At 42.2% G+C, this 142994-nt stretch overlaps 1 protein-coding gene across 4 annotated transcripts; it reads left to right on the top strand.

Moving 5' to 3' along the window:
- The first annotated feature begins 67581 nt into the window (after positions 1-67581).
- On the top strand, positions 67582-134789 carry TNC (tenascin C). Of its 4 annotated transcripts, XM_082067502.1 has the most exons (24): positions 67582-67750; positions 91274-91866; positions 93335-94555; positions 96317-96580; positions 97440-97555; positions 97652-97808; positions 98323-98592; positions 99321-99506; positions 100233-100322; positions 100802-101065; positions 110986-111258; positions 113260-113532; positions 121050-121322; positions 124931-125053; positions 126218-126361; positions 127518-127637; positions 128069-128212; positions 128973-129103; positions 130046-130178; positions 131089-131240; positions 132167-132263; positions 132923-133084; positions 133762-133925; positions 134626-134789. In XM_082067502.1, the coding sequence occupies exons 2-24, from the start codon at positions 91404-91406 to the stop codon at positions 134734-134736; spliced, it is 5331 nt and encodes a 1776-aa protein (XP_081923628.1). In that variant the 5' UTR covers positions 67582-67750; positions 91274-91403; the 3' UTR covers positions 134737-134789. The 4 variants fall into 4 exon arrangements, with proteins under 4 accessions (XP_081923628.1, XP_081923629.1, XP_081923630.1 ...); XM_082067503.1 differs by lacking the exon at positions 121050-121322; XM_082067504.1 differs by lacking the exons at positions 110986-111258; positions 113260-113532.
- The last annotated feature ends 8205 nt before the right edge of the window (positions 134790-142994 follow it).

Raw genomic sequence — 142994 nt, 5'->3', positions numbered from 1 at the left:
AAATGGTGCGGTGTCCACCCTGGGCAATCCTGCTCCGTGTGGGGATGTGAGTGCCCATGCTGGGAGCAGGGTTGTGATACGGGAAAGGTGAGACCGCTAGCAAAAGCTGCTTGGTGCCTTGTTGACAGAAGTTTTTACATTGTTCAGCACTGTTCAAGGACATGAAGAGTATGAAATGTTTGGATGGTCTCCTATCAACAACTTTGAGCATGTGACTGATTCTAGGCACCTGGGTAGCATTAAAGGATTCAATATGGTAATGTGAACTTGGAGAAAATGTGACTGTTGCATGGGATTTAAATGACTTCAGTCTTGTATTTCCCATGAGATTGTGGGTATGCAGCTTATTCTATGCCTCAGTTTTCTGCTGGTAGAACTGGCAAGAGCATTTAACAGTTGCAACACATCAAATACTGTACATTGTAAGCCCAGCATTAGTGAGGGCTGTGTAAAGAATTAACACAAATGGAACTGTGGGTAATCCCTGTTGTGTTGAGTCAAATTTGGTTCAGGTCTAGTAGTAAGAAAGTGAAGTTGATATGTGAGATGCAATGTTTGGGCTAACTGACAGCCTTGCCAGGGATCATTGAACATACTGTGGACACAATGCTGTGGTTCTCTGGACTCTCACATGAAAGGAAGGCAATCATAGACTAGGAATTCAAGCTGGCAAACTGCTTTCCTTTAAGTAAGGTAGGAGTAAAGTAAGGTGGGAGTAGGAAAGAAGGTGCATTTACCAGCAGTGCACTTCAGCACTCTCTTGGAGATGAGTAGGTAAAGAAGTTCCTTCTATATATGGCTAGAATTTGGGAGTGTTTTCTCCTGTTTGCAGAACACTGTAAAAACAGCCTCATCACCAACTCTCTTCTCGATGACTTGTTACCCATGCCGTTCCTCAAGGCTAGAGTTTCCATAAAGACAATTCAGAAACTTCTGAGCGCAATTAATCTATTCCATTTAACAACTGTTTTCTTCTTCTTTCCTTTACCTTACAAGGCAAACAGGGCTAAGCAGTATTGGAGAGAGATGTTTTTATGGACTGATCAGCTCTAAAACTGCCATCTACCTAGGAGACATGCTCAAATATCCAAGAAGGCTGATGTTAATATTGCATACTTGGTAGACCCAGGAGTCGCTTGACAAAGTCTGCTTTTCTGTAATCCTTCACTCTCCCTGTGGTGGTCTTGCTGTTCCCAGGATAACAGACTCTTCTTACCTTTCATCATATTTGTGAGGCATTTTGCCTGTTCTGCCTGCCTGGTTTGTTGGGACTCACTGACATCTCCGCTTGTGCCTCAGGCAGCGTTTGCTGGTTTGTGATCTCTGGTTTAGTGCTGTGTGAGTGTAGTTGTACAGGTTTGGCTGGGAGGAAGATGGCTCACTGAGCTTGAACACAGAGCCATGTTGTTGGACACCAGGGACAGTATTTAAAGTTATGCAGGAGGTCCCTTCCATTAGCTGGGTATAAGTATTTGTAGGAGTTAGTATACTGAGATAAAACAATGTAAGTAGTTGTCTTTATATCACATATTGGGTCAGTGGCAGAGTTAGGGAAGAGAGGACATCTGGGCTCTCCCCTGTGTTTCTGCTCTTTTCCCATCAATGCTGAACTGCTGATGACCCTGCTGCCCCCCAGCTAGATGTCTGCTCATCTGACCTTGGCTGCAAAAACAGCAAAGACTTGTAGGATGGAGCCCAAGCTAATCAGCTCTGTGAGCAGTGCTGCCTTGGGTTCTTCCTCTCTGAATTTCACTGGCAAATACCCTATGCCTTTCAGCTGGGGTGCTAAAGGCCCAGTGAAGGCATTTTCTCAGCTGCATCATTTTGTCTTAAAACATTCCAAAGCCTCACGTTTTTGAAGGCTACAGTCTGCCTGAAGAATGGCAAGGTTCCACTTGTGAACCTGCAGCAATGTTTTATAGTAGTTCTGTGTTGCTGTCCCAGCCACCAGGCCAGGTAATGCCTATGTCTGGTGCCAGCGCTCCTGGCTATAATTTATCCGTACTTCTACCTCCTCCCTTCTTTGCTTCCTCCTTTTTAAGACCAGCAATATTTGGATGGTAATTCTAGCCTTAAGGCTTGTATAAATTCATTAAAGGGCTTGCCTTTTGAAGTGGAATTAGTACTTTGTTAAAGCTGTTTGTGTTCTGGGTCATGAACCATCTAATCAGAGGCCTGTGTGCATCTGGGCTGTGCTAATTAAAGCTGCCAGCCCTGGAGCACAGAGGCATCAGCTCAGTGCACAGAGCAGCTCCTCAGAACCCAGTTGCAGAACAACCTTTGGCTTCTGTGTTGGGTGCTGTTCGGTGTCAGCCAAACCTCCAGAGTGTGAGCACGTGTCTGCTTGTGTAGTAATTTCCCATATCCCAGTATCCTCAGTGTTAAAGCTCTTTGAAGATTTTTCCTTAAGGCTTTTTTCTCCTTAAGAGGGAAGTTAGATATGGTCTCTAGTTCCTTGCCAGAAGCCTGTGTTATAAATCCTCCATCTAGGGATGGTAACTGTGCATCTTCTAGTCCTATAGAACTTTGCTAGTTCCTTCAAATGCTGTGTCCCTGGCTCCTGATTGCATTCAGTAGGGGCTGTAGCACAGGATTTCTGCTACTTAAGTGCATGCTTACGCTTTCCAAGTTGCTTGTCTGGAGCTCTGGTTCTGTGCTTTCCATTGAATCATGATCGGAAGTGAAGTGGGGGCAAGACAGCTAGGAATAATGGAGTTGCTGAAGGTGCATCAGTTTGTTGTTTCCACTGTTGACATCTGCTCTTAAGCTCTTCAGAATCTTGTCAAGAAGCTCACTGTTAACATGGGCTCCTTAAAAGGGTTTGGCATCCAAGGATGAGGTTTGTCAAAATTGCTCAGCTTGTTATAGACCCACAAATGGTTAGAGTTTCCAAAATTATTCTGAATGCTATGGAATATGTACTGAATGCTCAAAAAGAGGCTCTGGATGGCTTTCTGAAAATACACTTGAGACGCTTTTGTATGGGCCACTCTGGAGTGCAGACAAGACATACCTCAATGATTAGGCATGGATCCTTGTTTATTGCCAGCACCTATTATTTGTGTGCTACAGGTAAGAACTTGCTGTAATGCAAGACTGGAGTAAAACTGGTTAAATTACACTCCAGTTATGCTAACTTGAGCTAAACAGTTGTTTCAAAAGAAAATGTATCTTCATTTTTTAGAGTCTGAAGTTTGTGAAGTATGATTATACTACTCTAGGGCAAGATCTTTCTGTGCCAGCTACTTTGGAGATGCTCACTGGCTGTGGCAGTAATTCCCAGTCTGCAATAGGCTTTTATGTATGAGCTATGTAGGAAACAGTGTCTGGCATTTTGGCAGTGTTTGTATATCCCCTTGAAATAGCCTAATCAATCTGTTATTCTAGGGGAATGATTTATAGATTTCATTCTTGTGGTAGAGTAGCTTACACAAGGCAGAAAATGTCTTACAGTCCACAAAGGTTTTGATGAAGTCCATCCGAGCTTTTGTCCATAGCAGTGCAGTTGTTAGCGTGATGCTAGCAGCTGATTTATGTGACTTATGTGAGAAATGTGGAATTTCTGGAGAGAATAGAGACCACTCAAGAGGAGGAAGGTATCTTTTAGGGATGTTGCTCGGATATGAGAGAAGTAAAGTAGCTGGGTGTTTAGGCAAATCTGTTTTCCCTTGGCTCTTGATGCCTTGGTGAAGTGTTTGAGTTGTGCAAATCACTTAATCTGTTTTATGGTGTACTCCTGAAATAAAATGGAAATCATCTGGGATCAAACTGTTCTTGATAAACATCTCAGGCTTTTAAGAAATACTTCTGGAATTATTGCCCTTTAAATTTTAGGCAACCTGACTTTAGTGTACTGCCTTGTTTGGCTTCAGCTCTCAAAAACAGTAGGATGGATTGATGCTTTGAAGAAAAAATAGAATTGTCCACAGACACTCCTGCAGCTTGGCATTAATTTAGAGATGGTTCTGGTTGGCTTGGGCTGCCTTTCTTTTTGCATGGAAAAAAATAATCCAGGTCTAGTTATCAACAGTAAAACAGAGGCATCTGAAGTCCCTGTATGGTGTGCATCCTGGCAATAGCTTACTTTGATTAAATACAAATCAACCAAGAGGGTTTTTTTCCCCTGTCTCAGCATCTCTCTTGGCAGATCCTCCATCTGTGGTTAGTGTTGGAGAGCCTGCCTGCTGTTTCAAGCTGAAAAGAATGCCCACTGTGGGATATGGTGAATAGCTCTATTCATAAGTCATCTCGCCCTCCCCCTCCCTCCAGCAATGCAGAGTCTCCAGGATACTTGTGCAACCTCTGGTATAACGTGCTGAGTGGTGTGGAGAAGAGCACGGTACAGTCTGTCCCCAGGGATGGGAGCCACACGTCGCTGCTGCTCGTGAAGCACATCAGGAGTCCATACATCTCATTCTTTACTTCCTTCTTGAGCCTAACCCTGCTGCTCACCTTCTCCAAGGTCCGGTTCTTTCCATTTATGGGGTCTCTTGGCTCAATTTTCTGCCCTGGGAGACTCGTATGTGTGAGGACAAGCTGTATCCCCTTCTTTGGACCCAGAGCCAACAATACAGGGGGCTGAGGGAAGTACCTGCTGTGTGCTGCTTGCTGCTGTGCTTGGCACCCTAAGAACTGCTGATCCTGGACTTGGGAAAGGCCTTAGCTCAGGATTTTTATAATGAAAAAGATTTTCTTTTTATGCTGTCATGAGACTTAAGTGTTGGAAAGCTTGGTAAACTTGTCAGCTACTCTCTTGTTTATTTTGCTAGCAGAGAAGAAAATGTAGAGTTGTAGGAGGGAAAGCAAACAGAAGGTGGAGGAAGAGGATATACAGGGGTATAAAAAAAAATTTAAGAGGTAAAAATGGAAGTGAAAGTTCCTGAAACTAACTTTTATAGAATTATGAAAGTAAATGTCAGTGCCAAAAAAGAAAAACTTTCATGGCTTTCGTTTTCTGACCAACTTATTTGCCACTGGTGGCACATCATTATTTGACCATGATGGAAGCCTTGTCCAGTCAGCTGCTTCTCTCTATTCATGCTGTTCTCCTGTGTCCTTGTCCTGATTCACTTAGCTTTGTTAATTTGTATTTTGTTCATGCAAAAATTCTGATACTAAACTTGAAACTGGTGCCAAGGATTACTTACATCTGCAATGAACTGTAGTCACTGTTCCTATGTTTTTACCCTTTTCCTAGAAGTTCCTGGAAATGGGAAGTGAGTGACATGACAGATTCCAGTTGTTCCTCTGCATGCACACTGGGCTGGTCTAATAAGGGACATATTTTTTTCCTATTCCTTTCAGTCCTCTGGAAGGCCATGTTCTTCTGGTGGAAACTGTTAAGTCTTAGAGCCTTAAGCCTGGTCTGCAAAATGTTGCTGAACTCTCCTGCAACTGGCAGCTGGGCATGTTCGCCTGATGGGCGGAATCTGTGCTGAACAGCCAACATTACTGGAGGAAATAATTCCCTACATCACCTTGAGGTGTCACTTTCTACCACGTGGGCTGGGTGCTGGCTGCTTCTCTCTGGGCTTTCCGAAGGACTGGGAGCCCATGGCCTTATTCTCTGAGCAGGTTCAGTGAGGATCTCAGTCACTTTGCAGTGTCATCCACCCTTTGCTCCTTCCACTATTATTTCTTAGGAGAACAGAGAATGGCTGTGTGTTTTTGCTGATTATGGGACTTGCTGGACATGAAACACAGAAATCTTGAAATGGGAGAGGAACCCTGTTGCTACATAAGCCTAAAGCTGGAAGAAAAAACAGTAGAGATGATAAAAATTAGTGTGGTCCAGAGATTAAACTGGTCAGTGGGGGAGTTGTAAGGCAAGGCTTGGGTGAGCTCACATGGTCAAAGCTGGCAGAAGCAGTTGGTGCTGTTGAAAGAAATGTTGTTCTAGTTAACACAGTGAAAGCTTCCGAAGTTACAAGTCACTAAGGAAATAAGAAGCCCTGGCTCCAGTGGGGAAGGCAGTAAGTATGTGAGGGTGCCTTTGTTCAATTCCAATTTGTTTTCACTTGAGTTACTGTTTCATCAGTGCTGTGCTTGAAACCTTGGCTGTTATCCAGGGAGGAAAGTTAAAAGTGATGGGCAATAGAGAGCCCTTCTGAAAAGCTTTGAAACTAAACTGTTGGTAACCTGGTGTTATCACAGAGGTACCAGGTTAATTTAAGCAAATTTTCAGGTGTGTCTGTGTGCAAGGGCCTTTTTTGTATGGATTTCTAAGTTTGCTTTGAGACATCTTGAATCCTTAGTGTGTGGTGTGATCCCTTCTGGGCTGTACAGGAGTGTAATGGTACTCAGCAGATTTATGGCCAGTTATAAATCTTAGTGATTGTTGCTCCTCCTGGAGCTGTAAAAGGAGAATAGAGATATATGGCTGCCCTTCTACAAAAGATCTTTGCCAAAATTCCTGCTGTCTACCTAGTCACCTTCTTATTTTGGAAAAATTACTTATCTTCATTGCAGGAGCTTCCCATATATAGAGCTATTCTTCACCCTTGCTCTTATAATCTATGCATTAGCTGTAGTTTAGCTTAACATACCTGTAGTAAAAAAATCTGCTTCCTAGAGGCTTTAAGTGCCCATTTATCTGTGGATGCAATGTACTTGACACTCTTAATTCCCTTACAGACTATACCCATGTAGCTTGAGCCTGTACCTGCTCATTCTGTAAGTGCAGGTTTGGACCACTTACTTATTCCATGTTGGGGTTCAACTACAGTAAGAAAAAGGGTTATTTTTAAAAAAAATAAAACAAAATCTAAGATTTCTTCTGTGTGCCAGCAGTACTAAGCCTGACAGAGTTCAAGGAGTGTCTGTATGTTGCTCTTAGTTGTATGTTTTAGTTTTAGGTAATCCTATGAGCAGCAGGGAGCTGGACTTGATCCTTATGGTTCCCTTCCAACTCGAGATATTATTTGATTCTATTCTGTGATGATGTCTTCCTTCAGCCAAAGGAGGTCTCTGCAGCTACCAATGATAAAGGGTACAGCATGGTCTAATGTAGAAGGTGTGTAGTAGCTCCAGGTACTGGAATCAGCTGGGCTTTGATGCTCTGTCCAAGATAACTGCCTCACGAGACAGCTCACTAACTGCTCTTATCTTGTATGGGTATAATTGATGTAAGAATCTGAGTTGTTTCAATCAAGCTTGTGGAAGCTGTCTCTTCAGCTGTGCTTTGTTCTGCAGTATGTGTTTAGGCCACAGAGGGTAGCCCTTGTCTCTGGAATTCTGATTTTTCTTGCAGCAGGTACAGCACAAACATGTGTGCTATTCTGAAACGTAAAAGCCGTGCAGTTCTGAGAAAACAAGTAACATTGCCCGCCTTGAGTGAATGAAGTAACATCTTGTTTATGGGCTGAAAGTGATAAGGGACAAAAGGAAGGAACGAAGCAATCAAGCAGGTGAATATTAACTACTGAGTAACTTTAAAATGCACACAGAACAACTGTAACTAGGATGGTCTGGCTACTCAGGGTTCAAGTGTGGCAGCTCCTTTTCTGAATCAGGTTGAACATGGAGGTAACTCAACTTGTATTGACAAGTTCTGCCTTTTGTTAATCCAGGATTTCTCACCATTTACGAAGCTGCAAGAGGTCAAACCAGGTGTCCTTTTTAATTCTTGTTATCTCAGAGTGAGCAGAACTTAGGCCTGTGTTTGTCATACAGTGAAGTGCAACGCAGAGATTGATGGTTTAAGTACCTTGTGTGGGGCTCTGGAACTGGTGCCAATAAAACTTCGGTGTATGAAAGCTGTGTTGTGTTCCAGAGGGCTACAGCTGGTGTTTCTTTGTTACCCTAGGATGCTTGCTCAAAACAACTCAAGATAATTTTAGCATCTGATGTCATGTTTAGGGAGCCATGTCTCTATAATGTCTAAATTTCACCCAGGGAACTGTTATCTCTTTTTATTTATAGGGTTTTAGGAGGCCAGACAAAAGAATTCTACATAAATGAACAAACTGTACTATTGTTACTCAGCTTTATTGCTACTCTTCAACTTCAAAGCTGAGCAGTGAACGTCATTCCTGTCCTCATTTCCCTGGAAACACACTTGCCAGTTGTGGGTGTGCTGGAAACAGTGTGTGGGTATGGACTTGTGAACCAAATGCATGTGCAGCAAGTGTACAGAACTGTACAGCTGCACATCTGGCCAGCAAGGTGAATAGAAGAATTGCTGATTGCTGTTGAAATGGAAGTGCCAATGAGAAGGCACTTAAAGAAGCATCAGTTGGCTAGGAAAGCCTGAGGAGGTGGAGTAATGCACAGCCTGGCCTTCCAAAGCTAACCAAACCCTCAGGGAAACCAAAATTGCCACTGGGTCCCAAGGGGTAGTTTTTTCTTTTAGCCAGATTCATGTTTGTTCAAATTAGCAAAGTTATGACTCTTCAGTGAGTTGACTCTACACTGTTCTTGTCAGGGCTTTTCTTTCCAATAGCAGATGCCTGAGCTTGAAAGGAAGACAGGAGAAAGACTCCACAAAGTTTAAGCTACAGCTCTTGGATGAGATCGGAGATGATATGTGTTGCAGGCTGTACATTGCTGTGCTACTCCTGCATGGAACCTCATAACTTCTTTCATTAAAGCATTTCTTCTGAAGGCACCCAATCTCTGCATCTTGAGGGAGAGATGCTGAGCCTTGAGTGATCCTTCCACTTGTTTGGGTGTTGGGTTCTAAAGTTTATTCACCATTTAGGCTAAGAAATTGTGCCTCCTTAACTTCTATTTTTCTAGCTTAGCTGTCAGTTCTTAAGAAACCATTTAACATCTGGTACCACTGAGATCCCTTTTTTCCTGCTTTGCCCCCTTTTCAGACCCAGGCAACTTATCCTAAGAGCTGAGAGGGCAGCTGAATGGGATGTCTTTGTCCTTGCTTTTACAATTAATAGATCAGCATCTTGCTAGCTGATCTTCTGTAGGCTCAAAACTCTTCAAATCCCCTCCTGCTAAACAAGCTGTGGATCTCCTCTGTTTTCACCTGTGTCTGTGCTGAAGCTTTAGTGCTCAGCATCACCTGAAGCATTAGTGCTAACCTGAGTGAAAGGCACTCCCTTGTTTATTAGAACTGGAGTTTCAGCCTGATGAAAGCTTTATTTCCTAGATTGGAAAAAATTAAACTCATGGGGTTTTCAGCCACAGCCTGTACTATATTTAGAGTGTCCTAAATCACTCTAAGCTCTAGATTTGAAGGGGTTATTATAGACTGTGTGTATGTATTTATATGTGTGTGTGTTTGTTTTTTATGGTGGGAGACTAGTCAACAGGGTTTTTGTGGTTCTGTCTGGCAATGATGAAGTAATTACAATGCGTTTTGATGAATGGTGGGGAAGAAATGATGGGAGCCAAGAGGGGAGAAATGGAGGACGTTAGGGAGTTACTGAGAATAACTTACTAATCCTCGTTCCCTTGCTGCTTTTGCGAACCTCAGTCTTTACCTCACAAAGGTGGAAGTCTGCCAAGGGAAAAGGAATCATTAAGATTACACCAAACCCTACACTCCTTACTGAAATACATTAAAAGCCAGAAGAAAACCCAGACCGCCCTGAAAGGTTCGAAGCAGCTCCTGTAGTGACTCATCCACAAAGATTCCCCTATTGTCCCATATTTTCCAGCCTGCCAGACAAATAAATACTTTGCAGGATATACGTGTGTATACCTATGTATATATGTCTACCATAGCAACAAAATTTGTAATGGCTTAAGGGTTTCCATGTCAGGCATCTAGATTAAGTGCAGTACTCCATAGCAACAAAGAAATACCAGAGATATTAGTACTGTCAGCTCTCAATACTCAGTTTTAAGTCCCACAGTTCTGGAAACTTGGTTTCCTTTTCTGAAGCCTTGGATTTAGCTTCATATAATTATGTGAGATGGTGAGAATTTATTTTTCCTTCTAGTCTTATGATTTTTTTTTTTTTTTGAGCCAGGTTCCCTCCTTTGGGGATAAGGAGCATGAAGTGACTTCTTTTGCCAATCTGAGTGTATAATTCTAAATTAGTGTATGCTTGGATGTTTTTATGTGGATCAGCTCGTTAACTGGGGGTAAACACACTGCTAATGCACATGTGTAGGCAAGTGTGTGGTGTCTCTTGGAAGCCCTGCCAAGGGGAGGGTGGAACATCAGGTCACTAAAGTAGAACATGTGCTGCTACAAAGAGCCGCAGTTGCTGGACACAGCGGAGCAGCACGTAGGTGTTCGGGGAAACATGATTTTCCAGCAATAGAGAGGGTTGTGGGAAAACGGAGTGGAGTTCAAAAGTCGGTTTGGATTTAAGTCTGTTCCAATGTGGTTTATTTACTATAAAAGTCACTGCTGGGGGTAGAGAGGGTGGAGGAATTCTGTGCCAAGCTGTTCCTTTTGCATTTCCATCAGGGAACTGATTTAATTTCAAAGTACATCTTTGCTTTGTCACCAGCCCAGAGCCAGGTCAGGACAGCCAGTTTTGAAGAACACCTTCTGTCAGTCGTGCTTGAGCAATAAAGGCATTTCATGCACTGCTGTGTGCAGAAATCCTGCAAAAAATTGCGGACTGCTCACTATTGAGCTTAAGCTTTGAGTGTACTGCATTAAATATGACTGGAGAGAAGAAAGAGTATGTAATTAGAGGAAAACTCTTTTGATGTATGGTGGGTGAATCCTATGTCCAAATCACACAGAAATGTTTTAGTTTTTGAATTTTTGTGTTCTTGCATGCAAGTTTTGCTGTAATACACCAGATATTTCATGTGTATTGCAACTGAGCTTGGCTTCTTGCATGGAAAACTGTGACAAACTCCTGCCACAGACGTACATAGTTAGACAATTAGTAGAAAGAAAGAGGGAGGGGAAGGTGGGAAAGAAATAGGTGTGCTGAGCGCTGGAAGTTTTCCATACTGCATATATCATGTCGTTTATCCTTAGTAACGGGGGAATTTATGTACACACATCCTTCTGAAATCTTGTATGTGTTAAGGTATCACCTCTGGCGAAGGGTTGTTTTTTAAATCAATAATTTGCCGCTTTCTGTTTGTTCTGTGCATGCCAAGGGTCTGAGTCAGAGCTGTGCAGTCAGGTTCCCCTTGACTGGTTCTGATTAGGGGCTGAGTGATGGAGCAGAGGGGCTGGAATGGCTCCAACTGGATTCCATGATGTCTCGACTTTAATGTTGTTAAAAATCCCAGACCTGGTGCTGGGGTTTATTGCTGTGGACTTTCACCTTGTCTTTGGTGCTGTAGAAAGCACAGCTTTCTGTGTGCTTTTGCTACTACATAATTAAGGTAGAAGGTAAAATTAATTTTCTTTCTTTCTATGGGACCTAATTGTATTATTTATCAGGAATACTATTACTAATTAGAGTAGCCCCACAGCAGTAGCAGACAACTTGTATTCATAAAGTCATGATTTGTATTAGCTCATTAATAGAGATTGTCTACCCTTTCATCTTCAAGATTTACCTTTCCTCTAGGGTGGCAAGTTTCATATTGGGCTTAAGCTTTGAAGGCCTGTAAAAAAAGTATGTAGTATCAAGCTGATCGTAGTTTTAACAGACAATGTTGTTTGGCTATTTTATAGCCCTTTTGGCAAATGGAGACTTTTTGCAGCATATTTATTGCCGGAGTAACGAGTTGGACTGAGGACAGTTACTTAAAGGAAGCCATGAGAGCTTGTATATGTGGGGTACTCGAGTGTGTGGTTATGATCACAAATGTTACCTTTAAAAAATTTTCTCAGTGAAAACTAATTTGGAATGAAGTAAATAAAGTGATTTGCCATAGTGTAGATAAAGCCCCATAGAACTCCTCACTTCTGGGTGAGAAGCTACTGATGCTTATCAGAAAATAATTGGCTTGGTTTTCAGTTGTTATCTTTCCTGCAGAAAAACAATTGTTATTGTTGGCTTTTCTGCTTCTCTCTTGCTGTGGGGTAACACACCCAGGATATAGTCTAGGAATATGTTTGCCAAATTAGCTGAGTAATTACAGTATTGTGGAAAAATGAAACAAGAAGATAAAGAAATTAAATATTTGTGTTTAGGAACAAGGTAACACCTGAGGGGCATTGAAAAGCCTAATAAAAAAAAAAGTGTATAGAAACTATTTAGGTTGTGTACAGGGAGGCAGCTACTCCTGGTGTTATGAAGGGAAGTAAAGACACACAGGAAAACAGTTCTGAAAGTGTAGGATTTCTTTGTGGAAGAGACTCATAGGGATAATTCTTCAAAATCCCATCCCAGGGTCAGCCAGTAGCAACAGGTGCCTCTAGTGACCTTTTTAGAGGGCAAAATGCTGATTTGAGTATCAATGAGGTCTCAAATTGTTCTCCAGTAAATGTTCAGGAGCACAGTCAGATGTCCTGCTAAGATGATTTAAAGTAACTTGATTAACCCATTGGAAGCAGCCCGTTAGATTTCAGGTGTCTTACTGGTATGTATGGTCAAATGAGAGAAAATAAAATGCAGTCAGGGACAAGAACTTAAGATTACAGCAAAATCTGTAGGTATCCAGACTATATTTTTAATGAAATGCCTCACTTCTATTTTACAAATGGGAGACTAGAGCACAGAAATTAAAAAACTTGCTATGAAATGTCAGTGAAGTCAGTGACACACTGGGACAAAAATCATCCTCTTGACTCCATGTAGCACAGCATCTTCAATGGCGCTTTTTTTGTCTTCACAGCATCTGCAGTTCTGATGTCCAAACCTGAAAAGAAATTGTTGCCTAACACTATCTAAAGCTCTTTGTATACTTTGTGAGGATTTTCAACCATTCAGTGTGTCTGGGATTGTTTAGGGTGGAGTGAATTTGATTCCTTCTCTCAAGAACTATCTTCCTAATTGCTGATGCTAGTCCTAAGGTTCATATAAAAAATAATTATTAAATCTTAAAGAATATCACTACCATGTCAGATACACGCCACAGTAATTACTTGGCTTTTATCTTTACATCAAAATACTGGTTTAAGCCTGACAAGCTCTTGCTTTACAGAGCAGTGTATTCTTGGAGAGGAAGAATCTGTTTCAGTGGCATTTTTGTTTCCTTGAAATGCTTCTGGAATGCTCTGCATGATACTGGGGAATTTTGTTACTGTCTTTTTATTTTTTCATGGCATTGGGAGGACTAATTATGTGGAGACAGGTGTTCAGGTAGTAATGACAGAAAAAATTGCTGAAGCAAGAATATAATAAAAGTAGATGTGAATGTAGTCTGTCAGATAACAAATGTCTCCATTGCTGTTCTTAGCATGTGGTTACCACAGCAGGAGATCAAGCTCTGTTCTATTTGTAGAGAAAAAAAAAAATTAATTAGAATCCCTATTCTGGTTCTTCAGAGATGCTAATTTCAGTGGCTTAAGTCTCTTGAGGAGTTTCTGTCTTTCAAGATCTACTTATTGTCCTTAAAGCTCCTGGAATTGGTGCCAAGGAACCACAAGGAACAGGAAAAAGAAAAGGGAATCCTGTTCTGCTAAGTTGAAGGCACTACGTGTTGATGTCATGGTTAAATCTCTTCTCAGCAGAAGAGCCCACAAGCAAGAGAAACTTATGGGCGTTGTGCATAGGCTGGTATATTTAGACAGCTGGTTAAGTTAAATCCCATTGAAAACAGGCTTTTAGTCCTTGTGATGTAAGAATATATAGAATCCAGCTGAAAAGCAGAGTTCAGAGAAGTTATTTGAACTACAGAGGGTTTTTTGCTGGCAAACAGTGAAAGAATTAAGAACAAGCTGTTTCTTGCCTTTCTATTTTTATCACTGTTAGCAGATGTGGATTTTTCATCAACAGTTTTAGTGGATCTTGTTCTTAAACCACAGTTACTGCAGTGTCAAGGTGTTTGTGCTTGGTCAGCCTCTTGATTCTTTCACTGTAGTGAATACAAGCAGTGTATTCCTTTGCTGGTGCTCATATGGCCATTAAAGTTTCATCTCAAGCTGCTTCCCAGGGACAGAGCCTGGAACAGGCTGCCCAGGGGGGTTGTGGAGTCTCCTTCTCTGCAGACATTCCAACCCGCCTGGACACCTTCCTGTGTAACCTCATGTGGGTGTTCCTGCTCCATGGGGGGATTGCACTGGATGAGCTTTCCAGGGCCCTTCAACCCCTGACACTCTGTGATTCTGTGAGTAATCTGGACACCAGGCTCTAGTACCTCAGGAGGTCGGTGTGTGGTGCAGGGGAAGCCACCGCTCCCTACTGCCAAGGAAGGGGTTGGTGTTTCCCGGCTGCTGCTCGTGGCCCCGTTCGGTTCCTGGTTTCAGCACCGCGCTGGGGGACAGCGCCCGCGGGCAGCGCAGGGACCGGGACCCGCGGGGCTCCCAGGGCTGCCGCGGCCTCTGCTCTGTGCAGGTCCCGCCGGTCCTGAGCTCCTGGAGAGACCTGTGGGTGCTGTAGCCTCTGCGTGAAGATCTTGAACGGCTGGTGAAACCCAGTATAGTAGGTAAAGGTGGAGCATCTCCCATATGAGGAAAGGCTGAGGGAGCTGGCTGTCTTTAGCTTGGGGGAGACTGAAGGGTGACCTCTTTAATGTTTATAAATACACAAAAGGTGAGTGTCATGTGGATGGAGCCAGGCTCTTCTTGGTGACAATGAATGATGAGGCAAGGGGCAATGGGTATAAATGGGAAGTCAGGAGGTTTCATGTAAATTTGAGAAGAAACTCCTTCACGGTGAGGGTGACAGACACTGCAACAGACTACTCAGGGGGATTGTGGAGTCTCCTTCTCTGCAGACATTCAAACGCATCTGGACACCTTCCTGTGTAACCTCATCCGGGTGTTCCTGCTCCGGCGGGGGGATTGCACTGGATGAGCTTTTGAGGTTCCTTCCAATCCCTGACATTCTGTGATTCTGTGAATGATGTGCTGATATTTATACAGGTGAGGAGGAGGGCAGGCATTGATCTCTTCTGTCTGGTGTAATTTGAGGTTGTTCCTTAACTCTGTATTCACTGGCTCATTTCTTAATTGGCCCATAGAAAATTGAAACTCCTTGCTTAAAAAAATACCAGCCCTATGGCAAACCCCCTCACTATAGTTCTGAATATTCTTTGTATCCATGGCTCCCACACTTTCTTTGAAGCTTTTGCTTTAAAAGGACTTTTGTAGGAAAGGACTGGCATATGTAAAACTGTTTTGGCTGGGGGTGGAGGCACTTCAGCTTGATCTCAAGGTAAATCCTTGCAGCATTTTGTGGTAACATTCTACTGCTCAGTGGCCTTGGGTAAACAGTGACCACCTGGGTTGAAATGCAGACAGGTCTGAGGGCTGAGGAAACAGTGTCTTCCACTAAGCAAGGCAGTTAGCTAGAGTCTGTCACAACTGTTAATTACACTAGTTATTCATTACCTTTATGTGCTTTCCAATTTATTAAGGGCCATTACCACACACAGGACCATATATTGTTATGTTTTGGACTTCACCGGGTCCAGCTGCAGGGGCAGGTTGGTAATTCAGTGTTTTAGACTTGATAACAAGTTCCAGCCTTTCTCCACGTCTCACCCTTTCAATGCATCCCCTGACTGCAGCACTGCAGGCCCAGCTTTCCTGTGGTTGCTTCACATGTGGCCTCTTTGCCATAACAGCTTAGCCAAAAGGTTGGGATTTACTTTTAGGTATCATCTGTGTTCCTCTTTTTGTACAGAAATGGTGGGCTTTGGCTTATTTTTCATTAAATCTATTTTCTTTTCATGGTCTTTGGCAGAAAATTGAAATACTTGCTGTGAAAATAAATCTGGAATTTAGGTCTAAATTTTCTCTTGCATTCCAGGACACTCTGTTCTAAAGTTATGAGGTTTTGGTTCTTTTTCATTAATGTTAATCCCCAACACATGTCATTTTTCATAAAATTACAAAAAAAACCCCATTGTAATGAGATGGTTTTCCCATTTGATTGGGAAAGAAACTTAACATGATTGTTAGTTTCAACCGGCAACTTATTGAAAGACAGATACTACATTTCTGTTGACTGTTCCCTGTTACTGTAGTATCTGTAAACCTCTTTGTTCTTAATTTTATAGATAAGCTAATGAAGCACACCTCCTAACAAGTATAGGAATAGCCTGTAACTGTGTAAATATGTCTCTCTGAGAGCTTTTTCTGAGCATTGCCCTTTGGTTTGCCTCCTAAAGGTTAGGAAGCTGTATGTGAAAAAACAGAACATGACATCTTTCTCTGCTTCTTTTAAGAGATACTCATGGCTGTTAGTGTATTCTGTGCAGAGACGTTTTTATACTGAGTTCTGAAAATACTGTAACTGCTCAAACAGGAGGTAACACGGAACTGGGGTCTCATCGGAGAACAGGTGGTCAGCAACTCGGTACCAAGACTGGAATGTTTTGGTAGTGCACAGAAGTGCAGGTAAAGCTAAAGTACGTCTAGAATTTTGAAGTGGTAAACTGAGGCATTGATCGGGAATTTCAACAACAGCCTATGGCAGTGTTCAATGCTACAGTTATTACAAAGAACATTACATTTTGAATGTGGTTTTGTGTCATGTAGGGTTTTAGTTTTCTTAAATTTCTTTATGTAAATGTCTGGATTCCCATTCCTTTCTGCATTTTGTAGAATCATCTTGGTTGGAAAAGACCTTTAAGATCGAGTCCAACCATTAACCCAGCCTTGGCACTGCCTCATGTCCCTGAGAACCTCATCTCTGCATCTGTCCAACCCCTCCAGGGATGGTGACTCCAGCACTGCCCTGGGCAGCCTGTTCCAATGCCCCACAGCCCTTTGGGGAAGAAATTGTTCCTGAGACCCAACCTCAACTTCCCCTGGTGAAGGGGATTCAATAGTGCTGAAATGCTTTGACACTGGAGAATACAACCTAAATTTTCTCTCTGCTTTGACCTGAGTCTCAGCAGCAGCCATCTTTCTTGCCCTTTCTAGTTTGGCATGTTCCTGTGGTTTGTGTCTGTAGTTCTTGGCTCTACAAGTGTGTAATAGGTCAGTGCTAATGCAACCTAGCTGTAGAAGTGAAGCTTAAATTAAAAAGCCTGAAGCAAAAATTCTTTGCTCGTGGAGACTGGTGAGTGGGAAGGGAAATGAAGTTTAGCTTGGGTTCTGTGTGGTTTCTTGTTTTCCCTATATGAAGATACATTCAGGCCACTGAGTGGTGTCCTGGCCTGGGGATTTGCTGCCAGGTGAGCAGACCTGTGTCTGTTGGGCTGTGTGCTAAGGAAGCTGATTTGGCCACAGTAGCAGAAAATACAATGTGCTCAAGGAAAGAGGAAAAAAAAAAAAAGGCTGACCAAGCATCTTTCACTGTAACCTGATGGAAATCACGGGCATTGGGCACAGAATGAACTTGAGGCAAATTTAGAATATGTATTTATTTGAGCTTGAACTTTTTGAACGTTGTGCAAATGTTAACGTGTCAGCCCAATTCCCTCTTATGGTAGGCAAGCATTATTTACTGTCTTCATTTCACTGACTGGAAAATTGAAATTTCAAGGGCTTCAGCCTCAGTAATCTTGATATAAACTGGAACTAATTCTTTTTTTGTGGTGTTACTCCCCATTGGTGCTGATGTAGGTGAAATTTGAAAGCAGCTTTTCCTTTTTGCCAGAGAGAACTGGGACAGCTTACACAAGCAGATGAATCTCTAAGAAACAATAGTGTGGTACCTGTTGATATTGGCAAATGTGCTCCAGTTTCATTTAGAATACGGAGTCTTATTCCTCACTGTTTTGTGATTCTGCTGATGCAACCTCTGCCTGGGCGATTACTGTTTGCTGGCTTCAGAATTTAGCAGGTCTGTAAAAGCATCTGTCAGCAAATAACAAGTTGGGCTCTGAGGAAAGTGTTTTAAAACTGCATCTGAAGTCTGGAATCTGCATTAGGTTCTTTTTTAGTTGCATCAGCTGGGACTCTATTGTGACTGTTTGACACTTGCCATTTGCTAATGCTGAATGGAATACTAATTGAGAGAGGTTTTAATAGAGATGTCAACTGTTCAAAAGACAGCATTTGACAAATGCTGGCAAGTATTTTTAGAACAATTATTTTATATGAAGCTTTTAATGTAGATAAATCCCAAGGTGATTTACATTAATCTTTTTTGGGGGAGGCAGAAAGCTATGATTTGTTCGTTAATCATTTGAAACCCTCTGTTCTTCCTGCCATGCTGAAAGTCCAGTTCTGAGGCCTGTCAGGAAAGAAAAGCTCATCTTCTATGTGCAGGGTGTTCCATAGTGCAGCAGTTAGTTTGTGTTGGGTTCTTTTGCCTCTGGTGTTGATTAATGTATTCTGCTTGTGTTTGGAATTACAAGTGGATAGGGGATATGTGAATTTCTTCCAGAAGGGCGTTATATGAAATGACATCTAAGCTACAACACATACTGTCCTGCTTAAATACAGAACACATCAAACATAGAAGTCAATTTAACAAACAGCTAATTGGAAATTATTATAAAAATAAAATGGGAAACAAAACATCATCATCCACTGCCCCCTGAAATTCAAATGTCACTTCTAATGAGAAACATACATAGAGCCTTGTAAGATTATGCTATTCAAGAACAATATATTGGCAAGTTTTTCTATATATAGCCGTGACTTGAACCATAAAAGCTCCAGTTAGCCTGGAGGGAATAGTGGACTCTCTGAATGCAGGTCCAGGGCCCTGAAGAGACTTAGGGGCTTAATTTGTTCCTTTGAATGGTAAAAAGGTGTTTGGAAGAAACTCAGATTATGTACATTATTTTTTTTACTAGTATTAACAGGAAGCTGATTGTGTGTCTCTCCTGTGTGCAAAGGGTTAACACACTGATACACAGGGGGTTTTGTATCATTTATGCCATTATATGTAGACAAAGCTTCATTTTGTAAGGGGCTGTTTACTCAATATGCTCTAAGACATCAAATCATGCCAGTTTATTGGAGATAATTACTTTAAGCAGCAACAACTCCCCTATGTGGTGAAATTTCCTTTCCTGTAGTGATAATCCAAAGCTTTTCCTGCAGAGAAGAATTGCTCTCTCAACATCTTCTGTGTCTTGCCAGCCGAATACTTCAGTTTTAATTTGTTTCAATTGGTCTCGATTTTAGGATAAGGTTTTTATTCCCAGGGGTACCAAGGAAGTTTGGAAGATGAGTTTCTAAAACTTGCATTTTGTGTTTAAATTGGTATTCCAGTGCTTTAAAATGAAATAATTTATTTTGAAGTGGCTGTATCTACAGCTGGTCTGGGCTTACATTTGATGTTTGAACAATCCTTATTTTCCCAACCTGTTTAGAGCGAGTTGTTGTTAAATCAATCCAAAATCAGCTTAACTGACATGACCTTGCAAGATTTGCTGAGAAGTTGTGACTCCATCTTATGATTTCAGTAAGAACATGATCTAATGAGAGTGGTTGGAGAGCTGATATAATAAACTACTAGAAAACTGTTGCTTCATTAATATATTTTACTGCATAGCACCTCCTCCAGTTTTGGATTGGAACATACACTAAGGGTACTAATAAGGCCCCTGCCCATGATCTGATGAAGCTGGTGGGTCTGCTGGCCTCAAACACGGAAAAAAAAAGACAATGGGAGAAATTCCTGATTATTGTGTCACTTAAAAGGAAACACTGTTAAAATAGTAGAAGAGACATAGTAGAGTTGTGTCCTCTGGCAGGGAGAGAAGGTCAAGCAAATCTTCTGTCATTTGCATTTGATTCTATAAATATTTAAATATCAGCCCCCTGGGAGGAAAGCAGTACTACTTTCTGAAATGACATTATACTAGAAGATGCTATTTAAATTTTTGCTAATGCTGTACTGCAACTTGATGTTTTTATGCCTCACTGATTAAGTTGACTTTCTGTAAGAAAAATAAAAATTCATCTTGCAGCTCCTGAAGATCAAGATTTTATGACAGCATGTAGAAAGTTTTTTAACCTAAACTAAGTACTAGTGATTGAAAGCTGTGGGTTTTTTTCAGTAATGAAAATCCATCAGCTTTTCAGCTACAGAAATTTCTTTAGTGTATGGAAAACGTTTTCTGATCATCCTGGCTCTTCATTTCAATGCTGAGCTGTATTGAGAACAGAATCTTATTTCACAGAATCACAGAATGTTGGGGATTGGAAGGGACCTTGAAAGATCATCCAGTGCAATCCCCCCATGGAGCAGGAACATCTCCTGTGTGAGGAAAGGCTGAGGGAGCTGGGGCTCTGGAGCTGGACAAGAGGAGACTGAGGGGTGACCTCATTAATGTTTACAGATATATAAAGGGTGAGTGTCAGGAGGATGGAGCCAGGCTCTTCTCGGTGACAACCAATGATAGGACAAGGGGCAATGGGTTCAAACTGGAACACAAGAGGTTCCACTTAAATTTGAGAAGAAACTTCTTCTCAGTGAGGGTGACAGACACTGGAACAGGCTGCCTGGGGGGATGGTGGAGTCTCCTACTCTGGAGACATTCAAAACCTGTCTGGACACTTATCTGTTCACATGGGGAGAGCCGAAGATATTAATGTAACTCCTGTTAAACAAAACACTTGTTACTTTCAAAACAATGTTTTGAGACTTCATTTATTATCAAAGTTTCAAATACAAAACTACACGTTCTGAAGGAGTTTACAAGTTACTGATGAAACAGAGTCTCTGAGGTTAAGTGAAGTATTTGGATTTAAAATGCTCTTTGCATTTCGACTGCACTGAAAGTCTGTCCTCAAGAAAGCTTCAATTGAGAAGATTTTTTTCCCCTGTTTTTTTCTCTCTGAAAGTTCAGAGGATCAAATAAAAAGTTTACTGAAGTCTGGTTCTTAGGAAGTTGATCGGTATTTTGTTTCTTCAACTTCAGTTCTTTGGCAATTATTGTTACTATTTCTTCTCTCTCTAGAAATGCAGGGGATACAGTTGTGCTGAAGTAGCATCACAATAAAATAAAAGTTGTCTTTGACAGCTCTCTCTTTACATGGTCAAAAGGCCTTTTCCTCCTTTCCCTATGGCCGTATTTGACCTGGCAGAACACAATTACTTCTTGTTTTGCTGACTTGGGGGTTTTCTTGAATGTGTTTTGACCCTGTTTACTCAGAAAGAGGAAGAAATCCTCAAACTCTCCTCTACTTGTTTCAGATAGACAATTGCTTCTGTGTGTCAGGAATTCCAGCTGAGGAGGTCTGGCTGCCTCACTGACCTTCATACCCTGCTGTAATTTTGTGAATTACTGCCCCTACAGTGTTTGAAGCAACAGGGCTTTTCTTATTCCATTGTTTGAATTAGGGAATGGAGGACTTAAAGGCTTTTGTGCATTCTGCAGTAAAGTTTCCAACCAATTTCATTTTCTCATTGGCTTGGGATATATTGTGAGAAGCAAAAGAAAGTCTGAGTTGGTTTTAAAAGGGCAGAGATGGACACACTGAGGGAAGTGGGGATGAAGTCGTGTGGCTGAGGAGTGCAAGGACTCGGCTGTGGAAGAGCCTGGGAATTTATTAATGGTCAACGTTACAACTGTCAGGAGTGCATATCCTCATCAACAGGCTCCCTGGGCAGCCTGGTCCAGTGTCTGTCACCCTCACTGAGAAGAAGATTCTTCTCCAATTTAAATGGAACCTTTTGTGTTCCAGTTTAAACCTATTACTCCTTGTCCTATCATTGGTTGTCACCGAGAAGAGCCTGGCTCCATCCTCCTGACACTCCCCCTTTCCATATTGATCCCCATGAATGCGCCACCCCTCAGTCTCCTCTTCTCCAGCTCCAGAGCCCCAGCTCCCTCAGCCTTTCCTCACACGGGAGATGCTCCACTCCCCTTGTCTTTGTGGTCACTTCAATGTGTTTAAAAGCTCTTGAGAGGGATCTGTCATTTCAATGGTACTTTTGCAGGAGATGCTGAAAGCCACTAGCTTTGTGTGTTGTCTTAAAAAACCAAAAATCTTATTTTCTTTTGTACCTCTTCATTTTGCCTTCATATTTAAGGAAACACATCTGTCTTCCCCGGACCTGTTGTGCCTGGCAGGTATGAAGCAATTTTAGCAGCCATAAGCTGTTTCTCTGAAATGGATTTCCTTGGCTTTGCTGCATTCATCTGTTTGTCACCTCTGCTTTTTTTTAGTGTTTTCATAGGAAAACTGCCTTTCCTACTGTGATTGACATCTTTGTGTTTTGGGACATCTTTTATGTCAATTTTCATGAACTTTGATTATGGCAGGGGTTTTTGAGGTGGTACCGGCTTTTGACAGTTTTTACATCAATTTGCAACATTATTTTAGAGGCTTACTCTAACAGCTCCAGACTGAGATTCTGATCCAGGCTTTTTTTTCATCAGTATCTTCACCAAAATAGTCACAATTGTGTTAACCAAGTTTAATTCTCCATTGTAAGCACAGGCAAATGTTCTTTGCTTGTCTTCTACCTGAATTTCACTTGGCTGGAAGCCATTCAGCCTTTTTAATGGCAAACAGCTTTAAATTGAGTAAGCTGTAATGTGTATTTGAAATACAAAAACTGCAAAGCCGCTGTACTGAAAAGGTTATCCAGAAGTGTCAGTATTTTACGTAGTGTTCATGACCAGGCACTACACTGAAAATGCTGTGTGTTTCAAGTAAAGAGATTCTCTAGCAGTATGTCACATTTCTTCTAAGAGCTGTGGAGGTCCTTTTTCCATTACAGCCCCAACGCGAGGGGAACAGATTACACAAGACCTCTAATTACCTTTCCTTAAGCTTCAGAAGGACCTGTAACATGCTGCCCTGTGGCAAACAGCTTTCTCTTGCTCAGACTCAATGGGTTATTGTGCTTTTTTCCCTCCAGCTGCTTGTCATTCCAGAGAAGTGCTGACTGGGAGGCAGTGGGTTTGCATTTGATAACTGACACTTATTGCTTGAGACAGACAAGGGTTTCAACTCTCTCTCCCTTGGGAAAGGTGATGCTGGTGAAAAAACCCAGGCCAAGCTCCTGTCTGTCACTGAAAGATGAGCTAATCTTTTCCCTTAACATGGTGCGAAGCGGTGGCATAACACCCCCCTGTTCTCTTGGCACCCCAAGCTGGACAAGAACAACTGCACAGATTTGCTTTGGCAGCCATTCCTCCCTTCGTTTGCACTAATTTGCTCTGGTTCTTAGAGCCTTTGGGCTGGTTTCTGCAGCGATGCTCGGTATCGCTCTCTGGTCTCACGGTTCTGAGCTGATGGGACAAGCTGGGGACAAGGGAATGTTTTTCACTAACCTCCCGGCTGCTGGAAATGAGATGAAATCAGTGCTGAAATTCTTGATGTTCTGCTCACCAGCCTCACCTTTCCATAGATCTGAAGCAAGCTAAATAGTTGCATTAAGTTTTTTCAAAACAAAACAAACCCCCAACTTAACTCCTGCTGTTTGATTAGTTGTTTAGCCTGTCTTTTTGGAGCAAGGTTCCTGGCTTCTGATCTAAAACTTGTTACTCAGCTGTTGCTGTACAATGGATATCAATTTATTGTGATACAGGATAACAGGTTTGGGTGTTTTAAGCTTTATTTTACTTCAGATGAAATCAACTAAAGATATGAATGGTAAAGGTAAAATTAGGTGTTGTCTTAAGTCCATAATATGGCTGGCTGGCAGGTGCTCCCTTGAGTTCTTGTGATACTTTTTTTTTCAAATTTTGAATAGGAAATAAGTCAAGTAAAAACTTATTTTTTGGTGTGTACCCCTAACAAATCTGTTCATGGAATGATGTGGGTAGACAATGAAGAAGTGTCTACAAAAACCTCTTGATGAAGGTAAAAAGGGTCTTCAGTGATAGTTCTTCCTGTGCATCATCAGCATAGTAGCAAGTGTTGTTGTTAGATCTCTTGATCTAGCTAATGATGGTATTGGTTTTGCGTGCTGTGGGGGTTTTTGGGTGTTGTGTGTTTTGTTTTTAATGTCCACATACATTGCTACCGTATCTGTCACAATGACTTTTTTCCTAAACAGAAACAAGATCATGGCGGATGTGGCATTTTTCTAATGAGAGATTGTGTAATTACTGGCACTAGTCAGATATTTTTTCCACTGAAACTATTTTCTCAAATAATTGAAAAGCACTTGAAAATGCCTGTTGGAAGGCCTGTACATTTTGAAGTAGAACTTGACAATTTCAGCTGAAAGCTTTCACCTCTCTAATTGAAGTTTCAGCTTTTCTGAGAAAAGCAGACATGTTATTTTTAGGGGAAACTATGAACATGTTGTACTCTGAGGTTGGGTTCATTGTTGCAGTTCTCAAACTGTTTCTGTTAAACAGTCAAAGCGTAAGTACTCATTCTTATTTCTGTGCCTTCTTAATGAGGAATAGGTTATTATTTTGTGTGCCCCCAGCCCAGGACATAGTACATCCAGACAAAACCTGTCAAAGGGACTCAGAATGTAAAGATAATTTCGAATTAATGATGTGTTGTTAAGATTCTTCTCATAGGAAACCTCATGATAAAAAGAGTTCCCAGCTCCACACATTGCATCCTGCTACATTTGTCCTCACTTGTACTGAATAACTTTTTTGGAGCAGAGGTTTTCTAAATTAGGCCAGCAAGACAATGCAGGGATGTTGTGTGTGGGGAGGGAATTAGAAAGAAAAGTGGTATAGATTTATGTACTGCTACATATATTAAGTTAGTTAATTGCAGATCACTTCACAGACCTAGTTTAAAGTGCAGTCTAATCAATAATTGCATTGCTACAACTGAAGGTAAAAAACCCCAGGACATGAGAAACAATTTATTGAGGTGGGGAGTGCGTTATCTCAAACTAGATTTGCCACTGAAGAAATTGAATGCGGAATTGCTCTCAAGGACTGACTTCTGCTGATGAAAATAAGATGGCCCATGAGGAAAGTGTGTTAGAACAAAATGAGGCATAAGGACTGTACAGTTTCTGATGTGATGGTGCTGTGGTGGAGCAGAGACATCACAGAATGTTCCCTGCTGGGAGAATGGTGGAAATCTGGTTTAGTTCCCAGTGGGGGGAAAAATGGCCCATGAGAAAATGTAGTCCATATGGATCTCATACTGAGATTATTCTTACAAAATGGGAGAACTGGCTCGTGCAGTGTGTTTTCTGTATTCCACAGTAAAGTTGGAACTAACAAGTTCTTTCAGGCCGGAGCTTACAGGCATATTTTTCCTGTAAAATATGGGACAAAACTTTAGAAAGCCCTCATCTCCTGTTAGCCATGTCTTTGTGCAGCACTCCTCACTGTAGCTCTTGAAAGAGGTCAGAATGTCTATCCACACTTTGGGTGGGAGACACTGAGATGCCCACAGGCCCCTTGATTTTCCTGTTCCACTTAACAGGCTGCTGCAAAGCTGGGGCTTGGAGGGCACAGGGAGCTCAGGTGGACACGCAAGGTTTAATGAGAAGAATTAGAACCATCTAACTTCTTGAGAGTGACTTTGACCTTAGCTATGAGTGAAAATGTAGTTTTTAGGGCAATTTGACAGTCTCTCTTTTCAACTGGAGTGACTGGGGTTGAGGAGAAAAAGCCTTTTTATGTAGCACATGGATTAGGCCAACTTGAAGATCTAATTACAAAGCAAAGGAAACAGTTTTTGCTGTTCCCAGAGTGCAAATATTGTCTTTCCAATTGCCACATGTACAAGCTGACATCAATCCCTTTTAAAAAATACTGTGATGTCTAGTGAAATAGGAGGCTTCTGCTGTTTAAATTCTTATTGCTTCAAGGAAGCAGCAGGTCAGGGTCTTGCCTGAGTTCAGGAGATCCATGAGGGCACCTGAGCTGTTAATGGGACAGCAAGTGGCATCAGAATGGGGATGTGTCCTGTCACTGCCATGGCCTGGCACAGCTCCCTGGGGAGGAAACGTGAAAGAATGAGAGGAAATCAGGAGGGAACTGGGAGAAGGGTGTGGAAAAAGAAACTGGATTGGAAGTAAAAGAAAAAAACAAGGCACTTTAATTGGGAACAGGATGGATTAAACAGATGGATCATCTGAGCAATTGTTTGCCTATTTATTCTTGGCCCAGACTTGGATACCTAGTTGGATACAAGCTAAAGAGCGCCAGCTCCCTCAGCCTTTCCTCACACGGGAGATGCTCCACTCCATCATCTTTGTTGCCCTGCACTGGACTCTCTCCAGCAGTTCCCTGTTCTGCTGGAACTGAGGGGCCCAGAACTGGACACAATATTCCCTATGTGGTCTCCCCAGGGCAGAGCAGAGGGGCAGGAGAAACTCTCTTGACCTACCAACCACCCCCCTTCTAACCCACCCCAGGTACCATTGGCCTTCCTGGCCACAAGCGCCCACTGCTGGCTCATGGTCATCCTGCTGTCCCCAGGACCCCCAGGTCCCTTTCCCCTACGCTGCTCTTTAATAGGTCACTCCCCAACTTATACTGGAACCTGGGATTGTTCCTACCCAGATAAGGATGCAAGCCCAGCTACAACCACATTCCCCTTGGAGAATTTGGTGAAGCTGATTAAATCTTAGGATCATAAGACTGAAGTTCTTGGTAGATCTGATGTTCATTAGGAATGCAGCTTGCCATTTTTTACTTGCAGAAAGGAAAGAATAATTGAAGGCATGTGGTGTTCAAATAGGATGGGGTTGAAGAAGGTCTTCATGTAAGAATTCAGGACTCAGCATGAAAGGATGGGACTCTGGCTCTAGCGAACTGGCTCCCTACTTCAGAACTTGAGACTCTGCTGTTGGCCTGGTGCTGGATACACCTGATAATTTCAAAATTTTCTTCTTTCAGGTGTTCTGAATGTGTTTTATTTAGAGATGGTAATCTGGGAGAAGGCACCAGAGAACACAGATGCTTTAAAGGGAGCAAGAAATGGAGTTTAGCTGTTACTGTCAAAATGTCTTACAGAATTTATCAAGGATAAAAGTAAGGGGGTCTGAACAGTTGTAAAACCTAAACACAGTAAGGAGGTGTGTGTGTGGTTTCTTGAACGAGCTCTCAGAGGTCTGTAGCAGGATTATCCATTTCCATCAAGTTCTCCTTGAAGGTGAACACATGCAATAGAGCCTTTAGGCCTCTGTTATTCTTCTATTTCACTGAAATAAGATCTGAAAAAGATGAAAGGAATTGAACAAGTGTAGAAGTGCAGCTATGTTGGGGAAGCTGGGCTCTGGATGCTAGGAGAGAGAAAGCATTTTCTTAGAAGAGGTTGGCAGTGTGGTTTACCTGTCCACAGCCATCCTCGGAGCAGAGGTAACAGCGGACGGGGAAATAAATGAAGTTTAGTGTCCTGCCTGTCAGCACGAAAGGATGGAGGGGTGCTCAGGGTAGGGGTTATCTGGGTCCATTTACAGCTACAACTGGAGTGTAAACAGTTTGAGCTCCTAAAAGAAAATGTTATTTTGCCTTGAATTTAAATTCTCCATTTCAACTTTTCAAGCCCTCAAACCTCTTTGTTTTTTGCCACTGCAGCCCATGGTGAAATCCCTATTTTGCTGTTATTCCATCTCAGCCCTCTGAAATGTCTCTCCCATCTTTGTCTGCTTCCCTTCCAGCCTCCACAAGCAGGGAAGAACAGAAGACTGTTAAAGAACCCACCACAAAGAGCTCACTGTGCAAACCCCCTGCAACCTCCCTTACAAACCACAGCCCTGTGTCTGCACAACGAGAACTGCTGCATCTGTTCTGCAGAGCTCTGCCGAGGGTCAGATTCCAACAGGAGTGATCTGTTCTTCCCTTTTCTTTCCTTTCTGTGGTTCTAGTTTCCTTCTGTCACTGTTACCCAACACCTTTTCTTCCACTTCCCATACCACACACCATAATGTTCACCTGTGTGCAGTTCCCATTCATTCATCTCCCTGTATGGAACACAATGCCCCATGGATTCTCTGGAAATCTGTAGTAGCGCTTTGCCATCTTTAAAACACTTTTTGTTTTTCCTTCCTCACCTCTTTATCCTGAGAGCCCATTGAACATATAAATGTATATTTTCAATATTGGAAATTGAAAAATATATATTATGTATAACACATATATATGCTTTCTAGCTGTTTGAATTGAATGTATGGCACAGTTTTTACTTAATCTAGAATTTAATAAGTCATTCACTGGACCTTTTGTTTTTTTTGGAAACTGCTTTTACATTGAAAACCAAGAAAAAAGGCAGAGGAGGGGATCTAAAGGGCTTCCAAGGGAACAAGTTCTCTCTTGTTGCTGTGGGTCTCTGCTGGGATGTCAACTGGTCCTTGCAGAGGTTTTGCAGTACTTTCAAGCCTGATAACCAGATGTGGGGCTGTGACAGGAAGGGTCTGTGGTGGGCAGGGGATGATGCAAGAGAAGGGTGGGCAGCAGTGAAGAGGAGACAGCTTAAACTTCTGCATTTCTCAAAATAATGTTGACCTTGGCTTTGAAATTAGTCTTTCATCTGCCCAGCTTGCATTTATACTAGAGGACTCAAAGTGAAGAGATTAATTTGTTTTATCTGTCTTTTTAAAGGAGCCATTATGCAGGGTCAGATGAGTTCAGTGGAAAATAAAAAACATGTAGTTTGATTGTTCTTCAAATAATAAACAGGAATTTTGTGTTTTGACAACAAGGAAAGGACTTAAATGGGCATACTTGGCCAAAAAGCCATAAAGCATGTTTGTACACGTGGGAATAATGTATTTTCTGTCTGTCCTCAAGGATTTGTGAACTGAATTTGAATATGCTGTAGCAAAGCTCTGTTTGTTGGGTATATTATAGCCTGTTGAGCATGGCAGAGTAGCCTTGTCCCCACAGATTAAACTCCACATATCAAACAGCAGGTGTTAACTTTAACCTACTATAAAGTTCAAGTTCAATTACACTAATGTTGGCTCTTCTCTAGCTACAATAAGGCTCAGAGTTTGATGTGTTGACACAATTCAACCTTTTAGTTTAGTATAGTGAGAGATGTGTCACGGGGACAAAACAGAAATAGGGTTGTAGGGACAAAACTGAAACTGAGTTGGGTTGTTCATACAGCTAATGGCCTGGTTTAGTCTCTCTAGTCTTCCATATAAAAACATCAGCTGAATAATATTCTTGCAAATAAAATATATTTGTAATGTCTGGTTATTTAGAGCTTTCCTGGGGTATTTATGTCCCTGTGGGAGGGGGTTGAAAAAAGGTTATGTCCCTGCAATGGGGAGGGGGTTGAAAAAAGGTTTTCTTGTTGTTTCAGACTGAACTTTCTGACATATTTAAACACTTAGGAGAACACAAAGCTGCCTTTCCATTTTAGTGAGCCCAGCACAAAGGGGAAACCCCTTTCTTTTTAGTGTTAGCCAAATATTTTGGTGACACTTTACTCACCAGGAAACAAACTTCTTCATCAAAACTTGTTTTGAATGTGATTGTATTTATGCATTGTATTTGCAGGCTGGAAACAAAATCCAAACAAGTTTGGAATTTAATCAGTTATGAAGAGCATAACTGAAACCGTGTGCTTGGGGTGAGCTCAGAGACACCCAAGTGGCAGCTTCTGTCTTTATTCAAATCTGGTGTATTCTGCCTCATGGAGGGAGGGGGAATGGCACCTTGTTAAGGTTAATTAGCATGGAAAGCCCAGCTGCAGATGGATTGGTAGAGACATGGATGTTTCTGGTGAGATGTGATCTTGCGAACGCCAACATGGTAATTCTTTTAGAAGCTGTCAAAAAAGCCATTTTTTCATCATTTTTACTGCTGCCTTTAGCAATAAATTCACCCGTATTGACTTTGTTAGCCATGCTTTGAGTTTTGTCCATACACAGACTTATGCCCTTTTGTTAAATCCTTAGAGAACTCTTGCTGAACTCCGTTGTGGCCGTGCCCGAAATGCAGTGATTTACTGATGCTGAGGATGACCATGGATGGTTACAGTGCAGCTCTGAGATTTCTTTTTTCAGTGCATACTTTGGCTTAATTCACAGTGAATGTCTTGGGGAACATTTTGATTTCCACTGAATAGGAGGCATTCTTTCAAAGCCTTTCACTATGTTAAAAATCCTCTAGCTTTAATATTATGTTTAGCTTCTGCTGTTAACACTAAACAATATTTTGATTTGAGGAAACTAGTTGTTTGTCTCTAACCACTGATTGTAAGCTGAGGGACAATGTGCAATTGTGGAATTCAGCCACGTCTGCTGAATGCTCTCAAATGATATGTGGGGTTGTATAGTCTCTGTAGAGAAAAATTGCAGGGGTTTGTAAGGGTTATTTCCTTTCTACCCCTTGGTGAGATTTTGGAACAGAGAAGTAGATCTGTCTGAAGCAATGCTGAATGGCAAATATCAGCCCCTGCTGTAAAGAGATGGGATATTGTTTGCACTTTTCCATCCATAGCCCTGTGAGATAAGGTCCCTGGTTCCCATATAGAAAGCTCAAGCAGAAATGCCCCTGATTAACAGATGACTAATATTTGGCTGATAAAATCATTTTAACATAATCCCAAACAGTGATGCTTATAAATTATGGGTTTGTGTTTTAGACTCAAGTGTAAGGAGGGAGGCGGAAGGGGAGTTGTTGTTTTGATTCCATTCTTCTCCTTTGCTTTTAACCTCAAAAGCAGTTGGCATAGAAAAAGAATTCTCCAAAGACTCTGAAAATAGCAAATCTGAATAAGCAGAATATTTTGCAAATGAGATAGCACAAGGACACACAGTATCCCAGCTATAGCGTTTGGAGAGGAGGAATATTAGCAGTCACCTCCAAGGAATGCAGGCATTAATCTCAGGAGCGGAAAACAAAGAAGAAACATCGAAGCAGACACCTAAACATGACTCATTACACCATTTGTCTCAATTAACATGCTGAGACAATGGACTGATTATCTCAGTAGCACTGGGTCATGTTATACCCAACAGCATGTGGCAAGGAGTAATTAGCCTCTCATGGTGAAGCAGTATATAATGCCCTCTTTAGACAGTAACTGAGTCATAAGTTATGAAAGAGGAAATAAATCATGAAAAGGAAAATGGTTAATTGATTAGAGTAAAGGAGCAAGAGCTTGGGGCTCCTCTGTCCAACTTCTGGCTTGAGGATGTCTCATTGAAGCCCTGGGCAAGTTGTCTAACCCCCATGTGCCCCTGTTTCCACAAAATGAGATAAATTATATCCATCTCACAAGAAAGGCTGCCTCCTGACTGTTTTGTTATTGAACGCAGTGTCTCACAGTCATTACTGGGTATGCATCTGCTCATTCCTATGAGGATCCAAATTTCTGCCTTAAAGCTGTAAAACTGACAGAAGCTAGATGATGGCCCTAAGGTGCAAGTAGGGGAGATGGAAAGAAGGCACAAATGATGTGAACATGAGAGAGGGGAAGGAGTACTAAATACAAGGAGGTAATGAGAGTTTGACCATTAGGGGTGATTTTTTTGCAATGATAGTTACCAAGGATGTTAACTGTGCTCTGTGCAAGAATAAGTGTTTCTTTTAATCAATGAGCCATTGATGTTGCAACACAGTAATTCATGTTGTTGACCTGTGATTTTTATAAGACACTTTTTCATTTCCAATTCCTGTTCTGTCTCCTAGAAACTGTAGGTCCAGGGATTTATGAGCTTTACTGTTTTTCTCTTCACCAGAGATCAATTTTCCTTGGCAGAGGAGATTGAAAAAGTGACTTGTCCTTCTTAAGCTGAGAAGTCAGATGCTGCTTCTCTAACTTCTTAATTGTGTATAGCTAGGGAAAAAAAAATAGGTGAACATATATCAGCTGAGGCTGACACTGCTTTGGGAAGGGTTTTTATTAGAGAAACACATTTGCAGAGACAGCAAGGTGGCAGAAGCAATCTTCAGCACTTCACGAAGGTGGGGCAGCTGTTTGCAGTGTTTTCTTTAATGCAGACTTTGAAAGGTCTGGTTTATCCTCTGTATCTGTCCTCAGACTGCTCTGGAGCGTGATGTCTTCAAAAGCTGGCACAGCCTCGCAGACTGACTTATTTTAAAGTAGATGGGATGAAGTGTTTTAAATTACAAGTTAATTACTTGCATTGGCATCAAAGTGATTTATCCACAAAAGCTTACGTTTGCTTGCCAGGTGCTGGTGCAGTTACAGATGGAGCAGGGAGTTGCAGTGAAGAAGGGGACAAGCTGTTCAGAAACCCAGTCCCACCAACATGTGTTAAAAGGTGAATGCAGCATTCCGCTTCACATTGCAGATTTAAGAGTAAAGCTTTGCTGTTGGCCTTTATTCTACTTCTGTACCTCACCTCTTGAATCCTTTAACTTCTGTCTTCAGTGAGCAATGGTGACTCTGCCCCTCAGACTCTGTTACACTCTTACTGATGTCTCTTTATCACACCTCGGCTCTCACTTTTGAATTTCTCCTCTTTCCATCTACGGTCTAGAAAGTTCCGTCTTCCCTAAGAGACTCTCCAGAAACCCTCTGTGTCTGCTTGGTTACCTGAGCCTCTGACAGATGTCCCTTCAAGTTGCCAGCCTGTCCATTAAGGTGCCACCATCTAGAATCAGGCTTGTTAGAAAAAGCTCTCCAGTTATATTTTCAGAATATACATGGTCTTAGTGAGCCTTTCATTAGGCCCAGATCTCAGTCTCCTTGTGTATTTTACTTCTCTATAAAACTTGTCTCCTCTGTTTCTTCCCTGTCTTTGCCAGAGTCTCTTCCTTCCTCCTTCTCCTCTTCTTGTCTTGCCCTCCTTACACCTGAGTGCTTCTCCTTTACAAAGGGGTAATAGTTTGTCACAGCCTAAACAGCATAGAGTTAAAAGATTCTCTACAAGCAGTGTGGAGTCAAGGGCATGTTTTAGTAACAGTGCAGATAGACTTGAGTTGCTCTTTGTGTGCTTCAACCCAGCCTGACCTGAGCCAGTTCAGATCCACATCAACAGAGACAGTGCAGAGTGACCTGTGCTCCATGTCCTGTTAAAACAGTTGCTACATGTCTGATCCCCGCAGAATGAGTCAGAAAGCACCTCAGTCCAGGTAGATATGGTGTAGTTGCACTATAAGGCAGGACTTCAAAATGAGGTTTGCTATGTGTATATTGTAAGAATGGTAATGTAGCTGTACTCTCCATTTCTGTGATGGAAATAGGTGAAAGCAAAAAAGCCCTGAGTCATCTGCCATCTTATTTCTTGCAAAAATAGTAAAGTTGGCATATACTGACAAGTGCATTTGACAAAATAAATGGTGTTTACTCATCTGGATAAATGAACATTCATAGTTTTTTGATCAATGTCTGCAGTTTAGTCTGGTTTTGTAGAATCTCTCCTGCCTTGTGCTGTGTAGGAAAGAGTCAGTTACAGGCTGTGATACTGTTATTGATGTGGAGCTGGCATCTTGCTCTGAACATGTTCTCCAATGCTCCCCTGCCAAAAAGCAACATGGGTAGAAGGAGGAGCAGTAAAATAATCTGTGTTAGTACCAACTGGCTCCACAGGGAATGTATGTGAAACGTGTGGCTGCAATGCCATCCAGGGCTCCGTATGTGCTTGCAGGCTTCCTTTGTGCCTTACTTTGGATAATCTCTGGATACCACTATTTCCTTTTCCTGCTGGGAAGGAGGGAATTTCATTTCTTACTGCACAAACCCAAGGCAGCTTTCTGCATGAAATGGAGATGTTAGCAGGTAATCCGGAGGAGTGGGTCACAAAATGCTCTGATTTCCTAAGTAGTTGCCCGAGAAGAAGGAGCCCTTTATTCAATTCTATTTTTAAAAGAAACAAGGCAGCTGTAGTCTGTTTGCCTTTTCCAGCCTATGCCAAAGGGGGGTGTTTCTGTGTGGTCAGTCCATGAATAGGGTATCTTGCCTATACAAACAGGTAATGATCATCCTATTTTAGGCATAAACTTGAATTTTGCTTCTGATACCAATGTGACTGAAACGTATGAGGTGGGTAGTATATGCTTGGAAGGTAAAGATTTCCTGCAAGACAGTAATGTCTTTAACAGAAAAATAATTCAGGAGGGAACAGGATCACTGCAGATAGTTGATCACTTTTGCAGGAGTTAGTGTTGTTAAAGCAAACACCTCAAGTGTTCCTTGGAAAAGTAACTTCACAGATGAACTTGTGCATTGTGTACAAATTAATTACAGGTATGTTAATGCTGAGCACTTCCAGGAACTCTGGACTAATTTTTCCTTAAGTAGTGGGGAATTGCTTAATATCCGGGTAAGATTAAAGTTAGAAAAGCCTGAACACAATTGAGAATGTAATTGTAGCAAAAAGTCTGTGTGGCACAGCAAAGTTGAAGAGAAACCTTATGGTTCCTGAGTTTCAGGCCATTGCTCTGGAAAGTAGGTGACAGTGACACCCTGGTCTCCCTGGCTGGATTTCTTGGCTCTTCTTGGATTATTTAAACCCAAGCACAGCAGGCAGGACGAGGCAATGGGGACCTGCTGCCTGCCCATCGTTTTGTCACCAAACATAGTTATGGAGCAAGCTGAAAACCAGACAACTCAAAGGTTTCACCATCTGTTGTGAGCAGGTGGAAGACTCTCAGAAGAAGTTAATTACCCTTTCAGTTTCTTAGGAAAAAAATCTCTCCTATTTAGCAACACTTAGGTTTTTGGGTTTGGCAGGAAAGTTGTGGCTTCTTGCCTGTCTGCTCGGAGGGCAAATGAGCTGTAGGGGAAGAGCTGCTTTCCTTGAAAAGCTGCCTTTGCGTGCCGGGGTTGATTGCTGCTTTCTTATTCTAAGCGTTCACCTACAGAGCAGACTGTGCTGAAGACTCTGAGTTCTCGTGTTCTCTGTTCCTCCAGTTCATCCCCACCCAAACCCTGAGGTACAGCCAGTTCTCCCCAAATCAGTTGCTACTTGTAACATCACCTGCCTCAGAGCCTGTTCCCCAGAGTCCTTGATTAACTGTAATGGGGAAATAGCTGAAAAGTAAGAAAATTACTTTGTGGTGATGGAGTTCCCCTCTTTTCCTCACAAGTCTGTGAAAAGTAGCTGCTGTGGCCTTTTGAGAAAGGCAAGGAGCCTGTGGTTTGCCCAGCGGCCAAGCAAAGTTGTGTGTGTGTTTGTCACTGCAGGTTGTCTTTACAAGAAGTTGCAGAAAACCAGCAACATTAATGATGAGTGAGATTTGGAAAGAGAGAATGCTCTACCATCTGCCAGCATATTTTGCAGCTTAGTACGCTGAAGCTGTGGATCTTCTAGATAAGTCTTCTGGTAAAGGCATCTACATAGGGCTTAGTTGGGTTGTGATAGGGATCAAAGCCTAAAATGTGAACCTGGACTGATAACGTCTGCCTACAAGTGTTTGCTGACAGAGAGCTGAGATTTGCTGAGCTCCCTTGTTCTTGTTGTTTATCTGGTGAAGCCTAAAGAGTGAATATAGATCTGTTTATATGTTCAGCAGTTTGTTTTGCAGCGGATGATGCATTGAAGCACTCATTTCTTCTATACTGCAATCAACTACAGTCTGAACTTGTTTGTTTACAATTCTCTCCTGGAGAGACACTTGAAATCCAGAGAGTGAAAAATATTGTGGTTTCAAGTTACCTCTTTTAATGGAAAATTAAGAAAATAAACCACATCACATTGCTTTGTGTCAGAGCTTGTAGTTGGTTTAGACATTTGGATCAACTTTGCTCTTGAATACAAGATGAGACTCTTATTGCTTTTTCTGCTTGTGAAGAAAAACAATGTTCAATATAAAATGGCAATTAGGAGCATGAAATTCCCAGGGGAAGATGCTGTACAAATGGCATTTGATTGCTTGTTGATGTTTTTTTTTAAATTGTTTTGGTAATGAACTGTTTTACAAAGACTTTAATCAATTTTATATATTATTTAACAAATAGGGCTTTGTTCTTTTACACACTAAAATAAACCTGAAATCATAATAAAAGCAGCCTGATAGTCTTCAGATGCGAAGCTTGCAACAATTACTTTTTGGCGTCCTCAAATAGATTTCTGATCTGCGTTATTGGTGTGACAGCTGCCCTTGGTGCGGGCGCACGGTGAGGAAGGAGGAAAGAACAACTGTATTCCAGCAGCTGGCTCTTGATTCTTACGGAAGTATTTTAAAAACAAACACAAACCCCAAACAAACAAACAAAAAATCCCCAAATACCAAACCACCTCCAAAAAACAAATTATGAGGAAAAATAGGGCTTCTGTTAATCTTCAGATGTGAAAATGGCCAGGGTTGTTCTTTGGTCTCCTGAAACGGGATTTTCCGAGTGGTTTGTTTAGCTTGCTTGTTTCTTCCTATTGGCAGCGACATCTTAAATTCCCGCTCATCCCCGGCTGATGGTGTTTGTGGGAAGCACCCCTGCTCAGGTTCTACATTACTACTCTTAGGAATGCAACAGCCACTAATTTCTTAGCTATTTCTTGGGGTTTATATTTCATTTTCTGAATAGAATGAGAACGTTTATATTCATCCTGTTACGGCATGAAAAGAATCCATTTCAAGTTTTACCTTTTTTATAAAATGGACTTTTTTTTGTCAGCTTTTCTTATGAAATGCTCTGATGTTGCTGCAAGTTCCAGAACACGTTACAGAACACATGAGGTATTATGAATATTGTGACTAGTGCTTTTTCATCTGTATTGAGATTTCCCCAAGTTATTGGCTTGAAAGTGGATGGCAGACATGAGTTACCCTCCTTCCAACATTCCCCTTGTGCTCCCAGAGAGGTTTAGGTGTTGGTGACATTTGTGTCCTCGCTGCTGTCCTACGCAGATCCACACTGACTTGGTTTAGCCCCGATGCTCTCATGTGTTAAGCATCTTCTTGTTGGCCGGACTTTAGAACTGAGTCGGACTCTGGGAAATTTGCAGTGACGTATATTGCCACTGCAAATCATTTCTGTCTGCCTCATATGGAAGAATGGGCCGGACTCTGCTACAAATCAGCAGAACATTTCGGAGAATTACATTGGGCTGATTTCTTTTAAATAGCTGTAAGTTTTTAGGTATTTTGCAGAATAATTTTTGAGTGTTGCAACAGTATTGTTAGTTTTATCACCGTTATTATGAAACAGGAAAAACTTTCAAGTATCTCACAGAATCGTTGTTGAAATTAATTGAGGTTTTCTTCTTGGAGTTTTGCTTATAGAATGCAAGCTTTAAAAGAAGTGAGTGAACAAGGGGAAAATAGACTGTAAGGAGAAGAAAACTCATAAGGAGCAGGATTTTTTCTAGAAGTAAAAAAAAAAATCATGTCAGAAGCATGGTTTGGGGTGCAAGATGCTCTTTTTGAATATATGGATCCAATTAAAATTGGGATTGATTGTGTATCCCTTGTTGGAAAGTTGCGTGTACAAAAATGACTAACAATGGAAATGTGGGTGAATGATAAAGGCAAGAATTTTCTTGCTTTAATAACCAAGAGCATCCCATTTAGGAGAAGAGACTGTAATGTGTAGGCATGCCAGAGCATCCCTGTGCTTTTGTTCTTGTGTAAAAGCAAGATTTGGAGAAGGATTAGAAACCAGAAGGGAAAATATGGGGAAAGATGAACTAACAGAATCCCTTCTAAAAATCTGTGGATTTAAAAGAAAGAAAATAACTTATTTGAGAAAAGTCTTAGGTTTGGCCCCTTCATACCAAAACAATTGCATTGTTACAGTCACTATAAATGTAAATGGTCTGTGAGCTCTTGAATGGTAGCAGCAATAAGATGAGTCCTGCTTTTCTGGGTTCGAATGGAGCCATGGTATGGGTATGAACCAACACCAGAGAGACCTCGGGCAGCTAAAAAACTGCACTGCAAGTCACGGTACAGGCAGCTTTTGCTTAATCTTCCACTAAGTGACTTTGATAAGTAGCCCTTTTAGAGTAAAACTTTACTGGAAGTAATTTTTTTCCATTTTTGTGAGAATAGAAATCTGGCTTAATGTGCATGCTGCTGTACCACTCGGGCTCAGAGTTTAATTTATGAGTGATAAAGGTCACTTTGTCTTTCTGTTCCCTGAAATGCATGTTTTCCTACATGTCTTTTCTCCATTTCCTCCATTAACTTATTCTGACTAATTACACCAAGTGTTGCAGCATGAGCAGGTGGTAAGTGCTGTGCGGATCTGTTCTATCCATTTTCCCAACCTCCAGTGTCACTAAGGTCTCCATAAGGCTTGTTTTGCAACTTGTTCTGTTTTGCAGAGCCAACATTTTCTCCAGAATACACCCATTTTTCTTTTTGTCAGCTTTTCAGTTCAACTATAATAGAAGCTGACAAGAAACTCAACTAGTTTTCACTGTCCCTCAAGATGTTTTGCTGAGCCCTGTTACACGATTTGCAGATTCTTGTGCTTTATATTATAAATGATGTGGTCCACTGCATCTAACTGCTGGAGGCAGATAGCTGTACATGTCCCATTATAAACTTTCATGGTATGGAGAGAAAAAACAGTAGCAGGTTCTGAGTAAATTATAGTATTGCTATGAATACTTGAAGCATAATGCTGTCTTATCAATTAAATAAGGATGGGTGGCTGACACTAGGGAAAGTGCCTGTTCTTAGTTTCTATTCATTTTTCTTCTCTGTGGAAGCAAACATCAGTCTCTGCAGCTTTTTTTTAGTAGAATTTGTGGTTGCCAAGTGTGGGACTAGTTTGAGTGACATCATTAGTTGAAAAATAATCACTTTATAGTTGTCCGAAATTCAAATTAAATCTTGGCTTTTTATTTCTCTGAAGTACATATTGTGTGTATTTTATTTGTATGTTCTTGGCACACTTGTATGCTGGGATACGGCAAGAACTAACCCTTAGACAAAACAACTTTCTTCTAAATTAAAGAGGATCTCCTCTTCTTGGTAGGCAAGCCACTATTTCATTTTCTGCATTTGATGTTTGAGTGGGCTGTAAAAGGAGATTGCACAACGAACCATGGTTTTAATTTACAGAGGAATCAACATCTTATTAAGAAATAAACTTTGTAAAAATCCAACTAGCGTATTGATATGTGCCAGCTTTTAGTGTTGCTTTGTTGCTTCTGAGGAGGCACCCAGACAAAAACTTCAGAAGTTCACTATACTTTTCTAGTTACGAGGAGTGACGCTCTTTTGTGTCACCATACGGCTTTAGGATAGGACTTGTCTGTTCCCTCTTTATCTGCTGTGTCTTGAATGGCATCAAGGATGCATTTTTCACACTTGCATTCTCATGTGAAATAACTAAAAATGTCTACTAGATGGATATTTCTTAGGATCTGGATATGGTTAAATTATGTTAATCCATGACAACACTAATGAAGCTGGCAGCTCTTTCACAGCTAAGCTCTATTAATTTGCACAGTGTAGATGTTGCCTTCTCTGGCTTGTGTGTCAGGATGGTTTGACCTGTTGGGAAAAAAATTTAGGTAGAAGTGGTCCCTGTTCTCTCTGGTAGCTTTCCAGTAAATTGTCCTGCCTGCCTCAAAGACTTGGATACAGTCTTCTCCAGCAGCTCATCTGGGGTGATTTGCTCTCCCATTCCAAATGCTCCACTTGATATGGGAAATGAAACAAATTATGGGAACAGCTTCCTGTCCTTGATCCAAGAAATATTTAGCTAGTGACACAGAGTCAGTTCATGAGGAGAAGCTGAGAGCCTGCCAGCTGGTAATTAGTGACTGCTGTGGGAGCTTTGACTCAAGGGTTCCCATCTTTGCTCCAGATCCAACAAAGGGGGGTTCTTGGTCCTAAGTCCCCTTCACTTTAAATGGCTTTGGCTGTTGACTTTGAGTTGAAGAAGGTAGTGCTGCCTGTTCTGGATTTTTTTCTCAGATGGGATTCACCTGTGTTGGTTTCTCTAGGAGAGTGTTCTGTAAATAAGCATCTTCTTTCAGTCCAGAACTAAACACTGGATTTTCTTCAGACTCTGCCTCTCTCCTAGCGTTTTTTGATATCTTACTGATGTTCAAGATACTGGTTTCTCCCTGCAAAACCTTATGAGAGACATCCTTGTTACTGTGATAACTAAAGAAGTGTTTGCACTTCTCACTAATCCCAAATGGCTGGGTATAGGGTCAAGAACCTGTCTTTATTTACCTAGTTTTTTGAAGATTTTTACTCTTAACTGTGAAGATGCTCACCCTAGCTGCAGCTAGAGAGGTGAATATGTTAGAGGTAAATGAAGTTTTGACATAAATAGAATTGAGAAAGTATAAGTGAGACACAAGTGGCATTTAAAGTGACATTTTCCAGCTTGCTTAGAAGTTTGCCTGCTTTTCATGTTCTGAAATCAAGGTTTAAATCTTACTGGGTCTGATGATCTCTAAGCAGCACCTCCTGATCTTGAGAACACTTTGCTTTGTGGCACCTCTCCTCTGTAAGGTAAGATTGGTGTTGGTGTTTTCCAGGGCAGGAGGAATGACCTGGAAGGACTGAGCACCACCTGAAATCACGCAGGTTTTCTGGTGGGTGGAAGAAACGCTGAGTACACTTTTGGAGCTAGTACCTTAATCTCCAACCTCTTAGTTTCTGAAGTCTTTCTATATGGGAGAAGAGTAATAAACAAAGGTTAAGCAAATCTGAATCCTGTACTGTTTATGTCTTTCTCAGCTAAAGTATTCCACTGTTCCTATAGTCATTTTAAAGTATTTCAAGTTATTGTTTGGTTGGTTTTGCACAACAACTGAGGTAAGACTGAACTGCTGACAAAGTGTGCTCAGCAAGAAAGATGGGACTAAGGCTGACGTTAAAATTCCATCTACCTCTACCCTTGTAAAAGAAGGGTGGGAAATGTCCCCCCATGTGTTTCATTGCAATGCAGTGAGGTATTCTTATTTGATCTTGAGGGAAACCTTGATCATGAGCATCCGGACAGTATCCCTGGGTCAGAACTAGTGTATTTGCCCAGGCGGGATTACTCAGAAATTCTGTGTGGTTTATGGAGGCACAAGAGATTGCGCTATTCTGAGAAGCATGTGCTGCAAGCTTATTACCGGATGCACAATCACATGAAAACAATTGTTTAAATGCTAAATGTAATCTCATAACAAGGCCCAAAGCTCCCCATTTATGGTCTGACTGGAGCCCCAGCTGTGTTTGTGAGTGATTTCCCTGACTTCACAGCCCAGGAAGCGAAGCTCCAGCTGCACTTGTGAGGGAAAGATGTCCCGTGTTGTCCCAGGATCCCAGTGCGGAGGTGGCGGAGGAGGATGGAGCCACCTCAGCCTGGGGATGTGCGGAGGAAGAGACCGCGGATGCGTTTGAGGAGAAAACTTAACAGAGGAGGAGTTGGCGAAATCCCTGCGAACATGATTTGGCCAAGGGCCATGCAGAAGCTAGAAATGACCTTAAATAGTAGCGTAACTTGTGTTAGCATGTGCTGCTTGAACGGCAGCTGGGGACGTCCCGGGCTGCTGACTCACCGGCTGCTGCAGCTTGCTCGGTGTGGGAGATGAACGCTGCGTTATTCATCGCATTCATTGCTGTTCAGGGTGTTGTAAGGTATCCATAGATTCTTGCAGGAAATGGCACGTCCTAATTTCCTCTGTGTCAGAGCAGACAGTTGGTGTTTCTGTGTAACAGAGGATGCTGGCTACAAACTTTGGCAAAAGCCAAATTCAGCAGAAAATTACATCAGGCTTTGGATGTTCTGCCTTTTTAATGAGGAAGTTTTGTGGGCATTTGCATTTGTACAGAATGGTTGTGCTTCAGGGGCAAACACTAATCTATTTTTAAAAGAAAAGCCTCACATCTTCATTGAAGTTTGTAGAAGCGTGTACTGGTGTAAGTGGCAAGGAAGGTTTTGGTAGCATGGAGGCTGCAGGGGCCTCTGTGTGGAGAGGACAGGGCTGCCCATGCTGGACACGGTTCCAGCCTCACTGCAAGCACAGCATCCCTGTGAAAAGTGTATTTTAAAAAGAGGGAAAAACACCACACAGGCAGTGATGATGAGGAAGAAAGTGTGAGCAAACAGCCCTGTGAACACATTCAGTGAATGAATAATACATTAAATTTATCTTAAAAAAAAAAAAAAATTATATATATATATATCTATATATACACATTTATATTTTGCCTAGTTGGTAAGTGATCTTCCTGTTTTTTAATCTCAGCCCACAATTTTTTTCCGTCTTGTTCTCTTTCCCTGCCCCGTTGAAGATGGGAAGTGTTCTTAGTTTTCTAATATTTAACCAAAATCTGTTCAGGAAGAAGCAAATCCTCAGCATCAGCAGCTCCATCAGAACAGCCCCCGCTGCCCATGGCCTTGGCAGACGCTGCATCTCCCCGAGAGCCTGGGAGGTCTGGGAGAAGTGCAGGCAGTACCTTAGAGCTTGGTAAGCACAATGTACAGACACTTACTAATTCTAGATGGGAATATAATGTTGCCTTGGGCTAATAGTTTTAAGATAAATCAGCTGAATCAGACACCTGCCTAGGTAATCACCATAGCAATTTCAAAACAAACAATAGTAACTTAAAATTATCAAGAGAGCCTAAGGGAAATGAGGACCTGGGTTGCAGTTTTGGAGAGCATTTAAGATGGTGCCTACACGGTCATTTGCAGGCAAGCATGAGCTTGTTTACTGTATGCACCACACTGACCGAAAGACACAGGACTCTGTGCCTGAGCTAGTAAATGCCACATCTCTGCAGACCTTATTTACTTCTGCAAATGTATGTACCTGCTAAAGCTATACTATGCAAGGTTCAAAGGGGCTTGTGGCTGTCTGGACCTGAACAGAGGCAGAACAAACTCCTGCCTGTCTGCTGGACATCGTGTCAACATATCCAGAGTGAAGCAAGAGCTGAAGCTTGTGGCCTGTCAGTGGATCATCAGTCCCTGAGCCACCCTGGTCTCCACACCGTTCAGTGGGTGCTCAGCCCTCAGTCTGGTCTGGGAACATCTTCCTAACTGTGTGTAGACACAGCTTTCCTTCAAAAAGTCATGCATGCAGCTGACTGAGCTGCTTGAAATCAGTATTGGGATTAAAGAGAGAAACAGTAAGCATGATAAAATGGATATTTAAGCAGTCTGATGGAGGGAGAATGGCACAGGCACCAATATATCTCACTCTGGGGTATCTCTGTCAACAAAGATGGAAAAGCAGCTGTTGGGATTATTAGCAGAGAGCTCTTAAGTGCTGATGTCTTTACATGAAAATATGTAGCTAGCATCCTGCTGTTATAGTATCAGCAGCCGCTTCTAGCTTTGGTTGTTCTCGGGAGTTCAGGTTCCACATGGGAACCGGCTGAACTCTGTCTGTCCACGTGGGCACTGGGACTGGCTTCCCTGCTCCGGTCTGGAAGAATTGACGAGTCCACGGTTCAGGAATGCCCCTAAGAAACCACAACAAGGGAATATGACAGAGAAAAGAGAAAAACCTCTGCCATTGCAACTGCTGGATGTCAGTATAACATGGTTTTAATTGTATCTCTCCATCCTGCTTACAAAGCAGATGGTTGTTTTTTTGCCCATGACAAGATTATAAGCTAGGAAAGGCAATTAGAAGAGTGTCTCTGGTTTTACAGATCCTAGAAATGTGCAAGCTCTGCACTTGGTTTATGGTTTTTCACTTACTCCATTTTATTTTCCAAAATGGTTGGTGATTCTGAATAACCAAAACTGGGATGGCTGGCACATATGTGCAGGTATATATAGACAAAAAAACATGCTATAGATGTGTTTCAAAAAGAAAAAAGCCACAGATACATAATAGCACAGATACATAATAGCAATGCTGTAACTTCTCTGATATGTTAACAGATAAAGGACAGACCAAACAATAAAAGGACCACCATAAAAGGTTTTAAGAGATGTTTTTGTAGCATTAGCCTCACTTAGTCTTTCATATTTTTTTTGAGTCAGATGTTTCTAATGGAAAATTACAACATAGCACCAAACAACTCAGAGTTAGCGAATGTGAGCAGTAATTCTGATGTGACAAACATGTTTATAAAGCATGATAATTATTAACAATTGGAAAAATTATTGTGGAAATACCTTTTACTCTTTTCAGTAAAGCAGTGTAAGTACCTAAAGAGGCCAGAATCTTTCAGCTGTGCTATGGGGAAAACGTTTCACTTAGCACCAACTACTACTTTGGGTTCTAAAACAGCAAAACCTCATTTCACGGACTGTTGTGTTAGCATCATAGCTTTTGACAAGGGTTGTCTTGGCTTTGTCAACGTTCTTTTCGTAGCCCTCTTTCCCTGGCAGACCGACCAGCTCTTTGTGCTTCCCAGAGCAGCTCTGGATCTGCAAAACTTCTCAGAGACCGATAACCCCGCTGGCTCCCTGTCAACAACAGAAAACATGCAGGAGGTTGTTGCTCCTGCTAAGGAAGTCATGTTGTCTAGCTTAACAGTTTCACATGGCTGTATATCTAGTCACTGATGCCCTGAAAGCCTGATTCTTCTGAAGAAGTGCATACTGCACATACTTGATTGTCTGACTCATAACACTGGTGCCAGCTTTTCAATTCTATTTATTCACCACGGGATACCTAAAGTACAAATCCATTGGATGAAAGCCTGGCTCCGGTGAAGTCAAGGACAAAATTCTCATTGATTTCTGTGTGCAGAGAACTTCACTTCTGTGCTTTTGGTTGTACTTTACTGTTCCTGGCTTAGGGCTAAAGGGGCATTTGAAAAGGCTCTGTTACCCATAGTGATGATGAATTCCAGTGGCACTTCTAAACACAGCCCCTGTGTACAAGAAGCATCTGTTTCTATCCTGGAGAGCTTGTAGCTTAAGCCAGATTCGAAGGAGAGCACAGTAAAGACTTTTTTCACTGCAATGCATACTTAGTCTGTGAGTCTATTTGAAACTCCCTTATGCCAGGCCATGGCGGGGCAACTAGGGCTGACCTGGGTGTTGATTAGTTCTTATTAACAGCAGCACACAGAGGTTTGGTAACCAGGAGTCTGTGTGATGAAGCTGTCCCCCAAGACAGGCCATGTTCAAACAGATTTTGATGGTTTTTTTCAGTGCTAAAAGAGCCCCTTGGTGGTGTAAGCTGCCCAGTCTACATTGCGGCAGCACTACTGTTACTGCCATTTGTGCTGTGGGTACCTAGTTTTGCAGTTTCTCTACAGAAGTGAAAATAATTATTTTGGATGAGGGAGCTGGACTTGGCTGTAGCTTTCTTGTTAACATGTTGCAAGGGCTCACTGTCTTTTCATTTGCTTTGTCAAGTACGAATTCTGATAAAGAATCCTTAAAAAACAAACACCAGAACCAAAAAAACATGCACTTAGAAACATGAAGTCTAAAGAAAAACCCTCAAAAATCTTAAAGTGCTTAGTGTCTGAGTTGAGAGAAATCCATTGGTTAAAAAAAATAATACTGACAGCTCCCCAGTGCCCAATTAATCATTTGCTTTTAACAACAGAGACTCCCAGGCAGACATAGAAGTGGAACAGGAAAGCAGGAGAAATGAAACGCTCCTTTGTCCCGGGGCTGAACTCGCTGCCCTTGCCGGGACACAAACAGTTCATCTGGGCAGAGAAACCCACTGGCCCACTTGGCGTCCTGCAGCTCCTGGCAGGCGGTAAGAGGCCGGTAGGTGGTCTGGCACGGACCCCCGGGACAGGCTTTCTCACAAGGTTCCATCCTTTGCAGGGGGAAAAACAGTTCAAACAGTAAGATCTTATCCATAGGGTTTGTCAACTGTTTTATGGTGCTTAGAGTACTGTATTTAAAATGAAGCTTAACTTCTAAAATGTAGATAAATTCTGTAAGGCTATATAGTTATTGTTGCCCCATATAATTTCTATAGGAATCTATTTAATATTCATACAACCCTTTCAGTAGAGAGATTGTAGATAAAACAACTTGTCTGTTCAGAAATCAAATTAAAATTATCAGGTGAAATTATCCAGCTGAAACTTTCAGCTAGTTTAATTAAGAACCGCAGTGCTTCTCTCTGCCTTAATACCTGTCAGCATGTTTTGGCTCTGAAGGCTGTGACGCATTTCACTTGCTTCGCATCTACTAGGGAGCTGATTATGCTGGTAGTTAAAGTCTTTTACTGCTTTCTTGTTTTTATTATTATTGCAGGCACATATTAATCTTTATATAAAGTATGCCTTGCCTCACATTAAACTCTTGGAAGAACTTTCAGGTTCTAAGCAGGGAGTCAGATGGAAAAAGGAGGAAGGATGCTGGAAATTCAGAACATGCTGGCCCAATTTGACACACCTATTTTATATCAGTTTAGTGTTATCCCTTAGCGCTTTTTCAGAATTTGTCAGTGTAACAAGTGACTGTTACTGGACAGGAAACCATTTTCCTCTACAACCTTTCATTTATGTGGAGTGCTGGGGTGGCCAGGCCATGACTGCTAAGGTTGTGAGATGTTACTGAAGCTGATAGGGTATCTGCAGTGTCACTGCTTATCACCTGTCAGTGACCCAAGCGGAAGATCCCTTGTCTTCCACTGGTGTTTAATCTGGTATGCTTCTTCTTGCAGATGCTTAAATTGGTGCATTTTGCATGTAATGTAGAGAGATTATGTGTGTTGATGACCTTGTGAGTGGGTAACTCCTTCAGCTGATGTGCTTCTGTTTAATTTGATAGAATTGTCTGATTTTTTTTTTATTTTAAATATTTGAATCTACTTCAATTACTGTTTAATGTAAAGTACGTAAGCTAGATATACCCTTGCTCTGTCAGCTCTCTTCATAGTACCTAGACATTACTTTTTCTGCATATTGTATCTTTAGTGAAGGCAATAAGTTGCTTTCTTTCACAAGGAGCATTGAGTCTGCACTCTTGGAGGCTGTCAGGAAAGTGGGCAGAGTAGCAAAGGGATTCTTAAAATAGATATAAAAAACATGTTTTCAGAGTCTGTTTTTGTCTGAAATTGAATGTGCTACAGAGTAAGCTGAAAAAGTTCAACTGGATACTTCTTGTAATAGAAGGGTGTACAGAGAATCACTTCTGTGTCCCGCTATCCAGCATGAGGTCTGAAGGCCCAGATGTTCCCACAGCTATCTTTAAACCATTGGAGATTTCATGAGTTCCACCAGCAGACATGAAGTCAAGTCAGCAGAATGTTTTGGGGACATGTTCCCCCTTCTTTTCCAGCCAAATATACCCACTTGGTTGGTCTAGATTGGCCTCATCATAAAATGTTTGCATCTGCTTCCCATTACTACCTCCTTTATTGTGAATTTTGTAGTGTCAGTGACATTTCTGCTTGACTGGTTTTCGTACAAGTAGATAACACACTTTATTGCTTCAGAATCTGTTCCTAGGGAGAAAAAAGGTCACTCTTCTCCAAACAAGTGTCAAGAGCTCCTAAGCCTTCTAGAGCATCACACAAAAGCAACTTAATCCTGCTCTCTGCAAATGTCGTGTTGCCTTGAGCTCTCTTAACAGGAATTTGTGAAGTTGTTGCCTACAACATTTGCAACAATCATGCCCTGTGTCATTGCCACATGCCACAAATCACATGCTGAGAGCTGTCAGGAGCAACAATGACATATCAAGGATGAAGTAGCTTAAGTCCTGTGTGAAAGATACAGTGCCATAATTCTGGCTTGTTCATTGGTTTTTCTCTGTGTGCTTCTCCTGGATCCTTGGAGACTGAATTAGGTCATGGATCTGTAGGGGGGTTGGAATTTGCTGCGTGGATCAAAAAGAAAAGAAAAATGAAACCTTAGTGTAATTGGGGCTTGATGCCTTCATCAAGATTTACTGAGAGTATTTTTGTAGTGTGACTTGTCTATAGCTTCAGAGCCAGCACAAGGAAAAGGGAATTTGCTCCTGCCTTGTTAGGGCAGAGCAGAAAACAAAGCTCAAGCCTTGTCTGGCAGGGGATAACAACTGTTATTAAAGTTCATTCTCTTTACCCTTTTTGCAGTAAATCCTCCTATGGACATTCTTCTGAGCAGGAGCTCTAAGCTGGCAGATGTGCACCAGTTACTGAACTCTGCATCTGTGTTGAAATCCCAGGTGGTGCAGAGGAAGGTGCATCAGCTCGGGTTCAGGGCTGGGCTGTTACAGCTGTGGATTTGCTGGCTTGTGACCCACCAGCATAGGTTGCAGGTGGGGCAGACATGGAATTTGCTTGTATTGTGCCCTTGTATGTTAACTGTTAGTACAGTATAGGCATTCTGTGGGAGAGTAAAAGTAAATTAAGTAATTAACTGTAGGGTTTTTTTTTTTTCCAAAGTTTTCTTCCTTCAGGCCAGAGGCACCATCTCTTCTTTTGCTCAAGAAGGGTGGTAGCTTATTTCCAAACTCTCTGCAACCACAGAATTGACTGGGTTGGAAAAGACCTCAGAGATCATCCAGTCCAACCCTTGGTCCAACTCCAGTCCATTCACTAGATCATGGCACTAAGTGCCATGTCCAATCTCAGTTTAAAAACCTTCAGGGCTGGTGAGTCCAGCACCTCCCTGGGCAGCCATTCCAATGCCTGACCACTCTCTCTGCAAAGAATTGCTTTCTAATCTCCAGCCTCAATTTCCCCTGACAGAGTTGAAGCCCATGCCCCCTTGTCCTATTGCTGAAGAAAACACATGCTTATTTTTATTACATTGTTGTGATGAGGTGAGAGGAGATCAGTTTCTAACAGGGCTTGAAAAAAATTTGTCAAAATGGTTGCTCTGCCCATCCTGCCTGTTGAGGACCTCTGGGATTTGCAGACATCCCGAGCCTTCTGTCAGAAGGGTCTGCACTATTGCAGAGAATTAATGTTACTGATTTCCAGATGCACCTGCTAGATGCAGCAGCCCACCGTCACTGTGAGGAAAAATAAGATTAACTTGTTTCTAGAGAGGATTAAAGAAAAGCAGTTTCTCTTTTCTCTTATAGAGTAACTGCAGATAAACACTTTAAAGAGAGCTTTGTGGAGAAGGAATTCCCCATCTGGAAGAAAGATGTGGTGTGTGGATTCAGGGTTTTCTGACAAATAACAGAGCTGTATAGTCTTTGAGCTGTTTTTTGCAGCAGAGCCAACTGTTTTGAATGGGATCTGGGTGAGGGGAGGGCTGATCAAGAATGGTGCATAATGTTCCTACAGAATTTTCTCAAGGGCTTGCACTTAATGATTGTGTCATCACAGAGAAGGGGCAGCCTGGAGGTCATATCTGGTATGGGAAACCCCAGACAGGTCTTCTAAAATAGCAAGGGCAAATCAAAATGACTAACTAATGAGAGAAGGCCAGCTTGTTACTCAGTGTGACTTCACCAAAATCAGCCCTGCTGTATCAGACTAGAGATCTGGCCCCGAGTACAAATACCTTTGCAGTGTACTTGGACTACTGGATGTCATAGCCATATAAAGTATAAATCCAAGCAGGGATTTTTATTGTAGAGTTTCCTTAGATAAACAGTCTATAAACACATGACTTGTCAGTCTGATTATTCACCTAAGTAAAGATTAAGATCTGCCCCACAGTTTCATATCTATCTGTGCAGGGCTATGAGACACGAAGAGTAAATCTGCTCCTGTGTTTGGAGGTTGGAGCGTCTGTGGCTGAGACAGTAACAGATGTTTCTGTGTGGATACCCACACAGTTTGGGAGAACTGCCTATCTGCTTAATCTCTGTTCTGTGTACGATACCAAACTATGACATTAAAAAATGATTCCTTCATTCTCCAGGAGGACAGAATCTGCACCAAGTCAGCAGTGCTGGATGAGCAGCAGCTGGTACGCAGGGTGTGTGATGTCTCAAGAAAAGTAGGACAGAAGGACACTTCAAATCAAACAAAAGGTTGGAACAATCTGGCTCCAGGCAGCCAGACAAAGCAGGACTTGGGTTCAGGGTGTGGAAACTCAACCAACACATGCAGTGACCCCAGGCTGTGTGACGTTTCACAGCAGCGATGTAAACAAGAACTCTTTCACACTTCAATCCCCCTGTAGCTATGGGGTGTTGCACTAGGCAAAGTGTTACCTGACTTTGATGTTCTCCAGGCAGGCGCCATATTTGTTCATGTTTACACGTTTTGACAGGGAAGGAGCAGCTCTGCTTAACATCCCCTGGGTTTCCTTGCAGCGATTTTAAACACTGCAGTGCAAATAACCAACTCAGCAAGTCCTGCAACAACTGGGTTCCCACCAAGTAGCATATGTGTCTGGGCAAAAGCACAGATTGCTGACGTAGACGTTGGACCTGCAGCCTCTCCTGCCTGCAGATGTTTTGGAAAGCTCCTGTTCCCTCCAAATAGGGATAGGAAAGTGATGGAGAAGCTGTGGTAGGCTAACCAGTTACCTCCCTCCTCCTCCTCTCCTTTCTAATCCTTCTCAACGTGCTTCATAAATCCTTCTCACAGTAGCTGGACGTTGAGGAGCTTTCCCGACATACCAGTTGTGGGGATATACTGGAATCTCATGTTCAGTCAGTAGCATCCTGCCTTTAATATCATATGTGAATGTCACTGCATCCCAGGTTTGTGGAAAATTTGGTTTTATGTAGTTGATCCTTTTCGATGCTGAGCCTAATTTGAGCCTTTATATATGATAATTGGGATGGGGCAAATGTACGGAACAATCTTGGTCAAACTTTGTCCTCAGTTGCATTGCTTTTACTCAGTATTTGTCTCACTGCAGGCCCTGCTTTAATCTGTTGTGTTATGTGCAGAGGACCTGGAAAAATCAAGTAGTTTCTGCCCTGAGAAGTTGGAAGAAATAAAAGACTTAAAGGTATCACTGGATATCTGATGAGGGAACTGAGGAACAAAGCATATTAAATGATTTGTTTGTCTTTGAGGTTTTCAGGGCATTTACTGCAAGACTGTCTATCCTCATCCTTCTGAACTTTGATCATATTTAATATCTTCTTTTAAAATTATTTTTTGTTTTGAGTTAACAAGGAGAATCAACAAAGAAACCAAAAATGAACCTGAAATGTATAGTAAAGATATAGCGTGCCTTCCTCTGAAGGACCTTTTGTCTGAATCTTAGGAAGCTGTGTTATCACTACAGGGACTAACAAAGAATTACTGTTATCTGGAAGACAAGATAAGATGGGAAGGAAGGCAAGGAATATAAACACATGAACATGAGTGGCCTGTATTGGGGTGAGGTTTTCCTCTTTGCAAACAAGCATATTTGGTTCTGAGAATTCCAGCACTGGTCTTGATCTTTTTGGGAACTTGGAATTTGTTGGTTTTTCTTCCACCGCTTCTTGTGAGATAGAACGTTGTGTCACACTTACACTGAAGTCCAACAACTTGAAACATTATTTACATTCAAGATCAATGAGATTAAATGCAGTAAGCCAAAATTTTCATTAAAAGGCAATTTCAGTGTCTGTGCAGGAATGCAAAGCAGCAGCAACTAGATATAATGAATACACTGCAGAGATGTTGAAATTATGCAAGTCTATTTATATCTAATAGCTGTATTTATAAAAAAAAAGACAATCCAGTCTTACTGGTAATTAGAAATACAGGACAAAACTGAGAATATCTAAACAGATATTATAAGAAAACAAACTGGCCTGCTGCTACTGCATTAACTTGGCTCTAAGGCCTGGTTTTTTTTCTGTAAGGAAGATGAAATGAGAGTGGATTTGAAACCTTCCCATTCCAAAGTTTCCTCCAGTCTGTAAATAAAGTGTGGAAAAAACTCAAAGCCCTGGGCCAAAAATCCAATTCCAGTGCTTGTGGTGCTCTCTACTTGAACTGTGCATTTGGAGAAAGCACCGACCTACTCAAAGTCATACAAATGTAATGGATAATAAAGAGCTGTTAGACTGCTGAGACTCATCACAGTTCATTGCTGGGGTTGGATTTGACATGCACTGGGCTGGGAAAGAATGGACCAAAGATTGGACAATCAGTATCAACCCCTAACGAGGCACAGAAAGCTTAGAGAGGGTGAGGAGGGGCTGGGAAGCTGCTCAAGTTCAGGAGGGACTTTTCAACTAAACCCTGAGAAACTGTAGGAGCCGGAGTAGACAAAACAGGTAGTCTGGATCTCTCATAGTATACTAAGTAAGAAGTGGTGTTATGAGGTCCTAAATGTAAACTATATACAAATCTAGATCTGCAGCTGATGAAAATTGGCTGAGCTCTACTTAAGCAAAGTTGAACTGTATTGCTTTGTATTTCATGAAGTTCTCTGTATTTGGCAGCGTAACAGTTTAGGCTTTCTGACACACTTAAGTATAGATGGGTGGATGGAACAAAGTATGATTTCATTCAGTCAGTCGTTGTAAATATTTATGAACATGGCCATCATTGGTAGGGAATGCGTCGTTATGGCATTAGTAAGAATGAAAAGGGCAAATATGACTGAGGCTTATGAAGGCAGAACTGCGGCTGGTAAAATTTATATAAGGATCTGTTCTTTGCCAGGTTTTGGGTATCCCTCTGAAGCTCTAGGCAGGTAGGTAAATAGCTATGCAGAGATGTAGTTACCTGTTTCAAGCTAAGTATTATTTCTGTATTGATATTGAAGTACTGAAATATTAGAGGAAGTCTTTTGGTTTGTTAAGGACAGAAGTTTGGTTTCAGTGATGTTTGTTCCCTGCTGGCTCTAATTATCCATCATCTTCATTCTCCCTTGTGCTCGGGGTCCCAGTGAGCCAGTATGACACTGACAGAATTAGTGATGTGGGTTGCAGTCAGCTGAATGCGTGTCTGCAGGTTCAGGATCTGACAGTTATCATGAGTCATTAGGAAAAAGTATCCTTTAACTGAAAGGCTGAGAAAGGGTTGCTGGTTTTTTTTACCCTTTTGAAAAGCTGAAACAGTTTTTCCCAGATATGACCAGTCTGAAGACAGTTTCCTTCTAGTTCTGCCTTGCCCAGAAGCCACACATTCCATTGCAGGCTTGCAAAGTGATGATTTAGTTTGGCTGAGGCATCCTCCTGGGTGCAAGGAGATCTGGCTGCTTCTGGCTATGTCACAGACACTGGATTTAACCGTATCTATGTCACTTCGTCTTTGTTTTTTTGTCTGTAATTATACAAAATGCAGTGTGGGTTTCAGGTAGAGGATTTTGGAAAGGTGAAGACTGCTACTAATGTACAATTCATTCTTTTCAGGTTCAACTCTCAAACTTAGCGCTATCTTAATCTAGAAAGGATTTTATTGTGGTTTGCTATACTGGGAAGAACAAAATCTATATAGTGGAATACTTCTTTCTCCTTTGAGACTATCTATACAAGTATTTCCACCCTTCACTGCACTACTGTAGTACTTTGATTATGTTACTGAAGTGAAAAAGTGATACAATCTGAAGTAGATAAAGCTCCAACCAAACATCTTCACTTGCACAGTTCTAGCCTGACACCTTAGGGACCTGCTTTGTAGGCACAGATCTATTTGTCAGACCCTCCTGGCTCACACATCTGCAGAGCCAGATGTGTTTAGCTCTTTGGCTTGCTGTCCTCTGGCTTGCAACCTTGATTCTTGGCATAAGAGTTGGTAAGGAATGTCATCTGCTGCCCGTGCCACCTTTTCCACAGTCATCTTCTCATTTTCAGCCTCCCTTTCCGGCACCTTACGTGTGTGATTCCTGGATGTCTCTGCTGGCTGGTTTTGTTTCAAGATGACGGGCTTGGCCAGATCCTGGCCTGTGGAACTCGGTGGTAAACATTCTCACGAAAGGCTTACTGTCTGTCACAATAATTTGCTAATCTGTTTATAGATGGGATTCTTACAAAATGAAATCAGTCCCCCACATAGCCTGTTCATCCAAATACCTCCAAGAAATAGACTTGGTGCTTTTGATGACATCACTTTGCTTGCTGCTGCTTAACTCAATGACTTTGAGCAGTACATCTCCAGGATTTTTCCTACTTTGGAGCTGAAAAGGTATACGAATGATTAAGAGGGTTTTTAAACCCCCTTCCTTTTTGTAAGAGAACCCTGAACTGGTTTAAGATTGTGTGCTGGAAACTGGTTTGTCGTAAATGCTGGGCAGAGAGTGTGAATGGGAGCTGAAACCATGTTTATCCAATACATTGGAGAGTCATTAAAGGGTGACCATTAGCCACTTAAATGATTGTGCTATTTCTGTTATCCTGCGTTAGAAGGTTGTGAAGACTGTAGCTGGAGAGCTTATGAATATCATTATGCTGTAACTTTGGGGCTGTTCCAGCTGCCTTGGAAGGAACCCACATTGGACACGTTCAGAGTCCACCTGTCTTTTCTGTCTTCATATATTGCCAGCAAAATGAAGAGCGGATTGTACTATATGCGGGCATAACTTCCAAGTAAGATTCAAACTGGGTGGCATGAATAGTTAGAACTATTAAAATACATAACAGACTTTAGTACTGGAGAGATGCCCCATTGTACAGCTACTCCAGTTTCCAGTGGACTTGTAAAGCCAATTTCAGTTGCAGCCAAATCCCCCACAGCTGCCTCCTTGTTACAGCCATTATCTGTGTTGCTGAGGCAAAAGCAATATAGCAAGTTGCACCTACATTTTGCTGTGTAGATGCATCCCAAGAATACATTGGTGTGCATGAACAGTAGTCTTTTCAGCAGAGATCACACAGCTGCATGGCCAAACATCATCTATTCTAGGGCAGGGCTAATTGAGAAGCCTCTCTAAAGAACCTGGTGTTACAGATCTCAAAATAATTCAGTAACTGTCAGTACAGAGTTTCCTAGTGTTTGCCATGGAAAAAATTGCAAAGATTCTTAGCAAAATTATGCTGCTCTGTTATTTACATTCTTAACTGATATGAAGGCATGAGTTTTGCAAATCTGTGCACAGCTTTAAAATATATTTATTAGCAGTCCCCAATTCAGCTCTCATGTTCCATTCTTTTGTGCTTTAAGTATCTCTGAAAGCTCTCAGTAACTCAAGAAAAGTCACTACAGCCAGTCAGGAGCAATGATGGGGAATGGAAAATCCCAAGTTATTTTTGCTGAGGAAGCTCAGCCCAGGCTGTGTAGTCAGTGCAGAACTGCAATACGTGGCTCAGGTGCAGCCTGACCCCTGGCAAAACGGGAAAGCACAGGCCAAAAGGCACTCCAGAAAAATATTACATTTTCTAGGAGTTTCTGGTATTTGACAAGTATCTTTATCTTTTATTTTCTCTTTCTCTTTGAAAAAGCCAGACACTTACATGGAGCCTTTGGGTATGTCTGAACTGCAGGCCAAGGCCATGGGAGTAGCTTAACCTTGGCTCAACTATGTGTGTCTAAACTCCCGAGGTGTGGTAGCAGGACTGCAGTGGCACTCAAAAAGGGATTTGAAACTCCCCTGGGGTTCTGAATTGCATCTTCAGTGATGTCTGTGGTGTGAGGCAGCCTGGTACCAAATAGCCTGTGTTGAAACTTAATTTCCTATGCCTTCATTGCTCCCTCTGCCATCAGTTCTAGAACTAGCTGGCATAAGCTGCTTCCACAATTTTTAAATTGCAGTTTGTCTAGATATGAAAACCATGTTGCATGTTTTCTAAAGGAGATACTCAAGAGGCTGCAGCTGTTTTCAAGAGCTGTATGTGATACTGGGACAGTTCATGAAGCAGGAAAAATCATCTTTACAAGCTGCGTCTGAGCCTTCCTGTGGATCCTGAATTTGGGTTGAATGAGGAGACATATGGCTTCACAGTGCCTGGCTGGTGGAACAGAAGGTACCTGCTTGTCTACCTGTGATTGCCACTGCAGAATTTTGACTGTGCAAAGAGTGTAAAATGAATGAGGTAGGATGTTTCTCCAGAGGTATTTTGACAGCAGTCTAGTGTCAGTTGTACGTGCTGGACAAACTTATGCTGAGCATAAGATTCTAGGTCTTGCTGAGTGTCCTGTGGGTCCTGAGGATAAGGGAAACATGGAGGTGATTCCTCAGGCCTCCTTAATATCCCCATTTTGAACACAGGTCTTTGCTCACAGTCAAAGATGTTCCTGTAGTTTCTCTTGCTGACACCTCTCGTGATGCGGTGAGAGGGCCAGCTAGTTAAATCACAATATGATAATTCATGATTATACAGGACTGGAAAGCCATAGTAAGACCCAAGTGCCTTTCTAACGTGCTGGTGTGCCTGGTCTCAGACTGGCATGGTAGAGGTGGTGCCACTTCATATCCTTTGACCACCTCATCTGGAGAATGGAAATTGGTGGTTTTGCCCAGTTATTTTTGATTTCAGGATGGGTGTGTGATCAGGAACTTTCATCAGTGAACTTCTTGGAAAACTAACTTATAATCACTTCTAAGTCCTCAAAACCTGTGCAGTTTGTATTTAGCAAGCAAAGGAAACCATTCAAATTATGCTTAGCAAGCCATAGTTCTCTGAGGAGAGCTGGGTCTCATGCTGGGCTCAGCCAGGTTTCCAAGCCAAATTGACATGGGAGCGTTTGGAGAAAGCTTTGTAGAAGTGTCCAGATTGTTGATGTTTTCTCCAAACAGACCTATTAACCTGTGAAAGAATTTGAGATTTGCTCACTCTGAGTCATCAGGGTCCCTGAGCCACATTTTCAATCATCTCATTATTCATATTCTCAAGGTAAAAAAAATATTCCATTGACGTATTATGTCTTGGTTTGTGTTTCCTGATACTATATAGGAGGCTGCACCTATGCATTTCTGATGTCAAACTTGACCACACTTAGAAGCTTGCTTTCTCCAGGTGGAATACAGTCTGTTGACACAGTTGGATTTTTACAGTGCGGTGAAACATAAGCCGCTTCCTCTCCTCCAGTCTAAAACATCAAACTTTCGACCTATCATTTAGGAGTCAAGCTCATTTACACCAATCAAAACCTGAAATAATGTCTTTTTTTTTTTTTTGAGGGGAAGTTATTTTGGATTTACACCCCTCAGAATTTGCTCTTGAGAGCTCTCGTTCCTCTCAACCTCTTCCTGCCTAGTTAAAACACTTGAAGTTTTTGTAGCTCCCACATTAAATCTGCGGCAGTCCTATGCCATTATGGTAAATATATCAGCTCTCTCTGAAACAGATTTGCCTTTCATCAGATTCTTCTTTAATGAGGTAAGAGATTTAATTTCATGGTTAAAAAAAAAAAAAAAGAAATAAAAGATACATGATACATGAGCAACTCAGACTCTGTAGGAAAATGGGAATTGCCAGACCAGGTCTAGACGGCAATGCAGGCAGTCCAGTAATTTGTTTCTGAAATAGTTAATAATGGAACAAACAGCTTATTTTCAATACTGCCTTGAGAAAATATCTGACTATCTGGTAGTCCAGAATCTGCGGAGAAAATTACCCTTGTCATAGGTACATCTCATACAATCTTGCCTTGGCAAAGTGCATTGCACATAAGCCAAGAGTAAGAGCTAGAAACAGAAAGGCAAAGGGAAGAGCAGGTGTCTTTGTGCAAAATAAAGAGGTATGTACATATATGTGTATATACATCTGAACAACCACCACACTACAAGAAGTATTAATTCCCTGGACTGCTCTCTGAAGAAAAAATCTGAAAGGCATCTGTGTTTTCTGTTTCTCTCGATATTGCTCTTACACCAACTGCATCCTTTGCCATCAGCTCCTGGAAAGGGCACAAGTTAAGTTAGAAACCTCAGAACATTTTGTATGTTCCTTGTCCTTGTTACTGGACTGTTTGCTGTTGTCTGTCAGTAGATGTAAAAAATGTAAAAGTTTTTCCTCTCTTATTTGAGGGTTAATTTACTCATCTGTACCACAGTGCTGGAACAGGCACAGGTGCCAAGAGTCACTTCCAAGATTATATCTTAACTTCCGCAGATGTCTATGAGCCTGGAGATGCAAATGGTTTTATTGAGACATTGCTTGTTATTTTCTCTCCCTCTTTTTTTTTTCCGGGTTCTGAGACCCCCTGAATCCATGTTACTGCTGTAAAAAAGAGTAAAATCTATTGCACTGTTCTTCCTGAACTGTAATGTGTCTTTAAACACACGCAGCTCATAGCAGAGGGCCCTATAGATTAAAAAGAGTGTCTCTCCCTAGATCTTCTGCTGTCCTTGTCTGGCTACCTGCTCAGGGGCTTCTTACCTTGATGTTTTTCAGCATCTTAGGACTGTGACACCTCCACTAAATAGGACATGGGCTTGTTTATATCTTCAGTCTTGACTGCTTAGAAATGCCTGTTAAGCCACGTAAATGCAAGTATTGCAACGAGCTCTTGTTGTATTCATGTTGTCCTATGGAAGACACTTTATTTGCCTTGTGGCTGCTCACAAAGCACTGCGATGCTCCAACTCACTTCTTCAGCTGCTTCATGGGATACTCTGAATGCAAAGGAAGATATTTGGCAGCTTGTTTCAGCAGACAATGTCTGTGTTATTGCCAGATGCTTTCCTCCTGGCTCGCCTTGGGCTGAGCAGGCAGGGGATCACCCGCAGCTAATTAGAACCAGGTATTTGTCTGCAGGTAATGCTGCCAGACAGAAGCCCTTTTGCATCTCGCAGAGTCCACGTAGTCTCCAACATCTGAACAAGCCCCATGGGGAAAAGAGATGCATTTTTCACACCTGTTTCTCCAAATTTAATAATAATAAAAAATTCCATGCGAGCCCGAGAAGGCAACATTCCAGTAACATTTTGTTTTTACTGACTGAAATTTCCCGTAAGATGGGCGTCTGGCTATAGAATGGAAAATCTGTCCTCACTCACTTCCCCCTCAGTTCTGGGCGGACGTATGGAGTCTGGTTGCTGTTTGATTCTTGCCAGGGCTGCTGCAGTAGCTCTGGCCTTGTTAGTCCCGGGTGCTGTGAAGTCAGAGCCGCTAGTCTCCCGGTTGCAGTAGGCGGTGGGGGTTGGCACTTTGTTCCAGGGGACGTTCCTAAGCCCTGTGTCACTTCATTACGCAGCAAATTGAGAACAGACATTAGTAAAGTAGACAGAAGGAAAAAAAAAAAAGAGAGGGGTGTCATAATGCTATCAGAGAAATCTGTGTAAAGTCCATGAGTGCTTCTGCACCCTGGCCAAATGCCAAGTTGAAATCCAAGACGTTTGATGCGTTGAATTCTACGTTTCCCATCACACTGCTTTTTAAAAAGAATATATATTTTATTTGCATTTAGCAACAGGTAGTGAGACACAAACTTTACTGTGTGGCAGTTACCATGTTGAGGTGGTGGAAAACTACAGTAGGAGGACATGGGTTGAATTTGGCTATAATTGACTGGAATTCATGACGTGAAATACCTTTTGTTGGCTTTACAAAATGGAATCACTTCCTAACTGTAATGAGCAATCTTGGACACAGTCGTTTTGGGATACTAAAGCACTGGCTGTTACATGAGTACTTCTAATCCTCATTGCGTAATGGTGTCTTTAAAAAGATTTTAGCAAAGAAATAAAATATTTGGAATTTGATACTGCTATAGGTTCTGCGTCCTCTGTCTGTTCTCCAGACGTCAGTTTTAGAATTCAGCCTCGTGTGAGATGCCGCATTTGCCAGACTAAATGCAGTTTAAAAAACAACAATAGAAAAAACTCAATGCAAATGTTTGCCCTAAAATATGCTTTAGGTGAGAGAAACCGAACTGCACTCTGGCAAAATCAGGGCTGTTCTGGAAATGACAGATTAAAGCAGAGTTCTACAGCAGAACTTCTGTTTTTCTTGGTTAGATCCTCATTTTAGTTGTGTGCTTCGCATTAATTGTGTGCATTCCTCATTATAGACAGTGCTGACCATTTGTTTGGGATAATCAAAGGGTTGAATTTACCTCTGTACACAACAATGAGACTTTTCTGCTCTGCCTTGATTGTTTTGAAAACATAGGTATTATTAAATTATTGATACCGTTAGTGCAGAAAAAGAAATTTCTGTTCTTCTGTGAACTGAATTTGTGCATTCAATTAACTTCAATTTTGTAAATTAAGTTTTGAGGGAATGTTTGCACAATACTGTAATACAATTTCTGCTCCAAAAATATGGGGATAAAAGAATTGTGTTCAGATTAAAGGAGCATACATGATTTCTATTGTTGTGCTGTCATATAAGTAGGGTGCAGGCAACCTTCTTTCAGTGTGGAGTGGTTTGGATTATTCTGTTGTGGAAGTTTTGCCTTGTTTGCTAGGTCTGAAAGGGAAATAATCTTGACAGTTATGGGCAAGAGAGAAGGTTTAAATTGAATTTGCTCTTCTGCTGTTGTGCTAAGAGAGCCCAAAACCTACGAGGAGATACAAGTGTTCCTGGGTTTTAGAGAATGTAGGAAAGGCACTTGGTAACTTGATATAAGGAACAGTCTATTATACATTATTCTACTTTATTTTCTTATCTGTATATTTTGCTTTTGCTGTTACCCAATGACTCCAGTCTCAGTCTGGGCTGCACTATACTGCCCTATTAAAGATGTGAAGAACTGGGAAATCAGAAAGGTTTGGTCAGGGCTAAATTAGTAACTTGCATTTTTTTGTTAAATTCATGACTTAGATGCTTCTGACAAATTCAGTCTTTTTTCTGGCTCAGAATTATTGCTAAGCCTGGATTTCTCAAGATACAGAAGCAACGTAAGAAATGAGCTAACCCATTTGAAGAAGTCTGAGATTACAGCTGCATTTAATAAAATCTGAGTTAGCTATAGAGAATGTAAGTAAGCTAAATCCCATCTGCTTTGAGGTTTCCCTTTGGTCCCAGAAGAAGCCAAATGCAGGATATGAGCAGAGGTGTATGGACTCCTACCGGAAATGCTGGGAAAAAGGCAAGGGAAAAAGGGCCTTTCTTTGCTCTTTTATTCTGTTTTTATGACGTGACCACACCAGTGACACAGCGCTGGGTGTTGAGCAATGAGAGACAAGAGCAGAAAGAGCTCGTGTTCCTCCTCGCTGCTGTGTAAGTGGGATCAGAGCTCTGTGAGGAGCATCACCTCCCTATTCCCGGAGCTTTGCCGTGTCCATAGATATCTTGGGTGAGATGGGCAGTGCTGGGAACTGTCTTCATACTGGGTGCAAACTGGGAATGAGCAGCAGGACTTCCCTGAGGTCCTTTGTGAGTGATGGACGTGAGGAAGAAATTGTTGGCCCTGAGGGTGGTGAGAGCCTGGCCCAGGTTGGCCAGAGAGGTGGTGGATGAACCATCCCTGGAGACATCCCAGGCCAGGCTGGACGGGGCTCTGAGCAACCTGAGCTGGTGAAGATGTCCCTGTCATGGCAGGGGGGGCACTGGGGGAGCTGGGAAGGTCCCTTCAACACAAACCGTTCTGTGATTCTATGATTCTGGTCCTTACCAGTCTTTGACAACTTGGGTATGATATCCCAGCTGGTCAGGGGGCAAATCTGAGAAAACGCAGACGAGGAGGAGACACTAATTAGCGCTTTTCACTGAAGATCAGTAAGATTGGAGCTGGGCATCAAGTGCAAATTCTCACAAGTCTGTTTTTCTTGGACCGTCTTTCTTGTTACGTCACCAAGAAGTGAGGCAATAATTAGGCAAAAGTAGCCGTAAAAACCTCTTCATTAGTACCTGAGGAAGACAGAATTATATTTCAAGGATACGCATTTGTCGTACTTACCAGCCTCCCCCTCCCCTCTGCTCCCAGTATATTGCTCTTGAACCTGAGGTTCTACATCCAGAGTTAGTTTTGCCTTGAAAATGAACAGATTAGTTCCAACTCTGACACTACAACACTTGGCTGCTCCATACAAGTGCTGGGCAGGTGGAACAGCTCTGCTGTCTGGCTTGTGTCTCTGCTATTTCAGTGAACCTTTCACCTCTTCAGCTGGTTGCAGAGGCAAAGAATTACGAAGCAAATGATCGCCTCTCCGTCAGCCAGATTCTTCACTTGCTCTGATGACTTTATCCGCTGCTCATCCCCAGAAGCTGAATGGAGAGGTTAAATATCTCTATTTGCTAATGGTTTATTAGTTTAAAGCAATTTTAGGATGTGCTTTGAAGACTAGAAACCAAAGTGTCTAGGGTCAGCACAAACAGGTAGTTTTTAGTTATTCTGGGACACTTTCTGTCTACTGAATCACAGCTTGGACAGACAGATTTCCTCCAAGGTTCGTCTGGGGGGGTTGAGGAAGATTTTGTTGTTGTTGTTGTTGTTGTTAAATCTTTGTTCTTTTTTTAAGGAACTAGATTTTACATTTAGTAGTAGCAAGCAAGGGATGTGTATGTGACAGGTGTGCATTTTGGCAGAGGAGCAGTCTCATGCTGATGTGAGGTGAGTGGTCTGTTTCTCGTGATCAGCTGGCATGTCTTTTAGTGACTGAACGTGTTTTCTGGGAGCAACATCTCACTTGGGGAGCTTCTTTCAGGCAGGTTCCTGCAGGGCCCTCCAGGGCCATCACCCAGTCCAGGAGGGCACCAGAGATTATGGAGTGTCCACTTTTTTTTTTTTTTTTTTGCCGAGTTGTGGAGGTGTATGAGAGGTGTTGATGTAGAATAAATGAGAATGTCTGGGTAGTGAACACCATTAAATTCCTATATGGAATTAAGGCAGGTTCTTGTTAAACGACCTGTACTTTGGTATACTAAGATACAGACTGAGGAAACATTGCTGTCACTGTCTGTGGAGAGCTAGATTTTTCAGCTACCTTTTTTTAAATTTACCTTCATTAGCTGCCCCATCTTTATCTAAGGGAGTGCTTGGGTAGGTGATGCAGCTGGAGAAATTCCATCGTGTTTTCTAACAAAAGGGTATTTAGGTGTGCTCACACCTGTCTGTGCTGTATAACTATCCACCCCTCAGTCTTTGTTAGTGTTAGGAATCCTCATCACTGTAGGCATACACTGACAATAGCTGTTGGTATATTTTAACATGTTTAATATAGAATGGATAAGCACTATGGATGTTTGCTTTGCTGTTTTCATTAATTAGGTTTTAGTAGGGAAACTGTTCCTGCAAGACATGTAAGGATGTGTTTGATGTGATTAGCTGTAATTTTGACATCAATAAGCTTAAGAACATGATTACAGTCAAGTGCACGTAAGTATTCAGGGGTGCATAGAAGCCTGTGATTAAGTATTTGTATGAACCCAAGCACTCAGAGGATACAAATTGGTGTGGCAGAGTATAAAACATTTACAGTAGTTGAGTTACTTTCACTGTGTCATCTACAGATTAACCAATTATAAGTAATGTTAACATGCTGATAAAAGCTTTATGCCATCCCACATAGTGTGCTTTACTTTCTCGCCCAGTCCTCAGCTATTTGATATATTCTTCCTTGTCGCTCTTTCTACCTTGATAGGAAGTAAAAGCCATATTTTGTGTCATAAACTTCTAATAAAATTTCTGCAAATCTAATAAATGCCAGAGATATTTATGGACATTAGAAGTCTTTCTGTGTCACAGAGTCTGACACTACCAGTTTGGATGGAAAATATTCGTGTACTGGCAAAGTTATTATTGTGTATTTCTTCTTTTTTGTTTGTTTTTTTTCTTATTAGTGAAGTTTTGTTTTTTCTTGACCCAATTTAGCACAGTGCTATCTAGATTAAGTTTGTAAATATTTGTGATATCACTAGTAATGGATTCTTATCTAGTGTGTATTGTCACTGTGGTGATGTCTACCTTGCAAAAGACATTTATTATATAGATCAGGGCAAGAGATGACCAAGGTCAACTTTTCAGAGCACAGCAGACCTTGTATCAGCCACCAACTCATCTGGCTCCACTCTCAGGTATCCCTCATCAGGCATGTAGCTTCTTTTCACTGATGTGATAAGAAAATTAGAAAGAACTTCATTAAACACCAACACCAACCTTATTCTGTTTGAGTCATCCCATCAGGGAAGGAAGAGTACTAGTGTAGAGGCACCATGAATTGCTGCAAATCACAGACATATAAAACAATAATTTAGATTTTTTTTTTGTTTTTTTTTTGTTTTTTTTCGGGGAGGGGGGGAGTTGAAGTGTCTATTAGCATTAAGTGATTCTAAATGAATTTAGTTACAGAAATCAAAGTCAGTTTGCAAGTGATTGTCAAGTAAGAAGCAATGAATGCACTGGGACAATGGGAAATCCACTGACAAACAGCAGATAAGGTGGTAGCCTGTGAGCACAAGTTTTAGCAGGATTAGAGAACACTATTCAATGTGAACTAGAATTAACTTACCTGGTTTTGGCTACAGTCCTATAGGAATCAAAGCAATACAGATATAAAGCCAAAAGTGCTGTGAACTTGATTCTGTACCAGTGAAATCTTGTGAATATGGTCTCAAAAGACAGATGATGTTGGGAAAGGATACTCAGTGAAGAAAGACCAAAATATCTCTCAGAATGACTTGACCTAAAAGCATTAGTCATAAGAATAGAGCATGTAAAAGATCTTCCAGCCACAGGCACTGAATACTTCTCTTGGCTCCTAAAACTGTTCAAATTGAGTACCTGTTTCCCTGCCCTAGAGCAATACCATCTGGCCATTCGTGTTTCATAAGCTATATTACAGTGGCTCCCTGTGTTATTGCGATGGGCTGCACTATGTGTGTGACAAGAGGTTTCTCAGGTCATGTTAATTCCTCCTCCATTCATGGCTTCACGTTCAGCTTTCGCTCTCTCAGATGTGCTGCCACAAGGTAGATTATTCCCAGGACTGGGTGAACCAACACAGGTATTAAATTAGTACTAAGTCTACCTGTGTTGTAACAACTTTGTCCCAAAGAAACAGTGAGTGTACTTTTTGCCATTCACCAATATTTTCCAAAATAATTAGTCCCTTTTATGCTCTCATAAAGATCCAAGATATTTGTCGAATTATTCGTTATGATATTCAATGCAATTCCATGTGATCCTCATTGATGTAGTGTAAGGAGAGAACACAGGGCACAGAATTCAGCTTTAGTCTCTGATTAAAATACACTTCCCCTTTTCTTTCATGTTATCATTTGCTTCTGACTCAGTTTATCTTTCAATTTTGCAACAGATTATGATTAAGGATGGGTGAGCCCAAAAAGACAAAACAAGAACAGGCCTGAACTCTTACCTGAAACTCATCTTATGGCATATTCTTTGAAGTCAGGTAAGTGGGTGGAGAATTATTGAAGGAAAATTTAGTTTAATTTTTTATTCAACAAATGTTGGCAGAAAAGCCAGTAGTAGTAAATACTCCAACAACAAATCCTGCAAGTTGCTCTTCATAGTTCACACACATAGGAAATCAAGGAAGGGAGCCAGGAGACCTGCGTGGTTAAACAGGGAACTGCTGGGTAAGCTCAAGTGGAAGAGGAGAGTGTTTAGATCATGGAAGGAGGGGCTGGCCACTTGGGGAGAATATAAGGCTGTTGTCAGAGGGTGTAGGGAGGCAACTAGGAAAGCTAAGGCCTCCTTAGAATTAAATCTGCTGAGAGGGGTCAAGGACAACAGGAAGAGCTTTTTCCAATATGTGGCAGATAAAACTAACACCAGAGGCAATGTAGGCCCACTGATGAACAAGGTGGGTGCCCTGGTGACAGGAGATACAGAGAAGGCAGAGCTACTGAATGCCTTCTTTGTTACACTTAAATTTGAGAGGAAACTTCTTCCCGGTGAGGGTGGCAGAGCCTGGCCCAGGCTGCCCAGGGAGGTTGTGGAGTCTCCTTCTGTGCAGACATTCCAACCCGCCTGGACACCTTCCTGTGTAACCTCATCTGGGTGTTCCTGCTCCATGAGGGGATTGGACTGCATGATCTTTCGAGGTCCCTTCCAACTCCTGATATTCTGTGATTCTGTGAGCTTTAACTGTCTTCTTGGACTTACAGGTGTGGACAACAGAATAAAGTGTTTTGCAAATGTACATGAAAGGACTAGTGAAGTAAAAGACAGCAAATGGTTCATTGAACCATCTTTTCCTGAGTCCTCTTGAGATTTTATTGGAAAAATGCATTACAATTCCCATTCAGTTTTTGGCCTTGAGTACATTTTAATTGAATTTCACAGGAGTATGTAATTTGGGGAGAGCTTGTGTAGGCTGGTACCAAGACCATCTTGAGAATATTCTGAGAAGAATTACACACAAAAATTGGAGACTGACTGGGGCTGTATTCAATAACCCCCTTGCACTGCAGATGAGTGGAGAGGTCAGAACAAGATTGACGTCTAAGAAATCAGCAATCAAAGAGGATCTGATGCCTTTACCAGGGATTACTCAACATTTCTAACCGTCTCTACAACAGTCTTGTTTTTTTTCTTAGGACATGACTGCCATGAAACACAGTCTGTCAAAAAAATTAACACAGAAACAGGGAATGGATGTTCATGAATAGATGACAGAGATGCACTGAAAGTTTTGATACCAGTGTTTTTTTGAACGCTTCTGTTACCGGTTGGAGAAGAGGGATCTGTCTGTTGGAAAGACAGTTTGTAAAAACTTCTGGGGTTTTTTGGGTTGTTTTTTTTTTCTCTCTTGATTTTTTTCACCAGCAACTCTTTAGCAATGACTGAAATTTGTGCCATGTGCTGAGGAAGGGGGCTTGGCGTGAGCTCAGTGATATTATTAGGCACAAGAGAAAACACACATGGTGTTGATGTTACTTATAAAAGCCGTAGCAAAGAAAATGTGAGTAGTTCAGTTGAGCAAAAGACCTCTACTTTTTATGGTCTCTAAAAATAATGATTCTGAAATGGTGATTTTAGTCTTTCAGGGTCAGGAATTCTCCCAGCCTTTTCTAAACATGTAGGATGGGCCAAATCTCCCTGGCTGTGCTGTTCTTGTGAGGCAGCAAATGGAAAAAATTCTGAAAGTGATGTGTGAGTCCACGGAGCCTGGGAAAGACCAACTGGGAGGAGGAGATACCTCCAGAACAAAACATGATCACAAGGGCCCAAGCAATCAATTTTTATCCTTATGAGCATCCTTGTTCCTGGGTAGGATCCCTTTACTTTCCTACCAGGCTGACCTCAGAGCCCCTTGAAATCAGTGAGTAGTGTTTTGTGTTCCCATTGTCCTCAGAGGTCTTTGGACAGATCTTGCTTTCTAAATCACCAAATAGAAGAGTGTTTTCATCCTTCATCATAGAAAATAAACCTGAAAATTAATTTCCCTCTTGTTCCCTTCTCCTGCAAAGAAACCCACGGGAAAAGCAAACCAGTAGTGGGCTGGGGTGTAGGCAAGGGGCAGGCAGATCTTTAGCATGGGGTAGGGGGGAGATCAGTGTTAATGAGAATCCTTTAACTGTGATCATTTCTTTTTGCCACAAGCCTGAGGTTCAAGGGTAGTCGGAGATAGCAAACAAAAAGGTCCTAGATGAGCACTCTGTGTGTTATGGATACCTCTGGGATGGGAAGCACAGAGAATCCATTGACTGAGAAACCAGGAGCCTCACAAAAGTGGCTGGGTTATCTTTACACACAGAGCCACATAATCTCTTTTTATCAGATCTGAGAAGAAAGGGAATTCCTCTAGTGTCATTCTCTTCTGGTTTTTATCTCTCTTTTCACAAAGAATCAGGCTAGGAGTCTGCTCACTAGCCTTTTCTCTTGATTTCTCTATTCTTTTCCCTACAGCTCTTGATAGAACAGAAGTGCAAAAAGATGTGAAGGATATCACAAGCTTGGAAATAGGGAGATCTGCCAGATCCTCAGCATGTGGAAATCTGAATATTTTCAGTTGATTCCAGTGGAATGGGGTTGATTTATACTAACTGTGCATCAGACCCATTATGTTCATAAGATTTTCTGGAACTGAAATCCTGATTGGGATTCCTCTGATTTTATTTAAGTTTGCTACTCTTCATAATGTTAAAATAATGGGTATGAGAGGATTAAAACTCCTGATAATGTACTATGCTGATGCTGTAAGGAAAATATTCTGCTTTCTGAGTCATTTGCCCTGAGCTGACTTTTTTTTTTTTTAATGGTTCAGGGGTTTCCTTCTTTAGCCATAAATTGCATGCAATTCTTTTTTTGTGTGTGTATGACAGTGTGTATGTGAGCATGTGTGTTCCTTTCAGAAGCAAAGCCAAAGAGAGAGGCTGTTCCTTTAAAACAAAACTGAAAAAAATGCCTTCAGGCATCCTATTACAGTGGAATGAGCCAAGGATCGGGATTTGCAGCTCAGCTATATAAACCCAGCAGAATCTGGCTGATCTGGCCAGTTTGCTTTACTGTCAAACGTCTCTGCCTTTCATGCGCTTACAGGCAAAATTAGACAAAGCAACTTCTCTGAGTTTTGACAGGACGGCAAACAAAGTCCAAAGCAGAGAGCTGACTTGAGCGTCGTATTTATTTCATGGAGACTGCTCCCGGTGGGATCTGGTCTGTCAGGCTGTAAGGTAAGTCTGCTTCCTTCCCAAATTAAAAAATCAGCAGCTCTTCTCCCTCACAAGTTTGCAATGACATGGTGTTCTGTCCTGACCCTTGTTGTTATAACTGTCAGTCTGAATAGTCACAGCTCTTACTAGGGGATATTTTTGAATTGGAGACTGCCTGTCTTTAGTTTGTGTTCTATTTGTGTAATAATAATGTAAGAAATGTCTCAATGACATCAATCTGATTAATGAATGAATAAAGGATGACTGAGTTGAATGTTGGACATCTACAGAAATATAGACAGAAACCTAAGTGACAGGAGGGCAGATTTGGGATTTCCCATTCCCTACTGAAGTCATATAACTCTTTCCCCCATCCTCACCTGAGGTACCAGTGTAAATCCACTTGCAGCTCTTAAACCTTCCAGGCGACTCCTCTTCCTACACTGTTGTGTACGACTCTAAAACAATCAGGCCCTTTTCCTTTTTAATTTGCTGTCTGCACAGTTAATTTGCACTGAGCCCTTTGTCACCTTCCTCCCCACCCCCCGGGCTCCAGTTTCTTTTAGAAGTATGGAAACGTCTGTCTGCAGCGGGGAGCAGAAGACAAAGGAAGATTCCACCGATATCTTATTACCAATACTTAAATTGGGTGGGTTCTGTGAAAAGGGAGGGTGACATTCTCCATCAGCATTGGAAAACTAGAGATACTGGATTTTCAGTGTGTTTCACTACTTGCTCCCTCGTGCACTGAGATTTTCTGCATGACTGTGTTCTGCACTTCCCAGTTAGGCTCAAATTGGTTTAAAACAGAGAAGCCGACTGGGAGAAGGTGATTGCACTTACCTTCGTTTAGGAGTTAAGCCCACTTACTCCCAACTTCGTGTTCATGTTTCCTTTGTGGAGTTTTCCCTGCCTCATTTGCTCTCTGGTTATTAGGAGATAAAGTTTTTGGCAGTTTTTGTGAACTTCTGAGAAGTCTGTTACACTATCCAGGAGAAAGATACGTTCAGCTTGAAATGATGGTGACATGTTTTCTTGCACACTGGACTTTTTTTTAAATGAAAAAGCATAATGAAGATACTTATCAAGTTTTTCTTCATGAAAAGATAGAAACTAATGAGATGCATCCAATTGTATGGCATGAGTAAAAGTCTTACTCCCAGATTACTTTTTAAATCATATTAAATAATAAGAATTCATTTTACACACTTCCTGATTAATGTTATGCGTAGCTTTTGTTTTATTATGCTGGGCTTGTGCATTTGCCTTTTAAAGCTGTGAAGTCTGAAGGCTGCTGTATCAGAGCACAAGCTGGACAGTGGGTGTTAGTGGCAGTCCTGTGAGTTCTAGGAAGACTTCCAGGAAAGTGTTATGATGTCTTTGGGGTTTTATTCTCATTGCTATTGGGGGCTGAGGAGCCGATTTTTGATTGAGTTGAAGTGTTTAGCCCAAGGAAGAGAATCGGTGTTTCTGCAGTTTGCCTTTCCTGGCGGTGAAGCTGGAAAGTGCCAGGAAGGGTTATCGGGGGTTCCTTGCGCATCCCCTTTCAGCTGCATCCCTCTGCACTGTTGATCTGGGAGGATTTGGTGATAAACAGCTGAGAAAGGGCACAGAGGGATGCTGAACAGGGGCTGTGTGCCCCACTGCCTCTGACCCTGTCACAGGCACTATCCTTAGCAAATTATTAGCTTCCCATATTTTTTGCTCATTAATTTTAGCCTCTGGCTCCTTTCTGCCCAGAGAAAATTCTTTGCAAGTTCCAGTCCTTAATCCTATAACTACAGTTAATTTATCAGTGTTTCCAAAGCTGTAGAAGAGCCAAAGGATTTATTGAAAAGTATACAGCCTGTGGATGAGAATGTCACGTCTCATTTGGGGACAAAGTTGATAACTGTGCTGAAGAAATCTCACCCAGGTACATTGTGCTGAGAGGCATATGAGAACCAACAAGATCCAATTCTCCTGTTGAAATAACAATGCTAGAACTTACTTGGAATATCCCTAAAGTGAGGCTAAAAGGTGCTTCACAAAATTCTGAATAACTGTGTTAGTTGGAAGCTTTTGTTAATGAAAATCTATTCTCTTCTTTAATTCCTAGTTCCTTAGACTGGATCAAGTCTTGTCAATATTCACTTAAATATCAAGTTGCTAGAAGAATATTTCTAAAGATATTTGAAGTTCAGATCAGGTGGCTTATTTTCCATGTCACTGCTTTTTATAAAATATCTAAAAAAAGCTAGAGACTATTAAGGTATGAAGATGTTCTGCCTTGCTGCAAAGAGACTGTCAAAGTGTGTTCTTGAGTATTGTTTCACTTTTTGATGAGAAAATGGGATTAGATGGCAAAGCCTGTGCTTCTCAGGACTTTTCCACCCTTTTCAAGGGTGAAGCAGAACAGAGAAGCAAAATGTGCATTTGAAACAGGGATGTTGCTTTGGAGCTGGAGCTTTAACCCTTTCAGCCCTTCTGGTAAAACCATTTGAATTACTAGTCCTGCTTGTGCAATTCTCTGTGATTTTCCTAGAACACCACCACAGTACATCTGTTCATCGTGGTTTGTAGGCTGTGTTTGGAGGTTTGTTAGTGGTGCTAAGTGGCAATGAAGTGTGCTGGGTTGTATGAGAGTTTTCTGGTGTGAGTGGATGTCCCGTCTTAGCCAATCTAAGGGAGAAACTGTGTTCAGTTGGCTGTTTCCATTAGTGAACCTGGTATCTCTCTAGCTTGAACATTACATTTGGAAGCAAGTGTAAATGCAGAGGGTGGGATCTGCTTCATTATTAGCTGCACGTTTACTTGTCCTACCTCCTTGGCATATATTGAAACATGAGAAATTCAGAGTGGTTAAAAATTACCCCAATGTGAAGCCTGTGATTTGATATATTCATCCTTGGACACGTGCCATCAGAGTCTGCTAAGCTGAAGGGCCACTGACAGTTTTAAGGTCCAGTGTCTCATAAAGCTCTAGGCTTAGGAATGGATGACTTATGTCACTGGAAAGTTAGAAATCTCAGCTTTCCAATAATAAAAAGGTATTTGTTTTGAACTGTGGCAGTATTGAGATACTGGGCTTTAAAATGGTGCTCAGATTTACCAACATGCACTTTTTCAGACTTGATTTCTGGTGTGAATTTAGCAAAACCTTTGCAAAGGCTGATCTCTGTTCTCAAAACCTGTGGTTATAAACTAAGGAAGTCTGAAACTACTGTGCAATGTAACAGCTCCCCTTAGCAGCTTTAAGGAAGCTGCTGATGTAACATTTCAGAACAATCTTTGTTACAGAACTGGGAAACTAAGGACGATACCAATCGGAGTGAATTGAGTTGAGTAAATATTTTATCATCACCCAGGCTGAGAAGTATTCAAAATGAGTGCAAGCACTTGTAGGACTCGTAACTAGTAAGTTCTGGACAGGAAGCATCATAACTTGAGATCAAGAGCTGAAAATGAGGAATGTGTACAGACCACTTATGAGTTTTTAAGGTGTAATTTAATTCATTAAACCACTTGATATCAAAGAGGACTTTCTGTGGCTTGTATTGGTTTTCTGTAGGAGTTCATTAGAAGTTGATGATGTTACTATTGCTACAGCATTTTAGGGCCTCATTGTTTCAGAAAGAGTGAATAGGCATAATAAGTGATGCTCTCTGCCACAAAGAACTTAGGATTGCTATTATTAGCTGTTCAGAAAAGTTCTTTGTGCAGTAAAGAGAAGGAAGAAGGCAATTCTTTCAGGAATGGGACTGCCGGAAAGAAGGAAAGTTAACAACCCCAGGAGACAATCTTGAGCTGTCTCAGTTTCCACCGAGCTCTGGGGTTTATACAAGTGTGAAACGTCCCCTAACTCAGTGCTTACTGTCCACTCATGCATTCGACCCTCTGTCCAATCTGAGCTGAAGCTAAATGCCTTCCACATGTGAGAGAAGTTAAAACCTGGGCGTTTTTCCAGCTAGTGAAGTCTTTCAATGTATGATGTAACCAAACCTGAGGAGAAGGAGTCGGAATGGGATTCTGCCTGACAAGAGATCTCTTGATCCAGCAGAAAGTGTTCAGGCGTTGAAAGAGGGAATATAATAGGGATCCTTCTGCTAAAAGCACAAGGTTTGAATTACTTAGTGTCTTTTTTTATTATAACATTTGCTGAAACGATATATATGCCTTTATAACTAGATATGGCCTTAATGGTAATATTTCACTGGATTTCTCTCTCTGTCATACTGTATATCCTGTTGTTGACAAATGACAAAAACCCTATAGTTTCAGTGAGTATATCTGGATTTAGACTTATTTAAAACATTATAGGATATAACATACGTTAACCAGTAAGTCCTCATAAGCAAATGTGATATTTTGCCGCTCAGGTTGTGGAATCAATAAGAATAACTTTCCATTTATGCTTTTGTTTGGCTTATGCATGAGTCAACCACAAAGTTAAATTCATCCTGAGTTGAACTTGTCGCAAGAAATTTCTCCAATTTCCCATCCTTAATTGTCTTGCTACTGTAGTTTCAATTAAACTAAGGTGGGATGTTGCCAAGTTTTCAGAACTTCCAACTGGGGACTCCCTGTGTACGAATAGCCTGTGGCATTTTGTATTCTTTGGGGAGCGGAGAACGATGTTGCCAAGTTTGCATTCAGTCATCCATCACTTATCAGCCTACTGGAGGTCCATTCTTCCCCAGCAATAGGGGAGCTCTGCTTCCCACTTAGCAAGATTACTCACACAGAAACGCCTTCCCCATAACCACAACTGTGCAGGGAAGAGAAAGGAAGCTTTCTTCAAACTTGTGACAGAAATGATATTGTTTCATGCTTAGAAAACATATTCTTCCTAGCAATTGAGCAGAAAGTACAGGGTGGTAGAACAGAAATCTTTAATACAGATTTTAAAAACAATTGCTTGAATCACAGGCACAACAAAGGTCTATTGTAGCAGTCTGCCTCTTCCCCATGCCAGGCTGTGGCATTGACTGTATGGGCATAGATACCAGCCAAAATACTCAAAGGAGTCTGAAATCTGGTGCCTGCGGGAATTCCGCTGTAATGATTTTGCTTCGACTAATACTTGAGCATTTGTCTGTGCCTTATCCCAAGATGCACCAGAACATCGTCAGCTCATAAACCAAAAATTACAAACGCAAATTTTCTTATGGCATTATGACATTAGCAATAATATTAAGCTAAACTCTTGGTTCTTCTTTATATTTATGTTCTTTTACACTATGCTGGCAGTATTAAGCTAAAAAGGGATGTCAATATCTTCTTCTGAGTAGACATGAAAGTTAAACAGTGAGATTGTTTCCTTGTGTGCTCGTAAGAACTGGCTAAATAGTTATTTCCACAATTAAGGAACTCCTGCTGGAGAGGGCTTAAAAAAAAGATTTATTTTCCAAGAAAAGAGTTTGCTTTTCATTCCTAGGAAATTAAAAGAACTGAAAACAGATTTTTGTCAGCCAGTTTTGGGCTTGTCTTGAAGAGGGAATTCAGGGTTAGCAGGTAGGAGAGCCAACTGGGAGCTGAATGCTTTTGACCATGGTGTTCTGCCTCTTGAGTCCAATGAAAAGCCTTTATCTGGACAGGAAAGGTTCCCTCTCAGTATGTTATACGCTTCAGTACAAGACTTGAGTGGTTATCTTCCTTCTTGGCCTGGCGTGATCTCGTTTTGTCCCAAGTCAGTTTGTTAGGCTTTCAAAAGGAGCTCAGTGTCTGCTTTGCACTGGTTCTTTGTTTTTACTGGTTCTTTGGGAAAATCAGCCCTTTTGGATATGCTGAATGCTCCTAAATAGTTTCTCTGTGCTCTGTGACAAAGGTCTATGCCAAGAAAGATATAAAGGTAGCCTGTGATGTGTAGGCAATCCATTCCTCTTAGTGAGACAGTGTAACACATATTTTTCCTTTACTTGTGGCTTGTACTTCCCTTCTGCATTGCTTGTACTACAGTAATTCAAGTCTGACTCAGAATGAATGCTGCACACTGTAGACTACAAGTCAAATGAGAACAGGATGCATATTAAAGGAAAGATCTCAGATCATTTTTCTTATTGAAGTATTTTGGCAATGTAAATAGTTTCCAGGAAGAAATACTGGCATTTCCCATGGTGAGCAGTCCTTATGAATATCCTATCTATTTTTCCAGTTTGGTGGCCAAGTGAAGTGTTTATTGGAGGATATACCATCTACAAGCCAGGCAATTTATATTTCCACTGCCAAGCGTTAATTATGATATAGACTTATACACTTTACAGCTTAGCAAGTCAATCACAGTGACCCAGCAGCACAAGTGCTGCAGCTCCAGGTTTGATGGAAAGAGTGCAGGACCTAGAGAGAGTGCCATTCTCAAATGCATTAGACATTATTTATATTTTATTTGTCTTTCACAGGACATTATTTCATATGCAGTTTATTTACCTTAGTAGTAGTATACCGGGATTTGCCGGGGTTGCTGGCAGAAGCAAGGAAATATGGTTTACTACCAGCCAGCCCTGTGTGCCTGTCCCCACTGCTGTCCAGGCTGTCGTGTCTCTGGGAACTTGGTGTCACTGCCCCATCTGTGCTCTCAGAAGCTCTGTTCTTCTGGTGTCGTAATGCCTAGATTAATACAGTGCTTTCCAGGTTGTGGCCTTACTCTCTTTCCTACTATTCATGTCACTCAGAACACGTGCAGGAACGCTTAAGCGATGTCTTCTTTTTTTTGTTTTTTTTCTTTGTATATACATAAAATTCCCTGGTGACAGAAGATACAGAGAAGGCAGAGTTACTGAACGCCTTCTTTGTCTCTGTCCACTCTGCCGGGGGCTGTCCTGAGGAGCCCCGTACCGCTGAGGCTCCAGAGGAAGGCAGGACAATGGAGGAGTTTGCCTGGGTTGATGAGGACTGGGTTAGGGAGCAGTTAGGCAATCTGGACATCCATAAATCTATGGGTCTGGATGGGATGCACCTGTGGGTGCTCAGGGAGCTGGCTGAGGTTGTTGCTGGACCACTCTCCATCATCTTTGCCAAGTCCTGGGAAACAGGAGAGGTGCCTGAGGACTGGAGGAAAGCAAATGTCACTCCAGTCTTCAAAAAGAGCAAGAAGGGTGACCCGGGTAACTATAGACTGGTGATTCTGTGATGTAAGAAAAGTGTAATTCCTATAAATAGAAATATCCCTTACATATATACTATAGCCTTATATCCTATTAATATGCCCTACTGCACTGACAAAAAGGGGCCGTAGTGTGAATAAATATTGAGACTATGGTGTCTAATTTCAGTGGTTACACCTGGGGAGAGAGCTTTTTCAGCTAACACAAGCAATTACTATTTCACTTCAATATGGGGTGTTGAATATGAACATAGTATACCTGCTTGACATTGTCTTAATTATATGGTAGAGAAATCTATTTTTGCAGAGGATGCCTTGGCCTGATCTGATGTGGTTTGTACTCACGTAGGTCAGCAGTCCTGTTCATGGAGTAACATGGGGATAAACCCAGTTTGACAGAGAGGCAATTAGAATCCACTGAGCATTTTTCATGCACAGAGTGGCACTTCATTGTCTGCATTATTCCTTCTCCATTTCACTCCAGCTTTGGTTTCTGAGGGGTTGGTTTTCTCCTACGCAGAATTCAGAGGCTGCCAGCCAAATTCTCATGTGACACAACTGCATTGATTTCACTGGAGATCTGTTGCTGGATAATTGAGCTCCACATCCCTTCTTTTATTCCATGGCTCAAATTGCTGTCAGCTCAGACTTTAACACCGACGGGTCTCAAGTCGCCGTGGGTTAAGAGAACGAGGTCAGAGCGGTACTGGTGGAGGTCTCTCAAGTCTCCCATTAGTGTAATAGTGCCCAATTTGTTGACATCTGAAACAGCAGCACAGATTTTTGTCCGCATTCAGTCACCATTGCCACTAATCACTTGCTCAGGGCTGTGTATATGGCTGTATTTTCCATTACATTACATAAGTGCTTCTGCTTTACATCAGAGCACTGAGAAACATCCTCAGACTGGACTTCTTAGAAACAGTCTCCTCTCTTTTTTCCAAATGCCTTGCACTCAATTTGTTTCATATATTGTCAATCTGATTTATATTTTGTCTTGCCAAGCTGTAGTTAATTTCAGTCCATCTTCACTCTTCCTTGTATATTTTGTTCTACTCAGAGTTTGCTAGGTTGCCAAAGATGCAAATTCTTGATGCTACCGCATCTGACAGAAGCAGGCCAAGCAGATAGCAAGCCTGGAGGCTGTTACTGGAAGTCAGATTTCAAGGAAATCCTTCTGTGGCCTTGTGAGTTAGAAAATTCTGCGCATTCCTGCACCATTTCAGCTGTTAGTACCAAGGACAGAGGAGCTCTGGCAGGGAGGAAAAGCCGCCCAAATCAACTAAAGATTGGTTTAAAAGCAAAGAATTGTCTGGGGAAGGGTTTCGCATCCATTTCCCCAGCTTTTCTAAGACAACACCAGAAGTCTGCTGATGACAGGGGGCAAGTAATAATATTTCTGTTTGCCAAGAATAGTATAAGCTTTTATGACTGAGACATTTTGAGAGATGTCATTTTCAGTGCTTGAATAAGTATATGGTTAAATCCAAGTAAAATTACAAACTGCATGCAAATAATAACCACAAGGCATAATGGAAGTATCCTGCTGACCAGTATAATCTGTAGTAGTTCATACTTCTTAGACACTTCTTGTTATTCCAGACCAATACATGTGTAAATTATTTGTGCTCTTAGTTACAGCAAAGTCATTACAATGGAAGAATTTGACGTCAGTTACCTCCATGTGTGACATCCCTTGAGCTCAAATCAGTTTAAATATGGAAAAGTGTGATGCTGGTTGTATGGGATAGAATTTTGGCTAACCTTTTCTGATCCCCAGGAGAAGTTTACAAGCTGACATTTAATACCTCAGTTGTGAATCTGAGGGACAAATGAGCCTGTCCAGGCTCCATATCCCCAGAAGTGGCTATTGCCTTGTTCTCAGAAACTTTTGCTCAATGTGAAAGCCGTGGAAAGAAAATTCCAAGGTCCTGAATTTCGGCTCTTCCCATCTCATTACAAAGCCATCTAGAACTTTATGAAATGGGCTGTGGAAAACCTATAGGTGGTTTTGGAAAAAAACACTGTGGAGAAGGGTCTGGAAATCAAGCAGAACTTTGCATGTGGAATGAATGTAAGTTGCTGTGATTCATGCAGAAAAGCACACAAACCTCATGGTTTGAAACTGCATCAGCAAAGCCCTCAGAATATTTCTAAGTGAAGTCTCTAATGTCTACCCAGAAAATAATGAGCTCCTGACAAAGTGTAACTTGGCAAAGAAACTTTCCAAAGACAAGTTTAGAAAACCATAGATCTTTTCCAGCTCTGCGTCTTTGCTCTGAGGAGGAAAAAGCCAAGAGACCGAGTGAATGCTTTTGCTATTAGGAAAAGCTTTATTAAAAGGTACAGTGCATACTTTGGAGGCAAGAGTGATTTCTCCTGTGAGATTATGCCCAAAAGTTGCTTTTGCTGTGAAAGGGGTATTTTATATTGAGAAAGGCACTAATCTAGGCTGCAGCGCCTGTGGCAGCCCTGCTATGGACCTCATTCAGTTCCAGATTTAACAACCTAGAGCTCCACTTATGTCTTCAGAGACTAATGGGTAAAACTCACTTCTGTGCTGTAAATGCAAACGGGGGATTCAGTGGGAAACAAAGCAAAAGGAAGGTGTGAGCACATCCCGTCTGCTTTCCATGGAGCCCTTCTGAGATGACCCATTTCTATAGTTCTGCTTCTGTTTTTAGAACAGAGACAGTTTTTCTGAATCCATTACCTTTGTTGCTGTTCACATCACTGATGTGTCCTGCTGTTCCAAATCCACAGTTTGTCAAGGCTATTTTCTTCCAGCTCTGAGAGCCACAGTAAAAACAGAGATTGCTTTGCAGATGGGAGAAAAGAAAAAGTATTTAGCAAATGTATAGTCCTATTATTTTTCTCTCCTCTCAAGCTTGTAGCAAATTGTTCTGCTTGACTGATCGCTGTACACCCTGCCACGAGTCTGAATGCAGCTCAAAAGCACCCCACTGACCCGGTTGTTTTGTTTCTCTCTTCTGAGTTCCCATTATCAGAAATCGATGCTCAAGTGTCTGAGCTCTTAACAAAAAACCTGAGCTCCAAGGACACACAGAAATCCCTGTTAACTTGTGCCTTATCTCAGTCACCAGGAGCTACACTAGACAGAGTTGGTGCTACTTCTCCCATAGTTAACACTTCTTCTGTTTCTCTTTTTTAGTTTGTATGTAACATGTTTGAATAATGTGCCCTGTTAAATAACTGGTTTGTTTCTTGTGGTTTGTATAAAAATCCTTCCGTGGTTTGATCTGGATGTAGGATTCTTCTTTTTGTCTGAGAATATGAATCACATCAGTTGTGTAGCAGCAGATGTTGCTACACAACAGTGGGTACAGCTCATCATGGAGGAAGGTCGTGTGTACGTGTGTGTGTCAACGATTACTCTGATTTCATAAAACGTCTGGAGACCATTACAGATGAAAGGGCATTTTGCAGATATAAGGTAATTAGCTGCACCCATGTATTTTGTTTCACTTGCATATTTTTCTCAAGTTTTCTCATATATTTTGCTGTGCGTTTTGTTAACCTTTTTTATTTCCATGCATTCATCATCTTATTCTGGTTATTGGCTTGGCATATCCTATATTTTGGTTTCAGATTAAGTCTTCAATTTTCTGTTGTTACTCTAGAATTTCCAGCAGTCATGCAGTTATCTGCATATTTGCAACACAACTCTGGTCAGACTTTCTTCTCCAGTACAAAAGGTATTTCCCCATCTGTGATTCCTTTTCTCCCTTATGTTGCAGGGGATAACCCTTCAGTTCTTTGCTTTTTACTTATGTATTTTCTGGCAATTTTATAGCACTCTGCTGGAAGATATTTAATTATGGAAAATTGTCAGTACCTTTTCTATAAGGTCCTTGAAATACTTAATTCACCGAGACATACATCTCCCCCTGTGAGGTTTTGCTGGTGGATACACAGAGACACACCAGATGATTTATACAATAATTTCAGTGCCGGATGCCTGAGTTTGAGTCCTGGGCTCTAACCACGAGACCACACGATTAATCCTGAAGTCGTGAGCACTTTCTGGAGTCTCTGCCGAGAGCACGTGGCTCAGTGGGAACCCAACATTTCCAGCCCTAACGAGCCAGCTCCATTTAGCTTCATTTCCCTCGTCATGGTTCAGAAGACTTTGAGATGGCAGACCCTTGGTTAGGAAGCTTTTGTCTCAACCACTGCTGAGACTTCGTTTTTCTAGGCCTGGGGAGTCCATTCAGTGGGAGACCTGTTCATTTTTCACTTTGCTATAATACTATAATGTAAGTCTGTGCCTCACGATTCTGTTGAACTGGAACTTCCAAATAAACATATTCATTGGCTGCCATATATATATATATATACACTATATATATATATATGCAATTTTCATCTTAAAATTTATTTCCACTTTGATTTTCCCACCAGGCAGTAGAAGACTCCCTAGTACATCCATCAGGCACTTTGTATTCCAAACTTTCTGAAGAGAAAGGCTCTGCTCTGCAGAAAGATCCATCCTCCCAGCACCACAAGCCAAGGCTCCGCTGTGGCAGAGCACAAGTGAGCTGTGTGCTCCCTTGCCTCCCAGCACCTTCCACACATCCCTGAAGGACAAATCCTGAAGATAAATCCTCCCTTTCTTGTGCTGCCTGCACAGCAGGACCCAAATCACACCAGTGTACCAGCCACTGTTGGAAATGTCAGCTCTATTTTTAAAAAAATTTACTCCAAATGAACACTTGTTCAGCTTTTTCAGCTCAGCATTCAGAGTTTCACCTCTTCACATAATAAAGGGAATAAACTAAATTTGTAGAAAAACCCTGTGCATTTTATAGACGCAGCATTTTAATTTCCTGGGCTTTGCACCTCTGATTTAGAAAGAGGCAGCAACATAAACCATGCGAGACATTGCTTCTGTCCAGCCACTGCAGTTTGCATTATTCCCTTTATCTCCTTGAGGAGCATCCTTTTTACACAATCTTATCTTTATTTTGCCTCAAACAATAACTATTTTTCCAAAACAGTAATACAGAGACATATTTTTAGCTGTTCCAGTGGAGAAGACAGGGATATATTGAATGAAATAATGCAGCATGAGAAGAACGGAAGGGTTTGCATTTTTTTTCTAATATAGGGAATGACTGATGTCTGAAATAATGTATTTCTAATAAGTACAGGTATTCATCAGCAGATATCTTACAATTTATAAAATCTTTGAGTGCTGACAGATAAATCAGGGCAAAACATCTCAAGCTTTGCTCTTAAACTTCACAGTCTAAACTGACCTTGGGTGTGTGTCCTGCAGGGAAATTAGTAATGATTTAGTTGTAACTTACTCCTTTCCTGCTGTCAGAGCTGAGCTGGTGTTCCTATCCCATTATAAAGGGAACTAAAAGGTGTTATAAAAGTTGTCTGAGCTGCTGGACAAAAGGATATTCTCGTCCAAAGTGCTGCTTTTTTCAAGTTAAATAAAAATCGGGGGCATATTTTAGTTTACCTGCCTAATAATGGAACAAAAGCCCAGTGTTTTGGTAAGGATTTTGTGATGCAGAAGGTGGGTGCTGTGTTGCTCCAGCACGGGGATCCTTCAGTTTTTGCCACATAGATGTGCGTAACTAATACCTGCCACTGGGTTGGGCTCTGTAAAAAACTTGAGAATAGGTTAAGACCTTTGTTCTCTCATCTGAGAGCAATTAATCCTGTTCTTGTGTCCCTTTCCCATCTTATTCCCCTCTCCTTTTCCTGTTGGATAAAATGAAAAGAAAAAAACAATTTGTTTATTCAATTCTCAGTTCTGTCTGAGACTGTTTTTTTAAAGACCCTTCTTTTGTGAGTTTAATCAGATGCTTGATAACAGAAAAAGCGTTGCTAACTAACCCGGGGTACAAAGAAGCCCCTTCAGAGGAAAACATGACCTCATTGTCAGGATTACTCTATCACATGAATTCAGACTCCATCGCATACCCAAAATAAACGTTAAGCTCCATTTGTACTGAAGTGCTTTATTCCCCTCCGTCCGGCAGGGTATACGCTTTGCCAATGTCTTCCTCAGCCACTGGGATTAAACATGGATGGAAATTCGGCACAAGAGGCGGATTTTCCTGGTCACAAATAACCCGCCATGTGCTCCAAAGCTGCTGGCTGGACCCTGCGTTGGGCCGTTGCCCTCCTGGAACCAGCGGGCTCTGGCACAGGTTTGCAGTCATGGAACAAGTCTGGGTTTTGCTCACAGCTCCCATTGTCTGGCTTGGTTTTGTTGGGTGCTCAGAGCCTTGGCAGCCGGGAACTGATGCTGGGAATGCTTATGGGGTGACACACCAAATAACCCTTTGCCAGGAGGTGGCGTGCATCCCTCCCCCACGTACACCAAGCGACACTGGTGTATTGCCTTGGCGCTTTCAGGGTATCTCACACATATTATTGGACAGCATCCATGTACTTTTTGTAGGTACTTCTCAGGAAATATGTGGATTTCCAGCTGGGTGCTTAGAAATCTCAACTTGGGTGTAAAGATATTGCTTGTATTGCCTCTGTGAATGAAAAAGACATGGAGAGCAGTCTCCCATCCTAGCACACTTTTGCTAGACAAGGTATAGCAGCAGAGACCTTATGCTCTTCAGCAAAAGACAGGGAAGGCTTCTACAGTTAAATTAAAAAGGCAAGATTTTGCCACGTTACAAGCTGGGGGCATATTTGGTTTAGACCACATTATCCGTAGTCAGGAGACATGAATGTGCTTGAAGGCAACACATCTGCAAGCCAGACTGAGATGTAGCATTAATTTGTTTCTAATTATGCACATTTAACAGTATATTACATGAGAGATTAAACACCAAGTTATGAGCGTGGTCTGATTATTTCTGCATTATGCATCTAAGCTACTCAGCATTTATCTTCATTCATTTTGAACTCGGATAATTTCATTAATTCTAGTGGCACCAAAAATTAGTTAAGAGCTTTGGATTCCTGTGTTCAGTATGTTTCCTCCTGAGCCTGGTTGGCTGTGTATAACTATTATGTCATGCCACGTTGAAAGCTTCTCATATAGCTGTGTTAAAATAAATGTAAGACTCTGACACAAGCCAAAAGAAACTGGGATGTTCAAGGATTCAGTGGATGCTGTTTCCTTAAGGTCTCATCCTGTAAATGTGAATTCTGCATAACACTTGTGATACCTGGTGGTGGGACAGCATATGTTGCAAAACTTGGTTCTTGAGGTTTTCCACTTGGTGTTCATGATCATTTTGGTTAGTTGAGGGTTCAAGCTGTTGTGGGAGCGTTATGTTACAAAACATGCTGTGCCATTTCTTTAAGGGATGGCTGGCTGCTTTAGCATGACAGTCAGAACATATAACTTTGAAGTTATTTGCAGGAGGGAACGTTCAGGACAGTGCCCCCTCGCACAGGTGCAGGAGGTGTCCCCAGGCCATGACTGTCATGCTTGAAATGGAAGTCTCCTTACAGTAACACTAAGTATTTCAGTCAGATTAATCTTCTTTTAATAACATTAATCTCAGGTTTGTTATTTAATTTTCTCCGGTGGTGGCTGGCCTCTGGAATGGCTCCAAAGGAGGCACTGAGTTTATTCTATAAATGATTGTGTAGGCATGGCCTTAACAAGAGTATCTTGCCGTAGGACAAAGTATAATGGTTTTAAACTAAAGGAGGTGAGATTCAGGCTGGACATGAGGAAGAAATTGTTGGCCCTGAGGGTGGTGAGAGCCTGGCCCAGGTTGGCCAGAGAGGTGGTGGATGAACCATCCCTGGAGACATCCCAGGCCAGGCTGGACGGGGCTCTGAGCAACCTGAGCTGGTGAAGATGTCCCTGCTCATGGCAGGGGGGGCACTGGGGAGCTGAGAAGGTCCCTTCAACCCAAACTGTTTTATGACCTTACATACAGCAGCCCTGAACATCATGGGAGTTGTTTCGGAGTGCCACCTCTTTAGCCAAACTATAGAATTTCAAAAGACATCTCATTTGCCCTTCTCACCACCAATCTTGTTTACTGTCTGTCTGTGGCTTATTTAGTAGATGACTCTGATTGAGCTGTAACCACTTGGCTATTATTGTTTAAAAGACTTGGGTCTTCATCTAATGTAGGTAGTATATAACTACGTTAAGAGACAGCCTCTGGTATGAAGATCACAGAACTTAGGCAGAAAGAGCATGTAAAGTCTTTTCATAGAGGGTATACCAAAGAATATCTCTAGAGGAAGAATTTGAAACATAAAAATAATTAAGTAATTTAGTTTCATTATTTGCACTTTCTTTAGGGTGTAAATCTGCCAGAGACTTATTAGAAATCAGGATGATAATTGACTTGGCTAAACTCATTCAAGAAGTTAATTAATGACCTCGGTTCTCACGAGTCCCAGCACAGTGACATTTCCATACCCCTGGCTCTCCGTTGAGTTCTTGCTCCTTTACTCTGGATGGTATAGCAATAAGAGCAATAGTATGTGCAGGTAGAATTTCTTTGCTTTTCTCATTATCAGCCAGGTAATTCCTAAGAAACATAAATCAAAAAAGTATTTGGGACTGGAAGGCACCTCTTGGTTGTTGAGTTCAATATCCTGTTATTGCAGGTACCGCGTCACGTAATCTGGTTTTCACTTCTGTTTAATTTCTGCACGTTTTCAGCAGTCATTTTCTCTTAGCTGTATCGCTGCCAGTTGAGTTAATTTTTCATTTAATTCATGATATGTGCTCCTTATATTTAATACTTTATTGATCAAAAGCGTTACTGATACTAGAAGACGAGCACCTCTGATCTCTGAACTTTTGCTCTGCTTTGAATAGCAGCCAAACTCCTTGTTTAGTTTGGAAAGGTCTGTTCTCTCTCCGAGACCCTGGACAAGGATAAGACCTAGAGAGATTTTCCACGGGTAAGAGTACAAAACTTTTGAAACAAAGTAGTTTATAATGGAATAATCATGCTAATTTAACTCAAAATAGTCACTGTAGGACAGAAGGTTTAGTCTCTCATGGGGCTCCTTTTATGCTTATCATTCAGAATTTACCATAGCTCTTTCACATTTTTATGGATATTGGGTTCAGTGGGTTATTTTTCCTTTCCCTTTTGTGGTACTGCCATGCTGAAGGCTTTGAAATATGAGCCTTTGCTAAATTCTAAATTGTACACAAAGCAATTAATTGAAATTCCTTCCAAAACAGCCTTGGCGAAGCCCTGTCTACATGCTGCTTTTCAGACAAGGTAGAATGGGCGGAGGCTAAAATGAATCCAAATGGTTTTATTTAAAGATGATGTACAGTGGAATCTGTGAACCAGAAACTATACAGAGTAGAAACGTCATCTAAGAGAAAAAATAACTGGAGTGAAGAGCTTATGCTTAGCTGAGTGATGCTTAAGGCAGGAACCCACGGGCTGGATGGGGCAAACTGCATCTGTGTGTTTATTTGGATTGCTGCTGTTTATAATAGTCTGAGATATGTCTGATTACAATTCTGGTGATCACCAGTATCTACTGTAGGGGTTACTTTATGACAATCTAAGGTTTGTTTTGTTTTTATTAGCAGTTCCATTAGCCATCAGAATGTATGACGGATGCATTTTATTAGCAATTCCATTAGCCTTCACAATGTATGACGGATGCATTCTGCTCATGAAAACTCTAATCTGTGAGAGCTCAGAAATCAATCAGGAATTAAGTGTGAAAATCCACTCCCATCTCTGTATTCAGAGTGTCCGTATTTGTAATTCCCAGGCCCGTGGAGGGAGCTGCTCTTAAACATGCGGCGCCAGCACTGGAGGAAACACCAGTGGCTTCAGGGTGTATCCAGAGCTCTGAGATATGGCTGTTTACCCACATCAAACACAAACTGGCAGTTTGCCCTTAAATAAAAGGGTTTAAGCCATAAATGCAGACACGTGAAAAGGGAAGAATGTTGCTGTAAGGTGCTATGAATGCGTTCTGGGATGTGCTTGTGGTTGAACCCTGCAATGGGACCCAGCAAAGCTGGATCAGCTTCATCAGTCTTGCAGCAGGTAAAATACTTAGACATAAATGTAGAAATTTCTTGGAACTGGGGTGTCTCAGTACTGGCCTCTCTCTGTCTCCATTTTCCATATTTAAAATGGAAGAATGATGCTTTGTTTGTCTAGAATAATTATGAAATATTTTGTAGAAAATGCTTTCTGCCATACATACAGCACCCATGGGCACCAGGGAGTCCTTGTTCTGGGGCATCACTGAATCACTTCTGTGACAAAGTGGATTTTAGTACCTGTAACACCTTGTATCTTTAGATTTCCTACTGCTTTAGTTAAACGCATTTTAAAACTTCCAGTTGTTTGCTTCTTTCTCCATGCAATTGTTGCAGAGAGTGCATTCTCCCCCTTTTTCACTGTGGTTGGACATCATCAGGCAGAAAGATTATTTGGTTTATGTTCTTCTGTCCTTTTAATTTCCAGGAATAGGTTTGAATCTGGAGCAGGGTGGGGTGACTGGGGGGCCACCGAGTCCAGATCCATAGTTGTTTGAAGGTTTCTCAGCTGTGGGATTTCTCATATAGAAAACTATAGAGTATGTGGAGGATGTTTTTTCTTCATGAACTGGCTATGGATGTAGAAGTCAAGTTGTTTGAATATAAATTAGAGGTAAGTCTCCACAGTTCAATTTGGAAACTGGATGGGTTACAGTTTATCATACTGCATTGTATCTGTTAGAACTTTGGAGAATGAGGGAATCAGCTTCTTTCTTTCTTCTTTGATAGTTATTATTCACTTTCCTTCTCTTCATGCAGTTAAAGACTGAAGAAAATTCCTGAATTAGGAATATTTCCCTTTGGAGCATCTAAGGACCTATTCACTATGTAGGGTGTTTAACTGATGTAGAAACGATCACGGCATTTCTTTGTACCTTCTTTGCAAGCCTTGGGGAACACAATGGTTTTCCGAATTACTCTAGATTTGGCTGCCTTAAAATTCTTTTCCTTAGAATGAATACAATGTGAATGAAGAAGGGAGGGGGAAAAAGGCAAGGATTTGGCTTTGATCATTTCTGCTGGAAAGATTCAGTACTGATGGGTTAGGATTGTTATGAATTTCTGCTCTCCGCTGTGATTTAATGTATTTTGACCTACACTGAGTAACCCTGCTGATTCCTTTGCCTTGTTGGAATTGAGAATGGAAAGAAAATAGTTTTCTGTAGTTGCGAATGTATGGAAACAGCAGTGAAAGAAGATGAAGTCAGAACTGTTTGTGATTTGGCCTGCTATGTCCAAAGTTTCAGCTGCTGTCCCCCCCATCTCTTTCTTTGAGAACATTTCAGTTTATTTCAGACTTAATCCATCTGTATGTGAGAAGATGCCTGGAGCCTCAAAAGTCGCATGCTCTTGGCAAAGCTATGTTAGCACTTTTTCTTTAAAAAGTTGCATCTTTTGAAGCCTTGCCTTGTAAAAACACACTCTGGCAGACACTTTCAATTTGTTAATCCTCTTTAATAGCACTGCTTGTGTTCCTTGTAGAAAATGCACTAATTCCCTGGGTCTGCAAGGAGGGAATATTCCAGGTCACATCAAATTCCTAATGTGACTCTTGTGTCAGCATGGCAATAGATAAAGAGAAAGCATCATGGTATCTTGATGCCAGTGCCTACATATGTGCGCTGCTGGTTACCCCAGGGAACACATGGCCAGATCACGCTTTGGTGGAAGTTCTTGAAACATGAAGTTTCTTCAGTTAATAGATCACAGAAAACTATTTTGGGGTTAGCAATTAGCAAACCTCAAAGTATATTGTTATGTGTTTTCTCTAGAGGGCCATGGCTCTTCTCCAACCGAGTCTTCCCCTCTGTCAAGAATCCAACCCATTGCTACTTTAATGAGGATTTTAACAAGATGTGCTTGAATCCAATACATGCTGACAATATTTGATCCTCTCCTGCTGTAATGTTGGAAGTATCTGTTTAGAATGGAATCATTTTCTTTTGTTTCCTCTTTTTTCTTGCCTTCCTTAAGCCTAATTTCCAAGTCATGACATGTAGAGGGTGTCTGAGCAAATCTGATCAGCCTTCTGCCTCCTTTAAGAAGGGCAGCTGAGATGCTTTTCAACACCTCCATTTCCTCACTGCTGCAATCTGTTTTGATTAAAATCGCACTGGGTTCTCATTTGCATATTTATCACTCCACACACCCACAAATCATCTCACTGCTCTGCTGCTCGTGAATTTGCAAGACAGACCAGAGTGGAACGCTAGAACTTTTTAAACTATGCAAACATTAATTTAGCTTCTCACACCTGCTGGTTTCCAGCAAATATGTCTTTGGGGAAGGAAAATATTCATATGTTATTTTTGCTTAGTATTCCCCAGAAGCCAGGATTCCTGGGGTTTTTCTGAGATTAATTGAAAATTTCCTATTAAAAACCACATTTCTAATTAAATGGAAAGGTCCTGAACAAGTTCTGATGTCAGGAGAGGGGCAGGAATGTCTTGGGGGGGGGAAACCAACAAACCCTAGCAGTTTTTCAGCTATTGACAGCCAGACTATGATGCGTTTTCAGATCCACAGATGAAAGGGCTGCAGTGGAAATGAAAATTATTCCTTCCTTTGTGTTATGCACAGTTCATCTGATTTTCACCAGACATTAGTAAGAGAATTACTGACCTATGATCAGGTTTCTAAGGAGTGTGTTTCTAGGAATGGTCTTTCTTTTCTCTTTGGATTACATCTAACTTTTGTAGTTAGCATTTACACAAGACAAGGAAAATTCCAAGACTGAACAGTAAGGAGGAGACGGCAAATTTAGCCTGTGGCTGAGATGAAAAAAATGTTTATTATCTTTATGTTGTTCTGACTTGAAGTTGAACCCAACACTCCTTGCAGAGATTCCAAACTTTCAACACCAAGACTGCCCCAGTGACTGAGCCATTGCCAAATATCCTCTTCCCATATTGCACTGATAAGGACAGCACATTTATCAGAGAGACTGACAGTTCTATCCTGAGCACCTAGACCAACAATTTCAGATGTATCACTCATTAAGTTTATGTGGTCTAAGAAGATCTTGCACAAAAAAAAAAAAGTACTCATTAAGTGTCAAGACTGCAAAATTCAGTCCTGTAGGAAGTCACTCCTGATCAAGGAAATTCAAGACATGTGAGAGGTCACAGCACCTTTTGTTGTTATTTTTATTAATTATATTCTGGTTGTGCCTAAGGGAGCAGGAGAGGAGTAGAAGGTAACTCCTGCCCAATGGGGGTGATGGCGGTGGGAAGATGCTGGTGATCAGACTGAGAGAACAGTCACTCTAGACTTCACTGTTCTGCATGACAAACAGTAGATTTTCCAGCCACAGAATTATTGCTAAGATTTTTGAAGCTGTTATGTTGTAGTCAGGACAGCAAGAAGACATGAGTGGCACAGTTCATTAGGATGAGTAATATTCTGTATTAGACAAACAGCTTGTAAAAAACGGACACATTGTTGGTCATACTTTCTATTTCTGAGACATGTGCTACAAACATCGCCCCTCTTGTATATGCATTGCAGCAGGACCAAATTCATGATGAGAAGCGTTGTCTTCTTTTGCAAACTCTTACTGCAAGGCATTTAGTTCGTGTAAATAATCCAGCAGCTGGTGTCTGCAAAGAAAGTACTGAGAGGATGTCTCCAAGAGGTGGGTTTAAAACACAATCTACATGAACTGTTCAGAAGGAAAGAAAGAAGATGGGGAAAAATGAAGGAACATCAGAGCCTGACAGTTGCTGTGGCTTCCATTTCTCCCTAGAAGAGCCTGTTCCTGGGTGGTCCATTGTGGTCTGAGCAGTTGTTTAGATATGTTTGAGGAATAGGAGTCAGAGACAAGGATGTCAGCTTTGTTCTTCCAGCCAAAAATATGGCGAATGTATAAATAATTGTATGAAGGTGTCTTGTTTTGTAGATCTCAGATCTAGAAGTGGAGTTCAGCAAATCATGCTGGGTCCTTGGCAGAGATGAGAAACACCTGATCTGAATTAGCTCAGATGTCACAGTAGGTGTCAAAACACAGAGTTTGCAGATCAGACACTGGGGAATGCTTCTTCTAGACCACCACAAGGCTTGTCCATAAACTTCAAAAGGATCTCAACCAAGATACATTACGTCTTCAGCATCATCTGTAGACTGAGAGGTCTGACACTAGTGCAATGAGTATCCAGTAAAAGCCGTGGTCTTCATGTGGCTTTCATCAACAGTGAAGGTAACAGAGACAGTGGCTCTTGTCAGAAGCAGGTTTTTCATTTTCCAGGCATATTTAAAAAAAAATCACAGTTTGTACCTTCATAAAGTGATATGTAAACTCAGGTCAGTCAGCAGAAAAACTGTAATCAATTTTCTAGTGTTTGGATGAGGCCCATATTCTTGTACTTTGGGATTTACAAAAGCCATAAGGAAATTGATGCTCGACTTTCACTGAAATTCAATGAGAATTAGATGCAGACCTGCACCAAATTTGTTCCATTTTCCATTGATGATGTGTCTGTCAAGCAGCCTGTCCCTTAAATAACTACCTGAGGATTAGGCACCAATTGTAGCTGTATGACCTGTCTCAGGGCAAAAAAACTATACAATACAGCACATGGAATCTTATTGTATGGAAAGAAATTTGTAACCCCCAAATGGGAGTGCTCAAAAGTAAAATCCCAGTTCAAATACTGTACTGAACATGTTTCATGAACTGGAGGCCCAGTTTAGGGATTGGCCTGAGTCACAAGTGAGACCTGGGCCATGTCTGTCTCTGTTATTCTTTATTAGCTACTTTTTGATCTCTTTTGGTGCAGACAGGGCTTGCAGACATATTTGAACAAATGGGGTAAGTGTTTGAAATGGCTTAAAGCTGAATGCTTTTCCATGACAAGAAAAAAGCCTCCACTGCTGCTTGTTTACTTCTGATTTATTCCCCAATAAAAAGGGGTGAAGTTCACTCTTTGTGAGCTCGGCATTCTCTACAAAAAGAAATTAACTTCAGTAAAGTGTCTAGTGTATCATTGTCATATTTTCACAGAAGCAGCTGGGATAGCATGGGAAAGAATGCATCTCTACACTTTGGGGGAAGCAGAAAGGTAGAAGAAGTTAGTATCCCATCTGACAAATGAATTATCTTCAAAACAGTGGCGTTTAGAGAATAAATTGCTGTTTCCTCCATTACTGACATTTCACTTGTGTGAAAGCACAGCCATTGACCTGACTATTTAACCAAGCTTTTCTGGGACTAGAAGGAAAACCAAATGCTAAGATGACATTTATTAGGCGTGCTTGTTTAGTCAGCCCATTAGCTGCTTTTGGTTCTTGCTCTATGTGCTAAAGTAGGATTCTGCATAGAAGTCAACAGATGGCTTGCAGCTCCCCGACTCACATCGTTTGAAAGGAACAGTTACAGAGGAAGAGAAAATACTGAGGGTAACTGAAAAGAATGAGTTTCAGGAGGAGCTACTATGGCCCAGCCAGGTGCTTGTGCCCATAAATGAGCTGTTGTGTTATAGCTGATGAGAGATCAGACAGTGGGAAATGTTGCCTAATGAAAAGGCGTGTTGGTTACTAAAAAGGTTTTTTTTTACACATGTATTGGTGTAAAGCTTTTTCCCTCTCTTGAAGGACTTGGATGTTCAAAGGATTTGTTTGCATTCTGTTCCTCTCCCTTTTTTTGTTCATGTGCATATGTGTATTTCTATTGCTGTTTCTTACTTGTGTGTGTCTTACAGTGTGTCTCCCTTGTTGGAATCTCAACTTCTGTTGTTTCTTACTAGCTCTATGCTAAAATATTGCTCGCTGTGCTACAAGCACTGACACCAGAACCTTCAACCTGCAGTGCTCTCCCGAGGGCTCCATTTATCTGCCTGCTGTAGACAGATCATTAGCACACTGAAAGTTACTATTGGGCTTCAAGCCCCGAAGTTCAGATTCCCAAGAAATTGGAATAATTTAAAGCATATGGAGAAGGGCAACAATGAGCTTAGTGGTGTTGATATGCCTTTTGACAACATTTTGAGTTTCTTACATGATACAGCATTCAGTAGCCTAAAAGCAGTGGACTAACGAGTGAAGGAAATACAGACTTTTAATATTAGTTGAATCATAACAGAACACAGATTAATTTCACCTACTTTGTCTGAAAATAGTGTTTTCAGTTGAGATGAGACTCAGCAGCTTTGTTTGCCCTGGTCTTTGGCTTGGGGCATTTAAACCTTCCATGTTCCACTATGCTTGCTCTAAATTGGAAATAATAGTAACGTCCTTCAGGATTTGTGCCTTGTGATGTGTTGTTCACAAGGACACTGAGATCCTGGAGAACAAGTTAATGTGCTGTTATTATACATTAGAGCAAGCTCAGCAGCTTGGGTAAAGATCGTATATTGAGTAGCACCCCAGCCATGTTCTTTAAGGATGCCAGCACACATTGGGTGTCATAATCCTTTTGTTGGGTGGTGTACCTGTATTTCATTCCTTAAACTGCTCCTTCTTCTTTTAGGGAACAAGTGTGCCAGGAAACAAAAGGATATCTGACTTGATGTGAACTGGTTCTCCCATTTCTGCTCCAGACTATAAAGACCAAACAGATATAAGACTCCACCAGCTTTGTAAAGGAACTGAACACCACAATGGGACTCCCCAGCCAGGTTTTGGCCTGTGCAATCTTCTCTTTGTTGTACCAGCACGCCAGTGGTGGACTCATCAAGCGAATTATCCGGCAAAAACGGGAGACTGGGCTAAACGTGACCTTGCCAGAGGATAATCAGCCTGTGGTTTTTAACCATGTCTACAACATCAAGTTGCCTGCTGGCTCCCTCTGCTCTGTGGACCTGGATTCAGCGAGTGGCGACGCGGACCTGAAGGCAGAAATCGAGCCCGTCAAGAATCATGAGGAGCACACGGTGAACGAGGGGAACCAGATTGTCTTCACCCACCGTATTAACATTCCCCGCCGGGCTTGTGGTTGTGCAGCTGCCCCAGACATCAAGGATCTGCTGAGCAGGCTGGAGGAGCTGGAGGGGCTGGTGTCGTCCCTGCGGGAGCAGTGTGCCAGTGGGGCGGGATGCTGCCCCAATGCCCAGGCAGCAGAAGGTAAGACAAACTGGGGAGATGCTCTTGGGGAAATTATTGTGCTGGCCATAGATTGTGTTTAGAATAGATACTCAGATCTCTGCTCTACCCTGGTGAGACTGCATCTGAAATATTGTGTCCAGATGTGGCCCCTCAGTTCCAGCAGGACAGGGAACTGCTGGAGAGAGTCCAGCGCAGCCACCAAGATGCTGCAGGGAGTGGAGCATCTCCCATGTGAGGAAAGGCTGAGGGAGCTGGGGCTCTGGAGCTGGACAAGAGGACACTGAGGGGTGACCTCATTAGTGGTTACAGGTATATAAAGGGTGAGTGTCAGGAGGATAGAGCCAGGCTCTTCTTGGTGACAACCAATGATAGGACAAGGGGCAATGGGTACAAACTGGAACACAGGAGGTTCCATTTAAATTTGAGAAGAAACTTCTTCCTGGTGAGGGTGGCAGAGCCTGGCCCAGGCTGCCCAGGGAGGTTGTGGAGTCTCCTTCTCTGCAGACATTCCAACCCGCCTGGACACCTTCCTGTGTAACCTCATCCAGGTGTTCCTGCTCCATGGGGGGATTGCACTGGATGAGCTTTTGAGGTCCCTTCCACTCCCTGACATTCTGTGATTCTGTGAATGAGCAGAAGTCAACCTGTTAAATTTAAAATGTAATCAAACCAGAGAATGTTTTTGGCCAGCTTGCAAGATGCACTCATTCAGTTTTGCAGTTTTATGAATCTGTGGGTCAGCGGTCTACCTGGGCTGACTTGTGGCTGTGGCACTGAGCGTGTTCAGCACTTGGGCACAGTGACAGTCTGTGTCAGAGTTAAGATTAAAACTCATTCTCTTGGATCCACATTTTGTCCCCTTTTGTAAGCTGCCAATGTAACCGTTTTCATTTCCAAGTTTTCTTTAACAGAGACCAATAAAAATACAGCAGGACATAAGGCAATAGACCAGCACAAATAGTTAGAGAAGGGGAGGAAAAAAAGTATCCTTCCAGCTGTTTTTTAGACTGAGGTAAGAGATAGGTCATACGAGATAGAAAACACATGTTTTCTCAGTAGTAATCTGTTCCTCTGAGCAAAGAGCCTGTTTCACAGTTGATGATACAGCATGCTGCTTGGCTTGTCATGTTCTGGAGTGAACTGGTGAATGATGCTTCATGGTGCATGCCCCGATGAAGCAGTCAGGAAAGCTGCTCAGTCACTGGATGAGGGATTTTGAGAAGGGCAGAGGGATCCAGGATGCTCATTTACCAAGTAGTTGGCAAGGGCTCTTCCTTGGCATTAGTGCAAACTAAAGCATTCCTGGTAAACTAAATCTCACTAGGAAAACAAGGAGGAATTATCATTCAAAAGCATTGGTGATTCTGGAAGTGATGTCCTGCAGGGAGCTGGGAGAATCAGACAGTTTTTAGGTTTAGTGTGCCACCCCAACCTAGTGCATCTCAGAGCTAAAGGGAGTAATGGTTTCTCTGGATCATTGGTGCAGGTCGCCTGGACACAAAACCCTATTGCAGTGGACACGGCAACTACAGCATTGAGATCTGCGGCTGTATTTGCGAGCCCGGCTGGAAAGGCCCCAACTGCAGCCAGCCCACCTGCCCGTCCGACTGTAACGACCAAGGCAAGTGCGTGGATGGGGTTTGCGTGTGCTTTGAGGGGTACACGGGCACAGACTGCAGCCAAGAGCTCTGCTCCCCGGCGTGCAGCGTGCACGGGCGGTGCGTGAATGGGCGCTGTGTGTGCCACGAGGGCTTCACCGGCGAGGACTGCAGCGAGCCCCTGTGCCCCAACAACTGCCACAACCGCGGGCGCTGCGTGGACAATGAGTGCGTGTGCGATGAGGGCTACACCGGTGAGGACTGCGGCGAGCTCATCTGCCCCAACGACTGCTTCGACCGTGGGCGCTGTGTCAATGGGACCTGCTTCTGCGAGGAGGGCTACACCGGGGAGGACTGCGGGGAGCTCACCTGCCCCAACAACTGCAACGGCAACGGGCGCTGCGAGAACGGGCTGTGCATCTGCGATGAGGGCTTTGTGGGGGACGACTGCAGTGAGAAGAGGTGTCCCAGCGACTGCCACAACCGCGGGCGCTGCGTGGCCGGGCGCTGCCTCTGCCACGAGGGCTACCTGGGCGAGGACTGCGGGGAGCTGCGCTGCCCCAACGACTGCAACAACCGCGGGCACTGCGTGGGCGGGCAGTGCGTGTGCGACGAGGGGTTCATCGGGGAGGACTGCGGGGAGCTGCGCTGTCCCGGTGACTGCAACAACCGCGGGCGCTGTGTCAACGGGCAGTGCGTGTGTGACGAGGGGTTCACTGGGGAAAGCTGCGGGGACCTGCGCTGCCCCAACGATTGCCACGGCCGCGGGCTCTGTGTCAATGGGCAGTGCGTGTGTGACGAGGGGTACACAGGGGAGGACTGCGGGGAGCTGCGCTGCCCCAATGACTGCCACAACCGCGGGCGCTGCGTGGAGGGACGCTGCGAGTGTGACAACGGCTTCACGGGGGAGGACTGCGGCGAGCTGTCCTGCCCCAACGACTGTCACCAACACGGGCGCTGCATCGACGGGCGCTGCGTGTGCCACGAGGGCTTCACGGGGGAGGACTGCCGCGACCGGACCTGCCCCAACGATTGCAACAACGCTGGCCGCTGCGTTGACGGACGGTGTGTCTGCGAGGAGGGTTACATGGGAGATGACTGCTCCGATGGTAGGTTGCAATGTTGCTTTTGAACTGCTACCCTGGGTGATTCCTTATGTCCCTCCAGCAGCCTCAGGGGCCCTGTGAACCTTTTTCATGTAGCTGGGCTCTGTTGCCACTCTTCTTTTTCACAGACCAAACAGCTGAATCAGAGCAGTAACACCACCAGTTAGAAGCTCTTGGCGTCCCTGGCTTTCCAGAGCTGTGTAAGTGTGGTGGTTGCTGGTGACTTTTGCTGGTCAGCAAGCTAATGGGCTGATACTGGCAATGCAGTCTGTTTGTCATATCCCAGTTTGCTCCCACCACACTGTCACTGGACCTGTAGCCAGCACCGGCTGGGATTTGTCACCATGACCTTTCAGTTTCTCATGGTACCTCTATGTGCTAAAAGAAAAGTGTATCTGAAAGAAACATCTAGCTATGGAGAAGAGAAAGATGTATCCAGAGTCTTCTTACTAGGCATTCAGCAGGATTAGTCAAGAGAATACAGACTGAATTTTGACTAAAGACAATAAGGTTTTGCAGGAATGAGATAATGTAGATGATAAATGTCAGCAAATACAGAGCATGGGTATCAAATGTTTCTTACAGCCAGGCTGTGGTTCCCAGTCTCGTGCCGAATGGGTAAGAAAGGCATTTGCATTGACAATCACTATTGTAGGAGCTGAAAATGAAACAGCCCTGAAGAATAAACACTGACAGACCCCAAGGGCTCAGCGACTTTGCTTTGGAGGTAGATCTTTGAGCTGGAGCGCTGGGGGAGGCAGAGGCTGTAGTGGAAGTAGGGCACAACACAGAAAATAACATTGTCTTATCCAAGTGATCTGTATGAGAAAACTCCCACTATGGAATAGCCAGATGTTGCAAATATTGCAGTACAAGCTTTCAGGGTTATTACAGGGGCCTTGGATGTCTCTCAATTGGCCAAAGAGATTTTTCTAACTAAAGTAAAACTTGATATATCAACATAGATATATGTTGGTGTGTATGTTAGATCTGACTAAAGCTTAGAGAAAAATCATGGAATCAGCTGGAGTGGAAACTTAGCTATAAAGTCACATACTTAGTTTCTCAGTGCCACTGACTCTATGGAAACTGATAGAAAATTTTAGCAGCTAGATAATGACAGGCATTATGCTATGAAGGAGCTGGTTTTCTGTAGTGGGTCCTAGGGGAGAAATTTTGGAACTAAGATCTTTGTAGAGTAATCAAAGAGTACTTTGGACTTGGGAATTTATAGAAGACAATGAATACCCTTGAAAAGAAATTCCCATTTTTCATATCCTCCTTGTGGAAGACTTCCAAGCCTCATTTTGTGTTTATGTGTGTGCAAATGTGGAATAATCTATTGAAAGTATTTACAAAAATAATAATGTTTTACTTTATTTTGGAAAATCTGTGCAGTTCTGTGTATCCCCTGTACTTCCATCTATAAAATCATGCGTTGCTGGCAGTTGAATTAAACATCTGAATCCCTAAGCACCCAGCTAGAATGGTCTTGTGCAGCAGCCGTAAGAGGAGGACCTGGAACACAATCAGCCATAGGTTGTGCACAAGTGTATGAGTAGAAATTGGCCCAGGACTTTTGGAAATGTCTGTAGTCTTCACCAGCTGAACATTCCTTTCATCGAGCAGCTAATTTGTGTGTCACGGCTTCCCCATTCCCTGCTTATTAGATGGTCCTGGGAAAATGTGAAACTGGGTAAGTCATTATTTTCTGAGCCTAGAAAACTTCTTTTAAGTTTGTTTTGTTTTTATCCCCCTTCCTAGTGTCTCCTCCAACTGAACTGACTGTGACAGACGTAACAGATAAAACAGTAAATCTGGAATGGAAGCATGAGAATCTTGTCAACGAGTACCTCATCACTTATGTCCCTACCAGCAGTGGTGGTCTAGATATGCAGTTCACTGTGCCTGGGAACCAGACAGTTGCCACTATCCACGAGCTGGAGCCAGGTGTAGAATACTTCATCCGTGTCTTTGCAATCCTGAAAAACAAGAAGAGTATTCCAGTCAGTGCCAGGGTAGCAACATGTGAGTTTAACATTCCCTGTATTCATTCTTTTGTCTATTCCATAGCATGTATTTATTTGCGTTCCTTTTTTTAGGGTATTATTTCTTTTGTATTTTCTATTTTCAATTCATCTTCTGTTCTGGACGAAGACGGTCTTCTGCACTTTCATTTTCTATTCTTTTCCATTAGCAATGACTGTGTTAAAAGTACAGTTCACTAACTCTTCCACTCTCTGCAGTGCCTCCCATCAATATGTTGGGGTCTTTGTAAATTAAGACCCTTGGCTTCTTCATGATAAGGTACATTTTTAAAACCTGGTACTGCTTTCTGAAAAAATATAAATATGTAGCAGCATGTAAAAGGGCAGTATGAAATCACTTGGATTCAGACTGTTTCAGCTAAAATGGAAGTTATATTTGTTTTGCATCTTCAGTGTGTTTTACCACAACTTACTTTCTGTCTGCCTGTCCGTTTGTTTTTCATCTTTCTTTTTTGTACTGTGCACACCACAGTCATGCCTGAATATCCCAGCTTCAAAAGATACTCTTTGACTTCTGTCACTGTTCTCATTTTTAGACACCTGGTGCAGGATTCATCTCACTTCACTTCAAATGTCCACACTGGGCTTCTTTCAAGAGGGCAAAAAAAGAGGTTTCTAGGGCAAAATTCATTTACTCTAAGGTGACAACTGAAACAGGTCAGAGGAATGTCTGTGCAAAGACAGAATAACTGGCTGTGAAGTGGGTTTAAACATTTCAGATGCAGATACCTACATGGTAGATATTTGTAGTGGTGGAAAGCTGTCCCACTCCAGTGCCCTATTTATGTGAATTTGTTGCTTCTGTAATGATATCTTTTTTTTTTTTTTCCCCACCACAGATCTGCCTGCTCCAGAAGGTCTGAAATTCAAATCTGTTAAAGAAACATCCGTCCAGGTGGAGTGGGATCCTCTGAACTTTTCATTTGATGGCTGGGAGCTGATCTTCCGCAATATGGTAAGGAAGTGGCGCTTCTTGTAGAGAGTCCACGTATAAGTGAAAGGTCCTGGATTTTTTCGTATTTATACTAACTGATTGTTCTGCGTGTTACAGAAAAAGGATGATAATGGAGATATAACCAGCAGCTTGAAAAGGCCAGAGACATCCTATATGCAGCCAGGTTTGGCACCAGGGCAACAGTATAATGTATCCCTTCATATTGTGAAAAACAATACCAGAGGACCAGGATTATCCAAAGTGATAACCACAAGTAAGCACAGCCTGTATCTGGTCTAGTGCCACCAATAAAAGAATTGCTGTTTGGTGTAGCCAAAGGAGTTTTTAAACAAAGAGAAAGCCAAGCTTTATGCTGTGAATTAGCAAGCAGTATGCACTTCTCTTCTTTTTCAAAATGTACATCAACAGGAACTAGAATTTCTTTCATCCTGGTGATATTTGCATGAAGAAATTACTTAAAGGAGAGTTTCTGTTGTACGGAAGGAGAACCTTTTAGGGTTCCTGCTTGTATTTGTCAGCTTCTAATGTTAATGAATTTTGATGAATCTGCTCTGATGAATCGACTCCACTTGGCACTTCTACAACTACAGAAAGTGAAGGAAGAAAGTAAATGAAGACAAGTTTCAGTTGGTAGAAGCCATGAATTTTTATTTTGTTTTGAATCAGCAATTAAATACACAAGAATGTGTATTTTTCTGGCATGATTTCTGTAAAAAAAAAAAAAAAAAAAAAAAAAAAAAACACATCTTCTTCTCTCTTTGTAACAGAGCTTGATGCCCCCAGCCAGATCGAGGCAAAAGATGTCACAGACACCACGGCTCTGATCACATGGTCCAAACCCTTGGCTGACATCGAAGGCATAGAGCTCACTTACGGCCCCAAGGATGTTCCAGGGGACAGGACAACCGTCGACCTCTCCGAAGATGAAAACCAATATTCCATTGGAAACCTGAGGCCACACACAGAGTATGAAGTGACACTCATCTCTCGTCGAGGGGACATGGAGAGCGACCCCATGAAAGAAGTCTTTGTCACAGGTAAGAGGCTTTGGATACAAATCCAGACTTCTGGGAAGGTGGTGCAGCTGCCATCAGTCGTCTTCTGCTGTTTGCATCATGTTGCTTGAGTTCATAGTTACTTCATCAACACAGAATTGTCATTAGATTATAGAGATACATGAAAGTGGAGAATGTTTTGCTGTGCCTCATACACCTTACTGACTCAACAAAATATTTAGACCCCCTAATTATCTAAATGTATTTTGAACATGAGAATTATGTTATTGAGTTACTTAGAAGCTTTTGCTCATCATACCCTCAGTCTCTACTTCAGGAAAAAAGTTCCTCTGGATTACTTGCCTGTCTGCCAAGCTAAATCTCTTCCGTGGTTCCTATTCCACCTAAAACCTTCTTTCTGTTTGTCTAAAGGTGTAACAGTTTAGCAAAGAACTTTGCTTTTTTCCTTTTTCAGTTCTGCAAATGCTTTCCATTGTGCTTTTGTAAATTTACTTTGCTTCTTAGTGATCCTGGGAATGTTTTATGAAAGTGCGGGTCCTTTAGCATATTGTCAAGATTTGATGCATTGAGAGAGCTGAGTAAATGGTACATAGAGAATTAGCTCTGTTTTCATCCCAAAATGTAGTTGTTCATTCAGAGCAGGATTTAACTCTATGGATCATTTCACCTTCTAAAAAGTACTGTCATAGAAGACTGCTGTCACAAGAGAATTATTCCTATTCATTTATTTATTATTCGATTGGTTACAGACCTGGATGCTCCAAGAAACCTGAAGCGGGTGTCACAGACAGACAATAGCATTACTTTGGAGTGGAAGAACAGCCATGCGAATATTGATAACTATCGAATTAAGTTTGCTCCCATCTCTGGTGGAGACCATGCTGAGATCACAGTGCCAAAGGGCAACCAAGCAACAACCAGGGCTACGCTCACAGGTAGGGGAACAGAGAGATCGTCATTAATGTCCTGCCACTACCATCATCCTAGAGCAAAAATCATCCTAAAAATATGTCCTTTTGGTCACTATACATAAGAGGCACAAGTAGAGATTACGCATTTTAATACAAGCAATTAAAAAACATGTGATGTATATTTGAACACTTGCAGATGGATAACTAGCCAACAAAAGTGTGTGGCATTTCACTTTCACATGCATCTCTGAATCACACTAGTCACATCCTAGAGTTCTAGGTAGCTTCATGCTTTTATGGAGATGGTTTCACATCCCTGAGTTCAAACAGTTTTGCATGTGCTTGGGGACAGTATTTACTGATGGCAGTCTGCAACTTTTCTGTGTACCTGCAAGCTGCCTTACCAGCCTGTAAGGCTGGATAATGGTACTTTCTCTGTGTTCTACAGATGTCTACCTGCTTTTCTTTGGCAGAAGTACCTATCCTGACAGGTCTTGAAATTATAAAGTGTCTCTGCTTATGCATTTGAACAGTGTCAAATATGCAATCTCAATCAGCCATAATCTTTATCCTTTGGAATGTACATGCAAAAAGATTTATTAACATAAGATCAGCTGGAAACCCCAATTCTCCGCATACCCAGTCAAGAATATATCTTATCTTGTATACATTCAGGCTTCCTTATTAAAACAAGTGTCCCAAGGTATATTCCATGGACAGGAACTCACACTTCTATTCTTGATCTCTTAGGTTTGAGGCCTGGAACTGAATATGGCATTGGAGTGACAGCCGTGAGACAGGACAGGGAAAGCGCTCCTGCTACCATTAACGCTGGCACTGGTGAGTAGCTTGGTCCTCATTTGTGCTCTGGAGGGAGCAGCAAGTTGGGTGGAACCATCCTCTGATTGTGAGGGTTTTGGACAGGAGTGGTGGTTATGGCCAAAAGGTTGATCTGACAAAGAGCACAGCCCCAGTGGTTGCAATAGTCCTGACTGCCCTTCAAATCACGGATTTCTCTCAGGATATCCTTAATTTACCAGGTTAATTCTCTGAAGACCTAAATTCTGCCTCTCCTCCATGCAATGCCTGCTGAAGTGAATGAAAGTGGGGGAAATCTGTTCTAGTATGGTCGTCTGTAAAAGAGAACTTCATCATCCTCTACCTACATCAAGTAATGGGCCTTTAAAAGCTCCAAAAGGTGGATGAGACACTGCACTGTTGATAGACACCCAGTATAGGTGTTGCTCTGTTTACAGATGCCTGAAAAACTGTCCCAGGGCAGTTCAGAGACACCTCAACTTTGCTTTTTTAACCTGTAGATCTTGATAACCCCAAGGACTTGGAAGTCAGTGACCCCACTGAAACCACCTTATCCCTTCGCTGGAGAAGACCAGTGGCCAAGTTTGACCGTTATCGCCTCACTTATGTCAGCCCCTCTGGAAGGAAGAACGAAGCGGAGATCCCGGTGGACAGCACCTCCTTTATCCTGCGAGGGCTGGAGCCAGGGACAGAATACACCATTAGTCTGGTGGCAGAGAAAGGCAGATACAAGAGCAAACCCACAACTGTCAAGGGTTCAACTGGTGAGTAGAGCTTTTGATGAGTTCCATGCCCCAGGTCATTGGGCAATGTCTAGCCCAAGTACAACTTCACCTGATTTTATAAACCATGTCTGGGGAACTGCTTAAAAACATCAACTGTCTGCAGAGCAGGCTTAGCTCTGACTAGAATGTTAGACCAAACGGAGGGGTAGCTGTGTTTTTCCCTACCTGCTGTGTTTAGCTCCATGTTCTCAATGATTTCCTGCTTGTCCTTGAGGAAGACTCACAAAGAATGTAGCTCTTTGTCCTGCAGGAAATGCAGACTTCATCTTTTGTTTTAAATGAGGCTGCTTTTTTGCACATTATGTCTTATAACTTGGTTTGTTTTCTACAGCCAAAAACTAAGAGGAAGAGCAAGCAGAACATATTTAACATTCCTTGTTCCTGCCTAATGAATTCTCTTCACAGCATGCCTCCACCCATCACACTTCAGCAAGGTCAACAAGGCTCTGATATTACCCTTTTTCAGTTTTCTCATCCAAAAGCAAGAAAGGCTACTGTCATAAATCTGGTCACAGTTTCCATTGGATACCATTTGTCTACAAACACGAGGTCCATTTCTACCATCTCTGTTTGCACAGACCACTCTACTTAACCAGGATAAGTGCACTACTTATTGAGTAAGGTTTTATTATTTGTGAAATGTTTTCACCCAATGTTGTTGCATACGGAATTATATCTTGGTATAGAACACAAGTAAGTCCTGAATGTTTAGGTGCCTTCAGGCTAAATCCAGTGAGACAAAGCCTTAACTGCTCTAAGTGAGCAGAGACAATGGAATCAGAATCAGCTGGGCTACAGTTGTTTATCCTTAGCAGATATCAAGTTGTTTATCCTTTTCTCCCCAAAGGCCATCTATGAGGTAACCATGTGCCAGAAGCTGTGGATTTTACGAATTAATAACTCTACAGCTTAAGAGATCAAAACTGGTTTCATATTCCCTGGTAGCATTCATGTCAGCAGAACCTTCAAATGCTTTATAGAGTCAAGAAATCCAGCACAGCAGAGTTATATGATACAGTGTAAACTACAGAAAACTATCAGTACTGAATTGCTTATTTAATGCTTAAGTCAGGCCTGTGTCTGATGTAGGGAAACATTAGGAAGCCTTGAGGCACACAAATACAGAAGGAAGCTGAAGGTTTATGTGGCGGGAGTGAGCAGGCTTTGATTTTTTCCAATGTTATCTCTTTCCCCATCTGTCTGAAGATGGAGTGGTCTCAAAGAAAGTCTGCATAAGTGGTGAAAAGAGATAGAAACACACTGTGGAATTTCACAGTCTGGTCTTTTCAGCACCATGTTCTGAAGTCTCAGAAGGTGGCTGCTTTTTCTTGGTTTGGTTTTTCCATTTTTTTTTTTAATAAAAGCATTCATCTGGCCAATGTATTTGTTTTAAGTCTTTGCTCGGAGCAGCCAGTAAACAAAGAGTTCTCTGCAGTGGGCTCCTTAGAAGCAACAGCAGCAGTTGACATAACCTGTCACTGTGACCTTTTTCCTGCGCAGGAATGGACAAATCCAAACATATGAGCACAGGGAGGCAGAAATGCTCTGTAAGCCCCTGGGGTATAAGACAAGAGGTCTCTGCTTCAGTTTACTTTTTTGTCCACCCTCAAGTCAGTCCTACCAGTATTTGGGAGGTCCTGAAGTCCTCAGGCAAAGCCAAACAGACTTGTTGTTTTACCCTCTGTCGGAGCTGTGGGAGATCTCAGGTCCATGGCACTTCTGAGGACAGTTCTTGGAGCAACCAGAGGAGTGATTGAAGTCGAAAATACCAGTAGCACAGCTAGGACTGGATCAGTGGGTGGAGGAGACAGTCCTGCTGTTTAGAGGGGTTTGTGCCATCCTCATTGAACAAAGCAGCTGGGGACTGTGGAAGGGTGGAGAATTTTTTCTTTTCAGGCTTTCATTTGCTTCTCCAGATGACCAATATTTCATCTTTTATTCTTCTCATACACTTGATGGTTCGGTCAGGCTTCTCAGCTAGCAGATATTCAGGAGCTCCCACACATTATTTTAATTTGTTTGTATAGTGGATATTCTATCACTGAGGGTAAAGCTTCTTTCAGCCCCAGAGCTGAGGATCTTCTGTTGGTGCATCCTCTCTCCTCTTCATTCTTCCTGTTATCGTTTTAGGCATATCAACTCTCCACACACAGACAGCTGAAACTTTCAGAGCTCATGAACTGTGAGAAAAGGACATAGAATCACAGAACAGTTTGTGTTGAAGGGACCTTTCCGGCTCCCCCAGTGCCCCCCCTGCCATGAGCAGGGACATCTTCACCAGCTCAGGTTGCTCAGAGCCCCGTCCAACCTGGCCTGGGATGTCTCCAGGAATGGGGCATCCACCACTTGTCAGGACAATGTGTTCTTGTATTGTCACAAACCCTTCCATAGTATAGGATGACAGCCTTCTGTTGCTTCTATCTCTTCATACGGATGAAGTGCAGCTCAAGTGAGAAAGTTTATTTTTAATTGATATTTGTGAGTCTGCATTCAAGGGATGGTAAAGATTATACAGTGAACAGTTTGCTAAGTATGATTTTGTTTCACTGAAAAGGAAAGACTGAATATTTGATGTTGCCGTTTGCTTATTTGTCTCTTTGTAGCTGTATATAGCCCAACTCCAATGCAGGCAGTGACTCCTGACCCAGAGGAGCTTTCTGGCTCTGAAAGCTTTCTTGCTCCCGAGGCCTCAGGAATGCAGGAGGATGCTCTGAGGGACCTTGTGGTCTCCAGGGTAACAGACCACAGCTTTAGTGTCTCCTGGTATGCAAATACAGGAGTCTACAGTGGTTTTGTGGTGGAGTATGAGCAAGTGCCATTGGCAGCTGGGCCCCCTGCAGAAACCTTCCTGCCCAGAGAATCCCTGGGTGCTGTGGTTGATGGACTCCAAGCTAACACTTCCTATAGAATCAAGGTGTATGGACTGGCTGGGGACCAGCGCTCTTCTCCTCTGGAAACTGTGGCTACGACAGGTACCTCCTTTCTGTTATTAATGAAGGTATCGCAAACCAGGCTATTGTTTGTTTGTTAGAGGTCCCGCCCAGCATAACATAAAATTTTTGTTTAGAATCACTTCAGAAATCAAAGAAAAAGGAGGCATTTTACTAGTTGGAGGGACCTTTCTGACAGCATGTCTTGAGAATGTTACATCAGATTCGCAACTAATCTGTAGGGTAAGCACATCGCCCGGCTCTGAGGAAGCTGAGCAGTCAGACTGCAGCTTTGTTCTGTCTTGCTCTGGTTCTGGAACCCTGCCTGCAGAGCACAATGTGGGTCCAGGAGGAGGATGGACCATAATACATCAGGCATGAGGAGCCTGTGGAGATAAACGAGTGGACATTAGAGAAACCAAGCGCCAACCTCACATTCCTCTGCTGAAGGACCCAGATTGTGCAGCAACTGCTGATGAATCGTGGATGTGATACTGTCTCGCCTCTGGAAGCGAGTTGCACATAGGAGCATGGCTTGGAGAAGTAACTTTTCCACTCTGTTGAATGTTTTTTAGAAGATTTATGCTGTTTACTAAAGACCCTTGGCTGTGTTGTGCGTCAGTCCCTCTTCCTCTCCTGGCTTCTTCTTGTCTTAGATTGCGCCACCCTTTTAATACAAACTCAAACACTAGGAGGAATGATTAGGTGAGCCAGTTCAGTGGGAAACTACAGCGCTAACCACTGGAAAAATAAATTTGCCAGAAAAGATTGTCCATTTCTTCAGCTGATTCCTCTGCTACCTGGCTTCAGTATGAGGATTTTTAGTGGTAGCTACTCTAGTATTTTTAGTTTGTGATATACTGCAATGCTTTTCTTATGAAATTCAGGTGCAGACTGGCACTGTAAGCCCAGTTTGATCAGCTGGTTAAGAGAGGGGAATACCATTTAGCCAAAGGGGTCTGAAAAGAACACAAATACCTTGGAAGGCCATCGTCTCTTACAGTGTTGCTCGAGCTGATGAGAGACTGCAGTGAAACTGGCTGATAGTCCCTCTTGGAAAATAATGTAAAATCCAACAGAAGCAAGAAATAATACAGAATACTGTTTGCTTCATGCCAAGTAACTGGGGAAATATCCTGGCAGGACATTAACATTCTTTTTGGTAAAATCGCCAATGCAGCATTACAATGGAATTCCTCAGAAGGCCAAAGACAGCAGTATAGACATATTTAGGCCATATCCAGCCTGAAGATTTTACTAAGAGAATGATATTTGAGAAGTATTCTAGTCCGAGAAAGACTGTATGTTTGTTTTCCATCCAGTTTCTCTTCTACAAATCTCTCAGTTCTTTGGTATCTACTGTTCATTCATCTTGCCACCATGAATCCTTCCATCTGGCTGTCATCCACCCACCTGGGGCTCCTAGAGCTCTTTCTTTTCTCCCCATCTATTCCATTAGTTGCTAAGTCAAGTGTTTGAACTCCATTGCTCTTGTTATCTTACGGTTTGATTTCTTTTCCAGATTTTCCATTATCTGCTATAGTATTCTATTTGCTAAACAATGAATACTGATACTGTCTGTGTTCTCAGAGTATTTTCCATCTATTCATATAATCTGTTTTTCTGTCTGTATGTTTGTACACAAAGTCACATATACCTCTATTGCACATGGACTTCATGTGTGGTGTATGTGTGTTTGTATGCGTGTGTATAGATCACTCTTTCTTGTCCACAAACTCATTCGTGGATTCAAGTCATTAAACCCAAGTTAATATTCAGAATTACATCTGAAAAAAAACTGCAGGTGATGTAACTACACATAATCACATATGCTCCATGAGACAATCCGTACTTGGCAACCTCCCATATAGTTATCAATGTTGGCACAATAAAATTAGCCCACTTGTGACAGCAAAATTCTGAACTAAAATGCCAATTAGGTGGTTGGTCCCTCAGTATTTGTATAGTGCAGTTGAACTGTTGCTGTGTTTCCCACTGAGGTTAAAGAAACAGAGTCCTTGTGTGGTTTTACTATAACTGGCAGGAACCTGGGAGAAATGTCACTGGGGTGGTCAAGTAATATGAGGGAAAATGAGAAGCCAGTTTTGGCTATTATTGCACAGGGTTTTCTCAGGGATCTTCAACACACGAGGAATGTAATGCCAGCTTTGTTTTTTTATTTATCCTTTTTATTTTTTGATGTTTTGTCCTAGGCTTCCAGTTCAGGTTGCATGGTGGTTTCCTAGTGGAAACCGAGTGTACAGCATGGAGCTGTTCAAGTACTTTCCTCCCCACTGCTCTGTTAGCTCTATCTCTGCCTGTTTTCTGCAGAAATACCCAAAATAAAGCCATGCTACTGCTATATACATGTTATGCGGGCATCCTCAAGGCTGTACCAGTGCACTTGCTTGATGCCATCGTTCTTTGCCTGTTCCCAGAACAGAAAGAGCTGGTTGGCATCTAATTGTGCTCAGAGTCAACACGGTTCCATACTGCATGTCGTCTTACTTTCTTACATGAAATCAGCAACCCTGGTGCAGTCAGACAATTTGGCAGTTCCCTTAGAAAGAGGGGATTATGATAGTGTTTATCATTATAGCAGATATGCTGGTGTGACGACAACCTGGCTGTCTTCAGGTTACACCACATCGAGCGCCTGGTTCAGATCACATGCTGGGGTTAATTATAAGGAGATCCCTTACCTAAGTCAAAAATACCAATGATATATGTAAATATAAATAACTGTTTGCCTCACAGGCTTCTCTCCTTCCCGGAGGTGAGCAGAAAATAATGTTTTTACATCTGTATTTGTCCTTAGAGTATATTTTCAAGATAACGTTTCTGTATTTGTTTGAAAACATTTGTAATTGATCTTTCTCTTCTGAAAACTTTTTTTCCCCTGATATGTGTGTGAATTTGGAGACAGACAATGAATCCTGAGGACTTATTTGTGCTGATCTGATCGATGGTGGTAGATGACTTGCTCTCTCTTAATTGAATGCAAATGGAGCATGAAAGCAAGGCAGTCACTGAGGTGTGAAATTACATGGTTTTCCACTAATGAGGAGATAATTCTGCATGTCAGAAAAATCACCTGCCTGTTGCCTTGCGGCTGTGATCAGAAACACATTCTCTGTGTTCTCCACAGTTCTCAGATTTTCAGAATCTGACTGTACTACAAGATGTGTTCACAGATCACTCAGCATGTCGAAGGCCAAGTCTTTTCACCTTCCATTCCTTTGGATCTCTTTTAAGAATGATTGCTCAAGTTCTTTCTGATTCGGTTTTTAGGTAAGGACGTGTGTGTCCCCCTGCCATTTTTTGAAAGTTCTGCATGTATCAATGTGGATAACTGCTCCAAGCCTGGTTTTGGTTGGATAGGATGACATTAACATGCTTCTGCTGGGGCTGATTTCTCAGTCTGGATTTGGATGTGTTTGCGATATTTGGCATGCATTCCATTCATGGTTTGTATCGGAAGCAATAACTGACGTGCTGTCGTAAAGATAAAAGGCATGTTTGAGAGATTTACAGTTCAGTTCCTCACTGATGTAAATTAACAAAGTTCTTTGGAGGTAGCCAAACTGAATTGATTTACATCAACTGAGGATGTGCTCATTTCTCTGCCAGAAGCATTTCAGCTCATCTTTGTGTCTTTGTCTTTAGTTAGTGGTTGTTGCTCTGGATTTGCTAACTAGCGTGGTTGTGTGATAACCACATTGTGCTTGGTGATGCTACCTTTGCTTGTGGCCTGGATTCAGTCTCCAAAAAAAGAAGTACCCATCTGTTTTCTCTGTTCTTAGAGCTCTTTAATGCAAAGCACACAACTGTTTTGTGGAAGATGTTAGCTCTATTTTGGTGTATTTGGGTCTATTATCAGGCAATTTTAACTTGTAATTTACCTCTGTTTAGCACTAGTCACACCACCTGGAGAATCAAACAATGAAACGTCATTTAACCCTACCAGTCCTGCACCTACAGAGCTGAGTTATTTAACACACCCCAGCACCGATTCTCATGCTCTGCTTTTGGTGCCCACTGACCTTCCTATCTCAGAAGCCACTGGTGCTCTTCGTGACCTTAATATAACACACAAGACTTCCAGTAGTTTCACCCTGTCTTGGGCAGCACAGGATGACGTATTTGACCAGTTCTTTATCACTCTGAAAGACCTGTCCAGTTTAAACAGAACACAGGAAATCATTTTGCCTGGAAACCATCGAGAAACAGAGATTACCCATCTCACAGCTGGCACACAATACCAGATTAACCTCCATGGAAGCACTCACGGTCAGCTCTCTTGGTCCCTGGGAGCCCTAGCTGCTACAGGTATTTTCTATGGATTCATCAGCCGTATGTTCATTTTCTGCTTTGAAATAGAGAATTTCATTTTCATGCTGCTGTTCCACTGCAGAAATGCTAGGCTTCATGAGTGATGCCTTTCTTCTTAGTTGTTTTTTAAATTTCTTTTTGCACGGGTTAAAACTTATTGCTATGGAATGAGAGCCTTGCGTGGTGCAGCATGGACGATGCCTCATGCAGCTTTTAAGGTCATGTAGCATCGATTCTCTCTTTCCAAATTGCATGCGAAGAGAGACATCGATGCATCTGCTATTTACAGGGCACATGAAAATAGCAAGATGCTGCAGGTATTTAGCTGGATTGTGGCTCAAACACAAGACAGATTGCCGGGAGGGTGCAGTTTGCAGCAATGGCATGGAAGTGGTGATGTCAGAGAAAAAAAAGATTGTAACACATTGGGAGTATACATTTCTGAAAACTTCTACCTTTTATCCCTATTTACATGAATTTCATGAGGAGACAGGCCAATAGCCACAGGGCTCAGTTCAAGAATAATCAAAGTACCAGTGCGTAAGTTCCTACCTGGAGAACCCAGCTGGAGACTAATACCTGTTCGTCACCCCAAACCAAATTCACAACATGAGATAAATATTTACACAGGAACACACAGATTATTTCACACCTACTACAAGGCTAGAGCATTTGCATCTCTCAATGGTTTGTTCTCTCTTTTTTTTTATTTTTCATTAAGAAACATCATCCCTTGATAACATATGCCATGACGTTGTCATTGTTTTTGTCATGTATCTTAGATGCTTTATGGATGAGGCTTTCGGAGGTCTCCAACAGTCGGTGCATGATGTTGTATGAGAACTCTTGATCCCTTGGGAGCATGATGGGGTTGTGCGCGCTTCCAGTTCAGATGTGCATGAGAAACAGACAGGAGCCAAAGGGACTCTGCATCTTGGATGCAAATGAAATGGAGCCTTCGTCAGAGAACTCTGAATTGCTTTTAAGCTGTAATGTTTACTGCATTACCTACAATACTCAAGCTTTTGCTTGAAAGATTTTTACTGCAACTTTTGGTTTAGTTTCATTTTCATTTGAAGGAAATGTTTATTTCTTTCTGTTGCCACCAAAACATTATTTCTGATACAAACAGATGTTTTTCTGTCCTGTTTTCTCTTTTTCAGCTAAACAGTTCTCTTTTGACAGGATTCATATTCCGTCTCAATGTGTCTCATTTCAGTTCCTGATAAAGCAAACCAGCTCTGGATTAATGTTTTGTTGTTGTTGTTGAACGTTGTTGTGTTATTTCATAAACAATCTCTTCCTTTTTAACAGGATGGGAAAAGCTTGTCAAAACTTTTGCATTCCTGAGTAGTAGCAATTTGCTATACATTACTGAATCTTGCTGAAGATACTTGGCTGTGATTTATGAATGCTCAACCTCTGAAAATACAATCCTAGCTAGCTGTATAAGGCTATGCAGTGGTCATACAAGCAGCACCCTGTTTTTACAGGGGGGAATTTTACTTTAATAAAGTTGCTGAGCCTCAATTTTATTCCAGGACCACTTTACTTTCTGCCTTAAAATATGCATAAAGCTTAAAGTTGCAGTTTACAGCTAACAGATCAGATACATTTCCCTCCTGTATTGTCTTTTATAAATTCTTAGTCATGCAGATTGGGATTATTCAGCTAGACTATTCTTCTTATAATGCTTATGTATTGACAGTGCAAGTAAGAAAAGTGCTAAAAAGTCATTGCAGTCCACAGGCCAATAATAGATCATATAGCAAGATTTTCCATGTAGAAAAAACAGACATTATTCTGTCATTTTCCACTGTTCCCATGCTAATTTGAAGCAATTGTTTGCATTTCCTCTGTAAACAGAGGACTTTCTATTCTTACTAAGAAAATGACCTAAACTTTCAGATTTAACAGCATCAGAGACTTAGCTCTGATGGTTCCCAACTTGGCCACATTGATTTCTGTGAATGCAGATTTCAATTTGAGATAAACTTCAGTAACTCTGAAAATCCAAGCATCTCTGCCCCCAGAAAGGTTTTATGGACAGAATAATGTAATATAAGGAAGACAAATCCATTCAGCTAATGACATACAGGCATGAAGGAATTTTCTTCTTTATTGTTTTGGATCGGAAATAGTTTGGAAGAATAAATAGCATCTTTCACATGGGCGCAATTAAAAGCATAAACATCTGAGTCTCTACTTTCGTAAACTCAGTGTCTTCCTACCCTTACAATGGGTGTTATTGCAGTATTCAGTCACTTCATAATGGCAAATAAGGAGTTGTTAATAGTACATAAAGTGGTTATAGTGATACCTACTTGTCTCTTAGGGGGTTGTAAGTGATGTTGACAAAACACTTGCAACAGTGAGATGGTCAATAAACTGCTTCCTGTAAGCAGTCTTTTAGTACTAGTATGATTATTATTATGGTTCTTTTCTTTCTGTTCTATTTTGCCATGTCTCTGAAGAGAGTTACAAGTTATATGGGGCAGCTGAGAATGTAAATGTGTGCGTGTGTCTCTGTGGCACCGCTTACAAATGAAATTCATTAGCACAGAACATCATTAAGTAATACCTCATCACCTCTAGCCTGTAATCTGAGTAACCGATTGACTCTCTGTCCTTATTCAGAGGAGGAACCTGAGCTGGGACAATTTTCAGTGTCAGAGACTGGCTGGGATGGTTTCCAGCTCACCTGGACAGCAGCCGACGGGGCCTACGAGAACTTTATCATTCAGGTGCAGGAGTCTGACAATCCCGAAGAAATCCGGAATATCACGGTCCCAGGCAGCCTGCGCGTTGTGAATGTTACGGGCCTCAAGGCCAACACACCTTATAACGTCACACTTTATGGTGTGACCCAAGGCTACAGGACCAAACCCCTTTCTGTCGAAACCATGACAGGTATCTTTGCAAGTCGCTCATCCCGTCTCATGGCTCCTTTTGCAGACAGGTGTGAGCCGGAGCTGTTGCAACCGCTCAGCAAAGCTTGCATGGCTTTACATGGGGTGCACTGGGCTCAGTAAAGCGTGGCTGAATGTCTCTGGCATGGAAATGTCTCATGATGGGACTTTCCAATAAGAGTTTCAGTGACCCCATGGAGCCCTTTGCTTTTAGGAATGCTTTTCCCCCCGCTTCACTTCAGAATGGCTTGTTTTATTCCCTTTACTCACTTTTCTGCTGGTTGACACTAACCCAGCTGGCTGTTGTACATGCTCGGGGAAGCCCAGGTTGCCTTGTAACATCATAAAGATCTGTTCTTTATAGTGCAGATTATCAAAGCCCAAGAGTACGTTTAGATTTTACCATTCAGAATCTACATCTGAATCCACCAGCTTCAGTGTAAATACAAACTCAGGGGTATAGTGTGTGCATCAGTCTCAAGGGCAAGGACAGACACCTTCTGTATGTTCTTATATAGAAAAGAACACAAGTGAATTCCTACCAAGAGTAATATTATATATTAAGTCACATGAGGTTATTGAACAGTCTGGCTGGTCTGAAAAAGATACAATGCAAGACCAAATTCAGCAGAACTACCGTTGCATAAAACTGCATCAACAAAGGAAGATAACCCCACATTATCAGAAGGCTGCGTGAAACTAATCCAGAGCCACAAAAATAATTTCCTCGTTGATCTTGTGAAGACTACGGCTTTAAATGAGAGCTTATCATGAGCTCTGACTGTGAGAAGTAAATATGTACTTATGTCTGTCCTGTATGGCTCACTGACTGTTCCAGGTATTATGTTCATTGGTAAAGAACAGGGTATGAATTAACGGGCAATAAAAGGGCACCTGTGTCCCTTCTTTCAGATACTTTATTGTGGACAATATCAGCGGCCTCTGGGCTTCCTCACAGACCTTTGCAACCTCCTGTGATTGCAACATGGCCAGAACTTGCTCATATTTGATTTTCCCCAGCACAGTAGGGAATAAAAGTTCACATCAAAACTTAACAGAATGAAAACATTAAATGAGCTTGCTTGTTTCAATAATGCTTTAAGCAGCCTGGCTTAGGTAGAAATGTGTCTGGCATGAGGTGCTGCTTTGGGCTGCGTCCTGCTGCAGGCTACAAGTCCTGTGCTTTGAGTCCCCGGGGTGAGCTGGTAGCAGATTGTCCATTGAAAACAGACAAACGTGGCTGGACTAAAGAGCCTGTACAGGGACAAACAAGAAAACAGACATCATGGGTGTCCTGCCTAAATATGCATGTGCTCTCTTGTTACTGACTTAATGAAAACAGCAGAAGATGCCCTGCTGAGGTTTTCCCTTCCCTTTCTGGGTCATGCTCAGCACCCGGCTTTTCAAAATTTTCCCTTTTGGGGACTTCCAATTGTCAGAATTTTCTGAGCCTTCCTGTAACGCATCAGGAATGTCTACAGAGAGGAAGAAACCCCAAGGCAGCTATCACTGCTTTGCATTTTGGTGCCAGCTCCAAAACTACACGCCAGCTTTCAGAGGCTTAAGCTGAAAGGGAAAGTAGAAGAGAAAACACCCACAGTGTTTTCCTTTGCATAAAGAAAATAGCTCTAGTTTTAGCTTTTCCTGAAACTGGAAGCTGACTTTTCCAAATGCCCTAGGGACATTCAGAAAAGTTCTTTTGCATCTGCTTTCATGCTCAGACTTTGAAGGCACATGGCTGCTCCTGGAGGTAAAAGAAAATAACCATAGCTTTAAAGGTTGTATTTATTTTTTTCCCCCTTTTTTCTTATTTAACATTTTAAGATGCCTTCATTGGCTTTCTTCCCCTTAGTACCTGTCTGCTTATAGCAAGCTTTTGCTCAAACCCTTTTCTCCAGCGGCAGCTCGGGGTGCTGCAGCATGAGCAGAGAGCATCACGGCATTTCTGAGCAGGAGGAGTTTGGGACTGTCCCCCTCTGACCAATGTTGTTTCCCTCCTCAGGAGCGCACCCAGAAGTTGGTGAGCTAACTGTTTCCGACATTACTCCTGAAAGCTTCAACCTTTCTTGGACAACCACCAATGGGGACTTCGACGTCTTTACTATTGAAATTATTGATTCTAACAGGTTGCTGGAGCCCATGGAGTTCAACATCTCAGGCAATTCAAGAACCGCTCATATCTCAGGGCTTTCTCCCAGCACTGATTTTATTATCTACCTCTATGGGATCTCTCATGGTTTCCGCACACAGTCAATAAGTGCTGCAGCTTCAACAGGTACATAAAACCTACCTCAATACTAACTCTCCTTTCTTTTAACTCTTCCTTACAGGTTGTGCCCCTTCCCCTGCCCCCAGCTACCCCGTCAGTCTTGCCCATTACCAAATCCTCTACCTCATGGTTTGACATCTTGTAAGGAAGACCTACCGGAGACATTTTGCACTGTGAATGTTAATCCACGTCACATCCAGCAAAGTCTGTCAGTCACGTTGTGATGCGATTTCATTCACACAATGAGTTTGCTCTTGTTCAACATTAAGGTTGGGGCAACTTGTGGCACAGATGAGAAGCAAAATTAATTTCCCAGGAGCCAGGTGGGAGATGATTTGTTATGTTAGCCTTGCAACCCGTGTTTGCATCTGGCACACAGCACAGAGGAGACACTATTTCTCCCAGATAAGCTGATTTCTAGATACAGTTTTTATCCTGATTCTCTAAATAGATTTCAGGCACATTTCACTCTGTGACAGCAGACTTCTGCAGCCAGATGCAGTGCTTGAATTCATCTTTAGAATTCAGTTTCCATGGGTTGGTGCATTGTGCATCTCGAGGTTTTACACTTAACAGCTTTTCCAGAAAAGACAGGGAAGTCAAATGGTTGATGTGCTCTAACCAATTACAGCACAAAAGTGGAAGGAGAGGACTAGACAATGGAAGCAGAAGGTGCATTCTAATAGTAGGCAGATAACAGGTCATGTTGTGATCATTTAGCATCTTTACCAAATTTTGCCTGCTGACATGATCTTAGGAAAAGCTGTCATAGCTATTTGCCATAGCAATAGATTAACATGGTCAGTGACCTCAAACACAATATCAAATTTCAGCGATCAGATAATACAGAGTTGCAGTTTCTGGCATCAGTAGATTGTGAATATTCTCACTGAATCATTATTAACATGGGCAGGGTCACTGCAGGGACTGTGATATGGAAAACGTTCAGAGACACAAGGCTAGATGATTATTTGATTTTGTTACTTTGAGTTTTAATAACTGCAATACGTTTCCATTTGTTTTTCTTCCCGTAGTAGAGGAACCTCTCCTTAGCAAACTCACTGTATCAAATGCTACCTCAGACAGCATGTCACTCACATGGGAAGCGCAGGACAGTGCCTTTGACCATTTTATTCTAGAAGTCAGAAACTCTGACTTCCCTTTGGACTCCCTGGTGCACACAGTGCCAGGGGCCTCCCGGCGCTATGTAGTCACCAACCTCAAAGCTGCCACTAATTACACCGTCCAACTCCATGGTGTAGTTGATGGGCAAGGTGGTCAGACCTTGACAGCACGGGCAACCACAGGTATTTCACTGTTTCGTCTTCCAGGTTTGCTTTTCTCTCTTCTTTCTTTTGCTGTCCACCGAACTGCTCTAAAATGTGGCTCCAACTCATCATCGTTCCTTTGGTAAATTATAGGGTGATCACTGCAAGGGGAGGCTGAAATAAGCTGGGCTTGAAAGCGCTTGGGAGAAGGCAGGTCTGGGACAATGGAAAAGGCTGAAGAAGTGCCCCCAGCATTAAGGGAGTCAGTAGTAAACCATGGTTGGTTTCCTTATATATACACTTACCTGCGAGTTCTGTGTATATATAATTGACTTGCTCCAGATAATGTTTTTCACAGAGTATCTTTGCACTTGGTCTGGAATTAAGTTCTTGTTCATCCCATCCTCACTCACTTTGTTGTGGGTAGGAGGCCTTTATGTCTTTATCAGCCCGAGAGGAACCTGCATGTCATTTTGGTTCTTTGTTCTTAAAACCAAATGTCCTCCAAGACATTTGCATCTCTTGTGGGAGTTTCATGCAGCATGCTGAATGACCAACCAAAACTGCATGGAGTGGTCTGGCCACTTTGTGCTGCTTCTGATGTTCTTCTCTGCCTTGTGTTATGTGTTCCCAGCAGAGAGCAGGGCTCAAGTTTACCCTTTCTTGATGGTCAGCCCACCACTTTGTCACTGGCATTGCCACCTTTGAGTCTGTAAGATCTGCCTTGTTTCACTGGATGTCAAAGCTTTTCCTCTGGTGATGGTGATTCCAGGATGGCAGAAGATCACTAAGACTTGCCTGAAGAGATGATTTCAACTTATTTTGCATGTAGTGTTCTCTGGAGTCTGGATGTCCTGATGTGAACGTGCCTGACTGGATGCAAGTGGCATGTAAAGGAATGTGGCCATTTCGGGATGAGATTGGAAAGGATCGGTTTGTCCTCTCTGATCTGCATGTGGGGCTGATGGCTCCATGCTCGATGTCACTGGGTTCTCCACCCAAGTCTTTTTGCTTTGTGAATATTCTCTCATCTTCTCCCCTGTCTCCAGAAGTACCATGCTTACATGGTGACATCTCCACTGTCAGCCATGAAGGCATTGATGGTCACTGGCTGAGAGCATGACAGCATGTGTCCTTAATTGGGGCCACTTGGATTCACCTCTTCCTAGACATTTTCAGAGAAGAAGGTGGACTATTATTTAGAAGTCTTGCAATGGGGAACGGGAGCAAAAGTTGGAACATCTTGCAGCAGTTCATGTTTAAGTTAAGAAAAGGATTTTGTTCTTTCACTCTTCTCTTTGTTGGTGGGATACATCTTTCATACTTTTCTCCCAGCATGAATCATGTACATAGTTATTCTCCTGTATCTCAGGCTTTTTTGTTCAGTCTATTAGATATTCTCTGATGCTGCCTCATCAGAGGATGAGGAACACCTTATCTGTGGAGTCCAGGGAGGTTTTGGCCTGAGATTAGTGCTGAGATAATCACTGTTAGAATTGAAACCCCCTCATAAACTTTAGAGCCCAAAAACAAAGTCGTATCTACAACTTCAGGCACCAGAACACTAAAAAAGCTGAACTGGGATTTCAAGGATGTCTGGTTTAGACTCACCTAATTCCTGCCTGAATCCTACTTTATCTCCTTCGAAATTGCTGTGGGTTTGTTTTCCCATCCAATTTCCTATGCTGGGTTTTTTTCTATGGTTTCACCACAGGACTGTACACTGTTGGTCATTCTGTAAATCAGGCCCACATTTCATTAGGAAAATTTAGTTTATTTAAGAAAATTGAATTTAAAAAACTAACAAAAAAACCCCCAAAACACAAATTAAGTCAGCACTAATTTCAGTGGCTTCTTTCTAAAACCTTACAAAATAGCTCTTGCAATGCTCTTTTTTCTCTTCAACCACTGCAAAACAAGGCTAAAACATTCAGCCTTATTTTTAAGCATCTATAAACCTCCACTGCTATTAATAATTATTAATAATTCTCAATAATTATTAGTAATTATTAATAATTTCCCCAGCCCCCCGGGATAATGCCGTCTCTTCACCTGTGTTCCTTTCTCCCTCAGAGGCTGAGCCACAGCTGGGCACGCTCACACTCACAAACGTTACCCCCGACAGCTTCAACCTCTCCTGGACCACCAGAGATGGGCCTTTTGCCAAGTTCGTTATACACGTTAGAGATTCCCTTGCAGCACATGAAGCCCAGGAGCTTACGGTGTCGGGAGGTGCTCGCAGCGCCCACGTATCGGGCCTGATAGATTACACTGGCTATGACATTCACATTAAGGGGACAACCCATGCGGGTGTTCACACAGAGCCCCTCACGGCTTTTGTCATGACAGGTATTTGCTTAAAGGTTTGAAGTCTATTTATTGGCTCATAAAAAAAAGAGAGATTTGATCATGAATTTAAAACAAAATATTACTCTACAGCACTGAATATCTTGTCCAGCAGCAATGGTTTTGTTTGCGAACTTTGCGCAAGGAGGGGTCAGACTAGTCACGTTGACTTTAAAAATAATTTCTAAGAAGAGTAATAGTTTGAAGTGAGTTGGGTCCTCCTGAGTCTTTCTCCCATATCTAGTAATCTTTTTTAACTCCTGAAGTTTGAGGGGGAAATTTGTCTAATACTCAGTAGTTGTATCTGAAGGATCCAGAGAGGGCTGAATTTTAGAATATCTCCTGTGATGTCCCCTCAGCACATCTCTAATATCCGAATATTTTGGCCACATTTTGACTGGAATCAAACTGAGTTGTACATCAAATGTTTTGTAGATGATCAAGTAAATGCTACAGAGTTCACTTCGTATATAGTCTATGGCAAACATGTGCTGCTAGCGCTTGTCATATGGACGTCCTAAATAGGATTAGTGGAGAAAATGAGGCCTTTTCCTCTTTCTCCTCTTTTCGTTAACGTGCAGGGGGAACACCAGCTGCAGTAGCATCATCCCTCACAGCATCCATGAAATGTCCATCATCATTTTTCTTAAGGCAAATAGTCACATTTTGCACCAGCTCTGATCTGCCCTGATGACATTCAGTCACTTAGTAAGAAATCAGCAATTCCGCTTTCAAACCCCCTGCTTTTTTTTGCTCCATCTGAGCACAAATGCTCCTTTTTAAAATAAACTGTGGACACTGGTATTTTGAGAGGAAGATTCCCGCAGCTGGGTAAACATGTGGCACTCTACGCAGCAGAAGGATGTGCCAACAGTTCACATAAACCTGCTGGGTTTAAACTGTTGGTATCACTCAACACCTATCCCAGGAAAATAATTTCAGCACTTTGGGCTCTTTATTTGTTTACCCAACCTCCCAGAGACCAAATCAAAATGTGAATCTTGGGGGTTACTTGATTAGAAGCAAATAAGCCACTAAAATGTCTCCAAGTTGAGTAAATTTGAGCTGAATCTCTGGCACCCAAATGTGTAAACATAAAAACATGAGGACTTCCAAACGATAAAACTTTAGGAGGGAATATTTACACCAAAGTCTAACAGAACGTAAATTTCAGCAGCTATGAAATGTCAAAACCAAACCCAAATCCCTTTTCCAGATGAAGTTCTGTGTTTAACTAACTTTATTTTCTTAAGTGAGTGGAATGTGAGTGATGGGGAGGTCAGATGAGTTAGTTCCTGAGCCAAAAAAAGCAAGGTTTGTCAAATGATTTAGAGAAATCCTAGTAATGCCTGGGATCCAGGATCGAGGCCCGTTGATCTTTCTATTTGACTTGTCAGATTTTCAGTGAGCAAAATACAATCAGAAACTATCTTGTGAAAATCTGGCCTTTTTTTTTTTCTTCAGAGACTTGGTGGGAAGGTTTTGAGGAGCTGATCCATGTCTTCTAAACCTTGACAAATGTCACATTGATGGACAGATTATTGCTTTGTTCTGCAGACATTAACCCCAGCCAGTGCAAACTCTGGCTTCTCTCCTATCCCCCACAAAAATCAGTCTTGCAAGTATTTAGTCCTTGCACTGGCTATGACCCTGGTGGATCAGTGTCCCACTTCTGGCAGTCCTTCTGGCATCTCTGACCCCTCCACCATTGCAAAGAAAAGCTGGAGATATTCATGTGAAGTAGAGAAGTGAACAAGCAAAACATGGAAATTGTGAATGCCAAAGCTGGGGCTTCTCCCTAAAGCACCGATGGTCGATACAAGTGGAAGGAGCTGAAAGCTTTCCGCATAGTATTTCTAAAATAGTTTTGGTTATAACTTACAGTGCATGTGTAACAGGAGATATGTGCTTACACAGTGAGCTTGGGAGGAATTTCAATGGAACTTGTGAGACGAGGTGCTGAGACACCCTTAATGAAAATTAGGAATTGAGCATCTAACTTCTGGAGGCTCCATTGAAAATCCTGGTCTTGTGGTCCTGACTATGCACCTCTGTTGAATCCGTACTTTGGGGAAAAATGTGGTTTATGTTTGGTGGAATCCGTAACACTTTCTAATTTGCAATGTTTTTCACTTCTTTTTGTGTGTGTGTGTGTGTTTTGCACCTTCCCTTCTTTTAGAGGCCATGCCCCCACTGGAAAACCTAACTGTCTCTGATATTAACCCTTACGGGTTCACAGTGTCGTGGATGGCATCGGAGAATGCCTTTGACAACTTTCTAGTAGTCGTGGTGGATTCTGGCAAGCTGCTGGACCCACAGGAGTTCCTCCTTACGGGAGCCCAGCGGCAACTGAAGCTTAAAGGCCTTATTACTGGCATTGGCTATGAGGTTATGCTTTATGGTTTTGCCAAGGGGCACCAAACAAAGCCCCTGAGCACTGTGGCTGTTACAGGTACTTTAACGTGAACAAATTGTTCTCTTTCACCCTTTCTCTTGCTTTTCTTTCTCACATGGAAGATGTTTTATGCAATCCATTTGCAAAGTAAACCTTGGCTTTTGCATCCTTTTCTGCTTCATGGCTACATGCAACTCCTCCTGATTTAAGATAGGTTCACCAAGGAAATTCTGTTCTTTTTAACTTCGTGTTTCCCTTTTGTCTTTGTGAGGGACCCTGCAGAGGCGCATGACGTGGGTTGAGGGTGAAAGTTTCTGTATGGTCATGCAGGTACTTCTAACCAAAATCTGTAAAGAAAAACGGCTGCATGTGGGAGCTCGTCTTGTTAACAGCTGCTGGGCACATCAGCATCCTCCAACTTGACAACCGACAGGACCTTCAGGAATTGCCAGACTGGATTTCTTGCCCAGGGCCTCCTTTCTTTCACTCTGTGTGGGTTCCACCCACAGATCCTCGAGTGCCGTCATTGCCACCCATAAAGTGGGCATCTCTCTCCAGAAAGCCTGACCTCATGTTTTCAACCTCATCGTAGCTGCTGTTTTCTAGTGGCACTTGAACTTCCTTGAAAAATCATTGCAGACTGATTCTCTAGCCCCATAACCATCGAGTCTTATTTGCATATTGCTGACTGTGCAGCAGTAAAGTTGGGGGCTGCTTGATTGGAGGTTCATGAGAAAGTATTAAGGAATGTTGTTCTGGGGAAGAAAGAAAGGCGTTGGAGGTGCTGTAAGACAGTCACCACTCCAGCAGCATTTGTCTAGGTAACAATGCCTGACCATACTGAGAGAAACGTATTTTGTAGGTAATCAATAACTTACAGCTCCTGGGATCCTCGTTAATGGGTTAATAGGTCTTACATTTGGATTTCAGCGTGCTGTTTAAGGGATATGAATTTTCATGATTCCCCTTTGCTGCTTTGGTATTTGTATAATATCGAAGCAAAGGATTCATCTGATTGGAAGCATCACAGATACCAAAGTGCATGTAATAAAGGTTTTGCATGAAGAAAAAGACTCTTTTGAGTAGCTTCTGTGTTGCATTCCTAACAGAGAGACCTCACAATATTACGGGCATGCCTGCGGTTCTATAACAAGAGCTTGTTTTTATCCTACACCAAGGTTTCACATGGGTAGCAAGGGAGAAACGCACATAAAACTTACTATTAGCATGTGTAACTTTGCATGTCAGAGGCAAATGGGGTTATGTCCATGCAGTGAATTTGCTATTAAAGAGTGAAAGTTTGAATGGACCTGCACACACTCACATGTCTTCTGCAGTATGTGTATAATGCTAATATTTTTATTTCTTTTTCAATAGCTGGCAGATTGTTTCCCTTTCTTTGAACTGTGGTGGGATTCTTGCAGTATGCTAAACCCAGACCTCGGGCAAGTCTCTGATGAACTGATTTTAGAAGATCATTTCTTTTCCCTACTGCTATCTTCTCCTTTTTTTAGAAGCAGAACCCGAGGTCGACAACCTTCTGGTTTCAGATGCTACTCCAGATGGCTTCCGTCTGTCCTGGACTGCAGATGATGGGGTTTTCGACAGTTTTGTTCTAAAAATCAGGGATACCAAAAGGAAATCTGATCCACTGGAGCTAATAGTACCAGGCCATGAGCGCACCCAGGATATAACAGGGCTGAAAGAGGGGACTGAATACGAAATAGAGCTCTATGGAGTTAGCAGTGGACGGCGTTCCCAGCCCGTCAGTGCAGTAGCAACCACAGGTATTGCGTTCGGAGTAGGAAATGCATAAGATATTAATGCCTTTTTCTTTCAGCATCTCTCCTTTTTGTAGCCAGCTCGGGCTGTTACTGGGGTGTTTGAACTGTCTCCTGCATGTCCCTTATCCAAGTTCCTTATTCAGCGGGGTGTAATTATTTATAATCAGTCATCTCCAATTCCTGCACTTCATCACTCTCTAGTTAATATGGTTCTATTACTTTCACGATCTGGAATTAGGCAGCAGCGTCTAGCAATTAAAGCACTGGCTTTGAGAGCTAAGAAATATTTTCTCTGTATCAGCCTTTTTCACTGGTTTCCTGGGACTAATTGCATATCACCACTTCACAACAATTTACCTCCCTAGAAAAGAGGTACGACAAAATGAATTTACCAGAGTTATTGAGAAGTTTATTTATGGCTTTATCAATAGAGAGGTCTAATCTAAGCATCATTAGTTTAGGCTGATCTTAGCAGGAGCAACGTGTGGCCAATAATTCAAAAGAAACTTGAGTTTCTTGCAAAATCAAAGCTTTGAACTCCCTCAGCAGAAGTTAGTTTATGTTCTTATTCTTGGCTGTCAAAAATTCTGATGTAAATTAGCTTAGTGACTTACCCAGGTAAAATCAGCCAGAAGAAAACACAGCACTTTTGAATGAAGCTTTTTGATTTTTTTTTCTACCAAAATCATGGTTTCATTTTGAAACATTTAAATCTAAAGCAAATGAAGTACTGTCCTGTGACCCAAATTCTTTCTTTTAAAAATTTTTAGCTTGCTGATGTGAAAGCATGATAATTTCAAATCAATCTAATTCCAGAAGAAGGGGAATGAGATGGGGAGAGTTAAGTTCGGTGAGTGAGGAATCCAACAGAAACACATGAAAGAGGCATTTGCTCAGCTAGAGCTGTGTGCTCCAGACAACACACAGAAAAGGAACAACGATAACTCAGGATTGAACAGCTTTTCCTGGAATAGCACAGCCTCATGATTCACCTTAATGTCTGCAGTGCCAGTTGGTAGCATGGAAAGGCACATTTCCAGGTGGCTCCACTGATTGCACCACATCCCTTGAATAAACAGCAAGGGCATATATATATACACTCCCCCTGACATTTACATGAAGCAGAACGTGCATCCATCACCAACCACCTTTCTCCAGGCTCATATGGGTCGCCTCGTAATAGAGAGGGATGTTTAAAGTCACTTGTTAGCATCACGTCTCCATTTTCCCTGACTTCCAGGATATTTATGGTAAACCACAAATAGTTATCATTTTCATCATGACTGTGTTCTTATTCAGTACTTTCAGGGAGATTTAGCACACGTTACCTACTGAAATAGTCCAAAATATGTTTGTCAGATGTAAATAGCCCATGGATAATTGATGTCAGAGCTGGAGCCACAAAAATCCAGCTAAATAGTTTTAATGCTTCCTGATGCTTAGAAGAAGAAAACCAGTGGCCATATTCCTATAGTCTGCAATGAACGAATGACTTTTTAGCAAAAGAAATGCCCAAAGAATATCAGCTACGTGGGTAACACGGGTGCTTTAGCAACCTCACAGGGAAGTTCTCCATCCCTCATACAACTAACAAGGAATGATGCTGGAGGATAATGCTAACTACCTGTATCTGCACAACAGATGAGCAGTTTTTTAATGATTGATATGGCAGAAGCATGCTGGCCTTTTTTTATGCCTGCTTAATTTTGGCTTTCAGGTAGCTCCAGAAGATGGTTTCATTTGCTCCTTTTTCATTTTCCTGTGCCCAAAGGTACCCCTCTCACATCTCCAGGACTCATTTCAGGACTGATGCTTTGCTCTGATGCTCCATTATATTTTCTTTGCCAGGTTTGCTCCCAGGAAAGTAGACACAGTTGGGGTAGTTGGGGATGTGGAACTCTCTTGTAGTCAAAGATCTTCTTACTCCTGTTTGTTATACAGCAGTTTACCTGATACAGAAAACAAGCCTGAAGCCCCTGGAAGTGTTCACAGCAGAGTTCAATGGGATAGATAGGGTACTTTATTTTCTGGGAAAGGCTGAAATTCCCTGTGTGTATGAAAACCAAGTGCTGCTCCATCTCTTTGGTCCCTAGAAGCATCACTGGTGCTTTTTACCAGCCACTAAGAGCATTTACAATGTCAAAGAGAATCAATGTGATTTTCACTTCTCTCTCTTTCCTGGGTTTTCTTATGCTCTTCTGTTTCCTTCAGACTGTACCTATAATCATTTTGTGCAATATAGCTTTACCAACTCTACCTTGCTTTTCTTGTTATCTGTAATTATTTTCTTTCTTTCTTTGGCTTTCCCATGCGAGTAAACCCCACATACCCAACACGTCTAGTGAACTCCAGAGAAATAATTTACATTTCTCTTGAGACCTCAGTTGTTTTTCTCTCCTTGCCTCCGAGTTGATTTCGTGCATTGCTGCTAGAGCTTTGGGGTCACATGGAGCAAGCAACCCTCTGACTTCTTTCCCTCAGACATGTTCTTCCCAAGCTATTTCAAGCACAGTCTCTTTCTTTTTCCCCCCTTTTTCCCCTCAGCCCGTCTCCACTGCTCTTAATGTGGCTGATGTTTGGTAATCTCTCCCCTTTGTGCTAATGGCCTACTCTGTGTGGGCTATTTATTTTTTTTAAACGCATGTCAGGGTTGTTTTGGTTACAGTCAAAAGAGTGAACTGGAAGTGAGATGCTCAATGTAAACTTCGCAGTGGCAGGTCTCTTTACCATGTCCTTCCAGAAGCCCCTTCCATGCTTGTCTTGCAGTAGCTTAATTAGGCCTTAAACTGGAATGGTTCAAATATGCGTTGGTTTGCATCTTAAGATTGGGTGATTTTGGCAAAACTTGGGCTTTGTTTGCCCAGCTTGCTGATCTAATTTATATATGGAAATGCAGTGCTCAAGCTTATACAGGAAAGGACTGGAAACCCACAAATGCTTTCCTCATGGTGGTTGTACTTGAATGTCCTCTGCATGGATGTGCTTCAGTGTACCTAAGAAAAATCATGGGCTCAGATAGAGAATCCAAGAAGAAAATCTTGTCCTTTCTAGTTTGAAGCCAGTGCTTGAGAGGATGGACCCTTGATGACCTCAGGCAACCTGAGTCTCAGTCTTTTTTCAGTATCTTATAGCAGAAACTTTATGGCTAGGAAGAGAGATCTCCCCATTGCTAAGGGCTGCCATTGCAGACAGGGCTCTGAGGCTCAATGGAAAGACTAAAAATCATCCAAGTCGAACTAGGATAGAAAAAATCATAAATATAATTATATTCCTGTAAGTATTCCTCCATACTTTTCTATAACACTGATATCTGTTTCTTCTGTTTATGTGCTATGTAGACATATGTCTGGGATGTTTTTTAAGTAATGTGCTACTGTAATATTACTGAAAAGGGAAAATTTAGACCGAATAGATTGTTGCTCTCAGTATGTAATGAAACCATTAACTGTGTGCTATTCCCTGTACCAGTGTTGTTTGGGACAGAATATCAATATCACCAGCTCTTGGGACAGAGAAATAAGATAATCAGCATTCCTGTACTAGGACTGATAAGCAGTTGATTTAACTTTTCTTTCTATGTGGTGTGTTTGTTCTCTGTTCTCCACTGACAGTTGTTGGATCTCCCAAGGGAATTTCATTCTCTGACATCACAGAAAACTCTGCTACGGTCAGCTGGACGCCCCCTCGCACCCGCGTGGAGAGCTACCGCATCTCCTACGTCCCCGTCGCAGGAGGTGAGCAACCGCCAGGAGCAACGGGGAGGAAGTTTGTATAATAAAAGGGCGGGCAGAAAGGGTTTGTTGTACTGATATCCACCTCTTGGATCATCTCTTTTTTCTTCAAACTGCCGACCAGGAATGTGGGTGCACATACAATGTCCCAGTAGCCAACCTCTGTCTGAACAGAGTGTCCCACATCCTATGGACAAGACTTGTCAGGGAGCTGAGAGCTCAATGCTGCAATGGTTCTACACCTGGTTAGGACTGTGTTCACAAAAATCTCTGTTCCCACTGAGCCTCCTGAGTAAGGATTTATTTCCAAACTCATTATTTTGTAGGCACTTTGTGAGCCAAGCGTATTTGAAAAGGTGACCCTTAGAAACAATAGTCATAATCCATGGTTGTAAGAGTTTTGCAAGGCAGTGATTTTTCTTAGTACTCCCCAATGCTGTTTCGTTCCATCCATTATGCCTGTTTTAGTGTTCTGCTTAAAAAAACTTCCTATACTTAAACAGATTTTTAGCATAACTTAGGGACATCTCTGAAAGGAAACAGCTAAAGAGCAAATGCCGCATAAAAGACATGCTGTTGACTAAGGCAAGTACAGATATAGGCCTTCAGACAATACAGTGTGTAAGCACACGTGCAGCTTTAAATATACAGTGATGCTACAGAAGAGCAAGGCACAGTAATGAAGTTCAGCACTTGTCTAACTGCCTGCCTGGAATAAACGCAGAATTTGAAACCAATATGTGGCCTAAGTGCTCACCCACACACACAGCACCTCTTAATATACACTATATACAAAATGACATGGGTGAAGGAGAAACTTCCAGCCCCTACCAGAAACAAAGCAGATCCTAACAGGTGTAAGGACTTCATGTTGAGTGTGCTGTGTTTTCACCTTACATCTCATTTGTAAAATTATATTCTTCTGAACATTAGTGTTGGTTTTTTTCTCACAGTTGGCATACCACTGGGAATGAGGACAAACTAATGATTTGGGTGCCATGGCAGCAATACTTTTTCCTGAGGCTGCTACTTGATATTGGTGGTTTTAGCAAACTGGGGAAATTTGCCTTCCTCCTGTACAAGTACATCCCTGTTGCTCATAATGTCTTTGAAGCACATCCTTCAAGTGTTGTGTCACTAATCCCTTGGTGTTTGGCTTCATCATAGGTACTCCAAATACTGTTACAGTTGATGGAAGCAAGACAAGGACCAAGTTGGTGAAGTTAGTCCCAGGTGTAGACTACAACGTTAGTATCATCTCTGTGAAAGGCTTTGAAGAAAGTGAACCCATCTCTGGCACTCTGAAAACAGGTATACACTAAGAGGAAATAGCAGGTTTTCAAACGCGTTGTCTGTGCTGTAGGGGAGACTCAGAAATTGGATCTGCAGACCCACTGAGATCCTTTTTCTGCTGTTCACAGCAACTGCAGGAAGTTTTTCATCCACTCTTTCCTTGCGTCTTTGTATTTCAGATGAGTATAGAACTTGTATGTTTGATCAGGCTCCCATTTGCTAAGTGCTGAACCAACTTGCAGTGAGGCAGAGATAATTCATGTATTTACAGTCCTAATATGTAAGAAAAAAACCCAGAAGTTTAATTAATACCATTTTACAGATGAGAGAGCAAAGGGCCAGTTCAGCTGAATAGTTCAGACCAGTTTCTGTTGTGGACTGAAGCTCCACATCTTCCAGGTTCCAGACTGCATCCTAAGCAGAAAAACGTTCTTCCTCCTGTTTTTTCTTCAATACAGCTTTAAACATGCCTGCAGAAATCAGGGTCCACTATGCTGACCCCACTTGCAGTCTCATTCCTTCATTCTTTTTGGGGACCTAACAAGTGTTCAGAGAACCGAGGCGAGGAACAAGATGGTGTGTACTGAACAAGAACATAAAATTTGTAGCCCAGTCCAGCTGTACTGGAGGCAGATATCTATCCCAGTTCAGGGAGACCATAAAACTATGTGCAAAATAGAGTCCCATGAGGAAACAAGGCAGGACACATGGGGATTTTGGCTGCCTGGCTATTTGGTTGATTTATTTTTGAACGTGCAAGGCAAGCTGGTGGAAGGTCACAGTGGCTATCAGCTGCCGTCACATTAGTTATTTTCCCAGCTCTGTCTCCTGAATTTGCTTCAAAAAGCAGCCCAGATTTGAGGGTGTTGAGAGAAATATGTCAGCTCTGGCAGAGCCGTTAAGATTGATGATATTGAGACTGATCTGAGAACATAGTCTGTTCCCAGTGTTTAATCTTTCCACGCGTTGACCTCCCTTTCCCATGGAGGCATTTGATGTCTCTTTATAGGCACTGACGTCTTTTCTGCAGAGCTCTGCTATTCCAAAGGGGATCATAAAAGCTGCATCAAGCAGCAGTGTTTGCGCATTTTATATTGTATATTTACAGCAGAACATCGCACAGAGTCATGAATGTTTGTCAAATTCCTTCAATCTGTTATTGTCTGTCTTTCAGCTCTGGACAGCCCATCAGGCCTGGTAGTGGTGAACATCACAGACTCTGAGGCTCTGGCAACCTGGCAGCCAGCGATTGCTGCTGTGGATAATTATGTTGTCTCCTACGCTTCCGAGGACGGTAAGAAGAGTTAGTAACGGGTCAGGGAGCCGAGAGCGTCACAGCTCTCGAGAGATGCTCAGAAATGGCTGCAGCATCCAGGAGGGTGGCAAGGGCTCTTATTTGAAGGGGATGCCTTGCTGGAAGCATTTAAAAAAATGATCATTTTAGTTTTGCTTTCCTAATTCAGACATGAATAGATAGGACTGGTATCCTTGAAAAGGCGGTGCTATAATTCATAAGAACACTAGAGAGCGCTAATACTTTTAGATAAAGGACTGGTATTAATTCAGATTGAACAGAGAGAAGGGTTCTGGGCTTTTACTATTTTGCACTTGCTCTAGCTAGTAAATAAATAAATAAATCAATCACTGAGTGGAACACGTTGCTGAGCACGTCAAGACATGTCTGAATAATGCCGGGACCTGTTCTCTCCTGTGTTTTCTTCTTAGAACCAGAAGTTACTCAGATGGTATCAGGAAACACTGTGGAGTACGACCTGAAGGGCCTTCGACCTGCGACCGAGTACAAGCTGAGTGTCCACGCACTGAAGGACACGCAGAAGAGCGAGACCCTCTCCACCCAGTTTACTACAGGTGCTGTGTCCCACCTCACCGCGGGGAGAGCTGCCACCTCTTCTAGTCCCACCTGCCTTACGTTTCTCTAATACCATAAATTCAGCCAGCACGCTGTGTTTTTTTCACTAGAAATCTGAATTTTGGTAGTATTTGCACCAACTTTTCTCTGATGGCTGACCCAGAAGGTGGTTGTCTGTCACCAATTCCATGGATTCTTGCAGAAATCAGGAGCTCTTCTTTGGGGGCTGATGTTGGGATACCAACACTGAAGTTGGTTGGTTTCATACTTTCCGTGAGCATCAATGAAATCGTGGATGTTTCCTGAGTGTTGCTTGACTTGTTCCGGGGCATTATCTAGAGAGCCAAGAGCTGAACAAATTCAGTGTTGTAATTACAGTGGAGCAGGGAAGCTGTAGCCAGACCAAGTATGAAACATTTTCCTATTCAAAAGAGGCATCATTGGAACCAAAGTTTTTCTTCCTGGAAATATGTAAATACTGATCTGGTTTTTTTGTATGAAATAATGAAAGGCACAATTTTGTTTCAAGAGACATTTCATTGGAACTGCTGAAAAACTAACATGCCTGAGACAGGCCAATATTTTAAATTACATAAAGTAAATACCTGTATTTTAAAACTTCCAATGGGAAAATCACTTTTTAATCACAGAGTTCGGGTTGAAGTATTTTTAAATTTCAGATGTTGGGGAAGAAAAGGTTTGCTTTCCTGGTTAAACTCCATATAGACGTGATTGTAATTAATCCATTGTCTATTTCAGGACTGGATGCTCCAAGAGATTTAAGTGCCAGTGAGGTTCAGTCAGAAGCAGCTGTGATAACTTGGAGACCTCCACGTGCTCCCGTCACTGGTTATCTCCTCATCTACGAGTCCACTGATGGCAGAGTCAAGGTATAGAATGATTCCATGATTCTATAGCACTTATAACCAAATCAGAAGGGCTGTGCCTCAAAGCTGGGCTGTAGAGATGCCCTGAAGTGTCCATCAATGGTTAAGTAAATGGTAAAATATTAAGTACCTCTTTTAGTGCTAGCTTGAACACAAATGCATTTAAAACCTGCTCAAGTGCTTTCCTACATTATATCCTGACACAGAAGCTCAGTTGCAGCCTGAATTTTGACGTCACTCCACAATATGGATAAAAGCACAAGCAACTGTTTTTCCTCATTCCAAACCTGTGTGGAATTCCTCTTTCTAAACCCAGGAGAGTCCACCCCTGTGCAATGAGGTGTGTAAGGCAGGATGAATCACCTCTGAAAGTGCCTCTTGCTCCCCAATAAATTTATTATAGTCCTACATGAATAGATTACATTAGATGTTTAAATATGAATGAGGTGAACCCCAGCAAAAGTGACAGATGATTTTGGATGCCCAGCCTGTTACATCACATTCTGATTTTCAAGAAGGCAAATTCCCTAAGCTTACAGAGAATCAGTCTTTTAAAGGTACAGAAAACCCGCCTTTTGAAGACTGGAGTATGATACTTCCTAAAGGATGATTCTTCTCCATTTATTGTGAGTTTCACAGGGACACCTATACAATGTGTAAGTTTGAGGCATGTAAACGTTTATGCCAATGTGTTTTTAAACCGCACAGCTTATACATTATGAAGGTAAACATTCATTTCCAGGCAACTTTTCTCGAACTTCTGAAGAAAGGTAGCTTGATAAAATTCTTAGAGAAATACAAGTTTTGTATTAAATAATTTAGATAGATAAAATTGCCGTAAATAATTATCACAGAAAAATAATGTGGCAAACTAAAATATGGAATAGTTCCAGTCGTTATGATTTTCTCACTGAGATTTCCCTGTATTTTTTCTCCTCCCCATAGGAAGTCATCCTGAACCCCGAGACAACTGCCTACAGCCTGGCAGAGCTGAGCCCGTCTACCCAGTACACGGTGAAACTCCAGGCGCTGAGCGGATCCCTGAGGAGCAAAACGATCCAGACTGTTTTCACCACAAGTAAGGCCCTTAAAGCACGTGCACGGCCGAAATAACATCTAAGGTGCAGCTTTCAGGACAGAGCTGAGCTCTGCAATAAGCAGACACAGACCTCACGGGTGATTTTTAACCCGGTTGTCAGTGTGCACTTCGTTTGCTCATAGTGTCCACGCAAAATCCCTGTCCCCCTGAGCTGTAGCGTCATCTGCTTCCCTCGGAATGGCAGGGAATTTCTTTATATGCGCCCACATCACCTCTGTAGTGCTCTTTGTGATGCAACATCCTGCCTTTCCTATGTAAAATATCGAACTCTTTAAAATCCAAACTGACACTCTGATTTACCTCTGTATTGATGCGTAGCAAGCTGTTAAAACAAGTCAGTGCTTTAAGGTGAAATGAAGCAAACCACATACACAAAAAAATCAGTTCAGTGCTCTGAGTAGAGGCAGGTTTTTTGTCTTCTTTTTGAGATCGGTTTTTGCAAAGCCCCACAGCACGTTCCAGCTCTAACAAGGTAGCTCTCCAGTGAGCTGAATGTAGGAATAAGGTACTCTGAAGGTTGCTTTACAGCTGATATTAAAAAAACCCACAGTTGTTGTTCAGTATTAACGGAATTAAATTCTAGGTAGCTAAGGCACAGGGACCTACAACGCTCTGGAAGAGGAGCAACAGCCTCTCTGTGAGCAGCCACTGTGAAAAACTCTCCTGTGAATACACCTAGAACAACACGTAATTAGGCCTTCGGCTGAAAATGTTAATGGCCTAAATGAATTTAAAAAAAGAAATAAAATAAAAGCTATTTTGGGGGTTAGAAATTGTTCCGACTGCAACGATGTTTTTAGCTTATTGTCAGAAAGAAATGCTTAATGACATTTCCCTTGTAATTGCTGATTTCTTAAAGATTGCTTTCTCTTTTTTCGTGTGTGTGCAGCTGGTCTTCTCTACCCTTACCCTAAAGACTGCTCCCAGGCTCTCCTGAACGGAGAAACCACCTCTGGGCTCTACACGATTTACGTGAATGGGGACAAGACTCAACCTCTGCAAGTTTTCTGTGACATGAATGAGGACGGGGGCGGATGGATTGTAAGTAAGAGGGAGAAGGGACCACATATCCTATGAAAACAGCAGGGGTAGCAGATCCCATCCCTGCTCATCTACGGCATCCCTTGTAATGCTCTAAATCAGAGCAGGGCTGGCTTGACTATAATTTTTGGGAATTTTATCTCGGGTAGGACACCTAGATGCCTAGAACAAGGCTACCAGCTCTTTCTGTAGTTGGAAGGGAGAAAGGTGTCCCCAAAGGACGGGTCACATCAGGGGCTTCAGCACATAGGAAAAGCCCTGAGCTCTCTCCACTGGCTATAGCAGGTACTGAAGTCACCATCTTAGATCAATACACACCTTCCAAATAGCTAATTAGATAAGAGGAGGGTGAACAGACTCTGTCTGAATGAGAGAGACAGTGAAGGAGGTTAAAGCACAGGCCAGAGAAGGTGTCTGTTCAGCGGACATGGTGTGAGGGCTGGCTGGGCTTCCCAGGCCATGAAAAATGTGACATATTCCAACCAGCCAACAAATGAATGGCAATAAAAATGCCAGCTCCCTGTACTGATGTCCTCAAACCTGAACGTTTCAGAGGGACCCAGGACTCGGAAAGGAAGAGGAACTGGAGAAATCCATGGTTGGGAGATCAGAGGATGTAGAACACCTTGGCTGAGAAATACAGACCTGTATACAGACTGTTAAATAAGCAGAGAGCAGGGAATAAAAAGCCACATCACTCAGGGGAGCCCAGGAACCCCATAGATGAACTGGAGACTTTAAAAAAGCAAAGAATATTCAACAGACTTGGTACTATTCACCAATTATAGTGAGATTGCTGCTTTGGGTGGTAAGGGCAGGGGAGCAGCAATGCCAACCTCTGCATTTGTACAAGCCACATCGCTTTTGGGCTGTCTGATAACACACTGATAATTTCTGATAACACTCCTTGCGTGTGGTGTTTGCAGGTGTTCCTGAGGCGTCAGAATGGAAGGGAAGATTTCTACAGGAACTGGAAGACTTACGTGGCTGGTTTTGGAGATCCTAATGATGAATTCTGGATAGGTAAGTCACAAGAATTTGTCTTTTTTAAAAAGGAAAACTAAAAGCCCAAAAGACTAGCAGCCACTTTGAAGCCTTTGTTTAGTTGTCAAGAGTATTTGTAGATGGGAACATGCTCTGTGTGAAGGAGGGTAGGGACAGCGTGCTGCAAGGGACATTGAAATTGCCAGGTCCAAGCCAGTCCCTGCAGTGGCAGTTCATAGACGCCACCGAATGTACCAAACCAATGCTCACTGGTGCTCTCTCAGAAGTCACGAGTTAACCTGAGACACAACTGCAAGCTTCCTTCTCCCTGTACTCCTAGGACACCCCCAGCAACAAAACCAAAGTGGGGAAAATAGAAGTGAAAAGCAAACTTTCAAAGATTGCACTACATTTTATTCATTCGTAAATGAAAGACAATGATGATCTCACAGCACAACTGTGATTACTTTTCCCAAAGTGCTCCCTGCTGCTGTGATTTGAAGGGCAGAGGTCTCTCAATCAGCCTGGTTTTATCTGTTTGATTTTCTGCTAACATTACAGCTGAAACAGCTCACTTTCCTCACCAGTGTTTATGCCTTGGTGTATCTGCACAGGCCATTATCATCTCCTTTATGGGCTACACGATGGTAGAGAAATAAACACGAGGAGATGAATGGATTGTTCATTTGCATCCACAGGTCTGGAGAACCTCCACAAAATCACCTCTCAGGGCCAGTACGAGCTGCGTGTGGATCTGCAGGACAGAGGCGAGACAGCTTATGCTGTCTACGACAGGTTCAGCGTTGGAGACGCGAAGAGCAGATACCGGCTGAGAGTGGACGGGTACAGTGGCACAGCAGGTGACATTATTTATTTTTTCCTTCTGGTTTGAAATTTCCTCCCACTTGGCTCATGGTAACAGTGTGAGAATGTTGCAAATCACCGTCGCAGCAGGTACATCTTGTATGTCAGGTGTTGGAAAATATGAACATACCAATATATTTTATGTTTCCATTTTCAATCTTCCAGTCGTTTAGGTGCCACATTTTATGGCATGCTTATGACAGAATATAAACAAGTACATTAAACAGCCACATATCTCATTTGGCCAATGCCTGACTGCCATTTATACAGCTAATTATAGCTTGGCACAGCCTCATCTCTTGTCAGTGGAATATGCAGCAGAGTCCCGCTGTAACATGATTTGTAATTTTACTGAACAAATCATCTGCCTTTTGTAATCATACCAGGGCAAACCCTACAGCCTTTATTGAGTCCTCTTCAGAGTTTCAGAGGATTAAGAGATAAATCCAGCTCCCTGGGATGTCTTAAAAGGAGGTAGTTTTCAGGCTGCAAGGTGCATAAAACAGGCCACGGAGATGTGCGTGTACAAGTCCTGCTCTGTGAGCATCACATGAACAAGCTTTACAGGCGGTGCATGGCACAGTAGAAATACTTTCTGCAAAATGGTCACTCTCATGTAATCTAAACTGGGCAAACCACTCACTTTGCCCTTTGTTTTGTCTTGCTCATCCAGGTGATTCCATGATGTACCATAATGGAAGGTCCTTCTCCACCTATGACAAGGACAACGATTCTGCCATCACCAACTGTGCTTTGTCATACAAGGGTGCATTCTGGTACAAGAATTGTCACCGAGTCAATCTTATGGGCAGATATGGTGACAACAGCCACAGTCAGGTGAGCTTGGTGTTTGAAGGCTTCTGTAATGCATTAAAAGAAGAAAATTGTAGTTATGGGTCTGTCTGGTGGCTCAGCTGGCCAGACATCAGAGCACCAACCAGGCACATTATCCAGACCAAAGAATCATAGGGAAAGATCATAGAATTATAGAATAATGAAATCATAGAATAGTTTGGGTTGGAGGGACCTTCCCAGCTCCCCCAGTGCCCCCCCTGCCATGAGCAGGGACATCTTCACCAGCTCAGGTTGCTCAGAGCCCCGTCCAGCCTGGCCTGGGATGTCTCCAGGGATGGTTCATCCACCACCTCTCTGGGTACCTGGGCCAGGCTCTCACCACCCTCAGGGACAACAATTTCTTCCTCATGTCTGGACTGATTATGAGCAATTGCTCACAAAACAAGAATTTAATGTCACGGGAATATCCCAAATGTGCAGGGAACAATCGTAGTTTTCAACATGGGAAACAAAACATTCTTCCTGCTGTGAAAGCCAGGCAGAGAGTGACAGCTCTGGGGACAGCACGTGGGTTTGTACAGGTGCCAGTGGCCACAGCCCTGCGCTTCCCAAAGCCCCTCTGCTTTGTCGTGCCTCTGTTCCCAAGACATAAAACAGCCTGTGAGCTGAAACGTGAGCAGCAAAGGCTGCCAAGGGGAGAAATGAATGTGCGACCTCCCACACTCCGCCTTTGTCTTTGCAGGGTGTTAACTGGTTCCACTGGAAGGGCCACGAATATTCCATCCAGTTTGCGGAGATGAAGCTGAGACCCTCCAGCTTCCGAAATCTGGAAGGAAGACGAAAGCGAGCATAAAGCCCCAGGGGTGGCGAGGGGGCTCCGGGAAGGGTGATGGGGGGTGGGATATAGTGTGGGGGTGTGGGGGGATCCTCTGGCATCACTGGGTGGTGGGTGTGAGGACCTGGGAGTGGTACCAAAGCACCGGTGACCCTTGGCCCAACAGAGGCTTCTGCGACAGCCCCAACAACAAGCCTTAAGTGTCCCAGCGTCTGCAGCACAGCAGCTCCGGCTGCCCATCGCTAACGTCCTCCACACCAAAGACAACGATCTCAAGGGTTGTACGTTGTTTTACTCGTTTTTGTTTTCTCAGAAAGCCTCTGAGATAGAGTTCTTCCACAAGTCTTGACTATCTCTTGGGTGGCCCAGGGTAGGGGAGGGAGAACAGTTTTTGTACATTGGTAGTTTGTTTTAGAACCAGCCATATTTTACACACGGAAAAGTGTATGATTAATTATCATTATTATTATTATTAGTTATAATTGAAATTCTTTGGTTGTCGGAAAGCTTTGTTTTTATATATATATATCAAGTACCACAGAGAAGGAGGGGATGGGAAGGGGAAAGCAGTATGGTTTTAAACTTAAGCATAAGATTAATATTATTAATATAATGACAAAGTAATAATAATAATGATGATAATAATAATAATAAGCTACATTTTTGTCATTTTTAAGAGAATCATGCTTTTGGAAACACAGCAGGACAGTGTCTGATTGTAATTTTTTTTTTTTTTTTTATAAATAAAAGCACAATTACTTTTAAATAAATTTCTACTTTTTTTCATACATGTTGAGTGTGTGCATGTCCAGGGTATATTTACTTAGATAGGGAGGTTACAGAAAGACTGAGAATGATTTGGCCGCTGAGCCCATACTGAAAACTGTTCCTTGTGTCAGTGAGTGACTATCAGTATTCTGCTGGGTTTGCCACAGTGAAACACCCATAAGGATTTGGTTTCTTTTAGATCATATTTATTTTTCTTTTACTGCCCAAAAACTTCTTACGTGTTATTTTAAGCACTCCTGACCAATGCTTGATCTGTCTAGGTGCGAATAACTAACAAAAGAATGCAAAGAAAATTCAGAGTTGTTGTTAGGAACCATTGGCGACTTTGGACACTTGTGTAAATAAAGGGCTCTCTTTTTCTATACGGATGAAACCCACGTGTAGTTCCTGTGTATCACACTCTGCAGTCAAAGACAATAAGAGAGCTTTTGTTTTGAGCCAGTCTCTCTGCCCTGCTTCAAGGTTGCGCTTTTCAAACAGAGCAAATGTTTCTGCCTCGTCCTTGGTGACCATGGGAAGGTGCCTGGGAAAGAAGCTTCAGTCAGAGCGAGTATGATCATCTCTGCAATAAGGCTTACTGTGAAACTAGTAGATAAGGTCAGATATTGTTGGTTTAACGTGTATAAAAAATGTGTATCGATGGGAAATATCACTAAAAAGCATCAAAATCAGGATGGAGGAAAGGAAGGAGGGAGGGAATCACTTCCTTTTCCCCCTATGTCCCATCGTCCTAATTTATATATATATATATTTTAAAATAATATTTTTTAAATATTGCTATTATTTTTAATTGCAATCTTTGGATTATTGCATTTCTGAGCTTTAGCTTATCTTTAATTTTTGGCTTGCAGGAGCTCAGTCACAGCCAAAGCACATGTCGAAGAGGAGGAACTCCTATTTACTTTCTTCATGAATAATATTCCATGTACTTTGGATTAATTTCTTTCCCTACCCCAATTTGAAGTTATACTAGTGAATATTGTTTGTTTTGCGCAGGGAACACAAGCTGCAGCACTTCTCTGTAGTTAATAGCCCTTCTTTAATGTTTGTCAGAGCAAATGATTGGCAGTTTAAAAGAGAGCAAATCTAGTAATGAAGAAATATACTCCACTCTCAAGATGCTTTTCGAATTATCAGCCAGTGGCACTAATATGTATAACTGGGGACTTGAAAGCTCTTGCAGTCTGTTTGTAGACACTCGGAGGAGGAATTGACATTTATGAAATGATTTCCTCATTTCTAATAACATCACAAAGCTGCGTGTGATGTCATTTAGCTTGGCAGATCCGAAGGGGGCAGCTGGAGACGGGCTCGGATTTGTACCTTGCTCCAGAAATGACACGAACACACTGTGTAGAAGAAAGATGATATTTCCTGTAATTACTCGCTGACAGATGCCCTGCTTGGTATTTTTCATGATCGCTACAGCAAGAGAGAAACTGGCAAATCCTTGAAGTACCAGATGCCAAAACACCCTTCAGAGCTGACACAACCTTGATTCAGTACCAAGCAGCTCCACCATGGGCTATTGGATGGGATATTTGTTTTCTGGCTTTTCTTCCAGCATTGTCAGAATAGCTTAAAACCACCCTCAGTTTTAAAACGTACCTATAAACCTGCCAAGGGTGCATCAAATTGCTGTCTGGTTGGTTTGTCAACCGGGAAAACCATAAGCTACCTTAGTGCTGATGTTAATACTTGAAGAGTATTAACTAAGCTTGATGCCAGCTGGGTCTGAGCCCAGGAGAGCATCCTCTGCTGCACCATCCCTGGGTGCTGCTCTCTTGCCTCTTCTGACGCTGTTCCATTTTGTTCATTAATCAAGGGAACTGATGTCACCTGGTGCTGTGCTAAATGCAACCACAAAAGCAGAGCATCTTGCCCTGGCCTGTACTGGTGAATCAAACCCAAACTATCGCAGTGATCTGCAACCGGAGAAACCTCCTACTTCCCGTCTTTCCTGGACAAAGACGTCACTTTTTCAACATTACAAGTGTGACTTGCTTTGCTTTAAGAGGAATTGGGTGTAAGTGGGGGTTAAAGAGCATGTAAAACTCAGAATCAACTATAGAATGATCCAGTGGCTGTTCCCTCAGTTGGGGTCAGTCTTCAGTACCTGAATCCAAAACTGCAGCCTTGCAAAACCTTCTTGCAGCTGCCACATTAACTCTGAAGGGTGCTAAACTCTGCAGGAGCAGCTCTTTGCCTTTCTTTCTTTTTCCCTTTCCATTCCCTTTTCCCCTCCTTTTCCTTTTTCCTTTTAAGCATTCTTCATGCTGAACCTAATGAATTTTCTCCATCAGACCTTGAGTAGTAGAAAGGAAAGCCAGCTAGAAATGCTTAGCTGTCATCAATAAGCAGCAGTTTGATCCTCCCCCCAGAAAACAGCAAGGTGTAGGCATCAGCCTCATCGATACCTTGTCACTTCATACTTGTGCCTTCCAGAGATGTGTCATTTTCATTGAAAAAAGTGCTCAGAAACCCTCTTGCCTCTAGTCTTTGTTCATATGCCTTTTTCTTGGGTATTTCCCCAGCAGCCTCAGCAGGTAAAGAAATCTCAGCTTGTAGAGCCAGAGCAGCTTTGTGTGGGTACAACATATGTTTGTCTTGATCAACAAGGTGCGGTTTGTCACCAAGAGACTGCGAGCAAATATCAACAAAAGCTGCACATATGATCTTTGTTCTTGGAAGGCTGAGAGCCTCACTGTAAAAAAACACATCTTAATCAGACCTTCAATCTAGAGAATAACATGACCTCTCTGTGGTGAAGAAGCAGCTGGTTTAGGTGAGAGGGAAAGATATTTCTCAGAACAAAAAAGAATTAAATGCCAATGTAAGAACAGCTCTGGCTTTCTGGCTCATCCTTGGCTGCTCACAAGCTGGTCCTGGCTCCAGCCCAACAAGTTTAGCAGCAGCAACACAAACCTGGCAATTGTATGGTGAAGAGGTTTTCACTTGATTTATCAACCTTGGTGAGGAATTTCCACAGGGTTGAGAATAAGTCTCCATCCGGGCTTGTATCAGTCATGTTCCTTCTGCAAAATGAATCAGTCCTATTTCATTTTGCACTGGAAATGACATCCTGAGTGGAGGATGGAGCAGGAAAATATAACGACATGCAAGCATTTCAACACCTCTGTAATTTAAAGAAAAGTTTTCTGGAGGTAGTAGGAGTCGGAAATACATTACATGTAGTTAAAGAAGCTGCTGTTTGACCCAAGTGTACAATCTGTCTGTCTTTCATCCCTTCTACTCCTACATTTAGACATTTGCACACTGAAAAACCCACTTCAGTTTTAGTCACTCTCCAAGTGTGGGGAACTCAAGGTGTTAGTGAGATGGTATCTGAAGAGTTACTCACTTGTGCCCTTTTAGGTGCCATTGAGGATAAGGGTGTTTGTTTCTTTTTAGGGTAAAAGTCTCTGTTCAGAACCTCAGAAACTCCAAAAGTTTGGGCTGAGCTTTTCAAACGGGTCTCGCAATGTAGGAGCCCCAAGTCCCATTCCTTAGTGCTGGTGTTTTACTTCCCCAACTTGGCTTCTCAGAGACTGCAGAGAGGGACAGAGGGGACCGATTTAAAACGGCAGCTGTGGCTGTGCCATCAGACAGGAGCTTGCAAACGGCCTCCCAGTATCCCCAGTGCAGCTCCCAAGCACCAGCCTCACACTTTCCAGTCTCTGGATACGGAGCCTGCAAAGCCATTGTACTGTGTGTAGAACGGGTGCTAGTCACGCTGTGTTAATAGCAAAGAGGTTTTCCTGTGGTACAACATGCAGTGTAACTAACAGCTGCTGTACTCACAAATTTGGGACTCCCTGTGTTTGGATTCCCACAGGGAAAGGTTAATTCTGGCTGCACCTCCCACCTGCCACGCACCAGCAAAACCACTTCAAAGTCATCCTGAAACCATCGGGGACACACGGGGAGCGATGGAGTCAAAGGGCCCGATGATTTCACTCATTCACCCCTTTGTCAGGTACTTTCCTCAGAGGAAATCGTTCAGCTTCCTGTGTTTTTACTGTAAATTAGATGCTGCAAAGAGGAAAGAAGAAAGACCAAGACAGACAGATTAGGAGGGAAAAAAAACCCCAACCAAACACATGGATGGTTTTGATACAGATAATCCCTTTCAGAGCCGCTTCTGTGTCTCCCTTTGCTAAGGCATCCCCCTTCTTTATAGTTGTGCAGTAAAAGCTTCAAAACAACAGCAAACCTGAAATTTTGTCCACTATTTAAACTGAAAGTACTTTCAGGACCGAAAGTGCTGGTTTCCTCCCTGCCCTTCCCCTGCTGCTTTACTTTTGCTTTACTTCGTGCCTTGTCCCTCTGTTTCTGTATCTGACAGAGAGGAGAAATAGTGTGAAAAAGACCATTTCTTGTCCAAATAGCATAAAAAAAAATCCAGGCTGTGTCACTAGAGAGTTCAACCATTCATATGGGGCTGCCAAATAGTGAGCCTTGGGGGGCTATGGGGCTGCCAAATAGTGAGCTATAGGGGACAATGGGGCTGCCAAATAGTGAGCCTTGGGGGGCTATGGGGCTGCCAAATAGTGAGCCTTGGGGGGCTATGGGGCTGTCAATTTTACACAATTTACACTTTTTTATCAAACCAATGGTAAAAGTCTCAGCTTTAGGGAGAGTTGGGATTTTTTTATTAACAAGATGTTGTAGATTTCCATGCAAACAGGATGATGCTTGCAAGGAAAGCACTTAGGAAAAACATAAATAAATAAAAATGAAGCTGTCTTCCCAATAATAAAAGTTTGGAAGGGAATTTCTGAAGTAGCCCCCGCAGAGAAGTTTCGAGTCCATTATGACAGATGCAAGAAGTGTAACTGGCTGAGATAAACTGAAAAATATTTATAAAATCTCTCTTATTCTGAGTATGCATATACCCTGAACTATTAGGATTTTCCCTTGAAAATCAATAGTAAAGGTGAACTTAGTTCCCCAAGCTGTCAATTTTTATATATGTGAAGTACAAACTCTGCATCCTCTACCTTCTAGTGGCCAGACTACCGGGGACTAACACACCCCATTGCAGTGCTGGCACATCAGTCACATTAATTGCAGGTGCTTTATTAATAAGAAGTTCATCAGACCAATGACACAGGTGGCAGCTCTGTATTTTCAACAGTCTCCCCTCAGCCCAAAGGCATCTCCTCTGAAGCTCTGTGTGTGAATATATTCCAACCATGGCAATACTTGGATACCTGGGGGGTTTATGGGAGAGGATACTCTGATTTCATATTTTCAGTTCCATCTGACCAGCCTGATCTTTGCTTTCCAAGAGGCTTCCCAGGCACTCACTCCGAACTCTTCTCACTGTTAAGGTCTCTCAGCTCCCAAAATTTCAGTTCCCCTGAGCAAAATCTCAGCTCTCATCCCTGCTTCACCCCAAACCCTTGTCTACAGAGCCGAAAACCAGCTCTTGGACCCTCTCTCAGCTGCAAGGGGAAACAGGGTGGCTCTGCCTATAGACTGCCACACACATAACCATGCAGATGGAAATGTGTGTCTGTCTGTCTTTGTCCGTGTCCCTTAGCTGTGCCGACTTGTGGCTGCTGCCATCAGACCAAGCGAAGAATTCAGACAGGAAACTCCCCTGGTAAAATCCCATGTGCTGGAGGATGTAGTAGGTCACTTTAGGTGACACATCCCTGGTCACCTCAGTGTGACAGGGTGCAGTCCCTCCAGCTGCTTTCTGTTTGCTTGCACAGGCAAGCGTGGGCTGGCGTGGGCTTGGAGAGGCCCCTGGGCCACGGCTCAACCAGGGCTTCCCCAGCATTTTGTGGGGACCCTGCCAGCCTTCCTGCTTCTGGCAGGTCAAATGATGCCCCAAGTGCAGGGGAAGCCCAGCTGTGAGCTGCCAAATGGTTTCAGCCTTCAGTGAGTCAGCTGTGCTTCAACAGGTGATATACATGTATATATGCATCCACATATGTATGCATATGTAGAAACTATCCGTATCTGTATATGCACTTGTCCACAAATATCCATCTGTACTAGGGTGTGTTGTGCACCAGACCAAGTGTGTGGGTATACAGAATCACAGAATCGTTTTAGTTGGAAGAGACCCTCAGCATCACTGAGTCCAATCATAACCTAACTCTAGCACTAAACCATATCCCTAAGGACCTCGTTTATATGCCTTTTAAACAACTCCAGGGATGGTGACTCCACCAGGTGTGTGCACACACACACACACTTATACATATATAAATATAATTGTTGCAAGGCTGGGAGGTGTTCAGCTAAGCATCACTGGTATAAAGACCCCAAAGTACTATCAGCTCGGCATAAATTTCACTATTTCAGAAACTGCTGTGGTTTCAGATGACAGTAGATATCGGGATCTCAGCATCACCCTGGTGAGCTGATACAAACACCTGTGGCTGCTAAGTCCCACCAGGCCCGCACTACCCGTACGCAGAAATCTCCAATACTCCAGAATATTTTAATGTATAATCTGTTCCACTCCTGTCAGTGTGATAGAAGCACTTTTATCTTTCTTGTTATTGTGTGTTTATGCGTAGGCATTCTCCGATTTCTGTAGCAATCAGTTCATTCACTTATGTGGATGCTTCAAAGCACAGCACAGAAAAAGAAAGGAAGAGCTGAAGAGGTGTCTGTGTCCTGGGAGGGATTCACCCCAGAGCAGAGCTTGCTGTATGTGCCTAAAGCCTGAGCAGACACGGAATATAATCAAAGTAAAGGAACAGAAATCATCTACTTGTAGCGTTGTTTAGTGCTCCTAGCTGCAAAGTTTTGCTTCTCCCAGGGCAGGATTTTACCAGTCTGTGCCTTTAGAGCTCATCTCCTTGCTACAGTTCAGAAGTTCTCATCAAAGTTCCCATCTCCATAAAGCATTGACTTGGGAGGCTTTGCAACACACGGGGTTCTGGAGAAGTCTGTCTTAGTTGAACACTGAACAAACACCACCTGATCATGTTACCTGTGTGGATACCCAGGGAACTTCGCGTTACAGAAAAAAATAGAGACATGTGGTACATCTGAGGCAAGAGACCAACTTTTCCTTTAAATGCGAGGCAAGAAAAAATGAAGATATCCCCTCGGCTCTGCCACAAAGGCAACAAAACCAAAGGCAGCTGCAACCAGTGGGCTGTCTGGAGTTAGAACATGGCAAGGAAGCAGAAGATACACATGGCTGACAAGCAACCTTTTATTCCAACCACAAAGCAAACAACGCATGATGAGAGTTTAAGGTTTCTGTAGCAAAAAGCCTGTGAGCTTTGCAGACATTACTGGCCAAAGAAACAGCAGCTGCTTCATTTTTTTTCTGTTGAAGGCTGCATGATTAGCTACAAAACCAGACCCTATTGTGAGGACTCTGTCCCCTCCCAAGAGGTCAGATTTCCAAAGCACTGAAGGTACAGCAGATTTCTGCGCTCACCATTTCTGGAACCAAGAGCACTCTGCTAAATGGCCATCTAGAGGTGTAGAAACCTGCAATGAGAGTCTTATTT

Source organism: Streptopelia decaocto, assembly GCF_964273445.1.
Source record: "Streptopelia decaocto genome assembly, chromosome: 17".
Classification (NCBI taxonomy): Eukaryota; Metazoa; Chordata; class Aves; order Columbiformes; family Columbidae; genus Streptopelia; species Streptopelia decaocto.
The sequence above is the reverse complement of the archived record's forward strand: the minus strand, read 5'-3'. Positions and strand labels throughout refer to the sequence as shown.

What these genes read in the sequence shown, in the direction of transcription:
- TNC (XM_082067502.1), top strand. Translation starts at nt 91,404, where the DNA reads ATGGGACTCCCCAGCCAGGTTTTGGCCTGTGCAATCTTCTCTTTGTTG. An exon ending in CAGTGCAGTAGCAACCACAG is followed by an intron (nt 121,323 to 124,930) that starts GTATTGCGTTCG and finishes CTCCACTGACAG; the next exon opens with TTGTTGGATCTCCCAAGGGA. An exon ending in CTCCTACGCTTCCGAGGACG is followed by an intron (nt 127,638 to 128,068) that starts GTAAGAAGAGTT and finishes TTTTCTTCTTAG; the next exon opens with AACCAGAAGTTACTCAGATG.